This window comes from Bombus vosnesenskii, unplaced genomic scaffold, assembly GCF_011952255.1.
Source record: "Bombus vosnesenskii isolate JDL3184/JDL3185 unplaced genomic scaffold, Bvos_JDL3184-5_v1.1 scf7180000013288, whole genome shotgun sequence".
Lineage (NCBI taxonomy): Eukaryota > Metazoa > Arthropoda > Insecta > Hymenoptera > Apidae > Bombus > Bombus vosnesenskii.
Window position 1 is genome coordinate 1 of NW_022882941.1, and position 144,179 is coordinate 144,179.

Genomic DNA, 144,179 nt, shown 5'->3' on the forward strand with positions numbered 1-144,179 from the left:
CTAGATACCTTGACAACGACCTCTAAGCGACACATCACGGCCACGATCACTTCCACTGACGGTACATACACGCGGACATTAACGTTCCTCATCATTCCAATCATATCAACCTTAATTCCCAGCGAACCCATCGATCGTTCGACACTTGAGATACCAAAAAATCTCAAATTGGCCGATCCACGATTTCATTTACCAGCTCCGATAGATGTACTATTAAGCTCAGGTTCAACACTCGCGTCGATGTGTGTGGGCCAAGTCAACCTCACGCAGCCAGACGAGCCTGGACTGCGTCTGCAAAAGACGCGATTCGGATGGGTAATCGGGGGGAGTCCAACTTCCCAAACCGCTACAAACATATTTCACACATCCACGACGACTTTACAAGCAGACCTCGCACGGTTTTGGGAAATCGATGAAGGACCCTCAATTAAACATATCTCAGAGGCAGATCGACGATGCGAAGAACACTTCCAAGCCCACACCCGACGCACCAGCGAAGGACGATACATCGTCGCTCTACCTTTCAACGATCAGCTTCAGTCACTCGGATCCTCTAAAACGCTGGCGAGTAAACGACTCGCCTCACTCAATCGCCGATTCCAGCGCGACAAACGCTTCGAATCAGAATATCGAACGGTAATATAGGAATACCTGGCGTTGGGACACATGACGAAGGTCAATGACAACCACTCCGACGACAACGGATACTATTTACCCCATCATGGCGTGACCAAAGCATCGAGTCAAACCACCAAACTCCGTGTAGTTTTCGACGGATCGGCACCAAGCACCACCGGAACCTCCTTAAACGATACACTTCACACAGGACCCAAGTTACAGGAAGATTTATTTTATATATTAATTAGATTCCGCGCTCATCAATACGTACTCACCGGCGACATCGAGAAAATGTATCGGCAATTCCTCGTACGACCAGAGGATCGGAAATATCAAAGGATATTATGGCGCAGCGCGAGTGGAGAAACAGAAACATATGAGCTTAACACTGTAACGTTCGGTTTATCCGCAGCCCCGTATCTAGCTATTCGGTGCCTCAAGCAACTGGCAGAGGACGAAGGACATCGATTTCCACGTGCAGCACAGGTACTGCAGCGGGATTTCTACGTCGACGACGCTCTCGCCGGAGCTGAAACGAAGGACGAAGCCCTCACGCTCAGAACAGAACTCACCAATTTACTTCAACTGGCCGGCTTAAACATACGAAAATGGGCGTCAAACGATAATGACTTATTACACGGACTCTCCTTAGAAGAAACAAATCACCAACATTTTTTGGGCGACTCGCAAACCTTGAAGACGCTGGGAGTGTTATGGAATTCATCCGACGACTCTATTCTTTACTCGGTCGAAGTCAAACCCACGCCGTCTCGAGTCACGAAACGAATCATCAGCTCGGAGATTGCAAAAATTTACGATCCGCTCGGTCTGCTCGCACCGGTGATTGTTCGGGCCAAGATGCTACTTCAACGAATATGGTCGTCGAAAATCGATTGGGATGAATCACTTCCGATCGAGTTACATACAGAGTGGGAAAGGTACTATGCCCAATTACCCTTATTAAATAACGTCAGGTTCCCACGCAAGGCAATAATCGAGTCCGCAATGGAAATTGAACTGCATGGTTTCTGCGATGCCAGCGAAAAGGCTTACGGAGCCTGTATTTATCTTCGAACCCTTAACACCAACGGCCGTGTTTGGACCCAACTTTTAACCGCAAAATCGAAAGTCGCCCCACTCAAGTGCCAGACCATTCCTCGGCTCGAGCTGAGCGGAGCACTCCTTCTTACGTCCCTGATGTCGACAATACAACAAGCCCTATCCCACAAAATTACTCGAACTATCTATTGGACCGATTCCACTATCGTCCTCCATTGGCTCAATACATCACCTCACACCCTTAAAACATTCGTCGCTAACAGAGTCTCCGAAATTCAAACAAAAACCAGCATCCGTGATTGGCGCCACGTTCCTACCGACGACAATCCCGCGGACTTAATATCACGCGGCCAAACACCCGAAGAGTTTCTGCGCCCAACCATCTGGCAGCACGGTCCTGCATGGCTCTACCAGTCGGAAGGCTATTGGCCGACATGGGCGCTAACACCGCAAATTGAAGTACCGGAGCAGAAGGGGGCGATTTGTCTGTCCACAAACCCCCCCGATTACTGTTTGCTGCAAAGGTATTCATCCTGGCCCAAGTTGATACGAATCATAGCTCGTTGCCTCCGTTGGAAACAGAAAAGGAACCGAGCGGCACCCCTAACCGTTACCGAATTACGCACAACGCACAATAAATTGATAAAATTGTTGCAAAACATCCATTTCTCCGAGGAAATTCGCACACTCCAAAAAGATCGGAACGCGGCGATAAAGGGTAAGCTCACGCGACTCAATCCGTTCATAGACAAGGAAGGAATATTGCGAGTCGGGGGTCGACTCAGTCATTCGTCGATGACCTTCGCCCAGAAACATCCCATAGTATTACCTAAGTCATCCGTTACAACACGCATCATAGACCACGAGCACAAGATCCACATGCATTCCGGAACGCAGGCTACGTTATACGCAGTAAGACAAAGATACTGGCCCGTTGACGGTCGAAGTCAAGTATGGCGGGCGATCAAAGGCTGCGTCCGCTGCTGCCGCGCTCAACCACCGCCGGTAGAATACGTGATGGGTAATCTGCCGGAGGCGCGAGTAACGGAATCTCGCCCATTTACAAACGTCGGCGTCGATTACTGCGGGCCGTTCCACATCAAGGAAAAACGAGATCGTAACCGTCGTCAGATAAAAGTATACGTAGCCATTTTCGTATGCCTAGCAATTAAAGCGGTACACATCGAGCTCGTTGACGATCTCACTAGCGAAGCCTTCATCGCCGCTCTTCGCAGATTTATCGCTCGACGAGGCTATTGCTCCACCATCCATTCTGATAACGGCACCAACTTCAGAGGAGCAAGCAACGAATTACGAGAGCTTCACGATTTATTACAATCGGACGATCACAAGGAAAAAGTAACCGCATTTTTAGCCGACAAACAAATCGAATGGCGCTTCATTCCCCCTCATTCGCCGCATTTCGGTGGGCTATGGGAAGCAGCGGTGAAGTCATTTAAACGCCACCTCAGGCGTGTAGCCGGCAACGAGTTACTCACCTCTGAACAATTGAATACTCTTATCATAGAAATAGAAGCAGTCCTCAATTCCCGCCCGCTAACTCCTATCTCCACCGATCCAAACGATCTCCTAGTCCTCACTCCCGGACATTTTCTCATTGGCGATTCACTAATGTGCTTACGTGATCGAGATTTCAGAGACATTCCATCGAACCGACTCTCCAGATGGCAGCATATCCAACAGCTTAAACAGCATTTTTGGAACCGCTGGCATAAGGAGTATTTGAACGAGTTAACCAACCGCAATAAGTGGAGCAAGGGTGGACACGGCATCCAAAAAGGCACAATCGTCATCCTCAGAGAGGACAACGTTCCCTCCATGCATTGGCCTCTGGGCCGAGTTATCAAGGTTCATCCAGGCGCCGATGGTGTCATCCGGACAGCTACAGTTCAGACGGCAAAGAGCGTTTTGGATCGGGCCGTCAAAAGGCTTGTCCCACTGCCAATTCAACCCGATCTCGAGAAACCCGAACAACTAGCCACCGAGACGAACTAAGATGGGAACTTCAACCACATCTCGCTAATTTGATCGGTACCCTCTCAACGGGGGGAGGATGTTACGCCATGCGGCTTGCCATAGATCATATTCTTCACTGTCGGTCGCGGCACTATAATGTCACAGACGGATCGTCGCGGCTGCCCGGCAAAATAAACATTGTAGTGGCAAGCGCATGGTTCATTAAGCAGAGCGACCTCCAGAAACGTCGATTCGTGGCCGTTATTTGATCTGGCGTAAAAGACGGTGGCGTGATCCGAAGGTAGTGGGGGTCGCCTTCCAGAAAGAATCAGAACGTTTCGAGAAGCCAAACAGTCTACACATCTTTTGTATCGCGCATTCCATAGTAACATTTCCTTTGTTGTTCCATTTATATTTTATAGTTAATAAGTTGTGCAATAAACATTAATTTAGTTGTGTTGATTCTGTGAGATTTCATTGAACCACCCTTATTATCATAATCGAAATAAGGGAATCGATCAGTTCGTGGCGTCGATTGTTCAATCGTAACGAGGACTTACAACTCTCGTTGACGTGATATCTCGCGATCGCGTCTCTCCGCGAATGATCGAAACATAAGATAAAAAGATTTTTTCAGACTACACCTCAGCCAACTTCAACGATTACTTCTAATAAAAATGTTTAATTTATGAAATTATATCGTATTGTTATCCGAAATGAGGATGTGTTCTAAAGTTTAGCCTGCTGGCTGGTCGGGAAGCGGGCAAAATTTCGCTTACAAAATTCCACACAGCAGACAGAAAAACGGAAAAGTAAGCTAAATAAACCACATTGAGAAAAAATGTTTCAAACGCATCCTTTTCAAACATTCCTTTCAAAGGGTAAGATTAATTCTGTATTTTTTAAACATCACCATATATTTGTTGTATTGTTACACTATAGCAGAAGATGTTCTATACTTGTGACGAACGTCACTCAGCTCGAAAAAGTGTGATTTCCAGAAGAAACTGTTTTGAATGTAATTAAATCAAATTTATCACTAAAAGGAATAATGTTCATAAAACTGTACTTTCTATTAGTTTTTAAGCCCCAACAGCGAACCTTGCAGTCAGGGCTTAGTTTGTAATAAGATGCATTAGTAGAATACAGCACAATGTTACATAAACCAAGAGCGAGGTAATTGCTCTCTCTACCAGCCAAATTATAAAGACAAATAAATGAGATTTTCAACTAGTCAAGAAGTGTCGTTGCAACATTTTCATAGTCGTAACTCGAAAATCGCGTTTTTTGAATTTTGCTGCTTTTGTGATAACATGTGTCATCTCATTTGTCTGATCTCATAATAATGTAATTTATTTCTAAATTACCACCTGTGATTTTATCGTCGGCGCATAACATTGAAATTATAACGTTTCCAAACAGATAAGTTGTGCCACCTTTTAATCCTATCTAGATATGTAACTTTGTTAAAAAGGACAAAACTCCGTGTTACGTCGCGTAACATTCTACCTAGCCGAGGCCACACACCGCGGGCAATATGGCAACCAGATGTCTTCGGATACTCCCAGCGTATCCTCCATAGATTCAAGGACCTTCCATAAATTTCATAGATTTCCTAGAAAAGGTCCTTCAAACGAAACAAACATCTGGTTCGGAGGAATTCCTAGAGACTATTGTCTACCACGGCTTAACAAGGGAAAGTCAGTTTTTGTCACGTCCGCTGCAACTTTCCTCCCACTAACCACTTTCTCTCGAGGGCGGTTAAGACCCTTCGTTTAACCAATTAAAAACGAAGCCTATTCCCTCACTCTCCTAAATAACATCGGCACCAACAAATCCGATGGTCCCGTGCGCTAGAGACACTCATCCTTAGCTCTCCTCCGAGACAGCATCGTCTTCCAAGAGTACTGTTTTTGCATCCTTCGAAGGGTCAACATCCTTCGAGCGGGTATACACACCCGCAGATCACTCAGTCACTCACTCATCTCGTACATACGCACCAGTGTAACTATCCTCGTTATAAGTTGTGGAATAAACGGTGAAATATAACTTACTACTGTGTCATATTCATATCAACCACCTCTGTTATCCTAACCGAAACAGGGGAACGACTACTTCGCGGCGTCGATTCAACGAATCGTAGCGAGAATTTACGCCTCTCGCTGACGCGTTTTCCTCGCGACCGCGTCTCTCCGCGAACGGTCGTAACACTCCGTATTGTAGAATGTGCAACTCAATGTGCACACTTAGTCTGCTTACTCTTATGGTATAAGCATTTGTGTGGTCGTGAGAATCCATTTGTTAGCGGAGCGTTATGTATTAGCGACGTCAACGATTCACTCACGATTCAAAACTAAATGTGTAATATCAGATAATTGAAATGATATATGTTTCGTAATGTTGAATTTACTTTCTTTAGTTTAAAAATATGACAAGGAAAGTGAATGACACTATTTGAAAAATACGAAATAATTCTTATTTTTTTCTTCTTTTTTTTATGTGAAAGATGCTGATTTCGAGAATTTGACTACATCAATGAATTCCCTGTTTGATATTAACTTTTCTATTAACGAGCTTTTGCTTGAAACTATCCGAAGCAGCTTAGATATCGTGCCGACATCTCCATTTAAAGAAAACCATGTCAAAAAATCATGTCAAATTTCATCCTCCTCGAAATCATTCAACATTTATCTTATATATATATGCTTTACTAAAATCACTAATTATGTTTGGTTGCGTGCTCCAACTTGTATAAAAGACTAAAATATCTGTATAAGAGCTATATAAAAGTTAATGAAAAATGAAATACATCAAAAAGTTCGTTTTTCACTATTAGATGCCTACTTATTCAGACGGATATCCCAATAGTGCAAAACATTTGTACTGGATCTATCAATTACATATTTCATACGTTCTGTAAATCACTCAAATCCTGACATCATTCAAACCACCTCACACATATCCAACAGAAGACTCAAACGTAACCATCCGTTAGACATAATAGACAGTTAAACTCATTTTATCCTTCTTGTTACTGACTTACATAACTCTTATATTAACTGCAATAACAATCCACGCTAAAAGGAAACATAAAGCAGGATGTGTACAATTGCCATTGCAAAAGTTCAAGCAACAATTTACAACAACTATCAGATACTTTAGTGAAACTATAAAATTGAAATTTTTATTTATAAAAACGGTTTCTATTTTGAAGAGGTAAAATATTCGAAATCGTTGAAAATTGTTAAAATTATCGAAAGAAATTCGAATAATAAAAGAAGTTCTCAAATATTTTGTTCAAATATATTTTAAACATTATTTAAATTTGTTGCGTTGTATGTTCACGGGTGCGTACGTATATGGCAGCAGGATATTATTATAAAATAAATATTAAACATTCAGTTTAAAAATAGTTGTCTTTATGGAAATCTTATCTTCTTATAGCCTCTTATAGCGTTTCATATGTATAATAAATAAGCTAATTAATCCGCTACTTTTCATTTACAGCGTACATAAAATCTAAAATATTCCAAAAACGACTATATAGTAACAGTGTGACTATATAATAATAGATATCAAAATTGTACATTATACAAATAAAGAAGTACAAAAAGTCATCTTGTAATATAAATTTGAAAGTAAGTATATCGGGGCGTGAGAGTAAGAAATATTTGTGAATATATTCTATGTACATACAAATGTAACAACATTCCAAAAGTAACGTAAGAAACGTTGAAAGTAAAGCCAGCGTTTAATCCCGCGTTGGTGGTGCTTATATCTACCGACACAAGAAACATTGAAGCAGGAATTTCAATTTTAACTAGGCAAATTTATTTATGACTCGACAACTCATTCATCAGAGAAACATTATCGACACGCGGGTATGTCTTAACTCGTGGTTCTATATTTCTACTTGCGATTGTATTACTTAATCTTTCATTAAGCCCTAGTCAGTAGTTAGATATTGTTTGAGATACAATTATGATTTATGAAATATTTCTGACTTGCGTGGCGGAAATAAATGCATTCCACATATTTTCTATCGCATTTCTAAACATATTGGTCATAAGATATTTCAAAATATCCACATTTTGATCGATTCAACGGACATACTGACATTTATTTAATTATTCAAAAAGGGAAAAATTTCTTTATATGAAATTTATTTGATTTAATGGACGAAACCTAGCAGAATATTTAATTTTGTTTCAAAATTATTAATACTTATGTAGGGAAGGTGGGATCGCCACACGAATTTTGCTAATCTTGATATAAATTGTCAAGGCAACATTCTGATTAATTCCGCTTCTACGTCAGTATAATTGCCGCTTTAGTTCCTAAAATATACATAAGAATCTTTTTCATAACACGTACTGTATTTTCAATTTCTTTAGATCTCTATTCTTAACTCGTATTCTAACAAGTATTTTTATATACATCTTAGACACTAAAGACGAATAACGTTTATACGATAGGTAATACCATACAGATTTTTTTGAAACTGTAATATATTTACTTTATTTACTTTTTTTACTTTATTACAAGTATTTTTAATTTCATTTTAGAAGTAAACTTAAACCTAATTTGAAACTAATTATAAAAATGGAAATTAAGTAAGCAAACAGGAAAGAGTTAATAAAGAACTTTAATTTAATATTTATTGATAATAGATTCGAATAAACGAAAATAACAAATACAGAATAAATAAAAGAATGGAACTTATTAATTATCTGGGTCGCTATTGATTTGTGCTCAGTAGCTTTGCAATTTCTTTATCATAATTGTGAATCTCAATTTATGGCTGGAAATATGTTTGGATTTTCATTATGTGGGATTTTTGCTAGATTGTGGTTAGGTTTAGCTTTAGTCCTAAAGAAAAGCTAAAAATATCTACTTACAAGTGTTTACGACAGTTTTTGTAATATTTTGGGTATTTAAGTAGTGCTTCTTAACGTTATGTTAAATTTTGAAAAATATCAGAGATATTCACCACATATTATGCCGTTACCGTACAATATGCAGTAAAATTATTTAAAACATTGTCGTTAACAACATATACCAAGGTCAATGAGTCAATGAAATCAGTGAGCTGTATCCTTTTCCATACAATTATCAAATTTTATCATTTATAAAAGTTACAAACGCAATTTTTTGTTTTCTAACAATATATGTATATTTCCATTATTCTACTCTTTATTTATTATGTGTATGTTATCGCTTCAGATTTTTCTTCTAAATTGTAATAAATAGCACATTTTCTATCTACAGCATAATTTACATAAAACTGACTTCGATATACACATATCCATACTATTTCGTTTCATGTATCTTTGTCTGCTTATATTACTAGTGTTGAATACTATTCTCTTTGTATTGGTACAATAAATACGCATAAAGTTCTTTTATGACTTTAATGAATATAAAAAACAATATCAATCATTTTGTGCACAAATTCCCATGTATTAGAGAAGAGTTACCGATAAAAGTACTATGTTGTATTATGTTCATTTTCTATATTTTCTTTCAGCAATACTATCTTGAAAATGAAAAACAAGGGTAATCCTGCCAAGATTTTATACAATCCGAAATAAAATATTTTTTAAAAGTAGTAACAGAAATACTATATTAGGGTATTATCTAAGTTCTGCTCGCCAATTTATCACATTTATCGTTAAGAGAAAGAGTTGTTGCTACAAGCTCGCAATTATTTAGTCTTTTGCATACAAACTGTTTTGTTCGAAAAGAGGTGAACATTTGTTATTATATATTAGATACCAGCCATTATAAAAACCTTTGCGAACTGCTGATTATAGAGTGACCAGTGAAAATATTTCATTCATTACTTATTATAATGATAGGATAAGAGGTATACGTACCTATATAACGAAATATTGACACTTGTAAGATTGAAATATTTATATATATATATATATATATATATATATATATATATATATATTGTATAAATTTTATTTAAAATAATGGACACGTAATTGTAGTTTCAATTAAAATGGCAGCATCCAGTACTACATCTCTATAAATACCAGTTTTCAGATGACTTCTTCTAACAGCAAAAGAGTGGTCTTATGAGGTAAAAGCTACGGAAGTATAATATTTGTGTTGCGTGTTAACGAGAAAATAATGATAGGAAAATCACGTGAGAGCGAACGAGACGAGATGATAAGTTCAACTTCTCAGCAATTATTTAAAGAAATGATAAACGACACAGGATGTTCTGGAAGGACTATTCCAAGAATGAACTATGATGAGCACACCAACATGATTGTTACATTGTTTCGTGTGACTACATGAATCTATTAATCGGAATGACCAACTCATTCCAACATGTAACTATTTCGTGGAAATTCTGCGTCGGTACGAGATCTACAAAAAAATTTACATAATTACCGAATAAAACACTTTAGAGTTACGTTATGGGACGAGAATATTTCCTACGTTGAATGTATAATATATAGCATAGTTATATAATTAAAGGAAATAATTAAAGATAATATCATCGTTTGTAAATAACGAATTTTTCGATTTCGTTCCAAGATTAGACATTTTTAATATAGTTTGCCCTTAAATTTATGAATTGCTAAATATATTTTTGTGGATGGTTGGATATTTTTATTAATTGCGATTTCTTTTAGAATGTATAAATAAATGGGTATAAATTATAAACTTTAACGAATAATGAAATTAAAGCAACATGCAAAAAAATAAGTTAAATAACATAAAAATTCCTATTTAAAAAAATAACATAATTGCAAAAATGTATTTTTTTACATTATTTATATTTATGCATTATTGCACTTGGGGAAGAGATATAATTGCGGACATGAAGCCCACTTTGAACCATTCATCATTTTTCCCAAGCGTTTTCTTCTAACGTTAACTCAGATAAAATATATAAATTAGAAGAAATTAGAAAATGATTTATTTAAAAATTTGACAAACAGAAGCAAACAATTGTCTCAATCAGCGAAACCTGTATATTATTAGTACATTCAATTTCTTAGTGATAGCTAATTAAATCAATTATTTTCTTCTATTTGGTACATTTTTTTTAAACAAAATTATATTTTTTTAATTTCTTAAATTTATATGTTTAATTTTTACTTTTTAGTCTCAAATTATTCTGGAAATATACATTGGATTCCATTGTGGGATAGAAAGATTTTTTCAGATTTCACCTCAGTTAATCAGGCAATTATTTCCAATAAAAAGATCGTCAATTTTTTAATTATATAAAAAATGAGCATGTGTTCTACATTTCATCTTTTTAAGTGGTCTCGGAATGGATGAAATTTCGAATTGCAAAATTCTATCCACCGATACAGACAAACAGAAACATAAGCTAAATATAATAAGTGTAGTCTTTATTGTAGCTTATTTCATTTAGTACTTTTTCGATGATATAGAAAAGAATAGTTGCAGTTGTTTATTACCCTATTTGCACTTTTGTATTATTTAATCATGTTATAATTCTATTGATCCAACATTTTCACATATCGATGAATAAACAAGTTAATAATTATTTAATCTGAAAAGATGTTAATTATATATGAAAATCGAAAACAGCGTTGGACATTACTCAATTTGTTTTGAATAAATATTTATTTCACCATATAGTTTCACCATTCAGGTAATTACCTGAATAAATTAATTTTAATCAAACATTTCATCCACATAATCATCATTCATTAATCCTAACAAATTCGTCCCCAATAATAATAACTTGTAATATTATTCGAATAATGATACGAATAGGCGCTTTTACTGACCAGTGTAAGTTTTAGCATTAATTTATCAAACAGTAATACATTTTGTGACTCAACGTTTGAGGAAAAGCTAATTGGATAATAAAACTTGGGAAAATATTGGGACATGTTTGGTAATTCTACATTTTACTTCATGCATCTGTTATACAATACTGTAATATAAACAAATTTTTGGTCGAATGAATACTTACGTTTAGAAATTTTTATTCTATCAGATATTTATCCGTTAGTGGTGAATAACGATTTATTTTTTATGTTTATCTGTTATCTGTTACTACTGAAACATTTAAGATATTTCATTTGATGACGAAAGAAACTTAGATTTTTTCAATAGCATATATACTTGTGTTTTTATATATTTTAGATTTACATAAATACGTGTGTTTGTTTTTCGGGATTTTATGCATCTATATGTTTTAAATATATACTATCAGAAAAATAGCTTTAAGCAACTGTATAGGCATGAATGTCTTATCGAACTCGTTTGAAGAGTGCCTCTGATTAAGCGTTTCGATTTTTCGAATGAGTTAGACAAGACATATTATTTTAATATTCTGATTCAACCTCTCTTGTATGATAATTCCCATACATAATGAAGAGGATTTAAAATAGGAAGCCGAAAACATTTAATTTAATCTTTTATCGATTTATAAAATCTTTTAATTTCAATCTGAGACTACAAAATATAGCAAATATGATAATGTAATAGGCACTTATTAATAATTCGTAACTACTTGCATTGCATCATTAAAACACATTACATAATTAATATTTAATACGTATTCAACAATATATACTTTAATGGAACTATACTGGTCTTATAACTATACAATCGTCTAAGGTTTACAATTCTTACAGCGTAGTGTAAAAGTTAACGAATGGTATTATTTCAAGTTTCTCACTTATCTGATTACTAACTGATTAGTTACGCCTATTATTTAGTTCTATCTGTTATGTGAAACGGAAATTTGAAAAAACCTGTAAAATCATTTTCATTTGATAAAGACAAAACAACTATGTTGCATTCCAGACAAGGTAGTTACTGGACAAGCCTGTACGACTGTTCGACATAAATTAAGTAAAACACATAACTTGCCAACTACATAGCGTACGTTGATCGAGGCCCCGTTTTCCTTCAGCTTTGGCCAATCTAATCGATGGACCTTTATCTCAACCGCAATGAAAATAACTGGCCAGGCAAATTCTTCCTACAGCAACCGCGCAAAGTTTCTGTACAACTTTCTATAAGTGACAAGTTACGTATACTGACAGCGAGTGTTATTTAAAATCATACATCTTGATACCAGCAACATTTTTGTTTGTAAAATGCATTCATTTTGTAAGCTGCCCAAAATAAGGTGGCATAATGACGTGAAATCAATGTTCGAAACGAAAAAAGAAACAGATACAAGAAAAGTTTCGAAGAGATACGAGTTTACTAGTGAACCGGTCAAAGCCAGGACATAATACAAAATACACGGAAATACCAACAGAAAATATTATCAATGTCTTCGTCCGAAGCTTTCGATAATCGTCGAAAGTAACAAACACAGATCAAGATCTAACGATGGTATGGTATGTTTTGTCTAACCGAGCGAATATTCGCTCTTCCCCCACTCTAGTAAAATTAAAAAGTGAAAGTGTACGCGAATACTCGTCCACTGTTCGACAAAAGGATAAGCAAATAATTTCATGGCGCATTCTTGCTACTACAGAGCAGCTTAAATGAAATAAGAACCTGGACGCGCAAGTGGAAGATAAATTTGAATATAAATAAATCAATACACGTTTAGACAAAAGACTAAAAAATTCACCTCATAACCAAGAGAAAGAAGGTTGACACAAAATGAACTGGTTACTTCGATATAAATCAGCATTGACACTCAGCAACAAACTGCAATTATACAAAATTGCTATGATACCTATCTGGACTTATGGGATTCGATAATGTGGCTGTGCCAAACATAATTCGAAGCTTTCAGAATAAAGAACTTTCTATCCGCTGTACTATGGATTAGCAATGAAACCCTATACGAAAACTTACACATTACATATATTCGAGACTAACACTTTACCAAATCATACAATGACCGACTGTAAACTTACCCAAATGAAAATTATTTATTAAATGGCAGTCTCGTTCATCATGAAGGCATAGCCAAGCGACGAAGAAATTCTTTTTTTAATTTTACTACAGTAGAGGAAGAGCGAACATTCCTACAGACAAATATCCCAAAGACAATTAGCTATGAAATAAAGATGCAAGAATTCGAGGAATATCGTTTATCGGTAACACAGAGATACGTGCAACTATAAAACTGGTTCACTGCACAAAAATACTTATACATGGACCAGATGTTATTAAAAAACCTATGTATAATCCATGTAGCAGAACTTGGAGAAGAAGCTCAAAAGACCAGAAATAAAGACAATAGATTGTTCAAAGAACATCATACATGCAAAATATAGAGAAACAAGAGAAACACAGATTTATTTAAGTCGCTCAAAAGCCATGCTGATTGATTCCATAAATTTGGAGTATGTAGAAAAATGACACGTATATAGAAGCACTGTTTTCTTTTAAATTTACCATTTATAATATAAACTTTGCGGTTATTCGTGATAAATAAATGTATGAAAGTAAGATTTCTTCTTTTACATGTTGCGATAATATGAAATTGATGAATGTATAGAAAGTGGAGTGATCAACTTGGTTTCATTTAATAAGTTCGTTCGATAGAGATATGTTAAATTTAACGACGTTACCAGCGGATTACTTGGCCGAATCAAATACTGAAACGGAACCTGAAATTGCCATGTCATTGTCAGATATTGAAGTATAAGGTAATGTAATAGCATTCTAATGGTAACTCTAATAATAGTTTATTTAATTCTCTTATATTATAGAAAAGAATCAAGTTCTTACGATTTTAACAGCCCTTGCTCATTTAAAATTCATTCAGAACGACTTGGCATATTAAAATTAGCATAAATCTCAACTTTTGTTAACCGTAACTCTTTAACTATTGAGATTTGAGAGTATGTTTATATGATATGAGTCTAATTTCATCTAAATTTTCAAAATTTCAAATAAACACATCGAAGGATCAAGAAAATAAAATTAAAATAAATAATTAAGCTGTTTCGCACGTGGTCTAGTCTAAGAGCAATGTATTTTCTGCTAGTAATAGCTTTAAATATAACGGGTGACAAAAAGGACCGACGCGCCAGGTCTTTGATCGCCGATTTCCACGTAAACCGTACGAACTTTATGCAAAGTTATTCAAGAAAGCGGGATGCTTATCTGCCATAAAAATAAATTTCTGCATTTCGTGGAAATCCGTTGCGACTCCACCCAGTGCGGGGCGGAAGTGTATCCGCGAGCGAAACAACGATGTGGGTCTTATGTTCGATTAACTGTATCGAAATTTGCATAATTCCCGCGGTTACCTGATGCTGTTATATCCCGTAAAATACTACGTTGTTCTGTTCACCACGAAATTATTTGAATAAGATAGAGATTGACTCGTGCGTCGAAGAAAAACTCGAACCATTCGAAAGATCGTTTTAAAGTTCTTAGAACTTATAAAACATATTAGGTTGTTGGATACGGATAAAGTGAGCAAATAAATTTGATAAAACTTTCAATTTTTATAATTTACAGAAGATAATAGATACTTGTCAATAACATTTTTGTCTTTACATACGAGAAAGCATTTGTCCAAATTTGTCCAATGTCCTGTGTAATTTCATTACTAATTGTAAGACTTTTTTGAACGAAAATGTTCAAAGTATTTGAAAACACGGGCATATCCTCAGAGGTTACCGTGTTATGTTAAAATGGATTTTTTGATTTCGCATGAAAGGCGTATACTAATTATTAGTTTCCATTCTTTAAACATTTTTTACAGTATGTAACTAAAACATTTAATTCCTCATTATTGAGAACTCCTTTTAGTAGAACACATGGTTCATTTTCATTATTTGTATTTCTGGATATAATTTTTTCATTTCTCTGTTTCCCTTTCAATATAAAAATCATCACAATCATCCAATTGAATATATTGCTTCATCATATGTACAACATTTTATCTTTGTTAATACAAATATTGCATCCAACTCATGCCTTTTATCTATATAAATATTATAGGTACTTTGTAATAAACATCGCATGTCGTTTTAAGTGCGTAATAAACAAAAGAAGTAAAACACTCGAATTTGATTTTGATCCGTTATTCGTTTTGATACTTATGTAACTTTTTGTTTTATATTAAAATAATTAAATTTTTAGGTAACATTTTCTCCGTTTTCCAGTAAAGTAAATAAATCAACAAAAATCAACTCGGAATGAATAATGAAAATCAAATCATATTTAAAATATACTATAAATTCATAGTCAATTAATATTTGTAATAACAGTATACGTAATATCCGTAAACCTTTCTTCCTTTAAATACGATCACTGTATCTTCTTTTCTCTTTTAATAAATCCAATTTAAATATTTCATCTGCTTCCTTATTGCTGCAAATCCTTTAATCAACAAAAACACCTATAATGTTGCATTTGATTAGTTTCAAACTTTGAATTGTACGATAAATAATAGTTGGCTGTACGTTTAGCTAATAAAATCCGAAAGATTTTATGCGTTTGTAATATCAACCAATTGATATGCAGAAACGTAACATGTACTTACGCGTAGACTGAAAAGCGCAACATTATAGCCGGCAGTTTGAACGCAAGCTGCTCGGTCCACTGTATAATTTCGTCAATGAAATCAATGCGATAGCGATCGCAATCTTACCAAACCATCATTTCTATCGCGATATGCGGCTGTACATTAATTTACCGTTGGCCAAGATCCATGCAGTGGTATGAAACCAGAGATCACCTGCTCCTAACTTTTTTAATATTGTATTACTCTGCCTGGCCACATTGCAACTGAAATTACAACTGTAATTGCAACTGTAATTGCAGCTGTAAAAATCATCGTTACCGCTTACGGCCCCTTCGATATTTCAGAACGCAAGAATCCGTGATCCTTTGGTCCAAGACGCGTTCCTAATCAACACAAGCATATTTTTTCGATCATTATAAATGAGAATAGTTATAAATTGTATCTATTTTAATACTACTAAATATTACTGACATTTCTCTACAGTTTTTATGCAATAATTAGTGCTACAGTACGAATTTTAACGCTTTATCGTATTTCGATATGGGTGCCGTGCTAGTAAAAAATAATTTTCATTAAATGGCCACTAATGTTTCAAAAACTAGGATCAAACAGAAGAAGCATAATATTCATCAAAACAGAGACAAAAGTCTTATTAAATAAAAATAAATACAAATATCACTACTTTCTGACATACAAGACGTCTTTAACTATAAGCTTGTAACAGCACAAGAAACATTACTGAAAGTTTAAATATATGAAAAGGTTAAACGCCGAGAAAAAATATAGTTTTAGTAATAGTAACGACTATTACCACACATTGTATCTGTTTCGACCGTTCGCGGAGAGACGCGTTCGTGAGATAGCACGTCAACGAGAGTCGTAAATTCCCGTTACGATTAAATAATCGACGCCGCAAACTGATCGATCCCCTTATTTCTGTTCGGATAATAGGGGTAGTTCAATTGAGTATGCACTGAATTAACAGACATAAATTACAGTTTATTCCAACAATTTGACTAGAGAGGTATAAATTGATAAAGTATAATTAAGTGTCGATTGATGTACAAGTTACAATATAGAGTACTAATGTAAGCGTAAATGATGACGGTTCGAAGTATGTGTAAAGATTTTCTGTGAAGATGATACTACGGGGAGAAACTTATGATGGGTGGGTCTAAGGACACGAAAAGAGCTGGTTTGTTAAGGACAAGTTTTCGTTGGTAGAGTGAGGGAATAGACTTCGTTGTTACTTGGTCAATTGCCAAGTGGGTGAGGAAGGGTGCTAACGCCCCCGAGAGAAAGTTGCTAATGGGAAACATCATACGTGAGAAAAGCCAACTTTCCTGTGTTAACCCGTAGTAGACAATGAACTTTTGAGAACAATTTACAGTGGTAAAAAGATGTAGCGGTACAGGAGTCAAAGGACGACGCGAGTCGAGAGCGACTCGTGCTGTTGTTTTGCCTCAGGTCATTGACTTAGCCTTGACGCATGAAACATAACGACAAATAAACTCCGGGCAAAAACAATGTCACCGCTACATGCAACCGTCGAATCAAGACGAATTTCAATTTTCCGACTCTCCCCCGACCAGTATAAATAAACGAACACGATCGCGAACGTCAGTACATATCGAGTACATATCATGTATCTAACAGCATCGAGAGTATTTTTTGAGTATCTTACGAGCGTCTATGAAGTTACGCGACAAGCTTTACAAGTATTTATTCTGCGATTCTATCCTGCGATTTATATTTCGTATCAACGACTCGTGTTTACGGCTGTGTATTAATTTATCGATTTAAATATATTCCACGGTTACAACAACAAGTAATCTCGTCATTAATTCTTACGCACCTATATCCTCTTCACATAAACCTCTACAAAAATATTTGTTTGGCCTGAAGGACCTTAAATAGAAAATTCCTGAGATTTGTGGAGGATCCTTGAGAACATTGAGGGTACACAGTAAGGATGTATAGACATTTGGCTGCCATCTTACCCGCGGTGTGTGGCCTGGTCAATGCAGAGGTCGCCAGACGTAACAGTATCATTCTGTCATACACGAAAAAATAAATTAGAACATGTTTCAAAACTGTAAGAAGTCACGTTTCTTGACATGCAGAAATTTTATGATAACAGGCTAATATCAAAAATTATTATTCTACATTTCCGATGTCCGTTGCTCGGAAAATCATCCTCATCCGGCCTGTACCGCTGAACAGAGTATCCAAGTACGAAGAAATCTGTACAATCGACTGTCGTTGACCTCTCAAGTGTATGTATATATGACGAAACTTAATCATCGATTTTTTCCGAAATGAACTCTTATGTCTAAACTTGTCACTTTATGTTTTCGACTTACTTTATCGTGGACAACCACTCCCTTTCGGCTTGTACCATGATTTTCGGTACACCCTGTATGTATAATAAAATAAAATAGCGAAAAGAAAATATTATTAAGAAAATCATAAGAAACATCTATCATCGTCAATCCTCTAATGAACGCAGAATACGAAGTATATGCGTGTGATTACGAATCGATGGCACACAATAGAACTTTTATGATATTCTGGTAACAGCGAATATATTAATAATTACTGCTACGAGTTTCTCAATAGCATTGCCATTGTAGCGAGTTGATTACACTGCGAAATACACTAGTCGAATACGCTGCAAAACCTGCTCGAAATCTTTAAACAAAAACATTCGCATATAACTAGAACCGCGTAGCCCAAAGCCTGTTCAAAGCGTTAGAAATTATTAGATTGTGAATATCTATGTAAATACATATGTTTGAGAAAAATGTGAGTAGAAAAATGAAGCCTAGATAACAATTTGTGAATGTGTTTCTTTTATGTAAAATTTTTTGGATAATGTATGCATGCTATACGTATTCATGTTTAAAAATATGTCATTTTCTAGTTATTTTATTATAAATCAGTTACACCACTCGCATCATGCCTACGTGTTTTACAATATAAGATACTACATTTTTGAATAAAGGCATAACGAGTTTTAATACTTGGAAACAATATTTCGTATGTGCCAGTAAACGGGTTTAAATTACAGCTAATATTAAATTTAAAATTATATTATAATAGTCAGCGGGCGAGCGAGCGATACAGAGGGAGAGAGAGCGTAAGACATTGTAGGATCTGCTAAACGTCTATTTCTGATTGTTAATTATCTGCTAATCAATGGCGTTCTATCTCCTCTATATATGTATATGTGCACCATTGTTGTAATTCCTAATTAATGTAGCTTCCATACCTCAAACAATACACTTCTCACTTTTTACCTGTCGAAGTGAATATTTATTGTTAGAAGCCGATGAGTGCCTATGGGTACCACAGAAAACATTTTATATAAACTGCTATGCTTACGATATTACTTATGTGTATACACATATGTATTATATACATTATACATATATACACATATGTATTATATACATTATATGTATACACCACCACAAGCCTAAATTCATAATATAAGTGAAATCAAGAAGCTTTTGTGCATCAAAATAAAATGAAAACTAAGAACAACAAACTAATGGTCTATATGGTGTATAATATCAAAATTGAATAAGAGGATGTACTAAGATTTCTATATAAGATATAATGGTCTCTACATATACCCACATATAACCGTGTCTTATATTTGTCTCTTTTATATAGTAATACATATTGTTTTCACATAATATTTTTGGGGGGATGAACAGAAAAGGACTTATATTAAGAGATAATTTTCTAACTTGAAAGAATTTGACTAGAGCGGAGCAAAACGAGTTACAGGAGAATTCTATGTATATGCAACATAACTGTATAACAAATGAGAGAATTAAATCGAGAACTTATCGTAACTCTTTGTGTTACTTGAAGAGTTTGTAATTAAGCAATAACTCATTTAATAGATTGAATGTGCTTTCAATGAAATGACAATAAAGGATATGCAAGTGCATCCGCTTTATTTGTATGCAATTAAATATCTCGAAAAATATATAAAATACGACAAAATGGTTCAGATAATAGCTGCAGGACATCGAGAGGGGGAGTATGCTGGTATTGTATATAATGGCACTGAAACATTCTATATGGTTCAAATTTTTAAGTGGATGTCTATATTTTTTATTACATATTTTTTTCCAATTATGGATTATGGAAGGTAGACATTTTTAAAACACTACGTAAATTTGTATTTTGAATAAAACACTTTCGAAATATCAAGCATTTTTTTAAGTCAAATTAAGTTATCTAACGTATTGGGTTGGCAACAAAGTGATTGCGAATTTTTTCATGAGGTGGTATTGATAAAATCTGCAATCACTTAGTTGCCAACTCAATACATCGAGGTTGCTCAGTCGGACTTTATATTGATCACGGTGACATCAAAAAGTTTTTTTTTTTATTTAGCTGTTTACATTCACAATTTGTCCGATTTGGACATTTGGTAGAATACCATCAAAAAGTGTCGACTTTATGTGTGATAAGATAGACACATGGTATGTCTTTTTTCTTCTCCTCATTTCATACAAAATTCAAAAATTATTCTCTGCCAATCTGTTCTATGTTAATGCCTTATTTAATTGCGTCAAATCAATCAGTTTTATAAGTTATTACTTTGACATTTACAGCATTATAATGTAAATATTTCCGGAATTAGCACACTATTGCGTATACATCAGGTATCATAGCTGAATTACCATAGTTGATAGTTGATACTATATAGTATCATTATTCCAGACGAATATCGACATATCCTGCATTAGAAAAAGTACAAAGTAGACAGTATCGGAAAAATAATCTAATTATGTAAATGCTAAACGCAATCTGGATGCCATGTACTTTACAACGATCCTAGTAAAAAAATATTCATCTTAATGACAAAAAATACACATATTTATGGCAAAATAATATTTGTATTCAAACTATTATGAAAATGGCAATTTAAATTACTTATATTTTTATCACTTCCAAGTGATTGCGTTTATGCTTGCGTTTTCTATGACAAAGCGATTGCGTTTCAAAAGTTAAGTAATCGTTACTAATACTAAATATTTGCTGTTACATTAAGTAGCGGAATAAAAAGGGAAGTGCACACGCTAAAGGAAATTTAATTCAATATATAGTAAAATATGAAGTACTATTTTGCATGTTAAAACTATTGAAAAAAGCAATTAAATTACTGTTTTAAGAAAGTGAAATAACCGTTTCACAAATCTCTTTGTAAATTATTTTAGTTACAGGTATTCATGATAGAAAGAAGGAAAACTACTGGAATCTATTTATAATGATAACATTTCTTTGTAACATATGCAACAAACTATTATACAAAGCATGCTGGTTGACTAGATAACATGTAATGAAAAAAACAGATAAATGACTAAAGCAATCTGATTCGCAATAAATTTTACAATTAGCAAGGCTTTTTGTTATATTACAAAAAACGAATTAAAATTAATAAAGAAGGAAATACTAATTGCTTCGTACATCGAGTTTTACAATTTGATGATAATCAGGAAAAAGGTCGTTAGTATCAAAACGATGCTGTAATCGAAAGAAGCTCGACGGATGAGAAAAGTAGCGAAGATGGAAGAGAAGAGGATAAGGAGAGAAAGGTTGAAAGAAGAGCCATAGAGACCGATAGTAAGAGGAAGAAGAGCAGTTGTAGAAAGTTCGAGGTAAAGCTTCTACAGAGACCGAAGCGTCAGACTCGTAATAAGAGCTGGCAGAAGTTAACTGAACCGTGAAGCCGCGCCTGAAGAGGGCCATGTAGCTGAGAGTTCTAGGAACATCGTGTCCTCTCCGAGAAGTTCATGCTCGGCTCCTTTGTATTGCATTTCTTTTCCTTTCTCTCCGGAATATACTTCTTTCCTCCTTCCCTTTTTTCTCTTTTTTAATGCCAAACTCTCTTGACTTTCCTTATTTCGCCATCTGTCTCTAGTCTTTTTTAGAACCTGGTCCTTCCGTTCGAATGGCATTAGATAATTACAACATTTATTGTGGCATGACATTACAGTATTAATTCACGAAACATTCAATATTGAGTGTATGTGTATTCCTTTTTTAAGCAACATATATAAATAAAAAAATAAAAGAAATGGTTTCCATTTAAAAATGTACTAAGGAGAAAAAAAAATTTTTTTAATCAGCTTAATAATAATATACAAATAAATCTGTATATGATGAGCACGAGCGATAATCAAGTAATAGAATATCACTCAAATGAATTTATATTGCTAAGGTGATCGTCGGTGAAGGTGCCCACAAGAAATACACTTGATTTTCAACAATAACGTTTATTAAACTCTTAGCAATTAACAACAAATAACGATTAACCACGATTAACGATTAACAACGATTAACGATTAATAACAAATAATGATTCACACTGAACTATCAAGAGTCAATAACCCGTTTGTCTAATTGTGTTTGCTTCGCTTAACCTTTCGCACTTCGCAGCTCGGGGCAGAATGAATCTTTTGGTTCAAAACCAAACAGATTCTTTCCTTTGTTGTCCGTCGATATCCCCACTACGCGCGCGTTTATTAGAAGTCCGCGACGGTTGCCCCGTATGCATTCTTCCGAATATTCGGCGAAAGAACCGTAGGGATATCGATGGTACATTAGGCCTGTCGGCCTTGCCCTTTGAAGGTATAGCGTTTTGTGTCGGGAAGCCGTTGGAAATTTCCGTGGTCGAGTGCCGCCACATTACTAAAAATGATAACTTTGAATTTTTTGAGTGAAGAAATTTTTAATGAATCCGGCAAAGGTGATAATGTTCTCTAATGATTATGTGGTAAAAATGGAAGAATACTTGACTCAAACCATGAATCCGAAATTTATCTAATCAAATAAAACTGACACTAAATTAATATGAGTTCGCAAGGATCTTATTTTTAGTAATAAGAATAACATTATATACACAATATCATTACATTCAATTACTTAACTGTACATGATTAAGTAAATTATTTTCTCTATCATAGTCCATTTTTAAGTAAAAACCATCTTTTTTAAGCTTTTTTAGTTTATGCATTTTATTTTTTTTAATCTTTAATTACTCTTTAGTCCTTAATTGTCATTCAACCATATACATAGAACCTCATTGTATTGATTTGTTGATTGTATTGATAGAAACATTTTTTCAGGTTTCACCTCAACTAACCAAACAATTAGTTCCAAGAAAGAGTTTTTTTAATTATATTATATCGCCACTGGAAATGAGCGTATGTTCCAAATTTCAGTTTTCTAGCTGTTGGAACAGCGAGTATTTCCCTCAAAAAATTCCACCTAGCAGACAAACAAACAGAAAAATAAGCTAAATAAAAACCATTTTAATACACCTATGTTAACGATTTTTAACGCTATTTGTGCTAACAATTATTTTTGTGCGTGCGTGTGTGTGTGATTTGAGATTTTAGTACGGCATTTGGAATATTGAAATTTTTAATTCATTTTTAGTTTGTGCTGAAAGAAACAATTTGGAACTTTCGTAAGAAAAAGTCGATAATATTTTTTAGAACTAACATAAATAGAATATTGTTTCTCTGAATAAATATATTTCTCTTAGCTATGAAAAGAAAATAGTATCTATACTCTTGTTAGTCTTTAGAACTTCTTTCTTCGTTTAGTATAGCGGATAGTACAGCGAATAGTATAAACGGATTTGCATAACACGACGCATGTGTCACGTAATTTTTAGGGTTGGTTGGTGGAAATAAAATATAGTTGACTCGTAACACAACAATTAACTTTGTTTTAATCAACCTTTATTGTGAATTCACCAATCACAATGTAACACGCACTGAATTAGCATAAATCACAATTCACTCCAACCACGTTATGTAAGACTTAGTTACAACAATACATTAAGTACGCGACTTATAAGGGTAGACCGATATAGATATGTTGACTATTCTAAGAATACAGAATAAGTGAAGTTTTACTGACGATACTGTGTCTGAGGAAAGCTAGGGGTGGGTGTGTCTAAGGACACGGGACTATCGGATTTGTTGATGACAATTTTGGTTAAGGAAGTGAGGGCAGTAGACACCGTCTCCGATTGGATAATAAGACGGTTGGTGGACCAGGAAGGATTTTAGCCGCCCTCGCGAGAAAGTTGCCAACGGAACATACCAGATGTGGAGAAAACCATCTTTCTAAGCTAACACGCGGTAGACAATAAACGTAAGGGGAAATCTAAGACAGGAAATACTCGCTTGGTCCGAAGGACCTTAACTATGAAAATGCCAAGGCCCCTGGTGGGCACTTAAGACTATTGAGGGTGCGCGCCAAGGATATGCAGATATCTCGGTGCCATCCTGTCCGTCAGTTCGCTGTGGAGTGCCGAAGCGTGCAGACGTGTCTCTAGTGCCCAGCGTAGTTCGAGAACAACACGTGTCGCCCAACCGTCGAAAGAGAACACAGCTAAGTGCCCCTTACCCCCTAGGGAGAAGAAAATCCCACGCACCTAACCCCAACACGAATACTAGCCTCACAGCCTCACGACTAGTTGTTCATTCCGAATTAACTAGCTCGATGATGGCCCAGCAACCGCGACCAGGCTCTCCGGAGCAGACTCGCAGCTACCCCGAGCTACCCCCCCCCCCCGTGGCAGAAGTGTAGCAGAACTCTCCGCACTAACGACGCTAACACTACAAAGAAGAGGAAAATAGAACCAGCAACGCAAATAAACACACACAACAGGTTCGCCGTATTGGAATCCTCAAACGACGCCATGGAAATCGTAGAACCGCCATCAAACCAACACTCACAGAGAATCCCCCCTCCCCCACCAATTTTTGTGGACGACGTCATTGACATACAGACAATGACCAAGTCCCTAGAGAGAGATACCAGCAAGGAGGAATATAACCTTAAGATAAGCAACAACAAGGTGAAAATACTACCAACGAACCCAGAAGCTTACAGAAAACTCACCAAGACACTCAGGACCCTGAACGCCAACTTCCACACCTACCAACTTAAACAGGAAAGGCCTTTCCGGGTGGTCCTACGAAACATACACCACTCAGCAGACATAGACGAACTAAAATACGAACTCTCAAAACTCGGCCACGAAGTCGTCAACGTAAGTAATATAAGGCCTAGAGTCTCGAAAGACCCGTTATCCTTATTCTTCCTAGACATTAAACAAAAACCGAACAATAAGGAAATATATAACATCAGTCGCCTAATGAACGCGATAGTAAAGATCGAACCACCGCTCGTGAAAAAAGAAATAGTGCAGTGCAAAAGGTGCCAAAGGTACGGTCATACGCAGAAATACTGCAACCATACTTTCCGCTGCGTTAAATGCGCAGGCTCTCACTCCACTGACCAGTGCGCCAAATCACCGGAAACCCCAGCGAAATGCATCCACTGCCAAGGGGACCACCCTGCCAACTACAAAGGCTGCCCAGCATATAAAACACTACACACGAACAGGTACCCTCAGCTCAGAGCAAAAGAGGTATCCAACCAAACACCCAGCCCGCCGAAATTCACGACTACCCCAACCTAACCCCAACCCCCTCAACCAACCAAACGCACAGTCCTACCAAATTCATCTCCACCTCAACCTCCTATGCCCAAGCAGTACAAGGCATCCAAAATAACCCGAACAGCCAAAGGAACCTTTCCCAAAACAGTGACCCCAACCCACCAAACACAGACAACTCCTCAAGGCTTGAAAAGCTAATAGAGAAACAATCGGAGCAAATAAATCACTTGCTATCGCTACTAACACTCATCGTGGAAAAATTAGCACGCCCCGACTCAAAATAAAACCAAGGCGCATAGCACTCTGGAACGCCAACGGTCTAGCGCAACACAAACTTGAACTAGAACTCTTCTTAAAACACCAGCAAATCGACGTAATGCTCGTGTCGGAAACCCACTTCACCGACAAGAGCTACCTGAAAATAAATGGTTACAAATTCTACCATACCCAACACCCCAGCGGAAAGGCCCACGGTGGCACCGGAATAATAATCAAAGCAAGTATTAAGCACTACGAACTTCCATCATTCCAGAAAGACTACCTCCAAGCAACAAACGTAGCAATAGAAGACTGTCATGGCTCAATCACCACCTCAGCAGTATACTGCCCTCCCAGACACTCCATCGCCAAAGAAGACTTTGATAACTTCCTGGACACCCTGGGCAACAGATTCATAGTTGGAGGAGACTATAACGCCAAGCACATCCAATGGGGCAGCAGACTGGTTACAGCAAGAGGCAAAAACCTCTTAAACAGCATAACAAACAACAACCTCAACTACCTCACCACATACGAACCCACATACTGGCCCACTGACACCAACAAAATACCCGACCTTCTCGACTTCTTCATAACTAAAAATATCCCACCAAGACACGTCCAGATCGTCTCCTCGGCTGATCTCTCCTCTGATCATTCTCCCGTGATAGCAACAGTCAGTTCAACAATCATCGAGAATACACCTAATGGCTCCATTCACAACCAACACACCAACTGGCAGCTCTTCAGAGAAGTCTTTACACACTCAACCTCAGCCTTCACCCCAGTAAAAACAAAGGAAGATATCGAAGCAGCCACGGAATACTTAAACACGAGCATAATAAACGCAATCCGCCTCTCCACACCGACAAAGCCATCTAACAGCAAACAAGAATATCCCCATTACATACTAAAAAAAATAGCAGAAAAACGAAGACTAAGAAGAGTATGGCAGACCCATAGAACACCGGAGGACAAACGCAAACTTAACAACGCAACTAGAAAGCTATCCAGAACCCTAAGAAACTATAAAAACGACTGTTTCCATAAATACCTCGCCAGCTTATCCCCCACAGCCGACGCCAACTACTCACTATGGAAGGCCTCCAGGAAACTCACACGCCCCCCACAAATAATCCCACCTATCCGCCGTCCGCAAGGTGGATGGGCGCGAAGCCCTATAGAAAAAGCCGACCTGTTTGCAAAACACTTGTCAAAAGTATTCAAACCCCATTCCCCCCAAACCGCCGCGGACGTTACTGAATACCTGCACACCCCCTTCCAAATGTCCCCTCCTATCGAACCCTTCTCCTCTGCTGAGACTATAGAAACAATCAGTCGCCTAAACCCCAAGAAAGCAGCAGGACACGACCTAATAGGCAATAGAGCAATCAAGGAACTTCCCACAAAAGGGATAGCACTCATCACATCGATTTTTAATGCTATCCTTCGCCTGGAACACTATCCTAAGGCTTGGAAAATCTCATTGATTACCCTCATCCCTAAACCCGGTAAACCGATATACGAAACCTGCTCCTATCGCCCAATCAGTCTTTTACCTACCCTGTCCAAACTATTCGAGAAGATGCTCACGAACCGACTCCTTCCAATCCTAGAGAACTTGAAAACACTCCCAGATCACCAATTCGGCTTCCGAAAACATCATTCTACAGTAGAGCAAATCCACCGCCTAACTCATACGATCAGCCAAACACTCGAAAAGAAAAAATATTGCTCAGCGGTCTTCCTAGACATCCAACAGGCATTCGATAAAGTATGGCATGAAGGGCTACTATACAAACTTAAAAAGATCCTACCCCACCCCTACTACTCCATCCTAAAATCTTACCTAACCAATAGGCAATTCATGGTTAAATACCTAGACGCCACTTCCGCAACATTCCCAATAGAAGCCGGCATACCCCAAGGTAGTGTCCTCGGACCCCTACTGTACTCCATCTACACTGCCGACCTACCTATATCAAATGATATAACAATAGCGACATTTGCAGACGACACAGCGCTATTAGCTTCCCACGCTGACCCGGTAATAGCCTCATCCACTCTCCAGCGAAGTCTCGACTCCATGGAAAAGTGGTTTCACAAATGGGGCTTCAAAGTCAACGAAAAGAAATCCTCACACGTAACCTTCACGCTCCGAAAACAAACCTGCCCCCAGGTCACCATCAACAATGCAACAGTTCCTAGCAGGGACACAGTCCGATACCTGGGCATGACCCTGGACAGGAGACTAACGTGGAAGACACACATCTCAGATAAAAGGAAGCAACTAAAGGACAAACTAAAAAATCTCTATTGGCTCACGGGCCGACGCTCCAAACTAAATATAAAGAATAAAATTACCCTCTACAAGACCGTAATAAAACCTGTCTGGACCTACGGAATCCAACTATGGGGAACAGCAAGCAACTCCAACATTGAAATACTCCAACGCTTTCAATCGAAAACGCTAAGATCCCTAATTGACGCACCTTGGTATGTAACCAATGAAACAATACACCGCGACCTCAAGATACCTACCGTCAAAGAGGAAATAGCAAAATATAGCAACAGATACAGCAAAAGAATCAACAAACACCGAAACCCCCTAATCACTGGACTACTCGATACGACGGACCAGACTCGCAGGCTGAAGAGGCACTACCCGCTAGACCTAAACGTCAGATTCATTTAATTATCCAAATTAAGCATATGCACTTACTTATAATACTTATAAATTATACCTATCTATAATAAGTATTAACTTATTGTAAATAAACAGCCATGTCACTGCGCCACGCCAGAAAAATTACTGAAAATTCTCAACGCGAGAATTGATTGTAATTTCAACAAATAAATAAAAAAAAAAAAAAAAGAAAATCCTGTCCGTGGTGTGTGGCCTGGTCTCTGATGTGAATTGACGTTACACATGCGTGACACGATCTTTTTTGCAACCTACTTACCATGTTCTACAGAGGGTACCTGTATACATTTTATTGCTTCATTCACAATTTAATTCAAAGCTTCCAAAATTTCAGCATTTAAATATTCTAATTGAATGTTTAATCGTAAAAAATATTAACAATAAAATATATAATGCTAGAGTTCATTGAAGACAATACAAATATAAAATATAAAATTACATAAGAGAATTATTTCATAAATAAAATTATCGAATAACCTAAGAAACGTCTGTGGTGGCGACAAAAATACAGACATGCGTATTTTAAGGATGTTATTCGTTATTTCTCATTGGTATATTTATATAATTCGAATTTTGTTACCCACTCTTCGATTTTCTTATTTATAAACACAAATATTTTATCTTTCTATCATATATCGTACACTACATCACAAAATTGAAGGGTCACTAAATTTTAACTGAAACAATGCCGATATATTTGAACTACTTTAACTTTGCGACGAAAATTGCACAACAATCTACCTGCACTCATTTTAAAGCACGAAGCATCTATTTTGACACCCTTGAATTTGATTCTTTCAAAGATCTCTTTTTCTCGCAAAACGGAGTGGGAAACTGAAGTTACTATTTTTCCTTTCAAATTTTTCCTATTCAAACGACTTTACCAAGTTTAAAAAATCTTTGCGGCATTCGTTTTAAAACGACTTTGTAATGGGAAGTCTCTGCTCTATAGCGACCCTTAAAAAGTTCATGTATGATATTTTTGCAACTTAATCGCACTTTACATGAAAACTATGCCGTTAGCACTAGAATAAGCCAAGATATATGACGAGAAGGTTGCACAGTTGATCTTGTAGTCCGGTAGAATTAACCTTTTTTCAGTAACAAACTGATAGTAGAAATGTTTTTGCATAATCTGATTCGGAATGATATTTAGAATAAAATGAGCGACTTTGAAACAATTTTTCTTCGCTGCGTCATAAACAAAGTATCGATTAAACGAAAGCACATAACTTTTTTTTACATTTTGCTTTATATCTTAAAAACTATTTATCGTACGCGAAGAAGTTACAGTAGAAAGTGATAGTTAGTATAAAAGTTATCTTTGAAATGAGCTCTATTTCGTTAGGATAAACAGAATTGATTAGTACAAAGTACTAATCATATTAAAATAGTAAGTCAAGTCTCGAATCGATCAGTTTCTTAGTTTTTGCACAATAAATTTGTACACTAGCGAAATGGAAAATATGAAATTTCCAATAAAAATGTATGAGCTTATCTCAGTTTATTCTCCGAGCCTGTACGCTCTCTGCAGGACCTATATTTTGATATTCGAGTGAAAAAAAATTGTTTCATTCAAACGCTTGGCCAAAATATAGCGATAATCAGTTTTGCTTAGTTGTAAAATGAAATAACTTTCGTATTTCTTATCCTACTTTAGCGGAACTTACTTTTATCGACTTCTCGGATCATTTCACGCAATTTAAAAGAAAAAACGTTTCTCTGGCACCAATTCCTTTTTTCAAAAATCACAAATGCTAAACTGTTAAACATTAACAGATGTGATAAGTGTTGTTTTAAAATTTATCGTTTATGTTGTAAAAGGATTTTTCGTATTGATCGAGTGCCCATAAAGAATAGAAAAACGTTTACAAAGTTTTTCCATTTTTGCAGCGGGTGGTCAAAGGAGTCCAGCGCAGTGGGCAAAGCCATTGAGAGTTCCGTGCGCAGTTTCTGACTCGATCGCGCGAAAACTGTATCTGGCGGAAAAATAACATTAATTCGATAGACAAATTCAGTTTTTAATTCGGAGTTACTCGAAAAAGAAAACAGTTGGTAATATCTATTTTCTTGTTTAGCATTATTTTCAAACGTTGGAAATAAACACCGAGCATTATGTATCTTTTCTCTTCACTTATCATTATTGTAAAAAAAAAAAACATTTATTGTCGCAAAGTCATATTGCCGCGAATAATAAGTATTTATCTCTGCTACTTTTAAATTAAAGATTCGTCTTTGAACAATCACACTATACAAACTTGTATCTTTCAAATGTTTTCTCTGTCTAATACATCAATAAAATAATCTTATACATTTAATGTCATTTAAACTTAAATTATTAAGAACATAATTTTTAGTTTTTCGATTGTATTATATTCTTATTTTTATGTGACTCTTACAGGTACTTACCTTTGACGAACTTTTAAATATTTAAAAACTTGAAAATTAAGTTCTGTGAAGAAAGCATATGGAAAGTGTTACAGATATAAGAGAGAATAATAATATATAAATGACATATATATAATAACAGAAAAAATGACACAAAACGCGGTTTATTTATTTTACACTTACAGAACATTTTAAACATTAACCTCTGAATTAAATTTGACTAAATAATGATATAATCTAATAACATAACATAGTAATAAGAAATTAAAAGTTTAAAAACAGGGTTAATTAAAAAAGTAGCGAATATAAATGCAACATTAAATATATAACTTATCATTCACGGAGTTTGCAGTAATAAATTTACTTTTTAACAATAACGATAAGGAAAAAAAAACGAAAAGAATTTGTTGCTTATTTTCAGTTCTTCAATAACGTTGAACAAGAAAATAGTTTTTACTATTTGTTTTCTTCTTTTAAGTTGCACGAAATTAAAACAAAATTTGTTTGTCTAAGTGCTATAAATATCGAGTTAAAGTCATTTATGCCGTCAGATATCACAGTTTTCACGCGATCGAGACAGAAACAACGCGCGGGACTCTCAATGGTCTCGCCAACTGCGCTGGAGCCTTCTGACTGCCCGCTGCGAAAATGGAACAACTCTGTAAACGCTTTTTTGTTCTTTATGGACATCAAAATCAATACCAGAAAAAGTTCACAGATGCCTGTCGCATCTCTCAATGTTTGATAGTTTACCGTTGAGGATTTTTTGGAGAACAGGACTTATCTTGAAGGCAATTAGTTTTAGAGAAACGTCTTTTTTTTTAAATTACGAACACAGATCCCGGAAATCGATAGAAACAAGTTTCATTACGGTAGCACGATAAATGCGGAAGTTATTGCATTTTACAACTAAGCAAAATTGATTATCGCTGTACTTTGGCCGAGCGTTTGAATGAAACAATTTTTTTCACTTGAATTTCAAAATATAGGTTTTTCAGAAAGCGTATAGGCTCGGAGGATAAACTGAGATAAGCTCATACATTTTTATGGGAAATTTCAAATTTTCCATTTCGCTAGTGTTCAAATTGATTGTGCAAAAACTAAGAAACTGATCGATTCGAGATTTGACATACTATTTTAATATGATTAGTACTTTGTTACCACAGAGTCTCGATATTCTACGACAACTTTAATTAATGTTACAAACGATTTAAGAAAACACACACTTTTTTGCACTATTTACTAATTTGCGATCTAATCAATTCTGTTTATCGCAACTTAATAGGGCTCACTTCAAAGATAATTTTTATTCTGCTGTAATTTCTTCACATACGATAAATAGTTTTTAATATTTAAAGCAAAATGTAAAAAAAGTTATATGTTTTCATTTAATCGATGGTTTGTTTATGAAACAGGGGAGAAAAATTGTTTCAAAGTTGCTTATTTTATTCTAAATATCGTTCCGAATCAAATTTTGCAAAACCGTTTCCAGCACCTAGTTGTCCCTGAAATCACATTTTTGGGCTTAATTCGATTAGGTTATTACCCTCGTGTGTTTGTGTGTGTGTGTTTATTGTAATTTTTTTGATTGAAATTTCATAGCAGCGGCAATTTAATTCATCAAATAAGGCCTGGTTTTTCGTCGAGTCATTCATCACGGCTGACATTAAGTAACATGATACTTTTCGCTTCGTCGGCGAAATTCATTACATTTTGTCTAAAAACATTGAAATAGCTGTACATGAATTATTTAGTAACTATGAATGACAATTATCATGACATTGTAATGGATACGTAATAAAATGTGTTAATAAGATTTTTCGTTAAAATAAAAAATGTCTCATTTTTCCAGGACTTTCAAAATGTGAGTTAAAAGCAACTATTCTTTTCACTTTCTTTCTTCTCAAGTAAAATAAAAAATATTCTAGTACCTTGAACTTTAATCCGCAGATTTCAATTTTTATTTAAAAGATATTCGTGTTACACGATGGCCGTAAATTTCATCGGCAATTAATATAATCTTTCCAAATTAAATTGATGTAGTAAATAATTTACCCTTATTCCTTATACTTCTATTATATAAATATTGTCGATTTCTCAGTTACTGATTAACAAAGCAATAAATAATTAATGAAGTAAATCAATGAGTAACGCGATAGATATTCTAGAATAATTATATTATGTGTACTACCTAACAGGAAAAACTATGCTCATTTGACAAAGGTTAATTTGACGAGGAACAACTTTAACAAAGATTGTTTTCATGGAATTATGACATATTGTGAATCTCGTCTCTGCTCACTAGAATACGTTATTATTAAAACATTGAAAAATTTGACCAGGGGATCGTTTCTGTCGTATCCTCTCAAACGTTGTATATATTCGATAGATATTTATTAATTTAACGATGGATATATACAATATTTTATACAATCTTTTCTCCATTTATCATCTTATCTAACTGAAAATTTCTGTACCACACTGCTCAGTGAACCGTAGCAGAGGATAATCTCTTTAAAATTATAAGTTGCAGAAAATTGAAAATTTGTTGACGTCAGCATGCCACGAAATCTAAAAATTATACGTGCTTATCGTGAATCATTGTATATGTATATATTAACCTTTCAGAAGTGTTCGATCAGTCGTGGTTGATTTGTAACAGAATTTTTTAATTTCACCATTTGTATACAAATTACTGTTAAATTAATATAATTAAGAACAGCTGTTACCAATGAAACAAGTAGACTGTAAATTTCAGTTACTTGTCCAAAGACGTAACAGTAACGTATTTTATTATTTAGTTGTACTTGCATTATCGATGTAGGGTTTTTTATTCAATTTAGAAAAATCTCCTTAATCTTACTTATAATCTAGGTATTGACGAATTTGAGGACAAAAATCTCGTCAAGTAACGAAATAGTCTCACAAAGTTTAACAATTACGGGTCCTGTTGGACACTGTGTACTTTCTTCCTGGACAGAATGGTATGAAATGGGCATAATTAAGTAATGAAAAGTAACACAATGCAATGTGATATCACGACAATATAATATAAATAAATAAATAAATATTATACAGCCACATAATGTAATACAATGTTGTATTATTAATACAACAAAGTAATATGTACAGTATATGGAGTGCTTTTTTAAAACTTTATGATGATTTCGCACTAAGATCTCAACTACTATCATTGCCATTTACATTAATAATTAATTTTCGTGACAATGAGCTTAACACAATTTTTCCACTTTTCAGCGGTAATTGTGCTGAGCGCTTCGTAAAGCAACACTTTTACTCTTGCGAGTTTAGACGTAGTATTTTACTTACATAGCGTAAGAAACTCCATAAACTAATTTCTAGACCATTAATTTCTAGATTAGACCACTAATTTCTAGACCACTATCTCCGATTTCGCAAATAGAAAGAGTAACAAGAAGTGATAACAACGTACGAAACATTTCTCAAAAACAGTAATTCGTCGTTCGTGTCGTAAACATGTCGTCATCATTTCACCTTACCCGCACTTGGTTTGTTTTTCTTTTTTTATTTCGTCTCCCTGAACGGACAGATACTTATGAACATTGGTAATTGAACACTATTTAAAATAGAATAACTTTTTTAAAACAGAACCAAGCGATTTGAGCCTTTTTCACCTGAGAAGTTCGACGAGTTAGCTTATTAAACGACGTATAAAAAATTTTTTGAAAAAATTGCAATAGTCTGGAATCGCGAAAAACGAAATAAACGTCATATTTTACAACCTCTTTTATCTGGGCCTGAAATTTTAAACAACCCAATGAAAATGTAAGCAACGCAGTTTGAACATTTATACCAGACATTCACATGCTGTAAGTTTCATCGAAATCGGTTAACGTAACTGTGAACCGCAAACAGTTAAAAATGGTGAAAATCGCACTTTTCCTACGACCTTCGTTCCAAAATCTAGAGATTCTTAATCTAAAGTCTAGATAAAATAGTTATAAAAGTGACCTTTGCGTTTTTCTTCGCGATTCCGACCAATTGCGATGTAAACAAAAAAATTGTTGTACGTCATGTAATAAACTAATCCTTCTAATTTCTCAAAAAGACTGAGGTCGCTTGGGATTAGTGGGAGCCACTGCATGTATGTAGAAAGCAGAGACTCGCATGATCTTTGCACGTGGATATTACTTCCGTTGATGAATAATACATTTGGTGACATATGCAGAAACGTGTGAAAAGGTTAACGAGTTCTTACTTCATCGTCACACTTTAAAAAATCAATTAATTGTAGCCGTTTCGATCGTCATAGCGACCATTCTATTATCACAAAAAAGGTGTCTTTTTTTATCCTCATCCTGCGAATGATCATATTAAGCTCTATGGACGTCAGTGGCGGATCCAAAAGTCTTTCACGGGAAGCTAATGTGTAAAAGTACACAAGTCCGTTCTTGAGCCTGTTTTTACATAATGTAAGATTTGCTTGTAATTTATATTTTAGTAATGTCTCTATCATACTAATATATAGTTAATGTGTATTGCATATATACCGAAGAATTTTTTCAGAACTTGACGTAATACCTTTATACATTACGATCGTCTCTATCGCCGCTCTCTCAATTCTTCACTGATGGAGGTAAATGCGAAAATAGTGTAATTGTAATTGAATTTCTGAAACAAGATTTATGTAGCATATTGAAAAACGCGTATTGTAAATATTCAAAGCACGAGCTTTATTTACCTGAAACATTTTTTTAATCTTATAGAAAACAAGATTAAATTCAATTCATAGAAAAACAATTTAGTTGATAGACATTGACGTATGCTTAACGTCATCATAATCGAGTACGTTAATTGATGACGATTTGCTATGTTTTGCTCTTGATTTATAAAGAAAATTAAACTATTGTAGCTCGCAATACTTATCTCTAAGCTTATTTGGTATGATTGACTTTAACTTTCTGCTATAATCTTTAATTATAGTGAAAAATGACATAGTGAAAAACAAATGATTCAAGTAAATGTTTTGTTAGTTTTATAGAAGAAACTTGAGCAACAAAAAATTAACACTGCTTCCTATTTAAAAGAATCAGGTGTTTTTTTCTCCTAGCAGCTGTCCAAAAAAATTGGCTATATATTAATAAATAAGTCTTTCCGAATTAGCTAATTTAAAAAAGATGTAGGTCGATATGTTTAGTGGTTTCTAAGAAAGCAGCTTGTAACATTTTATTTAGATAATCTGAAATACTTTCAGTTTATTTTTTATCTAAAATTACTCTCTTTGCGGTTGTATCAGCAACACAAGACATATCTTACATGAAAGTTCATTTTATTTTGTTTCTGTTCTTCTTTATGTTAAAGTAAACAATTTGTATTATTATCATGATAATATAATATACAAGGTCATATCTTCAACTTGAGTTTTTAAAATATTCATTGGAAAGACGTATAGCAAAATAAATTTCAAAATAGAAACGTTAATATATACAGGGTGGTTGGTAACTGGCGGTACAAGCGAAAAGGGGGTGATTCTACGTGAAAAAAGAAGTCGAAAATATAGAATAAAAATTTTTTTTATTTTTGTTTTTTTTAATTTTTCCATCGAGACAACCATCTATAGTGAGATCCGTTATAACGTACCGCACGCGCACCGAGCGAAAATTCAGAGTCGATTTTCTTGAAAACAAAGCCTCAAACGAAAAATTTTTATTCTATATTTTTGACTTCTTTTTTCGCGTAGAATCACTCCCTTTCCGCTTGTACCACCAGTTACCAACCACCCTGTATTTGTCTTTGTGTACCTTTGCTTTAAGTATTTACAACAGAATTAAAGATTCGATATAATGCATTGTACTATTCAAGAAAGACAATCGTAAAAATTTCAAGTGTGTATAATAATAAAAGAATAGTAATGATAATAATAAACAAAATAATACTACCGTATAGATTAAATTCCTTTTTCGAGTCTGAAGTACATATCTACTGGATGATCGTAGTGGTAAGTACCTCTCGTCTAGCATATGAAATTGTTTTCGCAAAATATGAATATTGAATATTGCATGAATATTAACAACGCTCCGAAAATTTCCATTTGGTACTAAAAAAATAGGAGAGCATTTGCTTTTATCCAATAATTTCATTTTATTAAATTTTATGGATTTGAATGGTTTAAGAATTTAAAAAAAGGGCCGATTTGCTTGCTTGTTACGCGTTACTTTTGTATTTTTTCAAAAGGTCGTTCATCTGGGAAGAAGTTGCTGCGTAATACCGAAACCTGTAGACATTGTTGAAGAAGAAAATTTCCTTTAATAGTAAACATACGATGCTTCAACCATCGTTTGCTCTATTGGTCTGATAGTATATGTATAGAATGAGGTACCTGACATTATCATTTTGATTTAGATACGTCAATATTATCTCTAGCGAAAGATGTTACGTATCAAAGTTGAATGACTTTAAAAAAGGCACATTGTGGTTAGGTTATTTTTTTTATAAACGAATGTGTAAAAAAACATGTGAATTAAGATATTTCAAATTAGTAATTTTTTTATATAAATGGGTCGATAACTTTTTATAAAAACTATCAAGTTGCATCGAGACACTCTACTAACAGGCTAACAAATTTAGCCTTTAACCGTCGTTTACAGATCGGCCTACGAAAAGATGAAAAATAAATCAGAGATCCAAAATAATATCATTTTAAACATTTAATGAAAAAAGGCACTGAGTAAAAACTAACTTTTATTTAAATGGAAGGTAGTTATCAATAAATCTCAAAGAAATTTCTGAAAAAATGAAATGATTAAAAAATCTTAATTTTTTATGATTTTGATTATGAATAACCATTATGAATGATTAGAATTTTTTTGGTTACCAGTAATCATTATCGACGGCGAAAAGTTTGTTTGATTACCGTTAATTAATATCGACGACGAAGCATTTTTCTGGTTACATTTAACTATTGCTAATAACATTACTGATAATTAATATATTAATACAAATGTTAATGAAAATATTATACTACAATATGTTTTATTTTATTCTTTGTTTCATATATTTTCGTATCGCTGTTTTGCTTAACAAGATATATACAAGTTTCATAATTTATTTTTTTCATGATGTCAATGAATATGTACCGATTATTTGTAATGTTAATAACAATCGACAATAGTCGAATGTAACCAGAAAATATTTTTGTCATCAATACTGGTTATTTGTGACCAAACTAAAATTTCCGTCATCGAGAATGATTACTGATAATAAAAAAAAATATAATCGTTCATAATTGTTATTCGTAACCAAAATTTTTTGATTAAAGATATTATTTCTTATACCATAACTTTATAAAAAAATACGTGTTATAACAGTTATAACGTCCGCGATAAATTGTCTTGCAATTATATTAAACCCTTCCATAAATATCTTACAACAGCTATAACCACGTAGCTAATACGTAGTTAATGTAGCATGTAATCCCTGATTAACCAGTTGAAGCTCTACTTTTAAATCACTACCACAACGCATTATGCATCTATGGTTACGTATTTAGAATTTGTAAATACAATGTTGCAACAGCATCTATCCTTAATAATCGGTTATAACTCATGAATATAGCGTGATAAGTATGTATTACACGTACATACATACCATGTAACAGATATTTGCATATGAATATGTATTTTGAAGGAGAATAGAATACATGTAGAGTAAATATAAATACATAACTATTACGATATACAGAACAGTTGTTCCTATTAACCTTTGTTTTATTTTGTAATTATTCAGAAATAATAAATCTGCAATTTTTCTGCCTGAAAACAAATATTTGTTCACTTTCACTGTCTTTCCCTATTTATTTCACGATGAAATCCAAATTATTATTCTTTAAATGTTTACTTTTATTGCTATTGCTGAGCGATAAATTGATAACAGTGTTTAACCAGACGAAAATATTGAATTGTCCTGTTTTAATATCATATACGAAACAAATAAACATAAAAGCAAAACAAATCTGTATTTAAGTTTTATTTTTCAGTTGCGTTTATAAAAATATAAATCTGTATAAAAATCCGCAATGTAATATAAATTATTTCCTGTCCTACGATATATTTAAGTGTGAAATTTGAACCACATTAATAATAATGACAATACTATTATTAAAGCATATTACTTTAGTTTAGATATATTCTACACGATTTTGTACAATAGAAAGTTTGATTTTGTACTTTGAACAAAGCATAAGTATTTAGAACTCTGTATCATTTAATGACCAGTACGATTAAACTAGAAATATTTTTCATTTCTTAAGCAATAGAAAATTGTGAAAATTTGGGAGGTGTACCGATATTAACGGGATAATTTAGAAAGTACAGTTTGCATTATATATTCTTGTTTAATTATTAGGTTTTTTACTCACAATTAATATCATTCGTATACAAATGTTTAGAGAAGTATTGAATGTCAAAATTCTAAATTTGTACTAATAAACTAGAACAAGCAATAAAAATTGCTAATGAGTAACTGGTATATGCATAAATAATAGTCTATTGTAAATAACATTGTTAGCAAGGCAAAATCAAAATATATAAGGAACGAATAATTTATTTCCAATAGAAATTATTTGTTCAATCGAATGGCAGAATTAACTAACTTAAGAAGAATGTTAGCCAAAGATTCAGATAACATTAAATTTCAAAGTTTACATTATCCAATCAGAATAAGATCGAAATCTCAATTAAGGTTATTATTCGCAAGTTAAATTTTTAACGCGTGCCACGTGTAACGCGTGCATCAGTTGAAAGGTTAGAAAGCGTGTTTCATGCGTGAAATACTACTTCCTGCTAACATTTCACTAAGTAACCTGAACGTTTGCGATAAGGTGACGCTCGTGCATGCATGACGTGACATTAAAATCTCCATATCGACTAAAATATTCAATCTACTGTTGCACACGTAATCTATCATGCTCGTGAAATAATGAATTAATCATACGTATCGAGTAAAAATTCACGCTGAAAAATTGTTTAATGATTTATTAAATTAGTCATTTTTGCATATTTTCTGAATGAAATTGTACGCTTCTTTAATTACAAACACTAATTGAAAGACGGTTATGTGAGACGTGTAAGCAACATAAATACTTGTAAAAGCAAGCAACGTAAATACTACCAAGTACTCGAAGAGCACTTTAAACTTTTTAACAATAAATACACATATCCACTTCCGGAGCCGGATATCATATAAATATAAATAATTAATATTACAATAACGAAAACATTTTCTACCATAAAATGCTACATGTATGTTTTGTTGTTAATATTTTCAATCCTTCTAAAAATATTTTTATTCAGCGATAGTTTTTCTATATGAATATACAAGTTAATAATTTTTTACCAGGAATGTCATGATAGATTGATTAATGCATTAAAAAATGTATAGTTCCATTAAGAAAAATGAGGTTGACCTTATATGAATCCCGAACAATCCTTGCGACAGATTCACGAAAAGATGGTACGCGACTTTGCGGTGATTTAGACAAACGGCGTGTATTTTCAAATTTTCTACTTCCGCCTTTCGTTGCCTCAGTAGGAAATATCGTGTTATCGAAAAGCGCTATTCCAATTTCCATTAAAGCGGGTAACAAAATACTTGGCCGTGGACGCGGCCTTAGCCCGGCTTACAAGGCTTTAGCCCGGACGACGCGTATCTACCGACAATTATCGGTCATCCGAACTGTCTCTGGACTTAAATATTGTCTCACGCTGTCTGCGGAAAAACCTGTTGAAAGACAAATGCAGATTGGCCGTGTCGCGTGTCTGCGGACAATTGTTAGTCTGTGTGAACTTAGCTTTAGACGCGAGCTTCTCGGAAAACGTAATATTATTTGATAGAAGAGCTGCAACAGGTTGCTTCTGAGTCAAGTCAGTCAGACCTGAATTCCAGTTACACAAAACACCCTGCTTTGTTAATGGAATGGTAATATGACTTGTTACTGTGGAGCGGTAATAAGACAGTATGACAGTGCCTCACGGTATATCCACCTGTTGAATCCGAATACATAGTTTGTCTACAGAAACGCTTCTTTCATCTAATCGATTCACACCAGCAACATAAATCATGCAGAAACGTCGAGTTTGCACGACATTGTTTACTACGTGTACAGGGAACCCAGTTTTAAATGACCTAGCTTCACCAACATTTCTGTGACATACAAGAAAAAATGTTACATAAACATAGGTCCGGAGACGCTTTATAGAAAAGTTGTAACAAAAATGTGAAACCCAAATGCAACAGACGAACGTTACCGTAAAAGGTGAATGAAGGAGGACACATTGTTAGACTTTTATCTGTGGTAACAGTGAACACGATTGTGTATCGTACAATGTCCGACAAGAACTAATACGAAGGATTAATGGTGCATTCACTGAACTAAAGTAAGATAAGCATGGAATTCGCAGAGTGATAAACTCAATTTCCCTACGATGTCAAACTCGCATTCCAAACGGGGGTGGCGTTTTGGAAGAGAAACATAAATCAACGTTGTTTCTACGTAGTAAAGTATAACAATAAAGCATTCGTAGACTTATATTTACGCACCATCTTTTTCTTATTTCTACTCAGAACATATTGGTGAAGTCTGATCGTTTAAATTTGGGGCATTTTGTATAATCTTACGGATTATTTTTACGCTTTTGTACATTACGAGTCATAAATATACACGTCTATAGTACATTATGAGCTTTAATTTTCATTTTGATTATTTTTAATTTACATTTTTTATATCGGCGGAATGAAGTAAACCTTAATGCCTTAAAACGAAACAAATAATCGATTTTTTAGTTCGCACGTGACTGTCTTACTATCAAATGAAGCGAACAGAAACGTTTCTACATAAAATAAATCTTGTATCAATAAAAAAATAAATTTTGCTATTTTGAATGTTCTAAAATTGAAATATTGATTTGCTTATTGTCATGTGTTTTAAGATTACATTTCTTGCACAATTATCTCTGTTTTTCTCTGTTTTAAATTAACGGTAACGTCGTGCTAATTTATGCATTTATAACTATTAATGGTAGAAATGGATATTGTAACAGGTATAATATTATTTTGTCAATTTGTTTTTTTTTTTTTCTCATGAATGCAAACAGCAGATCCTATTAGCTACACTGTTATTTCAGATAATAAACAACTGCAGTGTTCAATGATTTCGCATAGAGACTGTGTTTGAAAGGAATTTCTTTCCGACTTGCAGCTAGTTTCTTCAGGGTCTAAAACGTCTAAAAAGGTTTCAGTGCGTTTTTAGACCCTGAAGAAGCTAGCTGCTAAGCTGGCGAAATGTCGGAAAGAAATTCCATTTGGTCATGGCTTTTACTCGAAATTCTCGAACAGTGTTAACTTACAAACGGTGTGAATTGTAGGAAAGTACCTTTTAACATCAAGGATAGAACTTTTATTTAAAAGGAAAAGTAATGAGCTCGTTGTAGAAAATAATTCTAATTTTAGAATCCGTATTTCTCTTTAATCTTGTCTGGAAATTTCTAAATCGATTTAATCTTGTCCAAGAATTCGATAATAAATAAATCCAGTACCGCTAATAATATCCGAGTTTTCATATGTCATTCTTGAAAATCTCACCACTATTTGTCATGATGAAATTTGTCTTCATAATTCTGAATTTCAGAAGCTGTTAGGTCCTGTGTCCGCAGTCAAATAGTTCGACGATATTGAAAAATAAACATCAGCCAAACCTTTTTGCAAATCTTTTGCCTTTAAATTCATGTAAATATAAACACAGTTTTATTTTGCCTTGAAATCATAATTCTTAATTGCAATGCACGGAAGCATAAAAATAAGTGATATCTATCAAATAACAACATTCAATGTATTATTTACGATTCTGATCTGAAATCGATCTGAAACCTTATTTATATTTGCCTCACAGTTTTTATTAGATTGTTATGTATGAAGTAACCGATTTCTTACGTTTACAGTTTTCTTGAAAATATATTGGTCAAATTACGATTCATCAGAATCAAAGTGTTTTAATACATGAACATAACACACATAAAAGTTATAATTGTTACATGTGATTAAAATCTTTAATTAATTACCGTTGTCAATCTTTTGGCCTACTTTTGACGTTTGACTAAATTTTTCACCGTACATAATCTACTTCCTATAATGAAACGATAATACAACGATCCTTTTGTGTTTGGCTTTTGTGTTTAGCTTCAAGGTTTAAATTGGCGTTTAATAAATATTATTTAATGATAATGTTAGTCGTCAATTTACAAAATTAGGAGATTTACCATTTCATATGCAACTGTCTAATATCGAGTTTATTTTACGGTAAGTACGACGTTTCATTTCCTATAATTTGAACTTCCACTGTACAAATAGTATGAATACCTCAAAAATGTGTAGCTCTGTCTATCAAACAATTAAAGTCTAAATTAGTCGAAACGAATTTCTGAATTACTTTCTTGGTCGACTTAAAATTGTCAAGTTAAAATAACTGTCTGTTTCCATAAAAACTTGTTTTATCGATTCTTCTGTTACTTTGTCTAACCGATAATGTTATCGTTATGGCTGGTGAATTAATACGCAATTATAAGTAGGATAATCGTAATTAATTAACTGACCAAACCCTAGAACAATCTTATCTTTGTTTCCGGCCGAGTTTAGTGCACAAACAATTTGTTATGTACGATACAAAAAGAAGCTAAATAATTTCGCACCGGACAACAAAATGTTCAATTAAATTCTAGAATTATACGTTTTGCGAAAAACTAAAAGAGTAAACGATAAGACAAGATTAGAAATGGCATTAGTATTCGCACTGTTCTCGTGACCGATGCTCTAAAACGTGTCCATCGATTATTCAAAGCACATTGACGTTCAGAATAGACCAGGCTGTACAGCTATAATGACTGGCAGTTGAATGTTATATCATTAATCACATCGTACTACAATGATAGATCGAGGCAAACCACTTGCAGTACCATGAAAAATCCCATCGTTTATCTTTAGAAACCTAATTCAACAGTAACACACCACTAAGCACATACCTTCTCAATCGCATTATTTATTGGCACGCATGAGACTCATTATAATTCCTATTTATTTAACGATAAACTACCGAAAACCGATGCATTGAAGGCTGACTAATTGTAAATGCCCATTTTACTAATACGATATTTGTACCTTTTATTTCACTGATAGATGTGTACTTTGTAGATAAATTTTAAACAGCGAACTAATTGTCTGTTCGATGTTTTATAATTCAATAGGAATTGAAATTAGGAAACATAAAAATAAATCCTATTCTATACAAGGGTATCGAGTATATTAGAGATCTTCTAATAAATTGGTTTCTACGATAAAAAGAATATTTCAAGTAGTATATGGTGCGCAACAGCCCAATTCTGTGCAATGTAAGTACACGATGAATATAATTTTCCCGTGGAAACGAACAAATTTCACTATTCAAATTAAAATATTTTGTCATATGCACATCTAAAAATTTTCTGCTTTCTTTAAATATCATTTGTAATTGTTTAATTATAAGACATATTTTCGTTCTTATATCAGAAAGTATAAAAAATTTTATCTTAATACTAATATGGAAACTTATATCATAGACGAAATGCCTATATGTATACAGGGTGTTAAAAAAGAAGCCTGGGACTGGAAAGGCTTATAGTACTTACCGAAGGGAGTAAAAAATGTCTTGTCAACACAGATCCTACAAGCAATCCTTTCGACGTAAAGTCAACCTCTTTATTTATTAGCATATAATAGCACAAGTCCATTGCCGGTTAACAGAATTCCTACCATTAGAAAAATTATTTGGAATAAAAGTAGATAGCCAAGACGTTAAATCTCCAACGATGTCTATTATCGAAATTAATATTCTTTGGAACACGCAAATATTCCTCTTCTACAAGAGGCTCACTACTTCAAGAGAAATATAAGGGAAGATTACTTTTAATGTTTATTGTCAATTTTGTCAAACAGTTTCTCAAACGGGCTTGGATACCGAAGAAGATAAGAAATTAATTACATTTTGTAAACAAAAATAACACTAATATGCACGAAACTAAATGGTATATACTACCACTCAAAATCACTTAAATATTTTGGTAAATTTGTGATAAAACACGTATACTTACAACCCTTAAATATGTCGAATCAGCACATACACTACTTTAAATCATTTATTTATTAAAACCTTTAGCAATATGTAGTGTCCCAGACAACTGGAACAAGCTATAGCTCTGAAACGATAGAAGAGAAGAAAATGTATTAGACAAAATTAGATGCATTTACAGAAACAACGTTTTTAAGATTTTAGAAAGAATCTAAATCTTTTATATATTAATCGATGCCCTTTTTAGTTCTTTACATAAAATCATTAGGGTACTTGTATCTGAAAATGCTTAGTGTCAATTAATTTCATCAACAATATATGAAAGACAAGGGAAGAATATGTAAATGCAAGAATACGATAGGAGAGTTGTGTTAAATTGGAGTCAAAATATCTTTTAAACTAGTTAATCTACGATCTAAGTGCCTCGATACCGTTTTATACAGAACCGATTGGTGTCTAACAAAATGTATAGTTTTATTTCGAGAAATAAAAAAGATCTTAAAATATTCGAAACCTATCATTTCATATTAGATTAGACACTTACGCTGCATCATTCGAAAGCTTTTAATTTCGCATAGTAAAATTCTTTTGTACTTTCTATCGTTTCAAGGCTATAGTTTGTCCCTGTATACAGAGAAAAACACAACGTAGACACAAGAACACCGCTTCACGTCTTGCCTTGTCCTTCCTATGTTAAATTTGATAAATTAAAGTTAAAATATCTTTAGTTTAGTTTGAAAGATAGTTTTTCGATATAAATAAATTAATAGAATCTTTTATAGGAAACGCCGAGGAGGATCGATTAGCGTATTAAAAAATATATGGCTCGTATGGGTCGTTGACCTAAAAATCTTCCCCACTGTTTGACCTGCAAAAAACGTCCATCTTCAAACCAAACAACTTTTGTTAAAACATTTTTTTGATAACTTTCTGTTGAGGTTATCTGATAGAGGAACGCGTGGATGAATTCGTAATGGAAATATATATATAGAAGCAAATATAAGTATAAGTGTATGCTGATCCACATCCTCGCTCTAACAGTGTTACATTACAATAAAATATGACATGGAGCACATTGATACATTTGTATGTAACAAAGGGCATTACCAAAAAATTAAACCTTGGTGTGTAACTCTAGCTGAAGGTTACAAGAAATAGCAATAAAAGTCTACTTATAGCTCATTTGTTTCTAGACAAAGAATTGCAATCCAAAAACAACATTCATATTCAAGGACACAATAATATGAGCCTCTCCCTTTGTAATTTTTTGCTTCATTAAATTCTATTTTCTTCGTAACACTTTACTTCAACACTTTCATCCCTTGTGAAATATTCCACCGTTTGCTGTCAAATGAATGAATACCATTGATAACCTCAGCATTGAGAAATCTTTTTTATCCGTTAATATTCATAGTTTGGAAAATTTGTCAACCAAAAGATAAACAGGTTAGCAGTGAGAAAATAATTTTATAAACTTCAACAATTACGAATGCCAATTTTGTTATCACACATTAATTTCTAAAAATAAATTTTATCGCGTTACAATATTCCACTATAACAATGTGTAACAAGTGTAACAATGTGTAACAATGCCCAAAAAACAGAATCATTGCAAATATTTTATGCTTAAATTATGTCCCTCGGAAGAGAATAAGTGCCTGAATATTTCTGAGCAACAACATAAATCAGTTCGCTGTGGAGTGCCGAAGCGTGCAGACGTATCTCTAGCGCCCAGCGTAGTCCGAAAACAACACGTGTCGCCCAACCGTCGAAAGAGAACACAGCTAAGTGCCCCTTTCCCCCTAGGGAGAAGAAAATCCCACGCACCTAGCCCCAACACGAATACCAGCCTCACAGCCTCACGACTAGTTGTTCATTCCGAATTAACTAGCTCGATGATGGCCCAGCAACCGCGACCAGGCTCTCCGGAGCAGACTCGCAGCTACCCCGAGCTACCCCCCCCCTGTGGCAGAAGTGTAGCAGAACTCTCCGCACTAACGACGCTAACACTACAAAGAAGAGGAAAATAGAACCAGCAACGCAAATAAACACACACAACAGGTTCGCCGTATTGGAATCCTCAAACGACGCCATGGAAATCGTAGAACCGCCATCAAACCAACACTCACAGAGAATCCCCCCTCCCCCACCAATTTTTGTGGACGACGTCATTGACATACAGACAATGACCAAGTCCCTAGAGAGAGATACCAGCAAGGAGGAATATAACCTTAAGATAAGCAACAACAAGGTGAAAATACTACCGACGAACCCAGAAGCTTACAGAAAACTCACCAAGACACTCAGGACCCTGAACGCCAACTTCCACACCTACCAACTTAAACAGGAAAGGCCTTTCCGGGTGGTCCTACGAAACATACACCACTCAGCAGACATAGACGAACTAAAATACGAACTCTCAAAACTCGGCCACGAAGTCGTCAACGTAAGTAATATAAGGCATAGAGTCTCGAAAGACCCGTTATCCTTATTCTTCCTAGACATTAAACAAAAACCGAACAATAAGGAAATATATAACATCAGTCGCCTAATGAACGCGATAGTAAAGATCGAACCACCGCTCGTGAAAAAAGAAATAGTGCAGTGCAAAAGGTGCCAAAGGTACGGTCATACGCAGAAATACTGCAACCATACTTTCCGCTGCGTTAAATGCGCAGGCTCTCACTCCACTGACCAGTGCGCCAAATCACCGGAAACCCCAGCGAAATGCATCCACTGCCAAGGGGACCACCCTGCCAACTACAAAGACTGCCCAGCATATAAAACACTATACACGAACAGGTACCCTAAGATCAGAGCAAAAGAGGTATCCAACCAAACACCCAGCCCGCCGAAATTCACGACTACCCCAACCCCCTCAACCAACCAAACGCACAGTCCTACCAAATTCATCTCCACCTCAACCTCCTATGCCCAAGCAGTACAAGGCATCCAAAATAACCCGAACAGCCAAAGGAACCTTCCCCAAAACAGTGACCCCAATCCACCAAACACAGACAACTCCTCAAGGCTTGAAAAGCTAATAGAGAAACAATCGGAGCAAATAAATCACTTGCTATCGCTACTAACACTCATCGTGGAAAAATTAGCACGCCCCGACTCAAAATAAAACCAAGGCGCATAGCACTCTGGAACGCCAACGGTCTAGCGCAACACAAACTTGAACTAGAACTCTTCTTAAAACACCAGCAAATCGACGTAATGCTCGTGTCGGAAACCCACTTCACCGACAAGAGCTACCTGAAAATAAATGGTTACAAATTCTACCATACCCAACACCCCAGCGGAAAGGCCCACGGTGGCACCGGAATAATAATCAAAGCAAGTATTAAGCACTACGAACTCCCATCATTCCAGAAAGACTACCTCCAAGCAACAAACGTAGCAATAGAAGACTGTCATGGCTCAATCACCACCTCAGCAGTATACTGCCCTCCCAGACACTCCATCGCCAAAGAAGACTTTGATAACTTCCTGGACACCCTGGGCAACAGATTCATAGTTGGAGGAGACTATAACGCCAAGCACATCCAATGGGGCAGCAGACTGGTTACAGCAAGAGGCAAAAACCTCTTAAACAGCATAACAAACAACAACCTCAACTACCTCACCACATACGAACCCACATACTGGCCCACTGACACCAACAAAATACCCGACCTTCTCGACTTCTTCATAACTAAAAATATCCCATCAAGACACGTCCAGATCGTCTCCTCGGCTGATCTCTCCTCTGATCATTCTCCCGTGATAGCAACAGTCAGTTCAACAATCATCGAGAATACACCTAATGGCTCCATTCACAACCAATACACCAACTGGCAGCTCTTCAGAGAAGTCTTTACACACTCAACCTCAGCCTTCACCCCAGTAAAAACAAAGGAAGATATCGAAGCAGCCACGGAATACTTAAACACGAGCATAATAAACGCAATCCGCCTCTCCACACCGACAAAGCCATCTAACAGCAAACAAGAATATCCCCATTACATACTAAAAAAAATAGCAGAAAAACGAAGACTAAGAAGAGTATGGCAGACCCATAGAACACCGGAGGACAAACGCAAACTTAACAACGCAACTAGAAAGCTATCCAGAACCCTAAGAAACTATAAAAACGACTGTTTCCATAAATACCTCGCCAGCTTATCCCCCACAGCCGACGCCAACTACTCACTATGGAAGGCCTCCAGGAAACTCACACGCCCCCCACAAATAATCCCACCTATCCGCCGTCCGCAAGGTGGATGGGCGCGAAGCCCCATAGAAAAAGCCGACCTGTTTGCAAAACACTTGTCAAAAGTATTCAAAACCCATTCCCCCCAAACCGCCGCGGACGTTACTGAATACCTGCACACCCCCTTCCAAATGTCCCCTCCTATCGAACCCTTCTCCTCTGCTGAGACTATAGAAACAATCAGTCGCCTAAACCCCAAGAAAGCAGCAGGACACGAGGTCGTATTAGGTATAGGCAATTGCCTATTAGGTATAGGCAATAGAGCAATCAAGGAACTTCCCACAAAAGGGATAGCACTCATCACATCCATTTTTAATGCTATCCTTCGCCTGGAACACTATCCTAAGGCTTGGAAAATCTCATTGATTACCCTCATCCCTAAACCCGGTAAACCGATATACGAAACCTGCTCCTATCGCCCAATCAGTCTTTTACCTACCCTGTCCAAACTATTCGAGAAGATGCTCACGAACCGACTCCTTCCAATCCTAGAGAACTTGAAAACACTCCCAGATCACCAATTCGGCTTCCGAAAACATCATTCTACAGTAGAGCAAATCCACCGCCTAACTCATACGATCAGCCAAACACTCGAAAAGAAAAAATATTGCTCAGCGGTCTTCCTAGACATCCAACAGACATTCGATAAAGTATGGCATGAAGGGCTACTATACAAACTTAAAAAGATCCTACCCCACCCCTACTACTCCATCCTAAAATCTTACCTAACCAATAGGCAATTCATGGTTAAATACCTAGACGCCACTTCCGCAACATTCCCAATAGAAGCCGGCATACCCCAAGGTAGTGTCCTCGGACCCCTACTGTACTCCATCTACACTGCCGACCTACCTATATCAAATGATATAACAATAGCGACATTTGCAGACGACACAGCGCTATTAGCTTCCCACGCTGACCCGGTAATAGCCTCATCCACTCTCCAGCGAAGTCTCGACTCCATGGAAAAGTGGTTTCACAAATGGGGCTTCAAAGTCAACGAAAAGAAATCCTCACACGTAACCTTCACGCTCCGAAAACAAACCTGCCCCCAGGTCACCATCAACAATGCAACAGTTCCTAGCAGGGACACAGTCCGATACCTGGGCATGACCCTGGACAGGAGACTAACGTGGAAGACACACATCTCAGATAAAAGGAAGCAACTAAAGGACAAACTAAAAAAACTCTATTGGCTCACGGGCCGACGCTCCAAACTAAATATACAGAATAAAATTACCCTCTACAAGACCGTAATAAAACCTGTCTGGACCTACGGAATCCAACTATGGGGAACAGCAAGTAACTCCAACATTGAAATACTCCAACGCTTTCAATCGAAAACGCTAAGATCCCTAATTGACGCACCTTGATATGTAACCAATGAAACAATACACCGCGACCTCAAGATACCCGCCGTCAAAGAGGAAATAGCAATATATAGCGACAGATATAGCAAAAGAATCAACAAACACCGAAACCCCCTAATCACTGGACTACTCGATACGACGGACCAGATTCGGAGGCTGAAGAGGCACTACCCGCTAGACCTAAACGTTAGATTCATTTAATTATCCAAATTAAGCATATGCTCTTACTTATAATACTTATAAATTATACCTATCTATAATAAGTATTAACTTATTGTAAATAAACAGCCATGTCACTGCGCCACGCCAGAAAAATTACTGAAAATTCTCAACGCGAGAATTGATTGTAATTTCAACAAATAAATAAAAAAAAAACAACATAAATTAGGGATAAGACATTCGAAACTTCCAAACCTTGGAACCCTTTGAAATTTAAGAAGTATCAGGTTCTTGGAATCCGAAACTTTGTGCTACTTTTGTATTTCGAAATTCCCAAACCCAGGTAAATTATAATTTGTATAAGTAACTTACAGAAAATATTATAACGATATGAATTTATTTTTGAAAAAAATTTACTAAGAATTTAGTTCCGGAAAAAATAGCTGGATACTTATCGGAAAAGAAAGAAGAAACATAAGCAATCAGACTGTCACCAATTGTCGTGTTTCGAGATAATCGAAACTCCCCAGACTTTACAAAGTTTCGGATTCGAGTTTTCAAAATCTAAAATTCAAGTTTCAATGTTATGATATAAATGCAACGATTTCCCATGTGTTCCTTTCTTCCTATCGTGAATAGGAAAGAAAAAAGAAGATAATAGACAATTATGAGATTATAAGTTTAGTATTAGTTTAGTTTTTATTCGCCAAGTAAAGTTACATTTAAGAACAGACATACATAGAAAGTTAGCAGTGCGTGAACTGATAAGTTGTTCACGTTATTAAAAATAACAGGCTCCAATCTCTATGTTCGTATATAGCAATGTCATTTTCGATTGCAAAACTCTAACGTCAAAGCTCCGCAACGTACAGTCACGAACAAAAGTATTGACACACCTTCATTTTGATTATATATATCTATCCATACTTTATACTTACTTTATACTTTAGTAATTTTCATCTTTTCTCGCGTGAAAATCGATTAATTACTCTTCTAATGGCGAAACGCCGTCCAATTATATTCCCAACAGCGGAATACGAATATTTTTGTTTAAATAAATTTATTATTTTTCGTTCGGCAACAGTCGTTTCTTGAATTCTGCAACTCATTTTATACTTTGTAATGTTTTCTTTTGAAAATAGATGACTGAATAAAGGCAAATGTATATCATTGACAATCACAGACATATGAAAATCCCTAAGGAATTTCTAGAATAAAGCAAGATTTTTAAGCGTGCCAATACTTTTGTTTCGATGAAAACAGTTGTTGTTGTACATTTTATTTATACTCTGTTATGTAAACAATTAAAACGCAATATTTATAATCCTTTAAAAATATAAACTCCGTAATTAATATTTATATAAAAATTATCCGAATACTGTATTTTTCATTTGTTCGTAATACTCTTGTTCGTAACTGCATATATATCTAAAACGCCTCCTATGTAATCCCATTAGTTGTCTCCATAGAAAATCATTTGCGTGGGCTAAGCCATAGATACGTTTCCACGCCATTAACACACTACACCTCACGTATCAAAAGAGATACTGTTCTTTATTACACCTTTCTGATGTCTTAATTGCCGAGCTGCAGGAAAGTGGTTACAGTATCCAATTAGCACTCGACATCGGACTAGATTCGTTTGATTTTGAGTACGCGTCTTGAAAATAATACAATTGGATCTATCTTGTATAGCTACACTTACTCATATTAATATTGAGATGTAGGATATTTCTGCACCTCTTGTCTCGTATGAAAGGCGATTTAAATATAATTATGAATTATTTATAATTTAAGAGCGAGTAAACAATTTCTTTTTAATAGTAACGTTTAATTGTATAGTGGATTTTTAACGAAAAAGAAGCCGTCCTTTTCTTCATATCGTTAATAATACCTGTGTTACATCCGGTAACTCTGTGCGTAATCCGGAATCCATCCCTCGATCGAGGCGGCCACTAGCTGTGCAAATATAATAAGTCGGACCTCAATAGTCCTAAGAAACTGTTATAAACCTAAGCATTTTGATTTTACCGTTAAGGCCGCTAAGTGGTATAAATAAAAGTGGGGTTTTTCCCATGTTCAACGGTCATTTCCACCCGTAAGCGACCGGTGGTGAGGCGACCAACACCCATAACGAGCTTTCCTCTGTAATAACACGACAGCCGAAAGTTAGTTGTCAAGTCGCTAAGTCGCTGAAAACATCTCTCTATTCATATCTTCCTTGCGATTTACACCTTTCGCAACACCGTAACTCACTACTTGCAAGTCACTCCTACTACGATTAACATCGTGGTCTTGCTAGTAACATTTCGAGTCAAATACTTCTAATCTTATTGCAAACGACATTACACTTCGACATCGTTACTTACCACTTATATTCTCCGCGAGACAAGTTGTTGGAAATACATAATATCTTTGACCTGTTAATCCACTGTTATACTTATTCAACCACCTCTATTATTCTAAACGAAATAGGAGATCGACCATTTCGTGACGTCGATTGTATAATCGTAACGGGAATTTACGACTCCCGTTGACGCGTTTCCTAGCGATCGCGTCTCTCTACGAACGGTCGAACAATTTGCTATAATTAACATTAACGATTATACAGTTTCACGTTAATTTTCATCTTTTTCTTTATAACAAATTACAAGCTATAATAAATTACATATTTTATGAAGTCAGTACTCTTTCCTTTCAGTAACATGTTTTTCTTGGAGTATCATAAAAATATAGGTGCTAATTTCTTCTAGCGTTAATTATACAAACTGAATCTGTTTCGCAGTTCGAATTATTTCTAAGATTTGTTAAATTGAAGAACGTAAACAAATAATGCAATAAGTAAATATTAGGGTGGCGTGAAAATGAAATTTTTATTCGAAACATTTTCGAAACATTTTTCAAGCTACAATAAATGATTCGTATTTTCGTAGCATAAGTAACATGCCCTCTTATACAGAGCAATAAATACAGAGATAATGCTGTGTCTGAATATTAATGTGAGTAGCTGAAAAACCAGGTATAGGAAATAGAGGCGAAGCAGAAAATTCGCCTCTTTATAACAACTATTTAGAATAAATTTGTATTTAGGATATTTGTATAAAATAAATTTGTATACATGACCACTTTAAGAACTGAAATCAAAATCATATCTGTTTACGATTGTCAAACGTTATATTTCACAAACAGATTAAATAAATCCCTTCTTCTTTTACGTCCGATTTTATAGGACAAGGTAATCTAGATAACGATACCTTTGTTTATGATTGTATGCGTAATTGTGTATGTGCTTATGAAAAGTGCAGATAAATATTTCGATCGAAAATTATATCGAGCGAATCATGCTTACATTTATTATATTTTATTTGCATGATTTGCACGATTGATTGGTTTTAAAAAGCCCTTTGAAGACCAACTTTAACTATTTAAGTGGAATCTCATATGTTTTGTTACATATATACAGTGAAATATTCGCGCAATAACAGATTCGGCTTGGTACGTCTCAAACTGTACCCTCCATAATGATCTCAAAATTCGTTGCATCGCAAAAGAGATACGTAGATTATCAACGTTCTATCGTCAAAGCACCAAGAACAACAAACACAAAATGATCACATAATGATAATAAATAAGTCGTTAAATGTAAGAAGAAGGCTAAACAGACAATGGCCAATCGACTTGCCACGAACAATAGAAGGAGGAAGAAAAAATTAGCAAAAATCAACCACGAGAAACTACAAGAGTATGATTGCCGGATGATATCTCTGGTTACGTCAAATCTCCACGACAGATTTTCTTATTGTCCTCCATGTTAAGGAGCAAATTGTAAATAATGCAGAATAAAAGAAAAAATTATGTTTTTGTAGCTGGCATCGAAAGATTTTCGAAACTATTCTAAACTAACTAACTATTCTAAAAACACGGAAACTTTGATTACTTTAGCATTATTAACAATGTTGAACTATATTATTCTGTAAATTTACCTGAAAATTCTGCTTTACTGGTGGTAGCTAAGAGGTGCAGCAACACCTAACGTTTCTAACGTCTCTTGCTGTTCGTCTCGATCTGTCGTTTAAGCAACACCGATTATTTGAAGAAATCTTGTTTCTTTCGTTATTTAATATCAGTATATAATAATAATAATAATAATAATAATAATAATAATAATAATAATAATAATAATAATAATAATAATAATAATAATAATAATAATAATAATAATAATAACAATAATAATAATAACAATAATAATAATAACAATAATAATAATAACAATAATAATAATAACAATAACAATAATAATAATAACAATAATAATAACAATAATAATAATAATAACAATAATAATAACAATAATTAACAATAAATGAATAATAATAACAACAATAATAATCATCAATAATACCAATACCAACAACAAACAATGTAATGCAATTAACAACAATAACAACAATAATAACAAATAATAATAATTAATTAAATTAATAATAATAACAATAATAATAATAATAACAATAATAATAATAATAACAATAATAATAATAATAATAATAATATATGGACCATTTATTTTGAAAAAATTTTGGATTTTAAATTTACATATACTTTATTGTGAACTTCTTATTTATAAATAATTTGTAATTTAAATCATAAAATATTCGTTTGTTTCGATTAGTCGAAAATTTGGTTAAGAAATGAAATTGCATAATCCTTTATTTTCAAGGTAGGATGTAAGCCCATCTCCTGTAATCTGTAGCCTATCCAAACAATCGAGGAACCAATAATAATCAAAACAAATGATAGCGAATGTAATCCGAATCTCTGTATCTGACATATAGGGATGTGAACAAATTTTGCGTTTCAGAAATATACTTATGAATTATTGTTGCATTTATTAAATTATTATTATTATGCTTAATTTAAGTTGTTATATTAAATTCAGTGTTATTAAATTAATAATAGTTTTACATTTATATCGAGTGATATCGAAGTGCAAACCTAACTTTGAGGAAAGAATTACATATTATTGTCATCTTGCTTTCTTTTTTCAATGGATAACGTCGCATAGACATTAATATTTTTCATGGTAATGGAAATATGTTTACTGCGGTCAAACAGAATAATATTAGAATGATTCAAATTCATTTAATTGTATTCTATTTATTTTCAAATATCGCGTATAGATAGTTATAGACAACAGTGTATTAAAGCGCAAAATATAAATTTTGAATAACTAAAATTTAATGAATCGTAGAGTGTTGCTGAAAAATATTGTAAGTGCCAAGAAACAAGTTTTGCAGAAGGAAGAGGAAATTTATGCATTAATGTAGTCCAAATTCACGAAGAAGACAAGTGTATGTGTAGAAAATCTGGGATATGCCAGCTCTTAGTTGGAAATAAAACTAAATGTTCCATTCATTTAGATGAATGGCATAGACAAAAGCCAAAATTCAATTAACTAATGTTTATTGGCACTTACATTTTCATTTATTATTTTTTTTCTATAGAAGCGACATTGTAACATCTTCTAGCATTATTAGTAACTACTCAAAAAAAGAATTTGCATTTATATTCTATACCATAGTATTCTCATTGATATGCAGAGCATTTTCCAATAAAAAATCAAAACACTTGCTGTGTTTTCTACAAGCATTCTTCGATTGCACAATTTATTAATTTTGGAGGTGCTACAAGTTTATACATGACCCTGAGAAAAGAAATTGGTCTAGATAATTCCCAAAAAAGATATTTTTATAATGAATTTACATCTATTTAAACACACAGAGACGCGAAAAAATTGTATATAAACTGTATAAATGTTTCAAAACGAAGCAAAATAGACCAACGCCATTTTTAAAATAAACGATCCATATCTAATAAAATATTATGTAATGAGAATAACTATTTTCTATGTGATAACAATATACTATAATATTTTCTTTTATCTAAATCAGAACCGTGCTTCACTTTTGTAATTACTAACAATATATGTTATTTCTAATTATCTCTACGTTTTAAAACACTACTACTTTTATATAATTTATACATATGTGGCGGCACATGAGCCAGAGAACAATTCGAATCATGTTGTTGTTTTGCCTCGGAGTATCAATATCGTTAGGATACACATAATGTAATAATTAATAAACTCCGGACAAAACAATGTCACAGCTACGTACCACCGTCAAATAAACTCGAATTTAAATTTTCGGGCTCCCCGACCAGTTTAAATAAACGGACGCGATCGTAAGAATTCAGTTATCAGTCATTCTCGAACGATCTTATTACCGACTTATACACTGTCTTTAGCGAATCTGTTAGTACGAGCATCTTAGCGAAAATTGTCTGTATTTGTTACGTCGCATAACATTCTACCTAGCCGAGGCCACACACCGCGGGCAATATGGCAACCAGATGTCTTCGGATACTCGCAGCGTATCTTCCATGATTTCAAGGACCTTCCATAAATCACATAGATTTCCTAGAAAAGGTCCTCCAAACGAAACAAACATCTGGTCCGGAGGAATTTCTAGAGACTATTGTCTACCACGGCTTAACAAGGGAAAGTCAGTTTTTGTCACGTACGCTGCAACTTTCCTCCCACTAACCACTTTCTCTCGAGGGCGGTCAAGACCATTCGTTTAACCAATTAAAACGAAGCCTATTCCCTCACTCTCCTAAATAACATCGGCACCAACAAATCCGATGGTCCCGTGCGCTAGACACACTCATCCTTAGCTCTCCTCCGAGACAGCATCGTTTTCCAAGAGTACTGTTTTTGCATCCTTCGAACGGTCAACATCCTTCGAGCGGGTATACACACCCGCAGATCACTCAGTCACTCACTCATCTCGTACATACGCACCAATGTAACTATCCTCGTTATAAGTTGTGGAATAAACGGTGAAATATAACTTACTACTGTGTCATATTCATATCAACTACCTCTGTTATCCTAAACGAAACAGGGGAACGACTACTTCGCGGCGTCGATTCACCGAATCGTAGCGAGAAGTTACGCCTCTCGCTGACGCGTTTTCCTCGCGACCGCGTCTCTCCGCGAACGGTCGTAACAGTATTTATTTATTTATTATTTTAAATACAATTGACGGTTTCAACAGCGAGTTATCTCATCATTCGAACCACACGGAGGCCAACCATCCTCCTCACATACGTATATCACTTCAACATTTTTTCTAGTTTTATATTAACTTTGCGAATGAATTTTACAGTAATTGAAATCTTGCGTTTCGTTATTAGAAACAGTCTATTATATGACCTTATTACTTATTTTCATTGTACAGCTGCTTAATGATAATAAATCGTAATAGGAAAATTAGGAGGGAGATGTACGCTTTAGAAATTTGATACTATATGTCTAAACTTTGCAAGGGGAAAAATTTTTTACGCTAGATATTTTTAATAGACTATCTTGTTCTACCATCCTTATTTAGATAAAATAGAGTTTTAATGTACATCAACCTTAAACAATTGAAAATAAAAGTCTCTTTTCTCAGGAAATCCCGGACGTTTCGCTTGCAGGAGTGATGTTGCACCGAAAAAATTTCAACTTTCGATGACTATATATAATTACTTACTAAAGAAATTTTCTGGACATTCCAATATGTCTATGTCACATGAAATATTTTAAGGCTTGACTAGCAGCTTAATGAGATACGATTGTCATGATTGCATTGGTAAAATTTAAAATCAATCTGGAAATGTATATAGAAATACCAACATATTTATCGCGAAGATATATTTAGTAAAAAATTTGTATTCAGCTATCTGAGATATACAGGGTGGTTGGTAACTGGTGGTACAAGCGGAAAGGGGGTGATTCTACGCGAAAAAAGAAGTCGAAAATATAGAATAAAAATTTTTCGTTTGAGGCTTTGTTTCCGAGAAAATCGACTTTGAATTTTCGCTCGGTACACGTGCACTTTATCACGTCTCGTTATAACGGATCTCACTGTAGATCGTTGTCTCGATGGAAAAATTAAAAAAAAAATTTTTTTTTTATTTTTATTCTATATTTTCGACTTCTTTTTTCGCGTAGAATCACCCCCTTCCCGCTTGTACCACCAGTTACCAACCACCCTGTATAAGTACGTTATAATAAATGTTAAATATGATCCCACTGAAAATTGTGGTTTATTAATATAATGGCTAATCCACTATCAAAATATTTTTCTGATGTCTGTAAAATATATACTTGCACCAGATATCTCGTAATTTTTATATTGAATATTTTCAAATTTGTCTCAAACTTTACCAATAGAACCGCGATAGCCGAGTCTCATATCGGTGGTAATTTCTTAATTGTATAGTGTTAATTACATTTTAAGCCTCCCTATCAAGATTATTTTAGTTCCTTCCTGTTCCCTAGATGCCACAATGTAAAATAAAAGAAAAGTTAGCCAGATTCAGTTATGTTGCCCTTCGTATGCTTTCGTTGTGTTTTAGATATTACACGTGTTTGAGAGTGTATTTAGTATTTCTCTCCTCCTGTTTTTCTAAGTAACGATTTGTGACCCAATAATGCCAAAGAGACGCAGATAAGACTAGTAGACAAGAAATTATGCAGGAAATTGTCCAAAGTGCAGAAGAAATTGAACGATTTACAGAACGAAACAGATAGGCCATCTACATCACGCGACGAACGAGAAAACGTTGTATCGATAGCTTATCCGCCTGTTTTAGATGCTTAACATCGCTAAATCGAATTTCCTGTTACGGTTGAACACTAACCTTACCAGGCTCGGTCAAATGACCGGTTTCAAAATTTAATTTAAAATTGTACATTCATCCTTATTTCTTTTGTTCATCTGATTTTACGTAAATTCTCATATTAACACGAATTGAGAAATTGATTAATCAGACAATATAAGAATTTACATAAAGCTACACGAATAAAAAAAATAACAATGAATGTACAATTTTAAATTAAATTTTGAAACCGGTCATTTGACCGGGCCTGGTAAGGTTAGTGTTAATGCAGGCTACCTGTGAGCTAATGAACTGATGAGCTTGCACGGCAGGTTAGTCTTATGCAATGAATTTGCACGAATAGCAAAACAAGTAAGAACACAGCTTGTGGGCAAACTAATAATATCAACATTGGGAAAAATAGTGACACGGTTAACAACAATATCTATTTGTAACTTTATAACAGAAGAAGAGAATATTCCACCCGAGAACCAGACGAACCAGGATCAAATCCAAATATTGGGTGAGGAAATTCTGGAAATGAAGATTGATCTTCATCCGTCATTTAAATCAAGATACAATTACTGGACAGCTAATGGAATCTTCAGGAAAATTAAAGATGACTTATTGGCAAAATATTCTAAATCAAAAAACACGTGTATGTTGGATAATCAACAATTAGTCACATCAATCCTCATAGCGATAGACTCAGGCCTTTTAATGTTAATGAATGTTAAAGCCTATATAGAAAAACTAATTCTCGTTCAAAGATTAAATGATGCCGTTAATTTAGTAACACAGATTCACCACAATGAATGTAACTCTAAAAGGTCCTTTATACTCCCAGGAATTAGCAAGAAAATAAAATCTGTTGTGAACCTTAATATTAATTAGAAGGATTTTTATTTGGAGCTAGTCGGACAAAACAAAAGAAGCCTAAGCAATAGAAAAATTATCCCAAAATGTAAAGAATCAACCAGCAACATAGCTACTTAGCCAAACGTTAAACAGAATGTAAACTACAAAAGTTTGCTGGTGAGAAAGCCGCTTACCAGTCAGACAACGTCATCAAACAACCGAGGCCAGAGTAGTTCCCGGATATTATTCAGACCGACAGGCAACAATACTACCCAAAGGGACGGAGTGATCGAGAGTCCAAGTCCAAAAGCGAAACCAAATAAACGTACGTATCTCTGCCAGATTAAAATACTTCTTGTCGGACTGGCAAGAAATAACTCGAGACAAGCTTGTCCTGAATTGTGTTCGAGGTTACAGAATAATATTTCGTTCGAAGGAAGTCCAGGAACATCCTCCAAAAGTGAATCTTAAATCAAACGCGGAAATTAGTAATCGCGAAAAGGCTATTAAATTGTTACTAACAAAAGATACGATATATATAGATTATACGATATATATATATTCTCAACCTCAAGAAATTAAATAAGTTTATATCGCCAGAACATTTAAAATTAGAAGATATACGTGCGACAACGAAATTGGTGTTTCCCGGTTATTGCATAGCATTGATAGATTCAGGAAACGCTTATTATTTAGTCCTCATAATATTAGTGGGTGGAAATGGTCGATTATATACCTGTCAGACTAATTCTGCTATATTTCGTAATGCTATTGTTTAGCCAGGATGATTAAGCTGCCAAACCATAAATCTGCTTGTTCATTGTAACATTTTTTGAATGGACCAAAAACTGAAACATCTAACGACTGAAGGTGGTAGGTAGTGCGTGGTGGTAGTGTAGGTAGCATTATTCCATTATCTTGGGAAAGAAAAATACATTGCAGAGAGATGTGACTTTTATGGTTAAACGAATCAAAAACGAGAGGACATTTTCCACCTTTAGTACATTTTACCATGCTGAATGATTTGAGATAATTAATATAATTTTCCTCTGTCAGCCTGGGGAAGGGTGCTCCTTGTGTAGTATAGTCCAGCTGGCGGAGGGAAAATGAAGAATGGGGCAATGAAATTTCCTAAAACAGAAATTGCTCAACTTACTGTGACTAAAGAAACTACGTTCGGGAGACTTGGTTTTGGACAATTGTTTTCGTCCTTCGCAGCTTATTACTTTCCATGGCTTGTGTACTGTGGTCATTTCAGTTTCGTCCACGTCGTACACCGATTCTGGACCAAAAGTCTTTTTCAATTATTATTTGCAAATTTTCATAAAAATGGGACACATTATGTTTATTAAATGCAGTCGCCCTATTTAAACTAATTGCTTCGGAAATACAAAGAGCTGAGAGTTCCGAAACATACAGCCTCGAAACCAATCATACGATGTGGCTACATTTTTTATCCAATTTTTGAGAATATTTGGCTTATTTTCTTCCGCAAATAAAAATGCAAATTTCTTCGTTGCAACTGGTGAAAGACCATAATCAAAATTTGACGAAGATAATAGATATACTGCGAGTAATTTTTCTTCTTCGTCTCTAAATATTACGAAATTTCGATAAAAAAAACTATATTTTCGTTATTTTTATATTTAACTACGTATCGAGATAATGTCAGTTTATCAGTTTTGAACTTTTTAACCTTATTGGTTTATTTCCGTTAATAGCTTCAAGAATAGCGCTTCTAATCAGTATTTTAACAGCGTTTGATCCGGAACTGAAAGTATCAAAAGTTGGCATTGAGCGCATTTTCAGGTAAACTTAATGACAGTTCATAAAAATCAGTGCGCAATGAGAAAAACCTTATACGAGAGAAGTCGAAACTTACGTTTCTCGGCACAAAAATGCAGTTTCTATAATAAAATAATTTCAGATTGATAAATTCGCTTGAAACAATCGTAATCTAACTTGATCTACAGAGAGCACTCTGTGTTGAAGCGTAAGCTCATCTTTTGTTTTTTACGTAGGAAACTGAAAAACGTATCGATAGTCCCCAATCTCCTCTAGTTATTTACAAAGCGAATGGTCTCACCGATGTCAAAGAGCTTGAAATATGTTACCAGGGTCAACATTCTGAATAACTTTCCCCCATACATGTTACCGTCGCTCGTCTTTAGTTTCCGAGGTATTCATAAAAGTTTCTGTTTCGGCAATATGATTTTAATAAACGAATAGTCGCTTTACTCACTATCATAGCTGAAGTTGTTACTCAATACTTTAACTTGTTTTACAGTAGCGTTAGCGACACGGCGGCCGAATGATTATTTGACTTAAACCTAATCCATTAATTTTCCTTCCTTATGTGACTTGAAAATAATCATCTGTCACGTCCCGCGCTGCGCACGAGCCGTAACGTAGACTAAAACTGCCAATAGCGCGAGTGAGCTTTCCAATTTGAAATTTAAATAAACTTTAACAATTTGTATAGAAACCAAATTCGAGCCTCACAACCCCCACGGAATAACCCGTCACATGACGACCCCTCCACGGTAGACCTAATTATAAATAAGCGTAGCGACATAGAAGAGAGAGAAATAATTCCTTAGTTCAGAGTAGTTAATTCCTCAGTTCTGCGTGATTAGTTCCTCAGTTCTTGGTGATTAATTCCTTGGTTCTTGGCGATCAGTTCCCCAATTCTTGGCAAGTAATTTCTTTGTTCACAGCAATTAGTTCTCAATCCCTTTAGCTCTTAATTTCTCAGTTCCTTTGCCTTTCAATTCTTTCAATTCTTAGTTCCTTTAGCTCTTAGTATTTGCTCTCAGTTCTTAAGTTCCTTAGTTCTTTAGTTCTTCAGCTTTAGTTTTTTGTCTCATTAGTTCCCAGTTCTTATCAGTTTTGTTCATCGACGTGTTTGTATTTGTCAATTTGTAAATTATTAAAAATCAAATAAATTAAAATCTTGTAATTAATAAGAGTGAAAACGTATCGCGAACAATTGTAACTTTGAGTATTAGAAATCTCAACGACAATTCTGTCAATATCCAATTAGAATTAGAATAAACATTTGTTGTGAAGAATATTTGTCTAATAATATAATAGGATTAAGCGAACATTTATTTTCACCAACTTTGATCCTCTCCCGTGCCAGTACTCCTGCACGTAGCAGGTTAGCCGAAACGTGAAGTTTAATTGCCAATCGCATTAAACGTCAGACATTTAATCTAAATTCAAAAATTAACGGCAACACAACCAAAACGAACCAAACAAAAACGTAACACATCGACAACGAGTTATCATCGACAAGCGGTATATAAAATGTACGTGCGCCGTGACGCAACAATAAAGTGCGATCGTAACGTAAATCAAACTAAAGATTTTTGTGAATATCTCGGAAACAAACCAAGCGACGTATAGTGAAAACTTGTTCAGAATGTTGACCTTGTCAACAGATTTCAAGGCTATTGAAATCGGCGAGGTTGTCTGCTTTAAATAATTATTATTGATTCTATTACATAATGACGTCAGCCTATTTTTGGTGTGTCGAAAGTACAAAAAAGATTTCGATATGAACCTTCCAATTGATAAGTGGCATAAATCTGGCTTATAATTGATAAGTGGCTTTTATGTTGAAAAATGTAAGCGTCGATTTTACATCGTAAATAAAGTGATTGTAAAAGTATTTGGAATAATGATTTAGCTCTAGGCTTTGTACTTGCACTATTGTTTTATGCAATGTCCGAACTTACACCACTGTTACATTCGACTAAAGCAACCTTGTATCCGATAACCTTTTCATATGCAGCACACTGATGGAGATCATTCATATTGATATTAACTTCCGCGTTCTAAAACTATTCAGTGTCGTACTAGCTTTAGTATCAGCATTATTAAGATATATTTGTTGGCAATGAATAACGTAAACTCAAATGCTATATAAAGCCGAAAAAGAGTAAGAAATAGTGATAGTTGAGGTAGGGATGTCGCTAAAAAACTTCGAAATTCGGAAACAGAATATATAAATCGGAGTAATGATATAGCTCTTGAGAAGAAATTCGAAAATAAAAATTGTGGGTGGAAAAGAAAAATGTAAAAACGTTATTCATGGAGCAATACGGAAAAATAATTTCCAATTTTTCCAATAATTTTTGGGAAATGGGACTCTTTGCAGCGCAAAATGCATACCTTTGTGGATTTATACGGAGTGTACCTATAAAAAGAAGACGACCATAAAATGGAAGTAGATGCCTGAAAAGTAGCAATAATGTATACTATTCGCCAAATATCGATGATTCTATTATCACTTTGTGTAATAAGTATTTCTTACAAACTTTTGCTATATCGGAAGGTAAAGCTACTTCCGGTAGCTTTAAGCTACAACAAAGGTAAAACAGCAGATCCGCGAAACCTCAGTGATGATCTTATTGACAAAGTTCTCCTACCACATGAATACGATCCGAATCGAAAATATCCGAATGAAAATTTGAATGTCCGGAAAATGTATATGTTGTATACAAAAAACTGAATTAAATATACTATCAGTAAAAGAGCACATGTGTCGTTATATATGTCGGGTTAACATTAGAATTTAAGGCGCGTAACGATTCTTCATTTGAGTTAGCCATCGTTTCACGAGACAGAGATTATATTTACGCGAATATACAAGATTTTACAAAATATTATGAATATTGAGTTTAATGAATGATAAGATTAACAAACGATAAGTTTAACTAATAATTAGATTAAAGAATAATAAGTTTAACGAATAATATATCTTACGAATAATAAATTTAACGAATAATGAGATTAACGATTAATAGGTTTTACGAATAATGAATTTAATTAACACTATTAACAATGTTCCTAGGTTCAAACGAATTCAAGGTCAACGGGATAACTCTTTACTATGCGTAGAATAATTTTAAACACAAAAAAATACGATTGCTGAAACACTCGGTAAACTGCTGGATGTATCACTTTCCAAGGCGATCACACGAATGAATATCTGATGAAAATCTTTTTTGCTGTACGACTGCATTTGTTTGTTATATGCTCGCTGGAGGCATCGAGAAGGTTCCAATCGCCGTTGCTAGGCAGTTTCTGCCAAAAGTTTGTTGTATACTCTTTGGAAGCATCGAGAAAGATCCAAACACCGTTGCTAGGCAGTTTCTATCTGGAGTTTGATTCCTAATACAACGTGTGTCCCATTATATCGACATCTCCAAAGTACAATTCTATGCGATTTCTAGGGAGAACAATACAACCGATCCACACCTTCGTCAGGCAAAACGTTTATCCCGTGACCGTGGCTACGTTCGGTGATCAGTTGTCACCTCGAACCCACTTTCGCAAATATCAAACAATTACAAATGGCAATTGCTTAATTACAGCTATGATAAAATCTAGGCTAAAGCATTAGAAGACTTTCTCAAAATTGCAAAGGAAAGACTCCGGTTTTCCTTTCATCTCCGACATATATTTAATATCAGTTTTAAAATGCCATGGAAAGATACATGCAAAAAATGTGATGAATATAAAATTAAACTAGATACAGAAAATAAATCAAGAAGCTATAAAAAATCATTGCTATGTAAGGAGATGCAGAAAAAGCAAAACGTTGCTGAAAGTTCCAGATAATGTCCATATTTATAGCATCGGTTGAAAATATAGGATTCTTTTATATTTGGAAGGAAACAATAAGATCAACAGGCTGGTAAGATATAATATCATACTTATTTAAATATATCGAAACTATAGCTGGTAAGAAAGATAAGATAATTATTTATAGAGACACATATACTCAACAAGATCGTAACATGAAATTAGCTTAATCTCTGTTAAAATTAGTTTAAAGTAATTGTTACGTCGCGTAACACTCTACCTAGCCGAGGCCACACACCGCAGGCAATATGGCAACCAGATGTCTTCGGATACTCCCAGCGTATCCTCCATAGATTCAAGGACCTTCCATAAATTTCATAGATTTCCTAGAAAAGGTCCTTCAAACGAAACAAACATCTGGTTCGGAGGAATTTCTAGAGACTATTGTCTACCACGGCGAAAAAGGGAAAGTTAGTTTTTGTCACGTACGCTGCAACTTTCCTCCCACTAACCACTTTCTCTCGAGGGCGGTTAAGACCCTTCGTTTAACCAATTAAAAACGAAGCCTATTCCCTCACTCTCCTAAATAACATCGGCACCAACAAATCCGATGGTCCCGTGCGCTAGACACACTCATCCTTAGCTCTCCTCCGAGACAGCATCGTCTTCCAAGAGTACTGTTTTTGCATCCTTCGAACGGTCAACATCCTTCGAGCGGGTATACACACCCGCAGATCACTCAGTCACTCACTCATCTCGTACATATGCACCAGTGTAACTATCCTCGTTATAAGTTGTGGAATAAACGGTGAAATATAACTTACTACTGTGTCATATTCAAATCAACTACCTCTGTTATCCTAAACGAAACAGGGGAACGACTACTTCGCGGCGTCGATTCACCGAATCGTAGCGAGAAGTTACGCCTCTCGCTGACGCGTTTTCCTCGCGACCGCGTCTCTCCGCGAACGGTCGTAACAGTAATGATATAATAACAAAAGTTATAATATCGGGTCATTCATTTTTACCGAATGATTCGGATTTTGGATGTGTAGAATTTGCACCGTTCGACTATTTACGTCCTTGAAGATTGGTGCTATTGTATGAAAAGCACTCGACATTCCAACAAGTTCATCGTTTGTGAAATTTTTTCAACTAAACAGTTAGAACGAGTAATAACGAACCGTAGCAAGAATACAGCGGTATAAACTATAAATTGGCTCAACATTCAATGATTGCGCTATGAACGGGAGAAACAATTTGATATTTTTTTAAAACTACAATTTCCCCCAATGTTGAGTTTGAAACATTAAATATTTAGTGTCCTTGGTGTGATAATCAATTGCAGTTGAAAAATATACAACAGAAGAATTTATATCCATCTGTGCGTTCTGTTCCTACGATTAAAATGAAGGACTTGCTAGATTTGTTATAATTTATTCCACTGATTCATCATACATTTTTCTAAGCATTAAAGGCTAATGAGATCGTAGATAGTGATGACGAATCCAGCAACAAATGAGTTTCTTTAGTATATTATAATACATTAAATACTCAATGTACCAACTCGTATACTATGATTACTGGAAAGTGTCGACTTTTTTGTTGTAGTGCTTTGAAAATAACATTCGTACAAATTACGATCATCAACACTTCAATTGCCATATGGCATAAGTCACATTTTTACAGAGAAGTGATATCACAAGTCAGTGGAATAATGGCACTTGATTATTCGTTACGTTGCCGTTAGTTTATTACTGAAAGGAATGTAGTTTTTTTCAATTATGTTATTATAATTACTAGTCTTTTTGTCCTTATAGTAAAGCTACATTCTGTTGATAATTTTGAATAAAGTATTACACGAAAGTGGAATTTTCACAAAACTAAGAATAGAAAGTTGATACATTTGTCAACTAAGGAGCTCAAATTTCCTTTCTATTGTGGTTTTGCATTCTCAGATTTTCAGTATTTCTAACATTGAAACAATTTTTTAACAAACAATTCCTCAAGCTATAACCTTTTAGAACTGATAGTTTTTAGGAAAAGTAAAATATCAAATTTTCGTAGTATTTTGATTAATTCTGAGAAAGTAATAAAAACATATCATACGTATACTTTTGGCAAATAATAGGTAGGTGCGATAGCTCTATCGACAGTTAAATAGAAAGTAGTAGATCACAAAATGATGGGACTTTGTTTATTTTATGACAACAATCGGAGCGAGAAGATGTTCACGATTAAAGTTCATAAACGTCATTGTATGTTGAAATGAGTTTAATTAAGAGAAGCTCCATACCATTGTGATATAGCCCTGAAAAAATATTTATCAAGTGTACAGTGGTAAAGCTATAAATGTAAGATTATGCTAACGATGATTTATTCATCTCTGATCCGGAGATATTTTACTTCGAGACCAACTACGATTAAATAGTCGAATATTTACGGATTGAGAGGAAGTCAAACTCGCTATTAATGATTCCACAGACTCTAAGAATCAATAATTTGTTGCAAGAGGTATTAAGCAGTTAAGAAATAGATGGAGAAGAGTCGTAGAACTAAATGCACAATACCTAGGTACACAGGAAATAAATGAAAATATTAGAAGAAATTTTATTACGTTTATATTAGAATTAAGTTTTATCTCCTGTATTGTTTTCAATTGGCTTTTTAAAAAAAATTTAACATTTTCATGCTAAATTTCCTGTTATCACTTTGACGCTATTTTCGCTATTTTGTTTAATTTCCAATTATATCATTTTAAATAACTTATCTCATGTTTCCAATGTGTACAATTGACAAGCATCATAAAATAAGTACATACGTAAAACAAAGTTCCGTCCCATTCATTAGTATTGATCAATACTGTGTAATATTTTTAAGCCTTCCATTTGTTAATTGTAATTAAATCTTATGAATTCAAAATACAAAGAAATAAACGAGATTTCTTATGGAGTGATAGAAATTTGTTATAATTATTGAATTGATATTATTACAAGATGCAGTTTCCACGAGTTCTATTTTAAATTAATCGCTATAGTTGCACTTATCTTTAAGGATATAAAGGTATTCGAAAATGAACGAGTCTTAAAAGCGACAAATCGATATACTAAGAACAAGGATTTCATAACAATGTAAAGCGTTAAATTTATTGCGAGGGGATCAGTCTCGAATAATTTTCCTGCTTGTGAGGGAGAAAGAAAGGGATTTTAAAGCGGTTTTCGAGGCATTCTCGTCGACCATCATTGTATGAGCGTAAACAGACGAAGACCCCGGAGAGCCGACGGACTGACGCCAAGAACCTCACAGTACGAGACGCCCATGTCGCTTATAGGTTGGTTCGGACACGGCCAGTACAATAGGCAAGGAATTTAATACCTTGTGGTGTGTAGAACACCAAAATTTACTCCGGTAGTTGAGTAAAACGTTCCAGTGGCTAAGACAAGTAACAAGTAATATTGTAATTTACCGTGTGTGAACATTAAAATCTAGTCAAGTAGTTTAGTTAAACTTTTAGGTTTTCTGGTAAAGTAGACCGCAGCTGGTTACACTTTTTCAAAACAAGAATGTTTGAGGTGACTGTATAAGCACAAACTATTCTTTAGACAATTTCGGATATTTCTTGTAATTAATAAGGAAGACAAAACATTTTGGAGGAATTGAAGGAGATAAACAAAATCGTTAAATTTTAGGTTTTTGTCAAATATTAAAAGCAAACACATGTATATAATATTATGGTAGACAATGTTTTCATCAATGTAATATTAATTGCTTGATATTGGTCATATATATATGTCGGAGATGAGAGGACAGCGGGACTTTCCGTCTGGAATGTTGGTAAAAACCTCAATACCCTAGTCCAGACTTTTACTATAGTTACACTTAAGCAATAAAAACAAGAAATAGTTTCAATGTTCCAATTTGGCTTTATGACGATGGGTTCGGGCTCGAGGTGACATAGCGGGTCACTAGACGTAGCCACCGTCACGGGAGGGACGTGTACCTGACAGAAGGATAGAATGATTATATGGCTCTCCTTAAAAACAAAGATTGACCCGAGAGGTGGGGAGAGGAATATATAAGGACAGTTGCACTTTGAATTTTTTTTCGCTCTTCTTCTTTCTTTGGCTTGGAGATCTTGCAGATAAGTTTACTTGTACGTGGAGTCATACGTGTATCACATCGCATTCGTCATCCCGTTGACCGTGGATTCGTTAACGAACCTGAGGCCATTGTCGCTAGCTTCGCAAATGCCTAATCGCCGTGATTTGCTGTCAAGATTTGTAATAACCCCATTATTGCAATAAACTATACCTGTGTTGTACCGCATCAATGGCTAATCCCCGTGAAGATTCATTTGCCGCCCACAACCGTACTCCTAGTGCTAACCCGACATCAGAAGTGAAATCAGAGCAGTTTGTAACAGTAGTGGAACGGCTTGCAGCCATCGTGAGTCAGTTAACTCAGCCGAGAGAGAAAAGACCGAGTGCGGAACCTGTAAATCTAGTGCTACCACGTTTTAACCCCGAAACCGCGGGTGCCGACCCAGCTGCGTGGTGTGCGACTGTTAGTGTGATTATGGAAAAAAGGCATCTACCAGACGACGAGTTATATCTTGCTATAAGTCGTGCTCTGGAGGGTACTGCAGCACGGTGGTTTACGCAAGTTCCGGTCCGTGGTCTTACTTGGACAACATTTACGGAACATTTTCTTGCGCATTATGGTGGGTCGGAGACGGCAGCCTCAACGCTAATGAGGATGTTCGATGAACCACCGCTGAAGGACGAAATCACGGGGGCTTTCGGTGCCCGTCTTCAGATCGTCTTATATGATCGGCGAAATATATACAATCTAGCGACAGGCGCATAGTTCTCATCAAGCAGCGAGTTCTAGAAACGTCGATTCGTCTTCGGTCCGTTATTTTATCCACACAGAGAAGGTAGTATTCGTGATGATCATAGGAGCGGTGGCGTGACCCGAGCGTAGTGGGAGACAAAGAAAAAAGATCAAAGGGCAATCAATATCATTTGAGGATTCAAACGGAATGCATCGAGAGGTTTTGGCGAGTAAAATTAAATCGCTTAGTCCGCCGAATACCTCGAGAAATATCACAAAGTCGGGTCGAATTCCTGTATCAAACTAATTGCATTTGTCATTAAATAATTTGTGACGTGCTCATTATAATATTAAATATTGTTAAATATACCAGTTTATATTAACCCTGTTAGTTCAGTGTTAAACTCATTCTAACCACCTCTGTTATCTTAATCGAATCAGGGGACCGACTAATTCGCGGCGTCGATTATTAGAATCGTAGCGAGAATTTGCGCCTCTCGCTGACACGTATTCCTCGCGACTGCGTCTCTCCGCGAACAGTCGTACCAATATACGATTCAATCCACTGAGCGTGACACAAGAAATTCCGTCTGTAGAAGCAGGTAACAGTGGAGCTGGCGTGCAAAGTCACGATAACGGTCGTAATCTAATTTCATTCACGACCAAGATCGTGATCTTTTATCCCAAGTGAATTTGCTCATTGTGATCGTAATTCTTGATCTTAATTGAATTATTTCTGATAAAATACTCTAACATAGCTTGCATTAAAACATCTGCATATAACGTAAATTTAAGATGTTCTCTGCACATGACTTAACTATATATATGTCGTATCATCGTCGTAATGCGGGTCCGGGTCGCTATCGTAGTAAGGATTTGGGGTATGTAATGAACCTTCACTGGAACTATCCATCTTCTTACACAGTTGAAGTGACCTTTATTGACACAAATAAAGATATTACAGAGTTGACAAAGAATCGCGATGATTAGGCACTAGTGACACTGGTTTAAGACTCTATAACGAACCCGCGGTCAATGGGATAGTAGGTTTACTTCTTCGTCAAAGTCTAAGTTGGAATTTATATCAAACGTGGAGTAATCACAGATAGTAAGTCGTTAGTTAACTCGTTAATGAACTCGTACACGAGAGAGAGTGTTTTTTCGTCACGGTGACGCTGTCGAGGGGTGTGTCTAAGGGCACTAAATCATCGGATTCATGGACAGATGCCTTAATTCGGGAAGTGAGGGAAATTGACATTGCTGTTAATTGGTCAATTTCCATGTTGGTGGTTAGAGAAGGACGCTAGCCGCCCTTGAGGGAAAGTTGCTAGCGGGAAGCTAGCGTTCGTGAGACAAATAGATTTCTCCTATCTTCCCATAGTTGGGATAAAGACTGCTTGTCCGACATATATATGTTGGAGATGAAAGAACATCAGGGCCTTCCCTTTGGAATTCTTCGGAAAACCCCCAATGTTTTAGTCTCTATAATTTAACTCAATTATAATTGCCCGAGATTTATGATAATGAGCTTGGGCTCGAGACGACAAGTCGCCGAACATAGCCGCGGTCACGGGATGAACGTTTTTACCTAACAGAGGTATGGAGTAATTCTATAACTCTCCTTAAAAGAAATAGTTGTAGCGGCACGCGACAGTAAACATTCCAACGTTTTCTTTCTATTCTTCGGGCAAGATGATTATCAAATGTCGATGCATCTCCACAGTACATGTTCAGCTACCCGCTATAAATCATAGGATATCTCCAGCTAAGATTCTTCAAACGAACAAATAGCCTTTGTCTTAACATTCCCTAAATTTATTACCTATTACGGAAAGATACGGGAAATCTGCTTTTCTCACGAACGACGCTTCCCGCTAGCAACTTTCTCTAAAGGGCGGTTAGCATCCTTCTTCAACCACTGACATAGAAATTAACCAATTAACAGAAACATCCATTTCCCTCACTTCCCGAACGAAGACTTTCCTCGACGAATCAGATGATCTCGTGTCCTTAGACACACCCCATCATAGTTTTCCTCTGCAGCATCATCGTAACGGAAAGTCATTCTCTCGTGAGGCCTCATTAGCGAATTACATAGCGTCTTCACGATCAGTGAATATTCTATGTTCTAACAAAGAGTTAGTTTAGTTATACTTCCACCGTAGCCAAGCAAGTCGAGTACGACTTAGACTTTGGAAGAAAGTACATTTGTTATCCCGTTGACCGCGAATTCGTTATCGAACCTAAGACCATTGTCATTAGTGTCTAATCACCGCAGTTCTTGTCAATTCTATAATATCCACACTTGTACTAATAATCATATTTGTACTAGTAAATATCTTCTCTATTGCATAATAACAATGTCTAATCTAAATGAAGATTCGTTACAAGCCCGTAACCCTAATCTTAATGTGAACCCGACATATATATACATGACTTAAGTATATTTCATTTAATATTAAAAATAGGAAATAATTCAATTTTCCTTTCTTTATGTTATATCAGTATCTTAAAGAGTAAAATATTAGTTCCTCCTTTGGATTTTAAAATCGTAATATTTCTTTGATATCGTTGATATAAAATATATGGGTTTTGTGACACGTACAAAGAACAGTTATGCTCTGCGCTAATCAGAAGCGATCACGAAAAATCACAAATCATTGAGAAAAATCACAATGATCAAGAACGAACGTGATCGAATCACTCGTGACTCACAAGTAGCATTTCACGCCATCTCTACATAGTATGTTTGGGAAGTGCGCCGATTCTAGCGCAAATGTGACAAACTATTAATGCCGAGTTGATTAACGCCGAGTGGCGAGGAAAAGACTGTCCTGTTCTCCTACTTGGCCAAAAAATGTAAAAATTTGAAACTATTCGATTAAGCCTTATTAATACTACACTACTGGACGTGTCTGAACGTTGAATAGTAAGTTACCTATTTGTCACTTGTGCCTTGAAGGCTGGTTCAGACACGACGAGCTCAGTAGCAAGTGGCAAGTGGTCCGTCCAAACACATCGAGTAATTTGAAGCAAGTAATTATCGAGTAACCAGTTGCTACTAAACGGCTTGGCTAATACATAGCCAATACATAGGCTAGTACATAGGAAGTGTCCGGTCGGTAGAGTTGAGTTTTAGAAATCACGAGAAATGGACAGACGATGAGCGATAATACACAGTGTTATCAAAAACACTACTCAAATGTTACTAATAGGTATTGCAGAAGAAATTGATGAAGAAAGGAACGAAACAAAGCGTGTGTGGACTACAAGATGAATGAGTAGAGGAGATTCATTAGAAGCTTCGACTAGTCTTTTGAAAGAATTAAAAATTGAAGATCTTAAAGAATATTTTGTCACATTGAGAGTGTCAGAAACTATTTTTCATTTATTGTTGAACAGAACGAAAGTCCACATTCAACAAAGAGATACATGTATGCGATAAAGCAGTTCGTGCAAAAACGACATTATAAACAGTGTTGTATTTTCTTGCAACAGGACGCGGTTTAAGAACTTGGCGATATTTGTTTAGGCTTGGAAAGTCCACAAACCGTAAGAATCTGCAAATCACTAGAATGTACTTTGTTTTTATTAATTATTACTAATTATTCTATCGGGCAGTATAAACATGTTTATTAGGTAATTAGATAGCTAGGTTTTCATTTGAACTGTTTTTCAAGCATATTTTATTTTTGTTGAATATTACATAAATTAATATAAATTGTTTTATCAAATAAAGTATACTGTAACGACTGACTAGTAGTATCGGTACTCCTGGATGTTGATGAATCATTTTGTGCATGCTAACGCTCCATTGATGAAGGTGACGGCGAAAAAAATCTATTCGTTGTCATATGTGATATGTTTTTTGGTTCTGATTCCATTTAAGTGTATCTGTATATGTTGCCGTACCTACAAAGTAATTTCAAATGGTATTGCCTTTAAGGTATTTGTAGCGTAGATTGATTTCCTTATAATTTCTTTGAAATTTTCGTGATGCGTCATTCAATATATTATCTATACACAATTCAATTTTTAGAGAGCATAGCCTTACTGAAATAGAAATATTCATCTTCAAAAGTCAAAGATTAAACACGTAATCGCTATAGTAAGACAGCGCAAAAATGGCACTTTTATTAATTACAGAAAAATCGTTCTTATTGTACAAAATTGTTAAAAAAATAATATGTTGTGTAAGATAACTAGAAGCGTGTTTTTGTAAGAAAAATTAGCTCTTGCTTCATTTTTGAATGAAATAATGCGAATATCGGTAATTTCGACGTCCCACATGCCGTAGGTATATTACAATGTGGAGTTGCCGTTATGTTGATTTCTGAATTGTTTGTTAGTATGCGTGCGTAGAAAGTACGGACAGCCAGGAGATTTCTTCCTGAATGGCGAATTTTAGACGTTCATGAAGAATATGATTTTGTTTTACTTTTGATGGATATTGTCACAGTATAAATACCTTAACTGAAAGCCAATATTTTTTCCAAATATTTACTTCGAATTCATTTTCTTTGATATCGACCCTATTCGCCTCACTCTTTCATTAGGTCACTGTAGTATAATATTGGATGAAGAAGAAAGATCCAAATCTATGAATGAATTTCCATCATTCTCTTCTTCCACCGAGTCGATTCGTCTGCAGTGTCTGAAAATGAACAGATTGATTGTCTATAACAAGTTAGTTTATTTTTCAGGTGCCAGAGGAAAATAAGTGCACAATAATGGAAAATGGTTTTCGAGAGGAGCGGAACTTCCCCAGTGTTGTGGAACCACAGGTGGATAACATGTGGTTATCAAAGCACCTGTCAAATATAAGAGTTCACACTTTATTTATAAACAGAGCAACACTATTGTACCAATGTCTGTTGTAAATAAATACGAGATAATAGAATATAACTAAATAAATAGATAAATAAATATATAATAGATAGATAGTGGATAATAGGACAATACGAGAGCATATCTATTGTATTTCGTCACTATAATTTATATCAAGCATTGGAAAACAGTATGTTGCTCGGCGACAATGCATTCCCATTGAAAAAAAATATTTACTTAGATCTTCTGTCGAAACTCAATTAAGTGTCAAACAAAAAATATTCTATTACTGACTCTCTCATCTGAGAAAAATAATCGAAAACACGTTTAGAATAATGACAAACAAAGGAAGATGTTAAAAGGTAGCCATTTTTAGCATTTCCTGGAGTTGAAGAATTCATGCAAGAGCTTTAAGCGAGTCTCCCAGAGAATAAAAAAATGTTTTTATTATTTTTCCCGAAAAGCGATGGAAAAGTTATTGAAAATGGGTCCAAATATGTGAATACAATAGTGATTGAACTCGCCTAAGTATAACCGTTCTATTTCATATTCTTCTCCAGATATTGAAGCATATTGAAAGTAAGTTTAATGGGCAAATCAGCACGTAAATCAATTGAAGGTTGGAATCAAGTGAAACCGCAATATCGTAGCATTGCTATGTGCAAACAGCAGCCAACAACGCAAACACCGATTTCACATCTACGCGTGTGTTCGTCAATACGTATACAAAATATTTTTAAACTACTACAGTGTCGAGAATGTAATTTCGTTTCCAGTCAAATATTGTTTGATTCTACGTCAATTTGATATTTTGATAATCAATACAACAAGAAGAATCTCTACCACGACTCGGTACTAACTGTAACATAAGATGCTTAGTATAAACACTTCTCCGACTGTAAGATGACAAACATCAGAGTTCGCACCTGTGATAGAAAAGAATTCGTAATTGTTTTGATTGCCGTGAAACTACAATAATAATAATTCTTTATTTCGATTTTTTAAGCCAACTAAATGCATTCCTGTAATTATACATATATGTACGTATGTATTTTATATCATTTCTATTTTTAAAACAAATACCACTGCGTTATTAAACTTACAATCGGTACACCTGTTCGTCTCCGGATGAAGAACGGTGATCGCATTGAATGTTATTCTCATGTAGCAATGATTTTATGCTGATTTATTAGCCGATTTTTGCATTAATTATTTCGAAAATGTTACAATATCCCAAGAAAGGGAAATGAAATATAACGCTTAGCTAAGTTCGATTGCTATCATGTTCACAAGTTTAGATTTATTTTTAACCATTTTCCCATTGTTTTTCGAAAAAGTAATACGGATATTTTTGTTTTTCGAGAGAGTCTTAAAGGTCCTGCACGAATTTTCCAAATCCAGGTCATGCCAAAAATGACCATTTTTTAACATTCTTCTGTAGAATATTTGGAAAGCCAGTAGCTTTTTCTTCCGATAAAGCAGATTTAATCGTTAAACTATATTGTGCATTACATAACTGGTTATGATTACAAGAAATACACGTTCGACAATATGAAAATATGAAAATAATTGGGTGTAATTGGAGGAATTCGTAACAACCCCTTGGAATACATACACTGTCTAGAACATTATCGAAGCATTAAAGTCGACGATCTCAAGATTTCTTTTTTTTTTTTTTTTGAGAGGGGAAACTGCAATTACGCATGTAAGGCTTGGCAAGATGATGGCGCCTCTACTCACTAAAAACCCCTGCTCCATATCTCTCCTCTATCGGTACAAGAACCAACCCTGGAACCACCTCTCGACATTACTTCAGGGTTGGTCTCTCTGGCTGTGCCTTTCATCTTTTCATCTTCCTATTCGTAATCTTCTTTGCCTCCCGATGTTCTCCTCCCGGGCTTGTCTAGTTATCACAATTCTCTGACAATTCCCTTGGAATCTCGACCAATATTCTTCGTTACTGACAAACACTTCTATAATATTGTTGGTTGTCAGTATTTCGCCTACGTAGTTTTCCAATAGAGTTCTTTCGTTGATCCACCTGGGGTAATTGAACAACGCATGCTCAGCATCATCACCTTCGACATCACAATCCCAACATCTTGCGCGGGTCTCTTTCCTAATCGTTTTCCGATATTCATTGAATATACCATGTCCACTCAATATCTGCATGGTATAATGATCAATGTTCCTTTTATTATTCTTAAAAATGCAGGAGTCGACAATCAGCCTCCTGGTCCAATTATCCTCTCTGTAATAGAGCCACTCTCCCCTCCATCTTTCCTGCATCCGTTGCTCTATTCTCATAATCCTCTCTCTTAACATACTCATAGTGCCTCCTGTTCTCGAGCAGGTATCATAACTGTCCTGGTGTCACGTCCTTCGTATCTCGTAATTTTCCGCGAGCGGCTCTGCCCGTAAGTACACACAGTGCTGCATGGGAAACTGCTCTGTAGGCGGTAGGTATTGGAATTAGCGTCGTCCTTTGCACCTTCTTCAAAATATTCTTATTTTTCTTTATTGCTAGGGCTTTGGCCCATAAAGCATAAAGCACCACCGACTTCCAAACTCAACAAAATAGAGTTTTCTAACGGAGTCGGTGGACCCATTGACATTTGGCAATAATGTCCTAATCGCTCCCATTAGGGTATCAGCCTTCCCGCAGACCTTTTCTAGATATAGTGAAAATTTTCTGTTATTGTCCAATTCTACGCCAAGGTACTTAATCTCCTGCTTAGTCCTCAAAATAATGTCAATTACCTTGGGAATACGCTTTCCAGTTGCGAACATGTTACAATATTGCAAGAATGGTGTAGGCTTTATCTCAACAAAAAAGAGATATTAGTTGTTACTAGCGCAGTACTCGATCTTTTAATAGAAAGCTATCTCTAGTACCATAAAAGTTAAAGCTACATATCTGTTAAAGCTGACAAATGAAAGTACAATTCGTTACGAAGGTATCTAACTGTCTGAATATTTCGTAGTCAGTTTTTCAAATATAATTGTTTCATTCTCGCTTGTTATACATTTTGTTTCAGTCTCGAGCCACTAATCTATCACTGTCAGAATAGAATGATAAATATTCGTAGAAAATATATTCCGAATTTATTTTCTCCTTTGTGACGTTACAAAAAACATACTAAATACACAATGTACTGTATAGGTATAAGTAACAGTGTTGTATAATTGATAATCGTTATATACACTTTTAGAAAGTATGATTTGATTTAATAATTTCTATATTGCTTATCGCGAAACTAAAGCGTTATGTATATACACGTATACTTCCGTCATATCCCAGAGCCAAAGTGTTACTTTCAACCCTCATCTACCCTACTAAATTACTTTTTCATTCATACATTAAATTTCATACTTTTACCTCTACTTTATATCTTTTTCCTTTTATTTCATCAACTCGTTTTAATACTATGTTAAATATCCTTTGAAATAAATATTTTTACCCACAGTCAAAGAGGAAATAGCAAAATATAGCAACAGATATAGCAAAAGAGTCAACAAACATCGAAACCCCCTAATTACTGGATTACTTGATACGTCGGACCAGATCCGCAGGCGGAAGATACACTACCCGTTAGACCTAAACACTAGATTTAATTAGATATTTATATTAAGTAATATTTACTTATTTATAACACTTACTTATAAATTATACTTATCTATAATAAGTATTAACTTATTATAAATAATCAGCCGTCACTGCGCCATGCCAGAAAAAATTATTGAAAATTCTCCATATTACAACAAACATAACATTCTCATGTGCAAATAATCGCCATTTTCACAGACGCAATAACCGTCACCCATTTTCGCTGGACTCGACCACATGATAATAAAACCCGAAAACATGATCGATCGAGGACACGGAGGAGGTGGGACTGGTTGGAGCGAGGCAAGCAAGGACGTTTCGGCTTCGAATTTCACCGCGACAGTTCGAGAAGAAAAAAGAAAGCTGCTGAAGAGGAGAACCAGCGTCATTCGGTGTTCACCTCGTCGCACCCTCGACCGAATTCTAGTTGGGACAACTTTACCATTTTAGTTCACGATACGACTACCTGTCATTTCCACAATCAACTTGATTTAACGTGCATCGCTTTCACGTAATCAATTCTTTATCTACATAGGTTTTAACTCTCCACCACGCTCCTATATACAGGGTGGAGCACGTAACTCGAACAACTTCGATTTCTGTGTAGGTAATGACTTTAGCGAAAAAAGTTTCAGATAAAGGTTGAATGCTTTCAAGGAGGACATAATTTTACGTGATTAGTTTTTTTTTTTATATAGGAAAATGCGCAAATGACATTTGATTTTTTAAATAGAGCTATAGATATTTCTTACATGAATTCTTCGGAATATTCCACGTCAGAAAGTATCAGTTCGCTGTGGAGTGCCGAAGCGTGCAGACGTATCTCTAGCGCCCAGCGTAGTCCGAAAACAACACGTGTCGCCCAACCGTCGAAAGAGAACACAGCCAAGTGCCCCTTTCCCCCTAGGGAGAAGAAAATCCCACGCACCTAGCCCCAACACGAATACCAGCCTCACAGCCTCACGACTAGTTGTTCATTCCGAATTAACTAGCTCGATGATGGCCCAGCAACCGCGACCAGGCTCTCCGGAGCAGACTCGCAGCTACCCCGAGCTACCCCCCCCCCCCCTGTGGCAGAAGTGTAGCAGAACTCTCCGCACTAACGACGCTAACACTACAAAGAAGAGGAAAATAGAACCAGCAACGCAAATAAACACACACAACAGGTTCGCCGTATTGGAATCCTCAAACGACGCCATGGAAATCGTAGAACCGCCATCAAACCAACACTCACAGAGAATCCCCCCTCCCCCACCAATTTTTGTGGACGACGTCATTGACATACAGACAATGACCAAGTCCCTAGAGAGAGATACCAGCAAGGAGGAATATAACCTTAAGATAAGCAACAACAAGGTGAAAGTACTACCGACGAACCCAGAAGCTTACAGAAAACTCACCAAGACACTCAGGACCCTGAACGCCAACTTCCACACCTACCAACTTAAACAGGAAAGGCCTTTCCGGGTGGTCCTACGAAACATACACCACTCAGCAGACATAGACGAACTAAAATACGAACTCTCAAAACTCGGCCACGAAGTCCTCAACGTAAGTAATATAAGGCATAGAGTCTCGAAAGACCCGTTATCCTTATTCTTCTAGACATTAAACAAAAACCGAACAATAAGGAAATATATAACATCAGTCGCCTAATGAACGCGATAGTAAAGATGGAACCATCGCTCGTGAAAAAAGAAATAGTGCAGTGCAAAAGGTGCCAAAGGTACGGTCATACGCAGAAATACTGCAACCATACTTTCCGCTGCGTTAAATGCGCAGGCTCTCACTCCACTGACCAGTGCGCCAAATCACCGGAAACCCCGGCGAAATGCATCCACTGCCAAGGGGACCACCCTGCCAACTACAAAGGCTGCCCAGCATATAAAACACTATACACGAACAGGTACCCTAAGCTCAGAGCAAAAGAGGTATCCAACCAAACACCCAGCCCGCCGAAATTCACGACTACCCCAACCCCCTCAACCAACCAAACGCACATTCCTACCAAATTCATCTCCACCTCAACCTCCTATGCCCAAGCAGTACAAGGCATCCAAAATAACCCGAACAGCCAAAGGAACCTTCCCCAAAACAGTGACCCCAACCCACCAAACACAGACAACTCCTCAAGGCTTGAAAAACTAATAGAGAAACAATCGGAGCAAATAAATCACTTGCTATCGCTACTAACACTCATCGTGGGAAAATTAGCACGCCCCGACTCAAAATAAAACCAAGGCGCATAGCACTCTGGAACGCCAACGGTCTAGCGCAACACAAACTTGAACTAGAACTCTTCTTAAAACACCAGCAAATCGACGTAATGCTCGTGTCGGAAACCCACTTCACCGACAAGAGCTACCTGAAAATAAATGGTTACAAATTCTACCATACCCAACACCCCAGCGGAAAGGCCCACGGTGGCACCGGAATAATAATCAAAGCAAGTATTAAGCACTACGAACTCCCATCATTCCAGAAAGACTACCTCCAAGCAACAAACGTAGCAATAGAAGACTGTCATGGCTCAATCACCACCTCAGCAGTATACTGCCCTCCCAGACACTCCATCGCCAAAGAAGACTTGGTAACTTCCTGGACACCCTGGGCAACAGATTCATAGTTGGAGGAGACTATAACGCCAAGCACATCCAATGGGGCAGCAGACTGGTTACAGCAAGAGGCAAAAACCTCTTAAACAGCGTAACAAACAACAACCTCAACTACCCCACCACATACGAACCCACATACTGGCCCACTGACACCAACAAAATACCCGACCTTCTCGACTTCTTCATAACTAAAAATATCCCATCAAGACACGTCCAGATCGTCTCCTCGGCTGATCTCTCCTCTGATCATTCTCCCGTGATAGCAACAGTCAGTTCAACAATCATCGAGAATACACCTAATGGCTCCATTCACAACCAACACACCAACTGGCAGCTCTTCAGAGAAGTCTTTACACACTCAACCTCAGCCTTCACCCCACTAAAAACAAAGGAAGATATCGAAGCAGCCACGGAATACTTAAACACGAGCATAATAAACGCAATCCGCCTCTCCACACCGACAAAGCCATCTAACAGCAAACAAGAATATCCCCATTACATACTAAAAAAAATAGCAGAAAAACGAAGACTAAGAAGAGTATGGCAGACCCATAGATCACCGGAGGACAAACGCAAACTTAACAACGTAGCTATCCAGAACCCTAAGAAACTATAAAAACGACTGTTTCCATAAATACCTCGCCAGCTTATCCCCCACAGCCGACGCCAACTACTCACTATGGAAGGCCTCCAGGAAACTCACACGCCCCCCACAAATAATCCCACCTATCCGCCGTCCGCAAGGTGGATGGGCGCGAAGCCCCATAGAAAAAGCCGACCTGTTTGCAAAACACTTGTCAAAAGTATTCAAACCCCATTCCCCCCAAACCGCCGCGGACGTTACTGAATACCTGCACACCCCCTTCCAAATGTCCCCTCCTATCGAACCCTTCTCCTCTGCTGAGACTATAGAAACAATCAGTCGCCTAAACCCCAAGAAAGCAGCAGGACACGACCTAATAGGCAATAGAGCAATCAAGGAACTTCCCACAAAAGGGATAGCACTCATCACATCCATTTTTAATGCTATCCTTCGCCTGGAACACTATCCTAAGGCTTGGAAAATCTCATTGATTACCCTCATCCCTAAACCCGGTAAACCGATATACGAAACCTGCTCCTATCGCCCAATCAGTCTTTTACCTATCCTGTCCAAACTATTCGAGAAGATGCTCACGAACCGACTCCTTCCAATCCTAGAGAACTTGAAAACACTCCCAGATCACCAATTCGGCTTCCGAAAACATCATTCTACAGTAGAGCAAATCCACCGCCTAACTCATACGATCAGCCAAACACTCGAAAAGAAAAAATATTGCTCAGCGGTCTTCCTAGACATCCAACAGGCATTCGATAAAGTATGGCATGAAGGGCTACTATACAAACTTAAAAAGATCCTACCCCACCCCTACTACTCCATCCTAAAATCTTACCTAACCAATGGGCAATTCATGGTTAAATACCTAGACGCCACTTCCGCAACATTCCCAATGGAAGCCGGCATACCCCAAGGTAGTGTCCTCGGACCCCTACTGTACTCCATCTACACTGCCGACCTACCTATATCAAATGATATAACAATAGCGACATTTGCAGACGACACAGCGCTATTAGCTTCCCACGCTGACCCGGTAATAGCCTCATCCACTCTCCAGCGAAGTCTCGACTCCATGGAAAAGTGGTTTCACAAATGGGGCTTCAAAGTCAACGAAAAGAAATCCTCACACGTAACCTTCACGCTCCGAAAACAAACCTGCCCCCAGGTCACCATCAACAATGCAACAGTTCCTAGCAGGGACACAGTCCGATACCTGGGCATGACCCTGGACAGGAGACTAACGTGGAAGACACACATCTCAGATAAAAGGAAGCAACTAAAGGACAAACTAAAAAAACTCTATTGGCTCACGGGCCGACGCTCCAAACTAAATATACAGAATAAAATTACCCTCTACAAGACCGTAATAAAACCTGTCTGGACCTACGGAATCCAACTATGGGGAACAGCAAGCAACTCCAACATTGAAATACTCCAACGCTTTCAATCCAAAACGCTAAGATCCCTAATTGACGCACCTTGGTATGTAACCAATGAAACAATACACTGCGACCTCAAGATACCTACCGTCAAAGAGGAAATAGCAAAATATAGCAACAGATACAGCAAAAGAATCAACAAACACCGAAACCCCCTAATCACTGGACTACTCGATACGACGGACCAGACTCGCAGGCTGAAGAGGCACTACCCGCTAGACCTAAACGTCAGATTCATTTAATTATCCAAATCAAGCATATGCACTTACTTATAATACTTATAAATTATACCTATCTATAATAAGTATTAACTTATTGTAAATAAACAGCCATGTCACTGCGCCACGCCAGAAAAATTACTGAAAATTCTCAACGCGAGAATTGATTGTAATTTCAACAAATAAATAAAAAAAAAAAAAAAAAAAGAAAGTATCAAGTAGCGAATACGATATTAAAACAATTAACAATTCAAGAGACATTTGTAATTAAAAAGTGAGATACTCCATATAAAAATCTGAAATATCTCACAATTTGTTGATTTTATTGTCATTGCAGTTTTACCTACCTATGCTTTGTTAAACAAAATGTTTTAATTAATATCATAATTCTTAGAGTTGTTTTTATTTTCTTTGCTATCAATTAGCTATCGATTTGCTATCGATTATCCAGTAATCGGGATCAATTAGTTTTTCCTTAACATAATATAATAATAATATAATAATAATAATAATACTTTTCTATATTCTTTTTAACATTATTGCGTTATTTATTGTTTTCTTTTTACTTCTTGAGTACTTGTACAGCTATTTATTTCCTCCCTGAAAGTTTCAATTGGATCTAAGCGATCCAACCATATAACTAAGTAAAAATATAGTAAGTACTATCATTTAAGCAAAATGTTTGCATTAATTTATTCATTTCACATTTACTTTCCTTACAAATGCACTATCGGGAACAAATTTCGATTAAGTCTCTATATGTCCTCTATATGATTTAAGAAAAAAAGTTTTCTTCTTCAATTTTACAATTTATGTGTTGTTTTGAACGACATTAGACAGGTCGCTTAACGAGTCAACAAATTCTTTTTCTCTTCTTTTTTGTAGTTCACTTCGGTGTTTCTCAAATCGTTGTAATTGTCACTAACTTTGATAAAATGCTAATAATTTTGCGACATTAGTATACGTTTTCAAAGGGGAACATGTGCTTTGCCTGAAAGATCCTTTCACTTCTCTTATTCTCTTATTGTCGCGACATTTGCTCGAACATCCAGCTTTATTTTTCGTAGATCCCAAAACAGTACGCGCAAATCTTGTCTTGCGAAATGCTTCTGCGAATATATTTTATCATAACTTTCTCTTTCTCTCCTTCCAAATTCTCTCCTTCAATATAATTCTGCGATATACAGGATGTTCCATGGTAGAAAATAACTTATAGACCAATTTGTGTTACCTAAGGTGAGGTCAGTTTCGCTATGAAAACAACTTATTTTCGGAATTTTTGTATCGTCACTCGTAGTACGTTTGATACCATTAAAGTACGGTTCAAAACATTTTTATTACATGGCCGCAAATGGGAGAAAAGATACGAGAAGTGTTACGCGGTACACCTCGTATGTTTACACCTCGAAATCTCAACGAACGAAATGTAAACGAACGATAGGAATAAAAAACAGACGCTTCTATTTATATAACAGCTTTCTTTGTTATAACAGAAGCGCCTTCACACGTAAAATTCTGTAAGGGTGGCGATCACCATCTATACACTAAAGCTAGCAATTGGTTATTTTGTAATTACATTTCTAATTGATAATAATCGATTGAAATTGTCAAAGTCAATTATTAAAAGTAATCATGGTAATCATAACTATTAATCAATCAATTGTCCTTGAATAAGTCAGTGATCATGATTAATCTTGTAATCGTTAATCCGTAATTTGTAATCGCTAAATGAATGATTAATTTGCTTTTCACTAGCATTAACGCTATACTTATTTATTATCGCTTCTTAGTGTGGCCTATTGTTAAGCGAGGAAACGGATGTAAATATTATCGTTGATATCTTCAATTAAAACAAAACAGACATACAGTCGTGACTTTTCTTCTATTACATACCAGTTTACCACTTGAAGTAGGACCTCACACTGAAATAGTACACAGAATAGAGTGTGATTTATTTAGTTCCTGATATATTCCTGACATAACAATGGCAGAGTGCTATGGAGAATAATGTCACGAATTTGTCAATTTGACACATTCATAATCAAATAACATATCTTCATCAAACTTCCAAGAATATGAGAAATGAGACTTCCGACAATCATGGAAGGTAAATGTTTTTAATATTTGTCAGAGAAAAGTGAAACGAATTGTGGTAAAATCGTTGATTTATGTGTAATTTGTAAACCGAAGAATGTTTCAATAAATGATTTTGGGAATTCATCGTCTAATTTTCTTGCGCATTTTAAACGGAAACATGGGAAAGAAATATAGTAATAACACAAAAGGCATAAAACTTCTGTAGTATCGTGGACGAAAGGCCTAAGAAATATCGGGCGAACTATGAACAATGTCGCGAGAGCCGAGGCGTCGTCGGGCCCATCAATGTGTCATCGGTCTTTTCAAGTGCATAGTTTCGTGGAAAAGACCTACGTGACCCTGGCCACGAGCGCCTGCAGAACACGTGTGCGGTGGGCCTAGGAAAAAGACAACAGAATGCGGCAACGGCCAGAGCGTTAGTCGAAAAGCAGAGTGCGAGTCGAGAAGCAGAGTGCGAGTCGAGAAGCAGAGTGCGAGTTGAGCGGAGACGGAGGTTGCGAGTGGCGTTGCCGAGAGAGTGTGGATTGCGCTGTTTTCTGTACGTTTGACGTGAATAGTTCAGGTTGAACAACAATCGTCTTTTTCTGTCTGATTAACATCTCTATTGTCCACTCTTTGTAAACACATTATATCACGATATTACACTTCCATAGAACGAGAACGCTCAGAAACAAGGGCTTCAGTATCGAAGTAATCTCAAAGGAAGCTTTCTAATAATGTGACGCAAGAACAATTTGAAAGTAACATTGTAAAATATTAGACCTTGTCCATTCAATGATTCTTTTAGGATGTTTAGAAGATCCCTTCTTTTTCATCATACCCAATAATTTAAACATATCACGTACATTGCATATTTTAAGTCTCTTAGTTGACCACTTGAAATTGGACACATAAGTAATGAAAAAAAAAGATAGAAAATGATATACGAAACGTGCAATTTTCATGCGCAGACGTTGATATATGGTCAAGTAAAAAGAGAAATTTCTTTGGCATGATCGCACATTGGATAGGTCATAATCTAAAAAGAGGAAAAGAAAATATATATATATATATGTCGGAAATGAAAGAATACCGGAGCCTTTGGAATTTTGTTTCACGCCCCTAACCCTAATTCTAATGTAAACCCGACATATATTTATAAGGTTCAATTCTAGGATAATTCAGAGATCGATTCTGAAAATCGAGTTTATTGTGAAAATACTTAAATCAAATACAGGAGTAAACAACAATTAATAACAGTAATAATTAAATAAACAACAATAAATTAATAACAGTAAACAATAAATAGCAAGTTCTGTGCAATGTCTTTTTCCGTCAATCTTCAATGTTTTAAATAATTACTCTTTCTTCTGTGATCTTGTCTATCCCCGATGTTGATCTCTGTCCGTCCGTACAAGAGACGGTCGTACAAACGTATTCTTTTTTTTTTTTTTTTATTTATTTGTTGAAATTACAATCAATTCTCGCGTTGAGAATTTTCAGTAATTTTTCTGGCGTGGCGCAGTGACATGGCTGTTTATTTACAATAAGTTAATACTTATTATAGATAGGTATAATTTATAAGTATTATAAGTAAGTGCATATGCTTGATTTGGATAATTAAATGAATCTGACGTTTAGGTCTAGCGGGTAGTGCCTCTTCAGCCTGCGAGTCTGGTCCGTCGTATCGAGTAGTCCAGTGATTAGGGGGTTTCGGTGTTTGTTGATTCTTTTGCTGTATCTGTTGCTATATTTTGCTATTTCCTCTTTGACGGTAGGTATCTTGAGGTCGCAGTGTATTGTTTCATTGGTTACATACCAAGGTGCGTCAATTAGGGATCTTAGCGTTTTGGATTGAAAGCGTTGGAGTATTTCAATGTTGGAGTTGCTTGCTGTTCCCCATAGTTGGATTCCGTAGGTCCAGACAGGTTTTATTACGGTCTTGTAGAGGGTAATTTTATTCTGTATATTTAGTTTGGAGCGTCGGCCCGTGAGCCAATAGAGTTTTTTTAGTTTGTCCTTTAGTTGCTTCCTTTTATCTGAGATGTGTGTCTTCCACGTTAGTCTCCTGTCCAGGGTCATGCCCAGGTATCGGACTGTGTCCCTGCTAGGAACTGTTGCATTGTTGATGGTGACCTGGGGGCAGGTTTGTTTTCGGAGCGTGAAGGTTACGTGTGAGGATTTCTTTTCGTTGACTTTGAAGCCCCATTTGTGAAACCACTTTTCCATGGAGTCGAGACTTCGCTGGAGAGTGGATGAGGCTATTACCGGGTCAGCGTGGGAAGCTAATAGCGCTGTGTCGTCTGCAAATGTCGCTATTGTTATATCATTTGATATAGGTAGGTCGGCAGTGTAGATGGAGTACAGTAGGGGTCCGAGGACACTACCTTGGGGTATGCCGGCTTCTATTGGGAATGTTGCGGAAGTGGCGTCTAGGTATTTAACCATGAATTGCCCATTGGTTAGGTAAGATTTTAGGATGGAGTAGTAGGGGTGGGGTAGGATCTTTTTAAGTTTGTATAGTAGCCCTTCATGCCATACTTTATCGAATGCCTGTTGGATGTCTAGGAAGACCGCTGAGCAATATTTTTTCTTTTCGAGTGTTTGGCTGATCGTATGAGTTAGGCGGTGGATTTGCTCTACTGTAGAATGATGTTTTCGGAAGCCGAATTGGTGATCTGGGAGTGTTTTCAAGTTCTCTAGGATTGGAAGGAGTCGGTTCGTGAGCATCTTCTCGAATAGTTTGGACAGGGTAGGTAAAAGACTGATTGGGCGATAGGAGCAGGTTTCGTATATCGGTTTACCGGGTTTAGGGATGAGGGTAATCAATGAGATTTTCCAAGCCTTAGGATAGTGTTCCAGGCGAAGGATAGCATTAAAAATGGATGTGATGAGTGCTATCCCTTTTGTGGGAAGTTCCTTGATTGCTCTATTGCCTATTAGGTCGTGTCCTGCTGCTTTCTTGGGGTTTAGGCGACTGATTGTTTCTATAGTCTCAGCAGAGGAGAAGGGTTCGATAGGAGGGGACATTTGGAAGGGGGTGTGCAGGTATTCAGTAACGTCCGCGGCGGTTTGGGGGGAATGGGGTTTGAATACTTTTGACAAATGTTTTGCAAACAGGTCGGCTTTTTCTATAGGGCTTCGCGCCCATCCACCTTGCGGACGGCGGATAGGTGGGATTATTTGTGGGGGGCGTGTGAGTTTCCTGGAGGCCTTCCATAGTGAGTAGTTGGCGTCGGCTGTGGGGGATAAGCTGGCGAGGTATTTATGGAAACAGTCGTTTTTATAGTTTCTTAGGGTTCTGGATAGCTACGTTGTTAAGTTTGCGTTTGTCCTCCGGTGATCTATGGGTCTGCCATACTCTTCTTAGTCTTCGTTTTTCTGCTATTTTTTTTAGTATGTAATGGGGATATTCTTGTTTGCTGTTAGATGGCTTTGTCGGTGTGGAGAGGCGGATTGCGTTTATTATGCTCGTGTTTAAGTATTCCGTGGCTGCTTCGATATCTTCCTTTGTTTTTAGTGGGTGAAGGCTGAGGTTGAGTGTGTAAAGACTTCTCTGAAGAGCTGCCAGTTGGTGTGTTGGTTGTGAATGGAGCCATTAGGTGTATTCTCGATGATTGTTGAACTGACTGTTGCTATCACGGGAGAATGATCAGAGGAGAGATCAGCCGAGGAGACGATCTGGACGTGTCTTGATGGGATATTTTTAGTTATGAAGAAGTCGAGAAGGTCGGGTATTTTGTTGGTGTCAGTGGGCCAGTATGTGGGTTCGTATGTGGTGGGGTAGTTGAGGTTGTTGTTTGTTACGCTGTTTAAGAGGTTTTTGCCTCTTGCTGTAACCAGTCTGCTGCCCCATTGGATGTGCTTGGCGTTATAGTCTCCTCCAACTATGAATCTGTTGCCCAGGGTGTCCAGGAAGTTATCAAAGTCTTCTTTGGCGATGGAGTGTCTGGGAGGGCAGTATACTGCTGAGGTGGTGATTGAGCCATGACAGTCTTCTATTGCTACGTTTGTTGCTTGGAGGTAGTCTTTCTGGAATGATGGGAGTTCGTAGTGCTTAATACTTGCTTTGATTATTATTCCGGTGCCACCGTGGGCCTTTCCGCTGGGGTGTTGGGTATGGTAGAATTTGTAACCATTTATTTTCAGGTAGCTCTTGTCGGTGAAGTGGGTTTCCGACACGAGCATTACGTCGATTTGCTGGTGTTTTAAGAAGAGTTCTAGTTCAAGTTTGTGTTGCGCTAGACCGTTGGCGTTCCAGAGTGCTATGCGCCTTGGTTTTATTTTGAGTCGGGGCGTGCTAATTTTTCCACGATGAGTGTTAGTAGCGATAGCAAGTGATTTATTTGCTCCGATTGTTTCTCTATTAGCTTTTCAAGCCTTGAGGAGTTGTCTGTGTTTGGTGGGTTGGGGTCACTGTTTTGGGGAAGGTTCCTTTGGCTGTTCGGGTTATTTTGGATGCCTTGTACTGCTTGGGCAAAGGAGGTTGAGGTGGAGATGAATTTGGTAGGACTGTGCGTTTGGTTGGTTGAGGGGGTTGGGGTAGTCGTGAATTTCGGCGGGCTGGGTGTTTGGTTGGATACCTCTTTTGCTCTGAGCTTAGGGTACCTGTTCGTGTATAGTGTTTTATATGCTGGGCAGCCTTTGTAGTTGGCAGGGTGGTCCCCTTGGCAGTGGATGCATTTCGCTGGGGTTTCCGGTGATTTGGCGCACTGGTCAGTGGAGTGAGAGCCTGCGCATTTAACGCAGCGGAAAGTATGGTTGCAGTATTTCTGCGTATGACCGTACCTTTGGCACCTTTTGCACTGCACTATTTCTTTTTTCACGAGCGGTGGTTCGATCTTTACTATCGCGTTCATTAGGCGACTGATGTTATATATTTCCTTATTGTTCGGTTTTTGTTTAATGTCTAGGAAGAATAAGGATAACGGGTCTTTCGAGACTCTACGCCTTATATTACTTACGTTGATGACTTCGCGGCCGAGTTTTGAGAGTTCGTATTTGAGTTCGTCTATGTCTGCTGAGTGGTGTATGTTTCGTAGGACCACCCGGAAAGGCCTTTCCTGTTTGAGTTGGTAGGTGTGGAAGTTGGAGTTCAGGGTCCTGAGTGACTTGGTGAGTTTTCTGTAAGCTTCTGGGTTCGTCGGTAGTATTTTCACCTTGTTGTTGCTTATCTTAAGGTCATATTCCTCCTTGCTGGTATCTCTCTCTAGGGACTTGATCATTGTCTGTATGTCAATGACGTCGTCCACAAATATTGGTGGGGGAGGGGAGATTCTCTGTGAGTGTTGGTTTGGTGGCGGTTCTACGATTTCCATGGCGTCGTTTGAGGATTCCAATACGGCGAATCTGTTGTGTGTGTTTATTTGCGTTGTTGTTTCTATTTTCCTTTTCTTTGTAGTATTAGCGTCGTTAGTGCGGAGAGTTCTGCTACACTTCTGCCACAGGGGGGGGGGGGTAGCTCGGGGTAGCTGCGAGTCTGCTCCGGAGAGCCTGGTCGCGGTTGCTGGGCCATCATCCAGCTAGTTAATTCGGAATGAACAACTAGTCGTGAGGCTGTGAGGCTAGTATTCGGGTTGGGGTTAGGTGCGTGGGATTTTCTTCTCCCTAAAGGGTAAGGGACACTTAGCTGTGTTCTCTTTCGACGGTTGGGCGACACGTGTTGTTTTCGGACTACGCTGGGCGCTAGAGACACGTCTGCACGCTTCGGCACTCCACAGCGAACTGATACAGTTCTTCTTAAGAGAAATATTTGTGGCGGCACGCGACAGTAAACATTCCAACGGTTTCTGTTCCGCTGCTCGCCACACGCAGACTCTATTCTTTGAGCAAGATGATTGCCAAATGTCGATGTGTCTCCAGAGTACATGTTCAGCTAGCCTGAGGGCCCGTCATAAATCTTAGAATTTAGTTGACTAAAGTCCTACAAACAAACAGTCTTTGTCCCAGCTAAGGGAAGATAGGGGAGACATATTTTTCAACGAGCGGCGTCTCCCACTAGCAATTTTCCCTCGAAGGCGGCTAGCATCTTTTTCTAACCACCGATATGGAGATTGACCAATTAGCAGCAACGTCAATTTCCCTTACTTTCTGAACGAAGGCTTTTCTCGACGAATCCGATGATCTCATATCCTTAGACACACCCCATTATAGTTTCCCTCTGTGGCATCATCGGGACGGGAAATGCATTCTCGCTCACGATCTCATTGATGAAAGGAGTAACTCTTTACGACCAGTGAATATTACGCGTCCGACTTAGATTTTGTGAGTACGTTCATCTATCATCCCGTCGACAGCGGATTCGTTATTGAACCTAGGATCATTGTCATTAGTTTCTCGAGTACCTAACTACCACGGTTACTTGTCCGGTTCTATAATAATCGTATTTACACTAGTCAATGTCTTCTCTATTGCATAACGACAACGTGTAACCCAAACGAAGATTTGTTTCACGCCCCTAACCCTAATTCTAATGTAAACCCGACATATATATATATATAGAGAGAGAGAGAATATAATATTGCTGAAGAAAAAATTGTTGCTGCCACCACGGATAGTGGAAGCAATTTTGCTAAAATCTTTCAAATCTTTGGAATAAAAGAGAAGCGTATGAATGATTGCAGACGGACATTTAATGGGGCGGATCTTGCTAGCGACAGTTCTGTATCACACAGCAATGTCGAGTCATCGGATGATATCGTCTTATTGCACTTACGTTGCTGTTCACATACATCGAATTTATGTGTTATAATCGATGGCAACGGAAGTTTACGACAATCGACACAATTAGCAGCTCTACATGGTAGAATTATAGAGAAACGTAATTATTTGTGGAAAATGACTGTGCGGCCAAATACTGCAGAAATCATTCGGAATATCGAGTCACGTTTGTACGACACGTTACAATAAATTGCTACAGCAAAAGGAAAAAGTAGTGAATTTTACAGAGCTTTAAACATGAAAAATCAAACAGAATTAAACAATCAACATCTCGGATATGTAGAGAAACATTCAAAGTGTACGAGACCTTGTGCTATGACTATGACTATGACAGATATATTACAGATAATACGTACTTTTTCGTGTCTTTTTTCCTCAACGTGCAAAACTTAACGCGATAATACATCTTGAATGGATTTATTGCTAGGCATTTGCAGAAGCGAATAAATAGAAACGTTTAAAGTTTTCTGTACAAAAAGTTGATAAAGCTGCAACAGTTGGTTTCTCATATTCGTGACTTAAACTCATTAAACTTAATCTCCAAAACAGCAAAGACGCTTTGCCCGATAAGTTCTTCGATTTTTTTTGCTATATTTGCATCTAAGGCAAAGTTGGAAGTTTCTTGCAAACATTCCTTATGTGAAGAACGACAAGATTTAAACCTTCTGGATCGGTATTCATCGATAAGAAATTTTTTTTTATATAAGACGCCGTTGCCATCGGCAGCATCCGTGGGAAGATTATTCTTATACAACAATGGTATTGAAACGAGAGGGCATATTTAAAAGCGAACTGTGCTCCTATTCCCGCACCAGGGTCGTAATTCAATACTTGTTTACTATGTAAATTATGTATTCTTTCGCTGAATTATTCACTAGATGCAGACTTTCTAAAAACTGCACAGTATCGTTGTAATTACCATAATGTAAAATTTCTGAGTTAGTCCTGATCATAGACGTAATCATTTCGTAATTAATGACTATTGTGTTAATTAATATATGTTTCCATTAATTAATTATGCTCATTGATCACATTTAATGATGATCAAGATTACCTGATTACTTGGTAATCGTAATCATTGATCACGAACGTGATTTCACGATAGCTGTAATCATCAATTAGATTACTTTTTGCTCAACTCTGGACTGGATATTGCATCTGTGGAGTCTAACTTGTGTGATAGTACTAAGCCTTTAATATTAAATAAAAGTCAAAGATTTGTACATACTTTTGGAAGTAATACGTAGATATTACTATTATAGTATTAATCTGGAACATTGTGCTCTTGTTTCTTCATATTTCGAAAATAGCAGAACACGATTATGTTCGAAACCAATTGACCAATCACTTTAAATCCTTTTCTCACCAGCTACCACAATTTATGGAAATAAGACCAGGAAATATTGGTGATTGGGGAATAAAGACCACCCTAATGTGGAATAATCTGTTAACAAACAATTATTCAGCAAAATCAGTTTTTACAGAAAGATACAGGTACACATGTAACATTTTTATACAACATTTTATATAACATTTTATAATATTTATAATTTATAAAATCGACTTCTTTTTAGCAGTAATATTGGGTTGATAAATAAGTGAGCACTTAGTTGCCAATCCAATAGTATAGGAGAATTGTTTACAGACAGATGAGATATATACGAAGATGATAGTGAATTTTGTGAAAACTGTTGCAACATCTGACTCGGAACTTTCCCTGTCATAAAGTTGCGAGTATTTCACTCTTATAACTTATTTATAACGATATACATCTAAATATGAGATTTAATTAATATTCAACATTAAATTACAGGTATATATGTATAATACTTAAATAGTATAGAAAATCCACGTAAATTGTGGCATAATTTACAGCTAAAAATAAGACAAAGACTTCCTTTTAATGTTAAAACTACCAAGTCTGTCAAACTGACAGACTTCGGATTTGTTTCTTTTAGAATAACTAAAAGCGTATATTTGCTTTTGTCAAAATTTTTAATTTATATTATAAATATATATTATAATATATAAAAATTTAGACAGAGCGAATAAATTATTGGTAACTTTGATTTTATTTATCTGAAAAGTGTGTGAAAAGTTTCTTTCATTTTATAAGGAAATAATAGACGCACAACATTGTTTTATATTATTTTATTGAATTACGTTTTTTTAAATAAATGTTACCTTTTTTTATTATAACCAAAGCACATGTTTCTTTGCTGGTTTTCCCAAAGTGGTATCGTACACAAACATGTCATTATCATGGAATAATTATAAAATTTTATCAAAAGTATATGTGGTAGTTTTATGGAAATTTCCTTCTTTCTACCTAATCATTAAGTGTTTTAAACCAACAACATTAATCGTTGACCTAAAATTTTATAACATTAATAATTTTGTCTTACTTTTACTTATACGTTATGCGGCTACAATTTATGGAGAAATAATAAACGATAATCCTTGGAATATTGTTAAACACAGCATGTACATCAATTGTAAATAATTTACTAGTTAACACGAACGTAACCAGCAAATGACAAAGGTTTAGCATTAAATGCAGTCTCGAAATGTCAATATGAAGCTGAGACGAACGTTGCATAGTATCGAAAGAACTTGAGAAAGATCTTGCACGGATTGAATTTCCTCTTCTTTTTTGAAGTTGGAGGTAAGGTCAGAAACCGGGGATTCCGTGGAGATTGGGGTCGAGGAGGGGCCAAGTTGATTCTTAAATCATCGAACAAGAGTCGTACTCCTCGCTCTCGAACAACAAGCTACCTCGAGATTCCAGTCTCTCTTTCCCTTTTTAGCTGCTCTTTCATTACTCCATCCCACTCGTTGTCGACCAGCTGTATATATATACTGTTGACAGAAGGCAGAAATAGCCCTGAACGACTTAGTCCAACCAGGAGGTTCTTCTTCAACTACAGACTAATAGGTATGCAATAAAATATTTGAAAGGAGTGCGCAGTAATTTAACACATTGCTAGACTGCAGATTTTTATGCAAATTCATACTTTCCGGAATATAGGTAAAAAGGTAGAAAAACATGCTTTGCCTACCAAATGTTATAAAAAGCGCTTTACTTTGGATAATTCATATATTTTATTTTATCTTATGAGCGTTCTATGCAATTTTCCACGTTCAAATTTCCTATAAATACGTGAAAATCAGCAGTGTGTTTATTACTTATCGAATTATAGCTTATAATCGTACTAAAAAGTGTAAAGAAAAATTTTTCAACTAAAGCATAATATATGTAATACAACGCATGGCGAGTACAAAACGAATTGCACGTGAGAAGTATGCGAGAAGGCTCACAGCTGGGCCTTATGAGGGTGCGACCGCCGGTCACTGGCGGAAAAAGCAAACACAATTTTTCAACAAAAATTAATCTCGCTTAATCATCTTCTTCGCATGCTCATTCATCCACGAAATAATTCCTTAGAAATTCTGCTGGTAAATCAGCTGAAATTTGGAATCGACCACATGCAAAGTATCGAAAGATCGTCGTTGGCTATTATTTTTACGTAACAACGATCCAGAGGTGCTTCAAATTTGCTCGATTTCAAATTTCAATTGATTTTTCAGCAGAATTTCTGAAGAATTATTATGTCTACAATGAATGATTATTCTGTAGCTGGATCGGAATTTGGAAAAGATGAAAATTAAGCGTAACGCATGCGTAAACTTGGCCACTGTCCGATTTTTCATCCTTGCACTCGTTCTTTTCAACTTCCTCATCGCATTTCGGATAAATCCTAGTAACATCTGTGGTCCCTTGAGAGACGCTCCTAACGCCGGATATATTCGGCATCCACATACAATGCGATAAAATTGTTTGTTCTTTGTGACTGCAAGTGCGGATTACATTTAAGACTTTATTATTTATACGGGGGCATTCTACTATAGAGCCCGAACATAAAGACTGTGGTAAATCAGGAAGTATAATGTCTCTCCTAGAACCACATTTAGGTAGAGGCCACACCCTTTACGTCGACAATTGGTACACGAACCCCGCATTATTTGGCATATTACATAAAAATCCGACAAATGCGTGTGGCAAAAATTACAGAAAGGAGCAGCGCGCTTTCGTACGTGTGCAAATATGTTAGCCATAAAATGCACGATAAAAAAGAGGTTTTCATGATTTCAACAATACATACAGAGAAATTTGTGGATGTACCAAAACACTGTAGTACACACGAAATTTTACAGGAACTATCTTGTGTACACGACTATAATAAATTGATGGGTGCTGTAAACAGGACCGACCGAATTTTAAAGAAATATCAGAAAGAAAGAAGTCGTCATTCTATTACACCTAAAAATAATCACTCATCAAGATTCAACGGAAGACATTTTCCTCCACTTTACGAAGCTACAGGAAAAAATAGATTACGAAGGTGTGTGCGAAAAACGATCGAGAATCTCGTTATCAATATCAAGAATGTGATGTTGGGTTGTGCGTGTTTCCATGTTTCAAAATTTAAATATTAAATTATTAATCAATATGCAGGGTGATTGGTAACTGGCGGTACAAGCGGAAAAGAGGTGATTCTACGCGAAAAAAGAAGTCGAAAATATAGAATAAAATTTTTTTTTTTTATTTTCAGCGAAAATTCAAAGTCGATTTTCTCGAAAACAAGGCCTCAAACGAAAAATTTTTATTTTATATTTTCGACTTCTTTTTCGCGTAGAATCACCCCCTTTCCGCTTGTACCACCAGTTACCAACCACCCTGTATATTATCCTTTCACTATTTTCAATCGTTACTCAGATCCTTTATACCCATTAAATAAGTTTATATCTTTTATGTAGAAATGATGAGTACATTGTTTTAAAGAAAAGTCCCTATTCTTTCGAGATAGACTGTCCACGTGTAATGTGTACACTTCCGGCGTGGGGTGCAGTTCAATTGCGGACCGAACCGCCGTAGCGGAAGGGTTAATCGTGCAGGAATTTTTCGTTCGCAAGGAGGTCGAAAAATGGTCATTCTTCCTCCTTTATAATAAAACATTCGGGAAAATTTTTTGATCTGCGGACTATCTAGTTTGTACGATACAGATCAGATAAGAAAGTTTCTTCTAAACACGTAAAAAGGTTATCGTCTCTAGCTTAAACAGCGATATTTAAGTAATTTTTATGAAAACTAGTTCATCGTTGCTTAAAATAACTGCGTATCAACCGTCTCATTGATTATCAAACGCAGTATCAACACGGTTATTATAGCCGCCACGCAATTGATACCAATTACTGAGCGTCGACTTTGGACAGCGCTAATAGGCTTATTATGTGGATGCTAACTATAGTCGATATTTGTATCCGCAGATCCTCGTATGGATATCGATTATAGTCGGCATTAGGAATGAAAAGGTTAAATACCTAAAAGAGAAGATTTCGTGTCCTCACTTTCGTTGCGCTTTCAGCGTATTGTGTTCTTGGAAGTAGAATAGGATGTACGCCGAAGTGATCGTGTGGACAACCCCTGTGAAATATTTCAGAGAATGCGTGATCTCACGCGGGAGCCGTTAGGTTGGTCGTCGTATGGAAGCTCCGCGTTTTATGACAGTATCTGAGTGCTGGCACATAGATGAGCGAAGCTCTAAAATTCTATTTCTTGAATGTAACGATTGTTCTTGATCGTGGCATAAAATAGCATAATAGCATTCTCCGAGGTTCGTGTTATAACCAGAAATTCAAAATAACAGTTGTTTTAAACATTTTTTTGAAGAAAGTCAATGACTAAAACTTCATTTTTACTTAAATGGAAGCCGATTATTAATAAGTATCAGAGAAATTTCTGAAAAAATGAAATAATTAAAAAATGTTAATTTTTTATTATTCTCAACACGAATAACCGTTATCAAGGATTCAAATTTTTTTGACTACTGCTAACCGTTACTAATTTTTTTTTGGGTACCAATAACCACTACCGATGGGCCGAATCTTATTCTGGTTACCGTTAACTGATATCGACGCGAAAAAATTTTTCTGGCCACTTTCGATCAGTGTTTATTGTTATTAACATTACTGATAATTAGTATATTAATAGAAATGTTAATAAAAATATCGTATTATAATATCTTTTATCCTACACTTTGTTTCATGTATTTTCATGCTGCTTCTTCTTGTTGATTAATAAGATATTTATAAGTTTTGTAATTTATTCTTTATATTGTCAGTGAATATGTATTAACCGCCAGTAACGTTAATAAGAAGGGACAACAGTCGAATGTAGGCAGAAAATATTTTTGTCGTCGATAACGGTTATCGGCAATCAAAATAAAATTCGGGTCGTCGATAAAGGTTACTGATAATCAGAATTAGAATTCCGTCATTGATAATGGTTATTCGTAATCAAAAGTTTCTTAATTAAAAGTATTAACTCTTATAAAGTAACAGTAATGTTTTCTGATTATAACACTTAACACAAATATTTCAAATTTATTATAAATATCCAATAACCAATTATTTAAATATTCTCAAATAATTCTAAATAAAACTATATTTAGTAAGTTGTATTTTTTTGTGAGTCGTTGTTTTAATCATCAGCACGTTAACAGTAATTTGTATTTTATCAAAAATTAATATTAATTTTGTCATTTCTCTTTCACGCGTAGGATGTTATTCTACTTAAATGTTATTTACATTGTAAATGTACCGATTAAATGGATCATTTATTTTGAAAGTGGTGAAAGTCCATTTCCTGTAATCTGTCCAAACAGTCAAGGCACCAATAATGAAAAACAAATTGTACAATTTATAATCTTGAAAATGGTGCAAGTACATTCCTGACCCTGAAGAAAGATATTGCTCTAGTTAATAACTATATAATGAATTAATAACTATACAATAGTAACTATTTAATACTCTAGTTAATAACTATATAACTGTATAATGAATTTATATCTATTTAAACATATAGAGACGCGAACAAACCAAATAAATCTTATCAGGATTTTTCAATCAATGGCAACGCAAACGCTTCAATATCTCGAAACAAATGGTCATGGACTTACACCACTTTCAAGGAAAACGTCTCATTAATTGCTAAATAGATTTATTACTTAGCATATCGCAGAATAAGATCGTTTTATCGTTATGAGACAATATTTATAAAATAAATGACAATTAGAATATAGTAAATCGCATTATGTAATGTAGTCTTGAGGTATGTTAATAAAGCGTTTCAATAAAAACAACTGTAAAGATATTTTTGTCATTTGATCTACTCTGCTAGTATCGCACTGTTCTTTTAATCGAACAGAAGTTTGCAGCGACTAACGATGTTTGTTCTAAAAACGTTTCAAAATTACTCGATTACGTAACAAAATAAAATCTTTCATCCTCATGTACGTAAATAATTTACATTCATGTTAAACTATTGTTCAAGAAATAAAAATAGCGTGACTTTAATTATAATTTAACTATAATGGTGCTTTTATTTTAACAATAGAAACAATCTTTCGGGTTTTTCTCTTCGTGTTCCACGTTAATTGTGTCACAAGTTCTTTAAAAAATTATTAACATATCTCCTCTTTTTTGTAAGAATTGCTTTTATCAAATACTGTACTTGAGAGCTGTGCGTCGAAGTAGGGAGAAAACAAGAAAATGAAATAGAAAGGAGGGAAAAGAGAAAGAGTGTGAAATATGCACTCAAGTTAGTCAGAGCAAGTAAATGTCTATGTAAGATAAACAAAAAAATAGTATTACTTATAATACTAATATATAATTATTACTAATAGATGAGCAAAAAATTTAATGGTATTATTTTGTTTACCATTTTCAGTACGATAAAAGTGCTTAATGTAATTTAAATATTATAACAATGATTACAATGCAATAATAACAGCGTTACATGATTATGATTTATGTATAATAATTATCATTTATGATAATAATAATCTAATGTTTTTACGCTATCCTACATATTTGCGCACTTCATCTTTTGAAGTGTTCCAAGAATCACGTAGTTACTTAATTATTTAATTTAATCAATATAAAATTTGCTAAAGGTCTACTATTAATACAATTTTGTCTCATTAATTATGATTCTAGGTACACTTTTTGAGGAACAAGCACTCCAGATTTTAAAGTGATCACTCACACTTGATGTTCTTTCCACGGAAAGAATTCATAGACGTGACTTTGTTAGCTCTTTTACGTAACTTTAACGAAAGTCTAAGAGGTAAGGCTCATGCATGCAACGAATCGGATGTCAATGGCTGTGTCAAAATGCTGTGGTCACGCGTGAAGAAATTGTCATGGAAGTCGTAACCGCGACTTCACCGTGAATTCTCTTACACAAGACTTTCGCTCGTAGTGAGGCATGCACGCGTGAGCGTTGTCACGAAGGCGGAGAGGCGTGCCCACGCGTTTCGCTTCGAAAACCCAACTGCACTCGACAGTTATTTATTCATCCTTATATTACACGGCAGCGCAAGGATCTCCCGAATCCCACGAGACTCTGAATCCACATAAATGCTCATTAGCAACGTGATGGAAGTGTGCCGTATTACGCGCCTCCAATCCACGAGATAACTTTCTTCGAAACTTTTCTGATATTTTTCACCTGTATTACACTATCGCGTGTCGCTCCGTTTATTTGTAATTGACAAAGTCTGTATTTGATATTTTAATACCATACAGTGTTACCAATCACGTTAAAAAGGTGAAACTTGGATAATTATTTAGAATACTGAACACCTCACCAATATTACTGAGTTTAGAATATATTGTCAACAACAGTATATGTATTGAGTAATTTTTCTCTATGCATGTAACCGTCGCTCGATCTTAATTCTCGAGTTACACACGAACATATTTTTAATACTTTTTTTACTTTAATACCTTGTAACGTTATTTAATAATTTGAGATTTGGGTTCGGTAATAAAGAAAAAAGTAATTTCACTTTAAACTTTCTTATATGAAATGCGGCCGAACAAAATAAACAAACAGGCACAAAGTGATTCCTTATGAGAAAAAAATAAGAAGATGTAAATTACTTATTAGTTTTCGAGAAAATCGAATTTGAAAATTTATCAGGTATTCTTGAACATAAGTCGAAAATGTAAAATAACATTTTTTCATAAGTCGCTTTGTTTTCGAGAAAAATAAATTTGAAGATTTATCATAACCTTATTCCACATTTTTCAGTTATTTTCGCACGTAGAATAATCTGCTTCTGACTATTCACTCCTACCTAGTCGGTAACTAGCCAAATTCACGTATAGAAAACAAATTGCGAAAGTCGATTTTCCGGAAAACTAAGCCGCGGACGAAAAAATTGTATTCTATATTTTCTTTTTATTTTTTCAATCTTCTTTTTAATTTTTAAGCAAGCACCTTCTTCTCGCTTGTACATATGACTCGGCCGTATCCTGTACATTATTGCGTTTGGTTCGAGTCAGAAGTTGGAAATATTTCTGGCATCAAATCGTAAAATGCCATTATATGGCACCGATATATCAACTTTCTTATGTATCCAGCATAACGACAAATGCAAATTTCATAACGAGAAATATTTGCTATTGTATCTTGTTACACACTTTTGCAATATTCTGAGTATGTGACCGAGTGTTTGCGTTGTAAAATTCATCCTATGATTTACCGTTAGCTAGTTTTACACAAATTAGAGGTGATTTGTGTAAGGTTTGATGGTCAGATTGATAACGTAAATCAAACCTATTTTGGATCTGACGCAAACTCAAGATAATTCATACCTGTTCCAAATATTGGAATACGATATATAGTAATAAAAGTACTTTTACATATATCTCGAAAGCTATGGGTATAGAGAAATATTATTCGATACGTTGACCTTGATAGCACACTTTAAGCTCATCAAAATTGGCAAAATGTCCCCTATTCTAAGTAAATAATTACCATTTGCTTTATCATACAACAGACTTGAATAAATTTTATTACAAATACAGATAGAGAACAATAGTTTGAAACAATGATTCATTTCAATTATTTTACTACTTTACTTTAAGGATAACATAGGAAACATATATTTGAAATATAAACAATATTTTGTTAAATTATTTCGTAACGTAACACCATTCTCAAACTTACCTTAATTTGAATTATTTCGAATGATACATGTCGGATCTTGCGCACGTGAAACACTATAAAGACATAAATGACGATTGATACGGCAGCATTAGAAATTGTTTGAGATATTTTTCGAGCAAACATTTATTCGTGTACAGAATATCAAATGAAATAAAAAATTATTTCAGTTTGTGGCTAGATAATGATATAATCCGAAGAATAACCTTAAACTTACTTATTCAAATAAATTAAATATTAGTCCACACTGACAGACATTTGTCTGTAGATAGTTTACATGTATTGCCCGCAGACAGTCGATGCCACCAGGCAACGTGCAATAGATACGCATGTAACAAGATGTATATGGCGCATTTTCCGTGGAGAACATTTACGGATTGACACATGTTTTCGCACATGTTTTCGCATAACATATAGTTATTTGCACGCAACATCACATGATAAAAGATGATATAACATGTAAAAAATCATTTTTCTAATATTTTATTAAATAATGCTTAATTTCAGTGTTATATAATTTCGATATTATTAGTATTTAATTACATAGTATAAAAGATTATAATTGAAGCAATACTATTAACATAATTATAAATATACTAGCAATATATTAGTATTATAATACTAACACTAGTAATAATAGATTAATGTTAACATCAGGTTGCAGAATAATGCTGAACAAATGTTTACACGCATGAATACAAAATTATAAGAAAAATACGAAATAACAATGCAGCAGTTTTTTGTTCGATAAAACGTAGGAAATAGAAAATAATAAACATAGGATTGACATATGTATACGAATAACTGAATTTATTACATTCTGAATGTACTATTAACTCTTTAGGTACATTAATTACTGACAGACTAGATACTGATTGGAATCTGATACATATACAGGGTGGTTGGTAACTGGTGGTACAAGCGGAAAGGGCATGATTCTACGCGAAAAAAAAAGTCGAAAATATCGAATAAAAATTTTTCGTTTGAGGCTTTGTTTTCGAGAAAATCGACTTTGAATTTTGACTCGGTACGCGTGCGGTACGCTACAACGGATCTTACTGTAGATCGTTGTCTCGATGGAAAAAATTAAAAAAAAAAGAAAAAATTAAAAAAAGAATTTTTATTCTATTTTCGGCTTCTTTTTTCGCGTAGAATCACCCCTTTTCCGCTTGTTCCACCAGTTACCAATCACCATGTATATTATGTAATAATCGAAGATATTTGAAATAATACCGCTTAATTCAAAACGATAATAGTAACTGTTTGATGACCAGCTGCAGGATTATCTTTATAACTTGTACATTATGTACACAACAGTGTAAACGGAACATATTGCGAATGTGTAGTTATAACTCATACATGATTAACAAGCAAGCAGATTATGAAAAGAGGAAGGATAACCTACTCGTAGACCTATGAAATACTTAAACGTATCCTAACGATGGAGTCGCTAAATTTAGCAAATAGCGTAACATATATAATACATAGAGTTGTTACAGAAGATAATTCCATTATTTGTATTATAGCGTTTATATACTAATTAAATAGATTTAAGTGTATTAAATTTCATATCATTTAGTAGTACTTTCATATGACTACAAAAAATTCAGATTATGAAAATGAAATATATGATCGGCTAAAAAATGCTTCGCTGAAAAATAAGGGTATGCAGGAATACTTTTAGTAGTTACTGTACACATACGTACTTAATCTTGAATTATATCTCTCGCAGGTTTTCCTTTCTCTTTCATACTATTGTCTAAAAAATTCTGATGAATTCATGAATTATTTATTTCTCTATTTATCGTAGGCTTACTTATTTACTGCGTTCACTTTTTAATACAATGCAATTTAAACAACTTAAAACTTTAAATGATGACATCTAATTAATAACCGAATAAATCTATTTCGCAATTTAAAGTGAAACTGAGGTCATTGATTCTTTAACTGGATACTTTTATTATATTTTATCGATCCAAATAGATCGTTAACAATTTTCAATTTTGCATGAACTCATCATCAAGGTCCATTTAAAATGCGCCAAGAAAATGCTATCAAATTGCCTGACAGAGACATTTGTTATGTGCCTAGTTATGCAAGAGGTCAAGTAGTATTTATGTATACGTAAGAATTCGCCTTGGCGCCATTCAACTGGCATGCGCTCAAAATGCCAAAATCCTGAAAATTAGTGTAAAAAGTTGTAATACTGATATCGAGAAAATATATTTCAAAATTTAAATTAGAAACACTTAAGTTTATCATTCTGACTGCTTTTTCATGGTTATTCTTATTCTGTGCACAAGCTGCATAATTTATCTTACAAAAAGAATTTCATTTAAGTAACGCATACTAAGTAGAAAATACCCAAGTAAAATACATACAATAAATGTGTACGATGAAATGCCACATGCAAGCATATTTTCAATAATTCCTAGCAATAATTAAATTATGATCAACAGTAGACAAGGCGCAATTAAAGCGTAAGAAAACAAGTAGTGACTTAGACTCTATAATTAACAAAGAGCATTAAACACATTTAATTGTAAGTTAAGTTGCAAGTTAATTACGTTAATTTACGGACTAAAACTGTAAGGAAAAATGATAGTTTGAATTTATATTTTCTTAAGATCAGTCGTTTTTTATTAATTTGTCGAATATTAATTCACTACTGATTAGTAACACAAACATGTCAATAAAAATTTTCATTTTAAATCTTTCGAGTCTCTGTACCATTTACAATCCCTGTTAAAACTTACTGTGATATATATTTTATTGATCTTGAAGTTTGAAGCGAGAACTGAAAATTTGATCCAAATAATCACTACTTTTTGTATCATTTCCAATTATATAATTACTTATTCTAGCTTATTCACATAATTTGCTTTTTATTCAATCAAATGAAATTCAATACAAATGCATCATTTTCGATATTGTATCTGTCAAAAAAGTTTAAACAATATATTGCATGTAAATTTCATCAAATTCAATCCTTGTACACAATCTATCAAAAACTTTCCTCTTAGTTACATTGAGTGAGTTCTAAATGGGGTGTAGACGATTGTAAAATTGCTTTATTTACGTCAGTAAATAGCCAAAATGATGTACATTAACTTTAAAAATTGATTTGTGACACGAACTAAATTGTATTATATCACGTATACAATGACGCATTACAATATGTCATCAAATTTTAATTGTGTAACATAAAACTAGTATATTGATATTGCATCATATAATATACAATCAAGTTATGTGAATATCTATACACAAAACAGACTACATTAATTTACTTGTGTTAGTCATATCATCTACGATACAGGGATTTTCAATGTTTTGCAATTGACAGTGAAATATAGTAAATGGGCCAGACATAATTTTAGACATCTTAAACCGAGCCAGAAATTTAATTAACTGCATGCGAGAGATGTATTGCAAAGACTAGGCTTGTCAAATTTCTCTGTTTTACTTAATAGTTGAATCATGGAGATTACAAAGAATTCCTTATATTAATTCTTAAGCGGACTTGTCATAAAAATACAACAAAAATTAAATTTATCTAGATTTCATATGCGGCGTAAAACAATTCTTGTTAGAAAAGGAAATAATTCGGTTAAAAATGATCTTATAATTTTACAACCATCTGTGTTATTTATTATGACAAAATTTTTAAATTAATAGCAATTATATTTTCGAAGTAATTATTAAATGGCAGAAATTAAATTAATATTTCATAAAAAAACTTTATTGCAATAAATAAAATAAATAAATAAAAGTTACAACTTTTAACAGATAATGTTCGGATTATCTTTTGTTCATTTCGCTAAATATTTTAGTATTTTAATTCATTTCATATCTAGATAACTAAAAAATATAAATTTCTTATTACAAAGCACGAATATATTTCGACATAAATTTATCTATCATTGACTGTCACCTATACTAGAAATTAAAACATGGATTCTTACGATCTCCAGAAAGATTATAATGTTTTTATGGGTGAGAAGTGGTGAAATCGCTATGGCTATTTTTACTAGTATTAATTTTTTTTATAGAAAATTTTATCACAGATATTTTCAGAATTTATTCGCATCCGTACGACTACATTTAATATTTGATTAGAGGTAGTAATGCTAATTTTTGATTAATAAACGCAACAGATTTAAGGTCAATCAGAGATCATTATACAGACTGTCACGTATACAGCTTATTATATTTATATATCATTAAATGAGCTGTTTCAATTTTAAATTGTTTGAATAGTTTCCTTATACACCTAATAAAACAACGATTCCATCTTCTCTCTAGGACCGACCGTATAGCCGGAAGAAAGTAAGAAAGGAATATGGCGACGCTTCCGCTGAGTCACGTGTCATTCATCGATCGTCGATCGCAGTGATCGATGGCGCAAAAATTCAAAACGCTCGATGAGTGTGGTACAATCATTCTCAACAGGAGTGATAACTTATACTGTAAAAACAACAGGAGAAAAGTGAGAGAATGAAAGGCAAGTAAGTTCGTGGAAGCAAACGTGACCACGACTGTAATTGTTGGTACAATGCGTAGGAGGGCGTACGATACCTTAATCGGAAGCTTATGCCTGAAAGATTACAACGGTGGTGTTCTGTATTGCCGCAAAATCATAGATTCAAGATGCATTCAAGATATTAACAAAAATATACTAATACTATATACGACTACGTACAGAGACGCAATCGACGCGATAGCTCGCTCGCCGCTCCACGATCTATTTGTAGCATATAGTATTGGATTAGGTTTGGATTATTCTTCGTGAAGCGATCGGTTACGCAGAGATGAGTTGATTGCCAGTGTAAAGTGACTGGCGAGCATCGAACGGAGCGGCTATCGCGTCGGTTGCATCTGTGTACGCGGTACATATACACATGTGTGTATAAATATATACAGAAAGCAACGTAGTAAGACCAACATATTTTTGTTAATATCTCGAAAACTATGACTCTTCGGCAATTCGGAACAACATCGTTGCAACCCCTCCAGGCATAAGATTTCGAACTAGGCATCATACGCCCTCGGTGAAATCGTAACTGGCGCGAGAAACTGATGAAGCAGACGAAAGGGACCATAGCAAGAGTGCGGCGTGTTTCGTCACCGATGTTCTGTTTGAGTCGTGCGGTTAGTTGGAGGTTGGAGGCCGAGTGGAGTCGAGTGGAGTGGAACGTAAGCGGAACGCCACAGAAATAGTACAGACTGCGTTGACCGTCGTTCGACGTGCTATTACGCAAGCGGTCGCTCGGTCTGGGCTTGGTTCAGGTGTATGCGGGGATTCCTCGTGGCGCCGCTCGTCTGGCGCACTATTCGCCACACACACGCGTCAATCGGGCATGTTCGTGAACTAGCCGATGACAGACGCGAGTTCTGGCACACTCGAGAAACCTCCTACGGCATCCGGAGAATTCGTCGAGTACGACTCGACCAAGGTAATTGATCGATTTATAATGGGCCGTGCCGGAATTGTATTGGAGAAACGTGGACAGCCAACGATTATCTGGTTTGAAGGAAATTAATACCTTTTCACCTGTTCGTGTGCCATTCGAATCACGTCGCTCCGTTTATAACATTGAATCATCGTATTCAATGAATGAAATCTTGCTATTTCTTTTTCCTTACGGTTGCACTTCACTCGAAATACATTTCTTTACTTCTCATGACGCATGATGCATTTGAAATTCAATTAATGACTATTTAGAGGGAACAGAGGAACTTTTAAGTGTTTATTTTTCCTTTCCTTCCTTCTTATGGATAGAAATATTATTAGTGGCCACCGGTAAGTTATCAAAGTATCAATGAGATAAAATTTACGGAATTTACACGATAAATTTACGGAAAAGCACGGTAATAAATAAATACTTTGCTCTAAAAATTTATTCCAAAGAATTGTTCCTATTGTACAAAAATAACTTTTCTCTCGGAACAAATGTTAAACAAATTTTAGTAACAGACATAATCCTAAGTTAGGAAAACTCGTAATACCTTCTATATCCACCACGTTATTAAATCATAAACGAGTTTTCAAACATAAAACAAGTCTCATCAATATGGATACACTATGGATTTTGTATTTTTAATTAAATTTAGCTTAAAAGTATTACCGATACATTGAAATGTCAATAAAATTTTAATGTTGTTAATACTTATGAAAAAGTTATCGATTCGAAGAGTCGATTCAAAATATACGATTTATTCAGAACTGTCCAATCGACATTCGTCCAAATGCTCGATAAATCGGTCTCAAAATAATATTGTTTAAAAATTTGTCGATTATTGGTAAATTAAAGAATTATAATAAATATATATACCTACACAATATCTCAGTTTTTTCTCACCAAACGATGCTAGCATGTTCTACGGATAAAAGTACGAGACTAACGTTATACAATATAAATATAAGCACACAAACGTTCCGTTAAAAAAAGTACGACAAAAATACGAAAAAGCAACTGACGGATGTTTCGTTCGAAGTTTTAAAGCGGTAGTTTAGCGAAGGTTGACCTCAATAATGCAAAAGCCAAGAAGGATCGGTTCTTTGTGCCTGATATCACCAAGTACTATGCTATTGGACGTTTAATGTTTAACTGTATGAAACTTTAAAGAAAAATATTTTATAAATAAATATTAACACGCGAAGAAATAAGTATGAAGAAATGAAGAAAAATCAGCAAGAAACTTTCATTAACGACACCAAGGTATACACTGCTAATTTGTTTTCCATGCTGTATCGAACGGAGAACCAATTCATTATTTCATATTCGCATCATAACATTTTAATAGACTACAAATTTATAAACATATTTAAACATCTTTACTTACTTTCGCTGGTATGCGATGGAATCGTACGATGAGAGCACACGTATATGAAATAAATAGAAGAAACGATAGTGCATACATTGTATAGTAAAAGGAGAAATTCATCAATGATTAACGAAATTATTTACTATAGATACTTCACTTCAAGCACCCATTCCTACCAATGAAAGGTTGATATTGATGAAAAATTGAATTTACTACTACATAAATTTTGAAGTCATTATGTTTTCTTTTATGTTTTATAGTGTTGTTATAATTTGTTAATGCAATTTTGAACAGATCGAGTTCATATAATGTTTCTTTTTTGTCCCTATTCGTAGAAAATAACGATAAAATGTAGTACAGAAACCTGAAATATTTTATATCAGAAAAACTTCGTACACAAATTATGATTATTCTACAAAATTGAGAATTACTTAACAGTGATTTTTCCACATACCTTTTTATTTAATTTATGAATTGTAACAAGCTTCAGGCATGACGGAGGACATGCTACAAAAGCGGCCAGACGAAGAAGTAACTATATATCATTTTATCAGAATTCGTTTAAAAACCATCTGCAGGAGACTGAGAAAGTACTCAGGGGACTGAGATCTCAACAAAAGTCTCATATAACCAGTGTATTTAAAACTTTTTACTTGAACAAACAAGATAATTTAATATTAGTTTTAGATAGCTCAAGGATTATTTACAAAATTTAAACATCCAACATCAACAGTAATTTGTAATTATCTAGTTTATAAACGAATTAACTAACCACTCTTGATAATTGTTACCGAAACTTGAAAATAAAGACAGAAATAATTAAATTTTAACAACAATCAATTCTTATTAATTATAACTGAACTAGCTAGCAATCTTGACAATTGCCAATTAAACTTAGATACAAGAATCATTGAATTTTTAAAACTAATGAATATTTATTCCTTATGTAAACAAGCTCATCAGCTTGTCAATCTTGCTTCCTTTATTATGAACTAAAATAAATAAATTGTAGACTTTATTTTCTAACGTTCGAGACTACATTACAATTTCACCTAAACAATGAAAGACATTCTATAAGTATCTATGTAATATAAATACAATCAACACACAGTTCCTATCACATTGCACGACAGAGGACTGAGATCAGGGAATTAAATGTTAAAATTTCTCAAGCGAATTATTATACAGTTCTGATATTAAACAGAAAGTTGAATGCCAATATTTACGTTACATTAAATAAAACTTAGCAAAGATGATAAATTTAGAATATAATACGAACCAGCGGACTGAAAAGCTGATTGACTGCAACAGGTGATTGTCAGCGATTCTACAATTTTAGCTAATCAAAAGTGATCACTTGTTACAAAACGTAAGAGATGCACCAAATTCACCCGATTATTTTTTACTTACTTCAACGTGACTTCTTTCTTAGTACCCGTTTTTTTTTTTAGAAATAATTTCACAGATAGGGGACCGAGATGTAAAAGTAGTGACAAAGATTGTAAATGTTTTTTTGTCAATAAAGTGAACTCGATTAAGGTAAGATAAATAGGACTACTGTAAAGTATATATAAAAAGGAAAATTAGTAAATAACTTCAAATTCATTTACTGACAATGAGCACGGATTGTAAAGAAAAATGTATAGTTATGACATGGCAGAGGACTGAGAATTTCACATATAAAAGGTAAATTTTTTGATATAAACAAATTAAATTGATAGTTTTCCATAATTTGCCGACTAAATTACAAGTTACAAACTTTCTCCGTCGTGCAAATATGATACAATTTAACTTTTTTAATAGTTTTTAACATACCATATATGTACAGCATCTAATTTAAGTTATTACATGTGTATTGAAAAATCTGCATTTTCAGTTATGTAAAAGAAATATATATTTATGTATTTCATGCTAGCGCATTAATTTCTTCTGTCCCTTGAGCGAAGATTTTTGGAAAATATTTCATTTTGAGTTTGTTCTTAAGTATAGTATACAACACTACTATGGTTTCAACATTCTACTTTATCACGCATTTTTATATAGGCAATATAAAACAAATGCTTTTGACTTATTTTATGAATATATTTAATATATAATATACTATATTTTAAAAAAAATATACTTTGATGTTATTATATTATTAATTGTAACCAAATATGCATTATTACGAAATCTTCAACAACAAAAGTTCTCTTATTACACGATTTCTTCTATTTCTCAACATTTCTGATGAATGAAAAGTATACCCATTTATACAGATGTAACTGTTGTTAAGGTATAATAAATTGCTACCAATATAACCTGAAAAGTACCTATATATTTAATTTTTTTAAACCTGTGTTTAACAGATGACAAAAATTTAGAAGATTAGGACATTTGTTAAAAATGTGAAAAATGTTTTAGTCAATAAACGTATGTTTACTTCATCTTATAATTGTAATTAACTGTTAGTTTAAGTACAAAATGATAGAAAGATTATATTCTAAATCGAGTGTCCAACGCTGAATCGAAAGTCGGGACTCGAATTGTAAATCGAACCGATCATTACATAATCCGACCTGAAGCCCGAGTACCCGCAATTTCAGGTGCTCGCAGGCCACTAACTAGCCCTAATTTGTCATTTTACCATAATTACCTGTCCGGTCACTGTTTGTCATTCCATTCTTCTATCCAAACTAAAAGGGTATGGCAAATCTGATATTTTTCTACTTTGGATCAGCAACTTTATATCTGGCAGCTCACAAAGTGTTCAATTCTGAGGTGGATAAGTCGTGACAGGTGCTGTAGTAAAACTAGTGTATAATTAACAGTATATTTATTAAGAATACTCTCGATGTACACTTTACGGGGAGCTCGCGATTACACTTAGCGGTTCGTACTTAGCGGTTACAAGTTCGACTTCTTGATGATGCGTTATGATAGCGATTCAGCTGAATGCGCGGTGCAAGCTCGGATGATGATTGCTCAAGATGCGCCGAGAAACTCTAGTCAACTATCAATTACCAACTACCGACTACCAACTGACTTCCCGTCACGATGATGCTGCAGAGGAAAACTATGATGGGGTATGTCTAAGGATACGAGATCATCGTATTGATCGAGGAAAGCTTTCGTTAGGAAAGTAAGGGAAATAGACGTTGCCGTTAATTGGTTAATCTCTGGGTTGGTGATTGAGGAAGAATGCTAACCGCCCTTGAGAGAAAGTTGCTAGCGAAAGAAGCATCATACGTGAGGAAAGCCAGATTTCCCGTATCTTTCCGTAGTAGGTAATAAATTTAGGGAATGCTAAGACAAAGGCTATTTGTTCGTTTGAAGAATCTTAGCTGGAGAAATCCTATGATTTATAGCGGATCCTTAGGCTAGTTGCAAATATGCTACGAAAATGTTTCGATATCTGGCAATCATCTTATCCGAAGGATAGGGTCTTTGTGTAGCAAGTGTCACGTAAAATTGAGGGTTATATATAAAAAAAAAAAAAAAAAAAACAAGATAACTGAGCCGTAACACAACTATTAACTTTCTTTTTTATTAAACTTTATTTTTTGCACTTAATATTCACAATTGAGTATACACTGATCAAGTACGCGACTTGTCTAAGGGTAGAAACCGGTAAAGATATGTTGATTATTCTAAGGATACAGAATAAGTGAAGTTTTAGTGACGATACTGTGTCTGAGGAAAGCTAGGGGTGGGTGTGTCTAAGGACACGGGACCATCGGATTTGTTGATGGCAATTTTGGTTAGGAAAGTGAGGGCAGTAGACACCGCGTCCGATTGAATAATAAGAAGGCTGGTGTACCAGGAAGGGCTTTACCCGCCCTCGAGAGAAAGTTGCTAACGGAAGACACCGAACGTGAGAAAAACTAACTTTCCCGTGTCAACACGTAGTAAACAATAAATGTAAATGGGGCACTTAAAATAAAAGATACTTGTTTAGTCTGAAGGACCTTAACTATGAAAAAAGCCAAGATCCATGGTGGATCCTTAAGACTATTGAGGGTACGCGTCAAGGATGTGTAGACATCAGGCTACCATCCTGCCCGCGGTGTGTGGCCTGGTCCGTTGAGCAACGTTAAATTGGTATGATCGCTAGTTCCTACAAGGTAAGTTGGTACGACGTTTAATGACGCTGTTTTGTCCTAGGAGTCGACCACGTATTAATTATCTAAGTGTATCCGGTGTGTTCAGACGTTTTGTACGAGATGGTGAAATATAGAAAGTAAAACTCAATCTGTGTGAATCTATTAAATATCAACCCCAAACCTATATTTAATAACATGGTCTCTGATGCGGATTGATGTTACACAAGCCACGGGACAGAAACCGTTGGAAGGTTTGCTGCCGAGTGCCGCTACAATTCTATGGCTCATATTTCTAATTTCTAATTTCTAATTTTTTATTTCTAATTTTTAATTTCTTCATTAATTAATTACTGCCTTTTTCTTCTACTTGCAGATGATTAAAACTGTTTTATGCAATCGAGGAATACGCTGGCCTACTTCTTATTCAACGCGAGCTTTTCAATCTTGAGTCTTGGTGTGAACAAAATAAGCTATCTCTCAATATTTCGAAATGATCTGTTATCTGTTTTTCGCTCTTAAAAAGTAATCCATTATATAATTACGCTGTCGATAATCCTATCTTATGTCCTTCGATAATAAAATATTCGTAGCTTAGGTATTATATTCTCATTCGATATCCTTCTCCAAACATATTACGAATATCTCCAGCGTTTACAGAACTATACGTTGTACGTGGGTGATTGATTGTACAGATATGTATTTTTCGATATATCTTTGAATCGTTGAACGATTACAGAATATAATTTGCATGAGATTGATATCTACATATTGTTAAGTGTCTGTTGACCAACAATCGATCGAATAAACAAAATTAATTTACGCGGAGCGTGTAAAATGAGGCACGAAATTATTTAGAACGAATACTGTATAACATTTTTATGAATATTTTGTGAATATTCAATATGAATATATGAAACTTCTTGAAGCTTTACGAGCACTGTAATGAGATAAGCTATGATTATACAATTTTACAGAACTTATTTTGCCTTAATTTGTCCACATTTGGAATATTGTTCGGTTGTTTGATTACCTTATTACCGATATCCATGTATTGAAATAGAGATCGTCTAGCATAAATTCCTACGTTTATCTGTTCATAATGTGGGCTGTCCTATATCGATTGATAATTTACGACTAGACAACGATGCTGTCTCGTACTAAACTTATGTCAAAATGTTGAGATAAGAAATGACCTCCTTTATGTTTGAAAAGTTGTGATTTCTACAGAAAGGTTATTATTAAAAAGAAACGAAATCTCGAGGTTGCAAAGAGACTATGAACATTATATAAGTGGGCATATTCCAGGAAGCAATTTGTGAATATTATTATAAAATGTTTAGCAATTTAACAATTATCAGTTTATAGTTTATTTTTTAAAAAAGGAAATAACATTTCTATGAAAAATGAAGAACAAAGATGTAATCTTTGAATGAATCTCCAATGAATCTTTGTTTGGAATTGGAATATTATTTATGGTCACCTGTGGGCAGGATTATTTTCACAGCGTGAAGGTTATATGACTGGATTTATTTTCATTTATTTTGGAGCGCCATTTGTGGAACCACTTCTACATAGAGTCGAGATCTCGCTGGAGAGTTGAGGAGGCAATTATCGGGCCTGAGTGGGCACCTGAAGACACAATACAGCAAAATTTTAAGAGAAGCATCAGACTCTATTTACAAGGAAACGGAGGACATCTCGAACAGCTATCGTACAATAATTTGTTGCATTTTTTGTGGACACTTGCAGACGGGATAATCGCAGTTTACGTCTTTAAATATCACGGCCTTCTTCTCTACGACTTCTATCTTATGTATCGTTCGGATTGAGTATCGCCGTCTAGCCCCGCTGCTTAGGCTGACCTCCTTTCGTTCGTGTAAGGAAGTTTGTTCGCGTGCAGGGGTATTTTAACCGATTTTTAATTGCCAATAACAAAACAAAGCCGAAAACGCAATTTTTTATGCTTAATTTTCATCTTATTTCGGCTTCAAGAATAGCCTTCTAAATTTCCTGGCACCTGTAGCCGAATACCCTATATAATTGCCTATATGCGCATGAATTTCTTGCACAGAATCATCGATGCATTTATTTTTATTGCTAATATAATATTATCAATAAGTATCTTAAACATTTTAGAGTTGGAATTCTCAGGGATCATCTTTTCCATTACTTCCTTATCCTGTCGTTATACATTCTATGGTTTAGATTCCCCGTTAAATAATCTAAATTCCATTCTTGCCACACTTTTCCTTTTCCATTTCTTCCTCTTTCCTCTTCCATTTCTTACAAATGGTGCAAACAACCCCTTATCTTGATATTTAAAGTTGTCGCATAATGTCATTTTTGGTAATTATGTGCAACAGGAGCGACCTCGCCGATTTCCATGACTTTGAAACATGTTGTCAAGATAATCACCCTGAACAACTTTTTCTTGCCATGTTATCGCCGTTCGGCCTTAGTTTCCGAGATACACGCAAAAATATTTTTAATATTATATATTTAATGGTATGTAGTTTTTTGGAGTTTGGGTTAGATTTCAATTAAATTGAAATTCATTTTAAGTTGTAGTTGATTCAATTTAATACTCGTTATTATTAACGCTATAACTGGACGTATGTCTGCTATTATATCGAAAAATGCAATTATTCTGTCGTCGAAGTTATGTTGTCGCAAATCTACATAAACAGCTTCACCGGAAACCTCGTTCATAATTGCGTATGCGTGGCAGTAAGAAGTGTTTTTGAAAATTTTACTTCAACACCGCACTCGTTGCTCTCTCGTAAAGACCTAATTCGTTCCAATACAAACTACACATAAGTTATCGAGGAATTTTTAAGAAAAATATTTCTTCATTCGCATGGTGTTATTCGGTTGAACTAAATTTTTACGTCTAGGCAGCATGTGAAGTATTGAAGTAAAGTTTTCCAAGACACTTCTTACAGCCTCACGTATGCAGTTGTAAACCAGGTTGTTTATTTAGATCCGTAAAATATGATACGAAGATATAGAGTTTGATAGCTGATGGATTACGTCGATGGATTATAGATCGTTACGCGGCCAAGTAAGCGACAAACGTGTTAACTATGGTCGTGACTGAGTCACAAATACACACACATATGATCATAATTCATTGTAGTGATACCGATAGTTTTTTGCAAATATCTTAGAAACTAAACCAGGAGGTGGTTACACGTATAGGAAAAAGTTGACATATTTCAAGGTCATTGAAATTGAGATCGTCCCTGTCCTAAATGATTAATTAAATAATTAAAGAAACTTATTTAATTGGAGTTCAATTATAATTGTAGCGCCTCCTCCGAGAATATAAATTAGTAATGCCCTTTGCCTGCAATATTTGCCAGACGTTTAAAGCAAATTAAAAAGCGAAAATCGCGCTCTGCTTGTGTTTTCAGCGTTGCCATTCGTCCACCGGTTCACGGCTGTCGCTAGTTTAAAATGTTGCCGTTATTATTTGGGCTTGGGTATTCGATTGAAAAACGAGAAACAATTATAATTGAGTTTCACTTAGGTTCGTCTAATTATATAATTGTAATTCTCTTCCTCAAAATGATTTGGGAGATGTTTAAAGCATCTAACGGCAACTAGAGATTCGAGGAAAAGTGTGTAAATTCAACTATTACAAGAGGAGAAGAATGAAGATTTATTATTATACCTAAACATATTAAAACAAAGATAGCAATTACACAAAGAAAAGATTTAAAAATAAATATCTGAGAAAACCATTCTAACTTATCATCCCAAAGTTATCTTATACGAATTAAGATTCCAAAATCGCATTTGCAAACACATTTACGTCATGCATAATCGATAAATCATAAAATTTGGCGAGTTTCATTCCGTCCATCCCGCTGCTCTACGAATAACATCGATATTAACACCTTCTTTCTTGGCAACAGAAGTTGACGCATATGTTGCGTTGTGTGTGTGTTTATATCAATACAACTATTCTCTAAGCCGTGTTTGACCCATCGATTCAGCGTACTGTTTTATGCGTTAATAATCATAATTTGTTATTTTTTAAAAGAGATAAAGAAGTTCTTTGTTGAATGTTAACATAGAGTAAATATTTATCTTCTACTTATATTGAGCTACAATAAATAAAGATCGTTTTCTATTTAATGCAGAATTCTTTATCCTATCAGGTATTCTTATTTCGAACTAATCGAGTTTTATTCGACTATTCTCGAGCCTCATTAATGTTAAAGTCTAAATGCTGTGGCTAGTGATCAAGGCAAGTAATTGTCTCGAAGGTCAACCTTTCGAAGAATAAAAAGTCATTAGAACCTTCATTAGATAAAAAGACAAGGACTACTCTAGGATTCAATGTTTCGTTGTATTTTGGATTATGTAATCTTATCTCTGCTACACCTTTGAAAAATCTCCTTATGTTGTTATCCTGCCCTATACTTTTGGTTCTAGTAAACGAGAGATCGTCGACTAAAGACTAGTGAGTGAACAGTATTTAGTTCCTTTTCGAAACTCCTGAGACAGACACGCAAGAACGTCCCAATCTATAGATTTCTCTGGCAAAAGCTCCACCATTAAGGCTCTATCGTACTGCTTAATCGAAAGAAGATGTAATTTCTGGTTATTCTTCGGGAGTACTCCATACCCCAAACGGTTTGCGAACAACATCGTCAAGACCAGGGATAATTTCCGCCATAGTGGATGAGGGTCTCTATTAGGAGAAATTAATAAATTACTATTTGGCCTAATAACTAACGGCTCTTTTACAAGCATTGATCGGTACAATGGATACGACGCCTGCGACGACCAGTCTAGGTTTACTATTATTCCTGTCACACAATGGCTCTTAATCTTTCAAAGAACTCTTGAAATTATAGAAAATGGAAGAAACGCGTAAAAGAAATAATTGCTCCAATTTAACGTGAGTGCGTCTATTGTACTAATATTGGGGTGTTTAAACCAGGAGACATAGCGCTCACATTCTGTGTTTATACGACTAGTAAATAGGTCGATCTCGGGCGTACCGAGATAATTTACGATAGTTCTAAAGACTTTATTGCGTAAGGATTATTCTGTCTCGGGTTCTAGTCTACGAGATTCTCTATCAGCTTCTGTATGTTCTTTGGATTTTATATATGAGGCATAAAGCCAAATATTTCTCTCTTCGCGTCAAGATTTGATTATGAAATTTAACGCGATTGATTATTGAGATTCTGAAACGTACTTCTCTCATTCCGCTAACATAAGAGATGGCTACTATATTATCAAATCGTAGTAAAGTATCGCAATCTCTCGACTCTTTGGTGAAACAACGTAATCCAAAATAGGTTGCCTTTAACTCGACAACACTTATTGCTAATTCATGTTCCTCTTTAACCCTTTGAGCGTTAAACCCTGCGTTGTCCGACGTTGAGCGTGCGCCGTGGACTGCCCATTCTTTACAAAGAAGCATACCGTGGACTGCGTATTTTTTACGAAAGAGCGCAAATTGAGCAGACTGAATCTTCATTGCAAAATATATTGATTGTAACTAAAATAAATTATGCAGTGACCTCAAAAGCATTAATAACCATTTATTTCATTAAGCAATAATAACATGAACAATATAAAAGTTTTAAATTATATTTTTTAAATTGAAAATTTAATAATTTTGTATTATATGGTAAATCTCAAAGCAGGGTTCAATACATAAGCTAATGTTACATCTTTTGCATTCGTAACGCGAATCAGTCCTGCGATTATGATTAGTGTAAACAGCGTATCTTTGTCGTGGAGAATGTTTATTATTTTCTTCGGTTATGCAGGATGTAGGGAAATGCCTCTCCTTTAGCCTTTACTCCGCGTGGTGGGGATCTTTGCAAAATATCTTTTATGAGAAGCAGATGAAAATTTTCAAATGTTCCAGTTTCATTATTAGCATTTTTGTAAATAATATATGCATTATATATAGCGAGGTCTAGGAGGTGGAAAAAATATTTGTTATACCATTTTGTGCTTTTCCGAACGCAGTGAAGTGAACTCAAAATCATATTGATTTTATCGACGGCGCCCATCAAGGCATTGTAGTCTGCTACACACTTTGGTTTTCGCTTTGGTTTGTCAGTTCGATAATTCATTTTTTTTTTTGTTTCAACGAAATCATCAGAATGTGAGGTGGATATTAATCCATACGTCTTTTTTATCACGTCACTTTAACGCCACTTTTGGCATAAATTGAATGGTTATGTGAGAACGCATATATCCGTTCATAGCCTAAATTGAATGGTTATGTGAGAACGCATATATCCGTTCATAGCCTAAATTGAATGGTTGTGTGAGAACGCATATATGCGTTCATAGCGCTCAAAGGGTTAATCCAAACACATGAAATCTCTCATTCCCAGGAATCGGAAAAAATTTTCAGTAAAAATTTTGCCGATTTCAGGGATCCACATGCATTAGAGATATTTTGGCGCCACCATTGCACATCCGAATTCAATTCATTTGACAATTTCATATTTCAATCATAATTATTATCGACCAATTCTAGAGCTACATCTTTCTTTCTTTTGTACTTTTCGTACTTTACCAATTTTTGTACTTTGAGCTTCTTAGGTAGCGCTCATTTTATATTTAATTTGTTAGAATTGAATATAAAACCTAAACATTTATAAATTGTACTCGGAGTTAATACACTCTTCTCTAAATATACGGTAAAATCTAATCGCTTTAAACTATTACGTGTAACTTAACGAATCTTTTGCATTTCTCGAACGAATTAGCCTAAATTAAAAAATCATTTAAATATATTTTACAACAAATAGCCTCATTTCTTAAGCGTGGGCCTAAGGGTCTCGCGATTTTCGTAAATAAGAAAAATGCCACGCTTAATCTAAACGATAAACGGTTGAATTCACACAAAAGGTTATCGAAATTAAATCTGAAGGGTTTTCTATTCGAATCGAAATTTACTATGGAAATTAAATATTAGGCGTCTTTTAAGTCGGTTATACTAATAAAACACTCGGGACTTATTAATTTTGACGTCGTCCGCTAATACTCTAATTTAAAATGTTCGGTATGAACGAACTCATTTAACTTTCTCTAGCACATTTGCTTACTAATTGACTAATCATACGTATAATTATAGTAAATTCTTCAATTAACCAATTTCTATTTAACGGTCCATAACTTTAAAAAACCTGAGAATGAAAAGGTATTTTGACATTCGACAGGAATTTTAAGTCTTTTTCCTTAATATTTTAACCTCTCCTGGAACCCCTTTCCAAATAGAAATTCATTCAGCAACGCCTCTCTCAAAGTATCTCTGAAATTGCTATTTAAATTGGCCAAAGTCAAATTTCTTTTAATTACACGTTGGTCGCGCCATGAATCGGCGAACAGTTCATTTAGCAAAGCACCGACGGCTGTTACTGCAGCAATTATTTTCTCTTGTTTTCCGACAATTCTCGCGTCCCTCTTGACACCAGTTGACTGAAGAGAATCCCTTATATCCAAATTCAACTTTGACAAGTAAGCGAACAAACAATTTTTAGGAGGAGGATATTTCCTTATAACGACGTTCATGTCTTCTTTAGGAAGATATTGTTTTAAATATCCTCCCATCATAATGCAATATTGACTCTTATGGCATCTGCCAATTGTCTTTTATTTATGCATCGATGACCAGTTGCCTTAACCGCTTGAGTCCCAGGGGTCATTGAAAGAACAGGGTCGAAAAATCTGGAATTGTGCGACAGCGCTTGTCTTAATCGATTGCGAAGAGAGTCAAGCGGCGCTTATTTTACTTTATAAAATACATCTATATTATTATATATGCGTACTATTAGTTTATAAATATTTCAAGTTTTGTTCAATAAAAATGGTTGAAAAGATAACAATGAAATACAAAATATCATTAATCATCCGTAGCGTTCAAATGTACTGAGACTTTTCGACACAAAATCTAAACAGCGCGATCGCGCTGCTTAGGACTCAAACGGTTAAGAACAATCTCATTTAAACTACCAGAGCATTGCATACTCTGCCGAGATTGTTACGCCAAATTGATTATGGTTAGATTGATCAGTAGTATCGTTCTGGTTCTGTTCTAATGTCTTTTGTTGCAGCCTTGTCTCCTCCATTAGTATAGTCTGCTGCCTGCTGTTACTACGGTTCAGCTCCCCGGTATATCCATCGGCAACGTTCTACTCGTCGTTCTCGTATTATGGAAATTCCGGTTTCCTGATTGTGGCCCCGGTTTCGTTGCTGGGAAAAATACTTTTAATTTTAACTTTGCACTATCCGCACTTGATCGCAAATATGTTAAACACGATCTTGAGTTAGGTGGACTGTACCGCCCTAATTAAATCGAAGAGACTCCTTGATAGATAGACAGCTAAACAACTCGTTTGATAAGTACTAACTTCCGATAAGGCGGGCAAGGAAAGTAATAACTTTCACTTCTTTAGAAAACGAAAGTAATGATTTTGATTTCTTATAGTAATAAATATAATCTCAATGAGGCTAGAACCCGAAAGAGCAACTTTGGATTTCTAATAAATTAGACCGATAAAGAATCCGTCGTAACTTGTAAACTCGTTTACATCGCTTTCAATTTATCTTGCTTTTAACGCAATTTCTGATTATTCTTTCTATGCTGCTGCTTAAATGCTCTGATTCAGATAATATTACCTTTTCCTGACATTTCGAAACCTGTGTGGTTCACCCGATATGAAAACAAGAAATGATAGGCGAGCGACGACGCTGGCGGCACAGGCAGAGCGCGATTTTTTATTTTTAATTCGCTTTAAATGTGTGGCAGGGAAGGAGTACTATCAACTGATCTCGAAATACAGTTATATTAAATTTTTCTTCTAAAACAAAAATGATAATTCAGTTTCTACAATGTGGAATAGCCATTCTTAAAGCCTCTTAAAGTTTGTGCAGGCTTTCTTTTTCCTCGCAACTTACCTCTTCTTCCGCCTTTCTTTGTGACATTATGGGGGCGCAAAAAAATAAAAATATTCGATACTAAACAAGCGTATTGCATGATCAAAGCAATTATTAACAACAACAGAAAGATACCCACCGTCGTCATTCAAAAGCTAAGATAAGAAACTCGCCGTCTTCTATTTTCGTTTAAGAGGAACACAAATTCTTGATTCTCTTAATTTAAACAAATGCTAGAGCACCGCGCGATACAGCAATCCGACAAGTGAATCGTTGTTGCACAGCAAAAAATTCTGTGTGTATGGAAGCACTATTGTACGTGCGTGACCGTGCACGCATTCTAGCGAGAATATTTAACTGTGATCGTATTCACGAGCTGTAACTCCGCAGAGAGAAAACTCAAGTAAGCGATTCCATATAATAGGAAAATGCTTTGAACGTGTATTTGATAGCAACTATGGCATGAGATAGCAGATCTGAAACGTATAATCTTAGCTTTGGGAAATCATGCACCAAAAGATATAGGTCCCTATAGATCTTTACTGCTATTAGATGTAATGTGCGGCGATTAGTATAACAATATGAGTGGAAATAATGTATATAGTTGAGAGGTAAATATATGTATGTGTAATAGAAATATACTTAAGTAAATATAAGTACAAGTACAACGTATGCTAATCCAGATCCGCACGCTGGCAGCGTTGCATTACAACAGAGCTTCGAAGCCATGGACCTATGGGTATTTATATAATTACGAAAACTGGAAGCTAACAAAGACTAGCAAAAAACGTAAAATAATTCCAGGCACAAGTGCCGCAGCAAATCTAGATACAGAAAAGCAGCGATGGCTGCAAGAATTACCATTAAAAAACTCCTTCAGCTCACTAACGGAAGAAATAGACGATGACCCAAAAAGCAAAACCACAACTCAATCAACTTACATTAAAAAACCACCACCAATATTTGTTGAGGCCCAAATAATAGACCCGCTTATTGATCGACTAAACAATATAGTCGGGAAGGACAATTACACAAGAAAACAAACAAAATTAGAACAAGTAAAAATTCAAACAAACACCCCAGAAATTTATAGGAAAGTGATAAACGAATTAAAGGAAAAAAAATGGTATATACCACACGTACCAGCTCAAAACGGAAAGGAGCTACAAAGTACTTATAAGAGGACTACATCCAAAAACTAACACAAAAAAACTAAGTAACGAATTAGCAAAACTTGGCCACTAAACAAGAGCAATAAACAATATGACAAGATACGATACGAAGCAACCATTACCATTATTCTTAATAGAACTTGAACCCAGAACCAATAACAAGGAAATTTATGAAATCAAAAAAATTCTAAACACAATAGTAACAGTGGAACCACCACGCTACAAAAAAGATATACCACAATGCATGCGGTGCCAACAATACGGTCATACAAAAAATTATTGTAACAGAAGCTCGGCGTGTGTTAAATGTGCAAAAAATCACTTAACAATACACTGCCTATACACAGGAAAAATAGAAGAAGTTAGATGTTATAATTGTAACGGAAACCACCCATCCATCTATAAAGGATGTGAAATCAGGAAACAATTGCAACGTAAACTGTTTCCACCACTTCGCAATAGATCAATCAATAACTACCAACCACAACAAAGTATAACGGATAATGTAACAACATTGAAAGCACAATATGAACCAAACGCTATAAACAGAAACATAGATCCCCAAGGTAACCGAAGCTATGCGCAAGTAACCAAAAACATTAGCCAAGCAACGCTCACAAACAATCAGAATCGAAGCAACAACATCGAAGACGTTACAGAAATCAAAGGAATGCTCAAACAATCCATTAAAAGTACGGAGATATTACGAAAAGTGGTAAGTGAGCTAAACACAATACTAAGGCAACAAGTACAACAAACAACAGTCATGTTACAACTACTCACAAACTTGCTAAGTAAAAAATAGAGATGGACATGTTGAAAATAGCAACCTGGAACTCCAATGGCTTGCAACAGTGACCCCATGAAACTAAAATTTTTGTATAAAAATAATATTGATATACTACTTGTCTCAGAAACACATTTCACTCTAAAAAGTTACATGAAAATACCGTACTACACCATCTACGACACCAAACACCCCTCAGGTAAAGCACATGGAGGAACTGCAGTAATAATAAAAAATGACATCAAGCATCATCTACATAGTCAAACAAATCAAGAATACTTACGAGCAACCACTGTCACAATACAAACCAATGACAATTACTTCCAGATATCAGCAGTATATGTACCTCCGAGACACAAAATGGCACTTAAAAAATGGGAAGAGTACTTCCAATCCTTAGGCGACAAATATATAGCAGCAGGAGACTTTAATGCAAAGCGCACATTATAGGGTTCGAGAATTAACACGCCGAGAGGTAGAACATTAGAAAAATACATTAGAAGCAGCAACCTCAACGTACTATCTACAGGAAAACCAACGTACTGGCCGACAGTTGGCCTGTTGGATTTTGCAGTAACAAAAGGACTAAACGTAAGCAAATTAAAAATAACAACCAGCCTTGAGCTTAACTCCGACCATACACCAATTATATTAGAATATACAAGCAAACCACTACTTTATAACAAGTCAGAGTCGCTTTGCAATAAAAGCATTGGCAAACTTTTAAAGAGCTAATCGAAAACAAAATCAACTGCAATATCCATTGAAAACACTTGAACATATTGAGCAGGCAGTAGCAACAATGACAGAAATAATACAGGAAGCGGCGTGGACAAGCACCACCCATGAATCATAGCAGGCAATCAAAAATTATTCCACAGGACATCCTAGATAAAATCAGGGAAAAAAGAAAAGTGAAAGCCAAAATAGAGAACACGAGAAAACAAGAAAAACCTAAATAAACTTAAACAAAGGAATAAACTTAACAAAGGAATTAAAGAATAAAATAAGGGAACATCATAATAACGAATTCCCAAAATTCATCGAATCACTATCCGCGCATAAGAATACCAACTACTCCCTATGGAAAGTCACTAACAAAGTTAAGAAAACAATAAAATCAATCCCAGCAATCAGAAAAATGGACAACACATGGACCAAAAGCAACGAAGAGCAGGCAGAAGAATTTTCGAAGCACCTACGAAATATATTTTCACCGTACGAAATTAATAACAGCATCCCCAGATGGCAAACAAATGAAGAAGTGGAAAATGCCAGCAACACAACTGATAAACGCTACACCATACTCAGCACAACAGCGCAAGAAATTACAAACTTAATTAAGGCAAAAAAGACAAGTAAAGCACCAGGATTCGACTTGATCAATGGAAAAATCTTAAAAAACCTTCCCCCAAAGCAATAAGACTAACAACAATAATATTCAACGCAATTCTAAGAATACAGTACTTTCCTGCAGTATGGAAAATAGCGCAGATCGTAATGTTACCCAAACCAAACAAAAACCCACATCTAACTACATCCTACAGGCCAATATCATTACTACCTGCGTTCTCCAAATTACTAGAAAAAATAATATATAACCGCCTAAAACCTACAATAGAAAAAAGCTAATACCGGACCAACAATTTGGATTCAGGAATAAACACTCCACAATAGAACAAATGCACAGACTCGTCAATCTTACAATCAGAATCTTACAGACGCTGGAAACAAAACAATATTGCATGGCACTCTTTATGGACATCGAAAAAGCATTTGATAAAGTTAACCATGAAAAACTTCTTCAAACATTCAAAAAGTAATTTCCAGAACAAATCTACAAACTACCCAAATCTTACTTAAGGAATAGAACCTTTGTAGTAAAAATAAATGATGCATATTCTGAAATTAAGGATATCAAGGTAGGAGTACCGCAAGGAAGCGTCCTAGGGTCAATACTATACACACTATATACGGCAGACATACTAACAACTGTCAACAGCAAAATACTAATGTTCGCGGTTGATACTGCCATACTAGTGAGGCACGCAAATCCAGAAACGGCAGCCGCACTACTACAAGAACACATTACAAAAATAGAAAAGTGGCCGCAAAACAAACAAATAAAAGCGAACACCAGTAAGTGCAATCAAATATCCAACTGAACGGCACCCGCATAGCACAAACAAAGCAAGTCAAATATCTAGGAATACATTTAGACACACACCTTACAAGGAAGCATCACATAAAATCCATAATAAACAGAATACGTGAAAAAAGGAAGCAGATGTACTGGTTAACCAATAGAAAATCTAAATTAAGCATAATAAATAAACTAAATATATACAAAACAATAATCAAACCAATCTGGACATATGGAGTCCCACTATGGAGGAGGGCAGCAATGAGTCACACAAATAAAATAGAAACAGAACAAGCAAAAATTTTATGGACAATAGTTAACGCTCCATGGTACGTCAGAAATGAAGACTTACGAAAAGATTTAAAAATTCCAACAGTCAAAGAGGAAATCGCTAGATATGCAAAAAAGTATTAAAAAAGACTTGTAACACACCCAAACCACCTGGTTGCTGAAACGAATAAAATCATAATAGAAAGAAGACTGAAGAAGAAGCATCCCGCAGACATCAGAAAAGAAATAAAATAAACAACTTGGAAGATGGAACCCCGCTAGGGGTAACCATCCACATGTTATATTATTATACCACTAAACTATAATATTTTACCAAATGTCCTACTGGACAAATTGTAAAATTTAAATAATAATAAAAAAAATGTACTCCCCGTTGCACCATCTGTGCATGGCATGTTCCTAGAAAAGGCTGTGCGGCTGAGAGGCCCTTCAAATTGATTTAGAGCATTTCAGCAATACTCAATGGCTGGTTCTTCCCTAGAAGTGAGAATCACTTTAACATTTCATAAGATATTTTCTTTTCGAGGAAAATAAATTTGAAAATGAGGTGGGCTATTATACGTGTTGGTTTATTAACCCTTTCGCTTCGGCAGCCCAGTCCGCCGAAATACTGTCACTGAACGGAAACGCACGCCAGAGATACGCACAGTGTGCGTGGTTGCTATATATACGTTTTCCTAAGTCTTAAATAATAATAATTCTTGTAAGAAAATATCGTTTCACTGTCAATGGATTTACTAGATTTTTTAGCATGAAACACTATACGATCATTTGGATGTTTAAAATATATTGCGTGAAACGTTTTAATGTTGTTTCAACAATAAGTAACTTTAAGACGTAATTAATCCAATATGTCAGTAAAATCAACAAAAGATGTTCTGTTGATAACGAAAAAATATATTATTGACTACAGATAGCACTTGTATATGCATCATTTGGATGCCGGATATATGGGGTGCCGGACCCAGGAGTCATCGCGTGGTCACCGCCTATATGCGGTGCTCGTACCCACAGGTCATCTCGTGGATGCCGCCTGTAAGCGGCGCTCGAAGCGAAAGGATTAAAGAGACGAGTGAGAAAATTGTAACAGTCAGTGGTAAATTAAAATCACTTTAAATACAAGTACAGAGATGGTGTATGCTACTGTTCAACTCTACGCTCGCTATTCGACTATATGACTCGCTATAATGATTGTTCTAAAGAGCACGTTCGTCTATTTTTATCGACCGGTGGTATTACAAAAAGTTCAAATGTAACAACGTTGGCACTCCAAGGCACAACAATACGAGTCTCTTCGAATTCGAATCTTCCATTGACTCATGTGCCACTACAAAAACGTGCGAGAAGAATAAATTTAAGCATGTCTAAACTTTATTTTCTTGAAAATGAGGCTGTGCCGATTAGAGGTACAAATTAACGCTCTGGCCCTCGATATTCGTCGCCGTCGGCGATCAAGTTCGAGACGTCGCAGATCACGGTCAAGATTTAGACCACCGATTCATTTCTGGTCAAAGGTGTTTATAGACTTTCGCGAGATCTGGTTCATCAAACCATTTACAGAGTTAATCTGTAAATTTTCCAGGAACGGAGCTTGCTGAGCGAGATCCGTGAATACATATAATAAATATTTTTGGTGTTGCCAACGCTAGTTAGCATTCTTATAGCGAGTATATCGAGTGACATTGAGCGAACGACAATTAACTCGGTATTCTATACTTAGAATAATTTTAAATATATTTGACAATATCAAATATCAACTAGTCTCGTTATTATATAAAACAACACGTTTAAATCATCCACCACAAGGCCTTAAACGGACAAATTTTATTTTACGTTTTTGATGCTTTGTGTTATTTTGGCACGTTGAATAATCTCCTAACGATGATTTACGTCGGTACTTAATTAAGTTTAAGCGTCAAATTTGTCAAATTTTAAAGGTTAATTTTCTCGAAAAAGAACGTCATATAGAGACGTATCTTTGAAATGCATTTCCCGAAGCTAATATTTTATATCTCACGTCTGCTGTCTCGAAGAATCATATCCATTTTCGTCCCGATTAGCGGCCATCGGTACCATTTAGTATAATTTTCTTCCTTTTTTTATGATTTTGAACATTAATTTTTCCGTACAAACGCGTTTAAAATACTTTAAGTATTTTCAAAACGTTAATACTCATGTTGCTAATTTAATTATGTAACAATATGAAAATAAAATAAACATTATGTCGTCCGTACAATTACACTGTTTCCCCACTTTTTTCCATATTTTGAGAGGTTTGTTTTTATGATCTTTAGAAATTCGTTATTAAAATTGCTTTTGGTATGCCTCGTTGTTATTTGCCAGTGATTCATCTACCATAATAAAATAACAAACATAATTGAAGCCAGAACAACAACAAATCGTCCCCTCTCTGCCACGCAGTGTTGTCGCATTGTCGCTCAGTTGCTATACAAGCTTGTTGTGATTTTCGAAGAGGAATAAGTAAATAGGCAGTTACGCATATTTAACTGCAGCCACAGGCACATAGGGATGCGTCTCTAACGAAGCGACTCGTGTCCAGTGTTCAGCTGGCGATTATACAGGGTGGTTGGTAACTGGTGGTACAAGCGAAAAGGGGTTAGGTTAGGGTGATTCTATACGAAAAAAGAAATCGAAAATATAGAATAACAATTTTTCGTTTGAGGCTTTGTTTTCAAGAAAATTAACTTTGAATTTTCGCTCGGTACGCGTGCGGTACGTTATAACGGATTTCACTGTAGAACGTTGTCTCGATGAAAAAGTTAAAAAAAAAAATTAAAAAGAATTTTTTATTCTATATTTTCGGGTTCTTTTTTCGCGGTAGAATCACCCCCTTTCCGCTTGTACCACCAGTTACCAATCACCCTGTATAAACAGGTCTCAATACTCGCTAGGAAAAGCCGTCCAGAAATTGGGTCGTGACTAATTGTAAAAAATCAACCTGAAAGACAACAAATTTCGCGTTCTTGCGATATAGACAGAGTAGAGTGTCTCTGTCTGAGACATCTTTGTCTTCCATGTTGATTTTTCACAACTAGCCACGACTCAATTTTTTAATGGTTTTCCCTAAGTTTCGGTATATGAATATCGAGACCTGTTTATATAATCGTGGTTCAGCCATAGGCTAATCAGCCAGAGCGCAGTTTCTTTCGTTTATTTGAAGGTATATAAATAGGAGTTGCACGATTATACGAAAGAAGTAAATTTTTCTTCGCCATTGAGCTTATCACCTACAACATCATCGCTGCACTCGCGATGGGTTTCGCTGTTCTTAACTCGGTTATCGGTTACGATCGATGCATTGTTTATACTTGGTGGAGTTGGCTCAGCTTCCGCTGATCGCTCATTCGCAATGTCTGTAGATGCCTGACTGCAGACGATTTACATTGCTTTCCATTTTGCACGGTGCGCTGGTTTGCATAATATTACAAATTATTCGTGCACAATCATATTGCTCCAGATCGTGCTGGTAAGCAGCAAGAACAACGAGTCATCCATTTCGTCGAACTGTGTTACTTTTTTCCGTTCTGGTTATATACGGATTAGGATTATTATCCTGATATACATCTTCGCCATACAATCTCATGTCTACCACTCAGTCTTTGACGCCTTTACTCGATTCGGGTAGCTTCTTCAAACGGTGTCGCTTATCGTACAATTACGAAAGGGCCCGAGTTTTTCGGAAAAATAGAAATATGAGACCGACTTCTTCTCGAATTATTAACTGTGCAGACGAATAAGAGTTCTAGTGGCGTTTTTATGGAAGATAAAAGTCCTACCCTAATACCTTCGCATTTTTATGATGCTTTCAGCAATCTCCGCCGCTGCTTTGGTAACGCCATTGCTCTACGAGAATCTTGGAAACTTGCTACGTTGTTGATGAACTTGTTCAAAGTCTAAATCACTCGCAAACCGACCAAGATCGGTTAAAAATTGCTTACTGCTGTCGGTTTTCGAGACTTCTGGAATATCAAATCTAGTGAACATTGCTTTATAGATCAACCTGCAGATCAAACTATCAAAAGAAATTTATACTGACTCTTTGGGAAATACCTGTGATGACCAAGGACATGCACAAGCAAATATCTTTTGTGTACCAATGATCGGTACAATTTATGACACAGGCGCCAGCAAAGCTATTTTCGAGGGAGCTGTTTTTTATCTGTCGCTTTCATTACTTTTGCGTGTATGCATTTTTCCGATCAAGTTTTGTTACTAGCCTCGATAGTGTTTGCGAGAGTCATAAATTCCGAGTTTCTAAAGACCCTACTTGTCGATGACCCTAAGGACCCTACTGGTCCGCTGACCAGAGCAAACTACGTCAAGTGGCTTGAGCCTGGAAGAAATCCCACGGCGTCACCGAGTGTACATCTGCAAATTTCCCGTCAAGCAGCACTCTCAGTTCGCTGTGGAGTGCCGAAGCGTGCAGACGTGTCTCTAGTGCCCAGCGTAGTTCGAAAACAACACGTGTCGCCCAAACGTCGAAAGAGAACACAGCTAAGTGCCCCTTACCCCCTAGGGAGAAGAAAATCCCACGCACCTAACCCCAACACGAATACAAGCCTCACAGCCTCACGACTAGTTGTTCATTCCGAATTAACTAGCTCGATGATGGCCCAGCAACCGCGACCAGGCTCTCCGGAGCAGACTCGCAGCTACCCCGAGCTACCCCCCCCCCGTGGCAGAAGTGTAGCAGAACTCTCCGCACTAACGACGCTAACACTACAAAGAAGAGGAAAATAGAACCAGCAACGCAAATAAACACACACAACAGGTTCGCCGTATTGGAATCCTCAAACGACGCCATGGAAATCGTAGAACCGCCATCAAACCAACACTCACAGAGAATCCCCCCTCCCCCACCAATTTTTGTGGACGACGTCATTGACATACAGACAATGACCAAGTCCCTAGAGAGAGATACCAGCAAGGAGGAATATAACCTTAAGATAAGCAACAACAAGGTGAAAATACTACCGACGAACCCAGAAGCTTACAGAAAACTCACCAAGACACTCAGGACCCTGAACGCCAACTTCCACACCTACCAACTTAAACAGGAAAGGCCTTTCCGGGTGGTCCTACGAAACATACACCACTCAGCAGATATAGACGAACTAAAATACGAACTCTCAAAACTCGGCCACGAAGTCATCAACGTAAGTAATATAAGGCATAGAGTCTCGAAAGACCCGTTATCCTTATTCTTCCTAGACATTAAACAAAAACCGAACAATAAGGAAATATATAACATCAATCGCCTAATGAACGCGATAGTAAAGATCGAACCACCGCTCGTGAAAAAAGAAATAGTGCAGTGCAAAAGGTGCCAAAGGTACGGTCATACGCAGAAATACTGCAACCATACTCTCCGCTGCGTTAAATGCGCAGGCTCTCACTCCACTGACCAGTGCGCCAAATCACCGGAAACCCCAGCGAAATGCATCCACTGCCAAGGGGACCACCCTGCCAACTACAAAGGCTGCCCAGCATATAAAACACTATACACGAACAGGTACCCTAAGCCCAGAGCAAAAGAGGTATCCAACCAAACACCCAGCCCGCCGAAATTCACTACTACCCCAACCCTCTCAACCAACCAAACGCACAGTCCTACCAAATTCATCTCCACCTCAACCTCCTTTGCCCAAGCAGTACAAGGCATCCAAAATAACCCGAACAGCCAAAGGAACCTTCCCCAAAACAGTGACCCCAACCCACCAAACACAGACAACTCCTCAAGGCTTGAAAAGCTAATAGAGAAACAATCGGAGCAAATAAATCACTTGCTATCGCTACTAACACTCATCGTGGAAAAATTAGCACGCCCCGACTCAAAATAAAACCAAGGCGCATAGCACTCTGGAACGCCAACGGTCTAGCGCAACACAAACTTGAACTAGAACTCTTCTTAAAACACCAGCAAATCGACGTAATGCTCGTATCGGAAACCCACTTCACCGACAAGAGCTACCTGAAAATAAATGGTTACAAATTCTACCATACCCAACACCCCAGCGGAAAGGCCCACGGTGGCACCGGAATAATAATCAAAGTATTAAGCACTACGAACTTCCATCGTTCCAGAAAGACTACCTCCAAGCAACAAACGTAGCAATAGAAGACTGTCATGGCTCAATCACCACCTCAGCAGTATACTGCCCTCCCAGACACTCCATCGCCAAAGAAGACTTTGATAACTTCCTGGACACCCTGGGCAACAGATTCATAGTTGGAGGAGACTATAACGCCAAGCACATCCAATGGGGCAGCAGACTGGTTACAGCAAGAGGCAAAAACCTCTTAAACAGCATAACAAACAACAACCTCAACTACCTCACCACATACGAACCCACATACTGGCCCACTGACACCAACAAAATACCCGACCTTCTCGACTTCTTCATAACTAAAAATATCCCATCAAGACACGTCCAGATCAACTCCTCGGCTGATCTCTCCTCTGATCATTCTCCCGTGATAGCAACAGTCAGTTCAACAATCATCGAGAATACACCTAATGGCTCCATTCACAACCAACACACCAACTGGCAGCTCTTCAGAGAAGTCTTTACACACTCAACCTCAGCCTTCACCCCACTAAAAACAAAGGAAGATATCGAAGCAGCCACGGAATACTTAAACACGAGCATAATAAACGCAATCCGCCTCTCCACACCGACAAAGCCATCTAACAGCAAACAAGAATATCCCCATTACATACTAAAAAAAATAGCAGAAAAACGAAGACTAAGAAGAGTATGGCAGACCCATAGATCACCGGAGGACAAACGCAAACTTAACAGCGCAACTAGAAAGCTATCCAGAACCTTAAGAAACTATAAAAACGACTGTTTCCATAAATACCTCGCCAGCTTATCCTCCACAGCCGACGCCAACTACTCACTATGGAAGGCCTCCAGGAAACTCACACGCCCCCCACAAATAATCCCACCTATCCGCCGTCCGCAAGGTGGATGGGCGCGAAGCCCCATAGAAAAAGCCGACCTGTTTGCAAAACACTTGTCAAAAGTATTCAAAACCCATTCCCCCCAAACCGCCGCGGACGTTACTGAATACCTGCACACCCCCTTCCAAATGTCCCCTCCTATCGAACCCTTCTCCTCTGCTGAGACTATAGAAACAATCAGTCGCCTAAACCCCAAGAAAGCAGCAGGACACGACCTAATAGGCAATAGAGCAATCAAGGAACTTCCCACAAAAGGGATAGCACTCATCACATCGATTTTTAATGCTATCCTTCGCCTGGAACACTATCCTAAGGCTTGGAAAATCTCATTGATTACCCTCATCCCTAAACCCGGTAAACCGATATACGAAACCTGCTCCTATCGCCCAATCAGTCTTTTACCTACCCTGTCCAAACTATTCGAGAAGATGCTCACGAACCGACTCCTTCCAATCCTAGAGAACTTGAAAACACTCCCAGATCACCAATTCGGCTTCCGAAAACATCATTCTACAGTAGAGCAAATCCACCGCCTAACTCATACGATCAGCCAAACACTCGAAAAGAAAAAATATTGCTCAGCGGTTTTCCTAGACATCCAACAGGCATTCGATAAAGTATGGCATGAAGGGCTACTATACAAACTTAAAAAGATCCTACCCCACCCCTACTACTCCATCCTAAAATCTTACCTAACCAATAGGCAATTCATGGTTAAATACCTAGACGCCACTTCCGCAACATTCCCAATAGAAGCCGGCATACCCCAAGGTAGTGTCCTCGGACCCCTACTGTACTCCATCTACACTGCCGACCTACCTATATCAAATGATATAACAATAGCGACATTTGCAGACGACACAGCGCTATTAGCTTCCCACGCTGACCCGGTAATAGCCTCATCCACTCTCCAGCGAAGTCTCGACTCCATGGAAAAGTGGTTTCACAAATGGGGCTTCAAAGTCAACGAAAAGAAATCCACACATGTAACCTTCACGCTCCGAAAACAAACCTGCCCCCAGGTCACCATCAACAATGCAACAGTTCCTAGCAGGGACACAGTCCGATACCTGGGCATGACCCTGGACAGGAGACTAACGTGGAAGACACACATCTCAGATAAAAGGAAGCAACTAAAGGACAAACTAAAAAAACTCTATTGGCTCACGGGCCGACGCTCCAAACTAAATATACAGAATAAAATTACCCTCTACAAGACCGTAATAAAACCTGTCTGGACCTACGGAATCCAACTATGGGGAACAGCAAGTAACTCCAACATTGAAATACTCCAACGCTTTCAATCGAAAACGCTAAGATCCCTAATTGACGCACCTTGGTATGTAACCAATGAAACAATACACCGCGACCTCAAGATACCCACCGTCAAAGAGGAAATAGCAAAATATAGCAACAGATACAGCAAAAGAATCAACAAACATCGAAACCCCCTAATCACTGGACTACTCGATACGACGGACCAGACTCGCAGGCTGAAGAGGCACTACCCGCTAGATCTAAACGTCAGATTCATTTAGTTATCCAAACTAAGCATATGCACTTACTTACAATACTTTAAATTATACCTATCTATAATAGTATTAACTTATTGTAAATAAACAGCCATGTCACTGCGCCACGCCAGAAAAATTACTGAAAATTCTCAACGCGAGAATTGATTGTAATTTCAACAAATAAATAAAAAAAAAAAAAAAAGCTGCACTCTGATCTTGAAACGTACTAAGAAAGAAGTGTGATAGGAGTGGTAAACAAATACCTAATTAGCTGAGCCAGAATGGGAGTTAGTCAATTAAATAAAAAAAGGAGTGCCTTCGAATCTTGAAGAAAGCGAAAAACTGCGAGGCGATAATTAGTAAGAAATTACGATCGTGTATGCCCGGAAGAAAATATGTTATCCGCTATCGAAGTAAAGACATATCACAGAATTATTGTGTAATAGCAATTATTGTGTAATAGCATCCCTTCATACCCTAAACTAAATATAGAAAGCAAGTTATGGCTGCAAAAGATCACATTGCTAAATTCGAAGCACTAAGATCCATAATCCTAACAAATATAAGTAACGCACCGCCATACGTACGCAATAACGAGCTTATAAAGGACTTAGAAATGCCAACAATAGCCGAAGAAATAGCCCAAGAGGAAGATATAAATCCAGACTAGCGAATCATCCCAATAACTCGGCCAAGTATGTGTACACAGTTAATCTACCTAAAAGACTCCATAGAGAACATTCAAAAGACCTTCTTTCGCAATGACAGAACATTAGTATGAATTTTCTGCACGAGCGCTTTCAGCTGAGAAAGCATCTACACGATACACCTTGTGTACAGTGTACAGCTTCTTGCTCGCTGTTGATTCTACTTAACAAACTCTTTTTCTTGCGCCAACTATCGGCATTATTCTCACTTTGGCCTAGAGTTTAGAGAGTTTTATACTGGGCAAAGAGTCCACGAGAACTTACTGTTGCCTCAGAATATAGGTCACTTTATAACAGCACCGTATTAAACGTATGCGTAATCTACGCGATTTGGGTATGAACGATGACTGACGGTTTCGTCTGAAACTGTCTGAAACAGCGGTTTACAATGTAACGTTTACCGTTTGAGTCCCAGGGGTCACTGAAAAAACAGGGTCGAAAAATCCCGAACAGCGCGATAGCGCTTGTCGCAATCGATTGCGAAGAGAAACAAACCGCACAATATTTTCGGCTCATCATATTTGTTACTTTATGAAATACAACTATATTATTATATATGCGTACTATTAGTTTATAAATATTTCAAGTTTTGTTCAACAAAAATTATTGAGAAGATAACAATGAAATACAAAATATCATTAGTCGCCCGTAGCGTTCAAATGTACTGAGACTTTTCGACACAAAATCTAAACAGCGCGATCGCGCTGCTTAGGACTCAAACGGTTAAAGTACTCATATATTCTTTAAAACGCTCGATAGCAAATGGAAGTCAGAGTTTCTTTTTCAATTTGGCTGTATTTTCCCTCGCGCGAGATCAACGTTTTTGAAGCATACATCACAACCTTCAGACTTTTGTTTTCGTCTTCTTGCAGCAGAGCTTTGCCTACAATATAACTCGATGCATCTGCTTAAATTATAATATTTCTGGAAAAGTCAAAATGTGCTAGAGTTAATGTTCTTTTCACACGATTCTGTATCTCTTCGAACACTCGTTTTTGAACTTCAGGCCACACGAAACGAACGTTATCTGTTAGGGAAGAAATAAGCTGTTTGAGGATTTACGATTTATTCGGTATTCTATTTGCCGATGTAGTTGCCGATGTATTTGCTGATACGCTCAAGAAAGCCACACGCTCAGAAACAGTAATAGGATAGGCTAAACATCCATGCCACAGCCAGCGAAACAATAACCAAATAGTACCGGAAAATATGCGCTCGACATCATTCTATTGTAAGATTTTGAACCGTCACTCTGTTGGATTTGCATAATAAATTCTATTACCATATACAAAGTTCAATTTCTTCATCTTACTTGTGAAACGTTCGAACTGCGACGTGAGGAGATTGTCACGTAAACTTGAAACTTAGATTATAAAAAAAAGAAGGTTGAGCCGCAACCCAACTATTAACTTTCTTTTATCAAACTTTATTATAAATACAATGGTTTTACAAAGGTAGAATAATACTAAATCAGACAAAGGCTGAACAAGAACTGCTCGAGCTGGCTGAAGTCTCGGCTTATATAGTTTTGGTTTGGGGATGTTGAGGGGCTCGGTGTATGTTATGATGTGCAAAAGTGTCCGAAGGTAGGAGGTCAATGTCTTATCTATGATGTAGACTAAAGAGTGTCATAGCCTCGGTGTAGGCTATGAGGATAGGGTGGTGACGTGTACAAAAGAGTCCGAAGCTCGGGGGTCGATGTTTTACCTCTGATGTGGATTAAAGTGTGTCACAGCCTCGGTGTAGGCTATGACGATAAGGTGGTGACGTGTGCCTTATCTCTGGTGTAGATTAAGATGTGGTTGATATCACAAGATCACCAGCGATCTATCATATTCGTAATTTCTTGTATCTCCTACGTGACAAAATTAGCGATCCATTCAACGCATCAAGAGGAAACTTCAACGGGAACTCTACGGATTCTACAGCGAAGGACCACGGCCACCTCCTTGATCAAAAGAAGGATCCACAAAGAATCTCGGTAAGCTGGCTTTCGAACATTATCGAATCAATAGACCCGAAATACGTTCTGAAGATAGTAACTCTTCTTCTGCTGAAAGTATCGTATCTATCAACATGAATCCAACTGACAAGAGTACGGCAAAGCAAAACGAACTAATTGCTACTATTTTCGAACAACTTCAAAGTCTAGCTCACGAATTTAGAAACTTTAGAATTATTGAACAAAACATTAACAAAATAAAAGAATTTACGGAAACTAGTGATAAAAACTGGGCCAAGGAAATACGTATGGCGGCATACGACAGCACAATTACCACCACTCGACACCAGCTAACACCGGACGACGGCAGCGCAGTGGTTAGCACCTTAGGTTACGAATGTTCGGGACCCAGATTCAAGTCCTGGCGCTCGTAGTCCGATTTTTCTTCCACGATATCTAAATAAGAAGAAAATACAAAGTACCCCAGCAGCGACATCTACACCCGCAGCAGAACCTATCTCGGCCTCTACACGAGCATTAGTACTATCATCTAACAACTATCATGACCTATCCACCTCATACGTAACCTTGCAAAAACTATAGGAGTGAAATACGACACTGAAACCGACCAGCCACAGATCAGCACCCACTTAAAAACCGGTGCCGAGAACGTGACAGACGACGGAACCGACGGACCACGTTTACAAAGACCACGAATTAGTCACGTCACGATTAGACAAAGAAACGACTGCGGCAAACAACAAGGCCTCCAAGCAGGAGAGGCCATACGTACTATTGAGACACTACGGGGTCGAGACGACGTAGGTGTTGAAGATTTTATCAGTCTCCAAAGCAAGAGCCAAGTGCAAAGGCAAGTGCTAGAGACTTCCTATTAGATCTTATACTTACTGAAAAGATAACCGATAACGCGAAAAGTAATATAAGAATTAAGTATAAAGATTAACTCGTTTGAAGACTTATATTCATGTCTAAGACAATACGTATTAGTACCAACCACTAGCAATTAGTACCAACTACTGCAGGAACAAATTGAAAAATTTAAAACAAGGAACAACAGAAAGCGTACAATCTTTCAACTACAGATTTCGACGACAGCTCAATGAGTTAAATTATGCAGTTCAACACGAAAACCGCGAGCCGACTGAACGACGCGTAGCTTTGGATATTGAAGAACGCGAAGCAGTAAAGACATATTTGCTCAGTTTACGATACGAAATAGGACAGGTGTTATTAGCTAGCGATCCGAAAAACCTGAACCTCGCCCAACAATTAGCAGCCGATAAAGAACAATGGTTACGAGAAGCAAATCGTGTCTCCCACCGCCCAAAAAATCAATCTAATAACACTACGCACGTATTTAAACGAAGTGCTACCAATCTATCTAATGAAATTAAATTGTTCCAAGTGCTCACGAATCGGACACACAGCCGAGATGTGCTACTCTCGAAATTTTCCATTCGGCAACCAAGGAACGACCCCACCTCGAGTAAACCAAACAACGGAGAATCCGGGCCGGAAAATTATTATCAATCATATTGCGACGCAAAGAGATCACCGACGATCTATCATTTTCGTGATTTCTTGTGTCTCCTGCGTGACACGCGCTCCGGCAGAATATCGATAATGTTCGAACATTCGATCGATTTCACAAGCGAAAATTTATTTTTGTTTAGAGTGACTCCTTTTTGCAAACGTGCGAAAACGATTTTTAAGGTCTTGTTGTCTACATTCGATATGGTTGAAGACAAACCTGAACACATTTTTGAAAAATAATGTGATAGGCAGCTTCTGCCAAACGGTAAACATGTACCTGCCAAGGAAAGTTACGAACATACTTAGAAGTTGACTTTTCTTATCTAGCTTAATGTGGTGGTGCCCCGCATTTGCATCCAATCTAGAAAATATTTTAACACTAAACCTACTAGCGCCGGTCAAATTGACCGCTCTCGAACTTATTTGACCTAAAAATTTAACCATATTTAAACGTTATCATATCGCTTCATAATTTTTGACTTTTCCTAAAACATGTACACAATATATTTTTCGGTATTTACATTTAATTTGCTCTTTTATTTTCTAAGAAAAATTTGTATTCTGCCTTGCCTACCGCGAGCTGCCAATTTGACAGCCCGACAAAATATTTTCGTTATTCTTAAAATAAATGCAATCAATACAAAGAAAGGATATCTCAAGGTCAAATGACAAACAAAATCAATAATAACAAATAATAACAGCTGTTACATCCGTAATCTTCTCATAAAACATAACTCAGGTCTATAATAATCCTAAGGAATCACCATAAAATTTAGCATTGTTTTCAGTCCATTGTTGCAAATATTTTAAAAATCGACAAGTTTCTCAGGGTTATTGCTCATTGCAATAAAACACGGGAGAAACTTTCCCAACTCCACCCTCGAATAACCGTCGGTGGATAACGGCCAATACTCATCAATATTTTCGTGTAAACATCGCAGTCACAGACCATATTCTTACTTGTTATTGTCCTTTCGACTAGAATACATCTCAGTTTGTTAGTCAATCAGCCGACATCTAAACTTGTTATCTCTAAAACTGAGACAGAAAGCATCTCAGAGTGTTTTGTGTAAAATTGTTATAAAAGGAAAAGTAAAGCATATCAAATTTGACAATAATTTTATATTCCGTACATAGTATTCTGTGACAAATATTTATGAGGTGGTTGTTGGTGAAAGTGCCAACAATAACTACTCTCGATGTTCAACAAAAAAAGTTTATTAAACTATTAACAATCAACAATCAACAATCAACAATTAACGATCAACGATTAACAATCAAGAGTTAATAATCACGTATCTCGAATTGTGTTTGCTTCGCTATGACGCTAAACCTTTCGCACTTTGCAGCTCGAGGCAGAATCTATTGTTCGAAACCAAACGGATTCTTTTCTTTGTTGCCCTTCGATATCCCTACTACGCACGCGTTTATTAGATGTCCGCGACAGTTGCCGCGTATGCATTCTTCCGAATATTCGGCGAAAGAACCGTAGGGATATCAATGGTACATTAGGCATGTCGGCCTTACGCTTTGAAGGTATAGCGCTTTGTGTCGCGAAACCGTTGGAAAGTTCCGTGAGAAATATCAAGACTTTTAAAAAAAAATTAAAAATGAAATTATAGACATAGAAGACTGTTCAATGTGCGATGAACAAGAAACTTCAGCAACTGAAAACGGCATGGAAACACATAAAAAGCTATTTACAACCTAAACAGAGTTGAATATTATTTATAAATAAGCGTTCACGTCCAGAGCAAAAAAGAAAGAAATTGTTGACAGCAGAGAGTGAGACTGATTTAGAGAAACAATGTATCGAAACTGCGCCCGATGGGACAGTTTGGAAAGAAATAGATGCAAGTTCCAAACCTGCCAGGACATCATACATACATAATACACATTTTACTTCCTTATTGATTACCGTATAAGGAATCATATAATAAAATGTACGGAAGAAGAAGCATTTAGAGTATTTGGGACTAATAGGGAACTATAATAGATACAACAAAACTAGATGCATTCATTGCTCTGCTATATGCCCGCGATGCATATCAGGCAAAAAATTTAGATGCCTCATATTTGTGGAATAAAATTTGGAGACCTGCATTTTTTTCAAAAACAATGAGCAGGAATGACTTTGCTGAAATTATGAGGTTTATACGATTTGATAAGAAGAGCGAAAGAAGCCAACGTTTACGAGCCAATAAATTTGCAATAGTATCTACAGTACGGGGTCAATTTACAGAGAATTCACAAAATTGTTATAAACCTGGTGCATAAATTACTTTTATATAAAGAATCACGGGAAAAAACCATGCAATAAAACTATCAACAAGTTCAGATTTATTACTGCAAAAATCTTGTCAAGTAAAAAATTGTAAAGGTTACAAAATTATGAAAATTTGTTTAAGACTCGGGAAATATTTATGCGGCAAATGTACGTTTGATAATAAGATAATTTGTAAAAAATGCAGCGAAGTTGAATAAGATATATCTCTATATAAATAAAAATGTAAAAAAATTCTATTTAAGTCTATAATTGAAATTAAACAAAAATAAATTTGGACAAAATTTTATGAAAATTAATTATTCTATATATATTTAGTTATAGATTAACCATTATCTAAGTTAAATCATAAAAACTATTACTTCTTTAGTCACCGGTCATTTTGACCGCACATAGTATGAATAGGTATACACGATGTGTTGGTAGGTTTAGTGTTAATGTCATCTACCTTAGGTAACGGGTGGATCGTGTTACTATTAAGCTTTGTGTAATCGCAGGAATGAATTTCGTCGGTGCTCTTTTTACGACTGCCATCGGGTTACATCATCCGCCGGACAACTTGCCAGTTTTATCACCCTCTGCCTAATAAACTTATCTAGTGTTGAAAAATATTAAGTTGGTATGATCACTAGTTCCTACAAGATAAGTTGGTACAACTCCTAACGACGCTTCTTTGCTTAGACGTCGACCACGTGTTAATTATCTAAGTGTATCCGGTGTGTTCAGACGGTTGTACGAGGTGGTGAAATATAGAAAGTAAAATTCAATCTGTGTGAATCTATTAAATATCAACCCCAAACCTATATTTAACAACATGAATGACGACAATTGCTTAATTACGGCTATGGTAAAATCTAGATTACAGTGTTAAGGGATTTTCCCAAAGTTTCAAAGGGAAGGTGAAATACAGAACGTAAAAACTGAATCTGTGTGGATCAATTAAATATCAAACTCCCAAACCTATTTAATAACATCTAGTTCTTCTTTTAGTTTCGGAAATAACGGTATATATGGCTACTTTACTGGCATGCGGAGTGGATTAAGAAATTGATTCAATACTCTTTCTTAAATAGATTTAGTTCTTCTTTGAATTGATCAAGACCACTAAGACCTTAATCAAACTCGCGAATTATTTTTGCACTTGCTGAATCAACTGTTCAAAGATTATTTACCTCCTTTTCTAATTTCAATTTTCGCATTTTGGGTTTTTCGAGTAGATTTTGCAAGAGACAAACTTTGAATTTACCAACGACAGAATTTCTCGCAAAATTAAGGTTGGGGAAACATCAACTAATAGTTTCTTACCATTTTCCCCGTAAATAACTCTACGTCAATCTATATCTGTAAAATATCTATAAAATATCTATAAAAGAATATGCATTTTCGGCCAAATCCAATATTTCCAAGTTAATTAAAAAATCGCATTTTCCAGCTGACGCATCTCCACTTATCGATCCTAAAAACACCGCGTCGCGAACATCTTTCTCCAATCGTTGAAAGCTATTCGATTTACACACTCGATCCCAATATCCGATTTTCTTGCATTTGTGACAAGTTCGTCGAAGCGCAGGGCAGCTATTCGAATCCGAACGTCTATGAAGATCACATCGGTTGCATTGCGCACTGTTCTTTCTTTTCTGCGTACATGTCCTTTTCTTTTGCGGCTTCTTATTCTTGAAAATGCTTTAAGAAGTCTCAATTTGTTTATACACACGGTTGGTCTAGTTGTGATTTATTATCTCCTTGCATAGCAAGCGTATCGTTTTCTCCGCGATCAAATCGGGTGTTAGTTTTGAACGCTCTGACGTTTCTATATTGCTCACGCTAATGATAATACGAGCACAAATTAGATCTACTTTTAACGAGTGCCGTAATCGCACGTTTCGTCTAACGTGTCAGACGAATCAACAT

The 144,179-nt window shown here is 35.9% G+C and overlaps 1 protein-coding gene and 1 long non-coding RNA gene across 2 annotated transcripts; one reads left to right on the plus strand and one right to left on the minus strand.

Moving 5' to 3' along the window:
• The first annotated feature begins 666 nt into the window (after positions 1-666).
• LOC117232411 lies at positions 667-60,493 on the plus strand. Its single transcript, XM_033491755.1, has 3 exons — positions 667-787; positions 1,031-3,103; positions 60,066-60,493. The coding sequence occupies exons 1-3, from the start codon at positions 667-669 to the stop codon at positions 60,491-60,493; spliced, it is 2,622 nt and encodes an 873-aa protein (XP_033347646.1).
• Positions 60,494-95,118: 34,625 nt separating this feature from the next.
• LOC117232417 lies at positions 95,119-108,756 on the minus strand. Its single transcript, XR_004493126.1, has 2 exons — positions 108,604-108,756; positions 95,119-95,841 (listed from the first exon to the last, which is right to left on the minus strand). It is a non-coding gene; the product is annotated as an uncharacterized LOC117232417 (long non-coding RNA).
• Between the last annotated feature and the right edge of the window lie 35,423 nt (positions 108,757-144,179).

Excerpts from the sequence above, each read along its gene's own strand:
- LOC117232411 (XM_033491755.1), top strand. The coding sequence starts at position 667 with ATGACGAAGGTCAATGACAACCACTCCGACGACAACGGATACTATTTA. Across the intron at positions 788-1,030 it reads TTTCGACGGATCGGCACCAA|CCCCGTATCTAGCTATTCGG; the intron begins GCACCACCGGAA and ends GTTTATCCGCAG. Across the intron at positions 3,104-60,065 it reads CCCTCATTCGCCGCATTTCG|AAGAAGAGAATATTCCACCC; the intron begins GTGGGCTATGGG and ends ACTTTATAACAG.